Below are 144,179 nucleotides of genomic sequence, written 5' to 3' on the forward strand. Positions count from 1 at the left end.
GAGACATGATATAGCAAGTGGTAGGTAGCGCAGCATGGCAATAGAACGAACAACTAGCAAAGCAAAGATAGAAGTGATTTCGAGGGTGTGGTCATCTTGCCTGTAAGGTTCTCAGAGTTGTCGAAAGCTTGATCCTCCTAAGCGCACTCAACAGGTTCCTCGTTCACGAACTCGTCTCCCGGCTCTACCCAAAACAAGAACACAAGCAATGGAACCACAATCAATCTCGGCAAATGCACAAGCAACATGATGCAATACATGAATGATATGCAAGATATGATATGCGATGCATATGCGTGCTCCGGAAGGGAAATGATGAACAAGGCAGTAACTTGGCAAACCAAGCATGCCACTGGAAAGATGAGATGATTTCGGTCAAAATCGATATAAAGATCACCGGAAACGGATGCACGGTTTGCAAATGGCAAGCAAAACAAGAATGAGTCGAATCTGTGATTAACAGCATGATAGCACTTAGAATGCAACAAGTAACAAAGATACAACACTCCAACATAGCAACAAAACATATGGAAGTAATCCACAGGAGATGCTTGACAAAAGATGAACACTGAGCTACGGCTAGATCACACCACAGCAGGTTCAAACAAGCATGGCAAAAGTGCAAAAGATAACAGGTTCACAGACGGTGAAATTACTGGACATGGCTGAAACAGCATCAGGTAGCAATGTTCAGAGCAAGAAATAAACATGCTACGGGAACTTAAAATGGCAAAAAAAGGCATGGCAGCATTCTACTAAATGCATATGACAAAAATCCCTTACTGACCATAAGCCAAAAAGGACAAGAAGATATGATGGCAACCATGTAAACATGGCAGAAAATAGAGCATGGCAGAAACAGACATTATGAGGGCATCTTGGTGAGCTTGAAGCACTCACCACAAAGCAATGCATGACAAAACAAGCATACCTACAGCACGATGGCATGTTTATGAAGCTATCCATGGCAAGAGCAAGTACATTGCATGAAAGGATCAACTACAACAAGCTTGGCAACATTGAATATAATGTTAACAATCTGCCAGAAATATTTTATAGCAAAAGTAGAGCAAGATTGAGTCATCCTATGGCACTCCATAATTGAAAACAAGGGAATATATGGATCAATTACAACAATATCTACAAACCATCCTTATTGAACATCACCAAAATAAGCATGGATCTCTCGGTAGACACATGGATACATAGCAACAAAATAACAGCAGTCACAGAGTCCCTGAAAACAGAAACATGACGAAGCCTAGTTTGCATGCTTGTGCTAGTAACCACAGAGATCAAAAAAATACATGGAATACACCTCTGTAAAGATGGCATGTCATACATCAAAACACATGTAGAGCTCATGCCCATAAGATGCACAGATTAAACGCAACAAAAATAACAATTCCTCAAGTTCTGATAAGTAACAGCAGATAACAGCAACTAGCACTCTTGCACCAGAGATTTGGGCATCAAGATGGACTCAAATCAACATGGTGTAATGGAACAAACTGAAGAGCATCTCGAGGCAAACATTTCGATATATTACACGCGCGAAACGAAGCAGTATGCACGGAGTTATGATGCGATGAACATGAGCATGTACTGTAAAATGTATGGGACTTGGAGAAATCTCGGGGGAAGGAGAGGAAAGTCAACCACTGGTGACTCGATCGGATCTGGACGGGATGCGGCCGAGGCTCGGGCTGCCGGAGTCCCTGCTCGCCGGAGATGGAGGTGAGGCGGCGGCCGGTGGACGGGGACGGAGGAGACCGGCCGGAGGGGGAAGAAGGGGTGCGGCGGCGCAGCAGTCGGGGCGCGCGGTCGCCGGCGGGTGTGGTGGTGGCGCCGGCGGGTGGGGCAAGGTCGCCAGCGGTCGGCTACGACCGGCGGGCGGCGGGGGAGCCGCGGCGGCGCGGGGCGGCGAGGGAAGTCGCGGGAGGCGCGAGCGAGGAGCGGGCCGGGAGGGCCCCGCACGGGCTCTCCTGGCCGGCGGCGCGGTGAGCGCGGCGGGTGACACGTGGCAGCCTGCGGTTGGCTGCGGGTGGCGGCGCGATGTGTCCGGTGGTGGCGGACATGTCCGGCGGCGCCGGAGGGCGATTTTTAGGGTTTGATCTGCGTTATTTCGGGGGGGGGGGGATGCATATATATAGGCATAGGGAGCTAGGAGACTCCAAATGGAGTGCGGTTTTCGCCCACGCGATCGTGATCGAACAACCTCGAACATGGAAGAGACTTAGAGGGGTTTTGGGCTGTTTGAAGGGGGGTTTTGCTGCAACACACAAACGGACTTTGCGGTTGCCCGGTTAACCGTTGGAGCACCAAACGACCTCCAAATGGAACGGAACTTGACCGGTGGTCTACCGGTAGTATACCAAGGCCACTTGACATGCCTCGGTCCATTCCGAGAACGTTCAACACCCGCTCACAAAACAAAACAAGAGGGGTGTGCCAGAGGAGGTGGGAGTGCCGGATTGCAAAACGGACAACGGGAAAAATGCTCGGATGCATGAGACGAACACGTATGCAAATGCAATGCACATGATGACATGATATGAGATGCATGACATGAACAAAATGCAACACGGAAAAATAAACCCGACCATGAAGGGAATATCATAACACATAGCCGAAAATGGCAAGAGTTGGAGTTACAAATATGGAAAGTTACATCCGGGGTGTTACAAGAGCCCTTTGCAGCGCCACCTCGGGGAAACTTGAGGCCTGGTTTTAGTTGTACGGACTGCTCATCCGGTGTGCCCTGAGAACGAGATATGTGCAGCTCCTATCGGGATTTGTCGGCACATTAGGGCTGATCGGTCGAAATGTCTTGTAAACCGTGATTCCGAGACTGATCGGTCTTCCCGGGAGAAGGAACATCCTTCGTTGACCATGAGAGCTTATAATGGGCTAAGTTGGGACACCCCTGCAGGGTATTATCTTTCGAAAGTCGTGCCCGCGGTTATGATGCAGATGGGAATTTGTTAATGTCCGGTTGTAGAGAACTTGACACTTGACTTAATTAAAATGCATCGATCGCGTGTGTAGCCGTGATGGTCTCTTTCCGGCGGAGTCCGGGAAGTGAACACGGTTCTTGTGTTGTGGTTGCGCGTAAGTAGTTTCAGGGTCACTTTTTGATCACTTCTAGCTTCTCGACCGTTGCGTTGCTTCTCTTCTCGCTCTTATTTGCGTATGTTAGCCACCATATATGCTTAGTGCTTGCTGCAGCTCCACCTTATTACCCCTTCCTTTCCTATAAGCTTAAATAGTCTTGATCTCGTGGGTGTGAGATTGCTGAGTCCTCGTGACTCACAGATTCTACCAAAACAGTTGCAGGTGCCGACGATACCAGTGCTGGTGACGCAACCGAGCTCAAGTGGGAGTTCGACGAGGAACTTGGTCGTTACTATATTTCATTTCCGGATGATCAATAGTGGAGCCCAGTTGGGACGATCGGGGATCTAGCATTTGGGGTTATCTTCTTTTCATTTGGATTTGATCGTAGTCGGTCTATGTGTGTATTTTGGATGATGTATGAATTTATCTATGTTTTGTGTGAAGTGGCGATTGTAAGCCAACTCTCTTTATCCCATTCTTGTTCATTACATGGGATTGTGTGAAGATGACCCTTCTCGCGACAATACCTACAATGCGGTTATGCCTTTAAGTCGTGCCTCGACACGTGGGAGATATAGCCGCATCGTGGGTGTTACACACCCCCAGTCCAATGGTCAAGTGGAGAGGGCCAATCAAGAGATCTTGAGAGGCATCAAACCCCGGCTTGTGGTTCCTTTGCAACGGACGCCGGGTTGTTGGGTTGAGGAGTTACCTTCTGTGTTATGGAGCATCAATACCACACCCAACAGATCGACAGGATACACACCATTTTTTTGAAGGGTGAATGACAGTGGGAGAGGCTCCCACTGACTTTGTATTACTCACAAAGGAACAATTACATATGCGTTACAAAGGGTTTTTGCGGGCCCCCCGGCCATGCAAGCTAGCTACAACCCTAGTGACCCAAATTTACAATGTAACTAGACAGGAAGGGGCGAAGTTGTCACGACCGGTTTTCCAATAAAACATTTATTGAGAAACCGACCTTTTTAACGGACCAGTATAGAAGAAATCCTTCTTACTGGTGGACAAATCCTTGATACAGAAATCCAGAAGTACTAAAAATAATACAAGGTTGAGTGGAGGTGGCTCAACAATTTATTACAAGCACACCGATATTATACATAAAGGCGGATATGACACAAGGGGTATGGTGGCATAACTACTGACTCGTAATAAAAGTGGTGGTGGATATGTCACAGTGAAGTGGGTGACATGACTCCTGAATCTTACAACTCATCGAGCGTCGGAGTGAAGCTCGAGGGTTTTTATTCTGGGTAGCGGAAGCGTATATAATACAAGTGACCAATTCCAGGATCGCACGGGACTGACTGGGACACCTCTAGGCGTTGGACTCGCTATCGAACTCTTCATCCATAAGATCGCCTTCATCAATATATGGCCAAATCAACAAGCCAGGTGAGTACTATGAAAGTACTCGCAAGACAGCTTGGACATAAGATATAACAAATGCAAACATGATGCATACGAGCAGATTAGTAATGCGCAATCAGATAATAAAATCTGCACAGCATGGTAAATAAAAAGGAAGTCGGGCGGTAGTCCTCCCGAAATCCCAACGAAATACTGAAGGCCAATCGAGTGTCTGAAATGACGCCTCGAAAGGGGTAAAATAAGATAACAATGCCGCAGTCGGGCGTCAGGGCGACACCACATAAAGGGCTTATATTGGAATATAAACAATGGTGCGTGCCACAGTCGGAAGTCTGAGCGACATCACATAAAGGGCTTATATCAAAAGTAAATGACAAGAGTGCCACAGTCGGACGTCTGAGCGACATCACATAAAGGGCTTATATCAAAAGTAAATGACAAGAGTGCCACAGTCGGACGTCTGAACGACATCACATAAAGGGCTTATATCAGAAGTAAATGACAAGAGTGCCACAGTCGGACGTCTGAACGATATCACATAAAGGGCTTATATTTCATTATACGAATTCAAGTAGCTCATGAATTTAATTAATCCCAAGGAAATGCTCAGGTATGTAATAATAAAAATGGTTAGTCCATCCACAGTAATAACATTCAACCTGGTTTACCACTCATGTTTGTTCACCGGGATTTTCACTGGGACTGACACAGAGACTGACGCTGAGACTGATATGGGTACTGATATGGATACGTTGACCAAGGTCCTCGACTATGGACACGATTACTCGGAAGGTTTTAACTCTGCAGAGTTTGTACTTTTAACCACAGCCAACGGATTTCAGTAGTCACAAGGGACTAGTTCCGTTTACGGTATTTTAGGAGAAACACATCTAACCAGTACACACCCATTCCACATTCCGTTGCCAGGAATCACCCTAGGCAACGTTCAAGAAAAACCTTGAGACGGGGAGGCTACAACCTCGTGTAGCATGGGATCAAATTTATATCGCGCGCTCTAAGGGGTGCCCCCCTCTCGGTCCCAACCGGAAACACCCATGCCCCCTTGACCGGATGACTGGCTTTAATCCAGGGCCGTGGAACCCTCATCCCGGCCCCTCTATTTGGTGTGCACTAGGAAAGAGGTTTGCAACTGACTAAACCGTATCCTTCGCAGAAAACATGTGGCAGCACAGACAAGAAAGAAATGAACGGGAACGAGACTTGTTCCACGTTAACACTGGAGTTTCAAATGGTTGATATAAGACTGGCATGCCACAACAATACCAGCTTGCAACCTATCATGTCACCACATGATTAGGACATATCACCATCATATGAACACATCATCACCGAAGCTCACTCGCAACTCACTTGCATGAAATGCCACCTTTGCAAAATGCTCATATGAACATGCCATGAGAAACAATCACTCGAGCAAACATGCAAGACACTCATCATATCAAAGTTTCAAACATGCTTGCCTGGTTCGGAGTAGTCGGAGTCTAGCTCGGCGAAGTTCGCGGTTCCGTCACCTCCTCCGGTATCTACGGTATAAAGAAACCGTATACTAACGTGAATACCGTGTGTGTATAAAAATTATTCCAATTTTTTTTCAAATAAATATTATAAAAAACTAGACAAAAATATAAGACTGACAGAAAAAGAATCAACCAAAAAGAAGCTTTTGTTTAAAAGATATAAGGGTTTTAGTCCAAGGACTAATCTGTGATGAAACAGAAAAGATCCAGAGGCTAGTTTGAAAAAGCAGAAAACGCTTCGGTGGGAAATACGCCAGCCCAGAAGGAAAACGCACTTTGCCCGAAGGCGCTTTCAGAAAACGGTTCAAACAAAGGAGAGGAGAGGCTGACGAGCTGGTCCCGCATGTCAGGTTTGAAAAACAGAACCGGGCTCGCCGGTGCCCGAGGGCTGCGGTGGTCGCCGGCGTTGATCCACGGCGAGGTAGGGGGATCGGAGGGTACCTACGGGTTCACTGTGCCCTTCAGCGTCGGTGGGTGGTGGACTCGACCGTCGGCGAGCACCACGTCGACGGCGACCTTATCTCTGGCGGACGGTGGTTCGGGCGAGGATGAAACTCTCCGGCGGGAGCTGCAAACTTGAAATTAGGGCGCGGGTTAGAGAAGTGGATGCACTAGGAGGCTACTGGCATGGATTGAGAGGTGGGGGTGCACGCACTTGAGCAAATTTTGCAGGATCCTGAAGCGGGTCGGGGCGGCCGGAGTTGGGGAGAAGACCTCCTCGAGGTCTTCCCAGTGGCTCTGCGTGGTTCTGGTGGGGTGGAGTGATCGTGCGTGGTCTAGGTCGAGCTCGGGACCTCCTTTTATAGTCGATCCAAGGCGGTTGGCGCGAACGGGATAACGCCGGCGGGCGATTACGGCGAGGCAGTGGTCGGGCTGGAGGTTTAGGTGATTGGGCATCATCGTGATGGTTCACTGGCTCCGTTCAAGGTCTAAATTTGATATGACTTGGGCGATACTCCAGCCCTCGACGGAACAGCCTCACGGGCATCATCGGTGACAGTGGGCGCGCTCTACACCGCTCAGGTCACGGCGATGGCTCTGCAGCACGCACAGGGGAGGGAACAGCCACGCGGAGGCTTCTGGTGGCTTGGGCGGTGCTGGACGGCGCCGTCCCTCGCTGCGCCTCTCTGGCAGCCGCAGCGGGTGCTGCTGCCGCCGCTCACGGGGGCGATGCTCAACTGCCAGCTCGCCGCCGACGCCCGCAACCTTCCAGGCGACCGTGCGGCGCGGTGGATAAGAAGGAGGAACAGGGAGCAAGGCGCCACTGCAGTTACTGGCGAGATCGACGCCGTGGTTCTAAAGAAAACGACACCGATGTCTGAACCGAACACTGAACTTCTGAACTTGACAGGAACAGTGCATGCCAGGTGTTCGACGATATGATTCAGGCACTTGGAAAAATCTTCTGGGGTTGATCTTTGGTGGAGAGGTCTCTTGATGCATCTGGAGGCCTCATGATTTTTCTCAGAATTTTTGGAAAAGGAAAAATATGAATTTCACCAAATTTGGCAAATCTGGTCCAAACTTGCAGTAGGCAAATTTTAAAAATTTTGAACTGTGGACCAGTGGATCTTGATGGATCTTGGTTGAGGGTTCTAAGGACTAGCCAGGGGAATTTACTTGGGATTAAGACTCAAAAGGAAAAAGGTAGTTCCTTTGTAAAACACTAAGGGCCAAAATAATTGACAGCAATGAATTTTGATTAAAATAAATTCAAGAGAGAGTCAAACTTGCTGGATTTGAAGCTTGGCTTGACACAAGGTGGGAAGATGGCCTTTGGGAGGGTATTTCAACTTTGGTCATGGCAAGGGATAATTTTTGAAAGGGGAAGGATCACCCCATAAGCCATAGGGCTATTTTTAACAGAAAAGATTTTCAAAAACTTTCCCAAAGAAGAACATTTGTGTTGAGCCAACACAAGATGAAAAAACCCCAAGACCAAAGATCAAGTCTTGGATGAACCCAAAGAAAATACTTGTCATCAGAGAAATTTTTTGAGAAGGAGAGTCCTTAGAAAAAAAATTTAAATAACCTCCTTCAAATCAAATAAAGAATTTGATAAAACCAAATAAAATTTTTGGGTGTCACAGAAGTTCCTCTCTGCAGTTATGTGTTAGCAACTCCAAGAGATGCTTGAATCTACCCAGCCATGCTCCGACGGAATGCTGAATCCCTCTGAAGTGTTGGTTATTTCTCTCCATCCATAGACTCCAAGCAGCCAAAAGAAATATATCCATGAAAAGAGGTTGCCTCCAGTTATCCCTACCCCCACGCAGAAGAGCCAATCTGTCGGCACCTATCGGCCACACCAATCCAACTTTACTCTAGCAGTGTTGACTAAAGGGGCAATTGAAGAACAGATGTTCCACAGTTTCCTCGGGAGGGTTTTGACAGAACATGCATGTGTAGTTGCCCCCCGCGACAGCAAAATGTCTGCGTTTGAGCATATTCCTGGTATTCAGACGATCAAGTAGGAGTAGCCACCCGAACATCTTGAATTTGATCGGGCTCTTGGCTTTCCAGAGCCAACCGAACGCCTCATCTGCCACAACCTGCTTGTAGCAGTGATTATAGAATTTCTTGGACGAGAAACGCCCGAGCGTGAATTCCCAAATGTCACAACGGTCGTTGGCCACATGAATTTGCGTCGACCCCTGCTGGATCTCTTTGATTTCCTCTCTCGCCTGGATCGAGAGAGGTAGACTAAAGATCATGGCTGGGTCAATTGCAGTAAGAACCTTAGCAATGGAGTCGTCTTCATTCAAGCAAAATGAGAAAGCCCGTGGGTACATGTCCATCAGTGGGGAATCCTGACTACTATCAAACCAAACATCTTTCCAAAATAAAGCGCTAGAGCCATCCCCCGAGGTGACTTTGGTGATCCCCCGGAAGACCCCACTGAGTTGCATCACGTCCTTCCACCAGAAAGAGCCCACTGCATCAGTTGCATGCGGTATTTTGTTTCTGTAGTAAGCGTCCCAAACCTGCTCTACCCAGGGGACATCTTCATGATTATAGAATTTGAATAGATGTTTCAGGAGAAGGGCAACATTCTGTGTTTTGATATCAATAACACCAAGGCCTCCGCAGCGTTTTGGGCGGCAGACAAGTTCCCAGGCCGCAAGGGAGTTGTTCTTGACCCCATCATCATAATTTTTTGCCAGAGGCAATATCTGCGCAGTTTGTCCAGATGCTCGATCACTTTTGGGTGCAATTTGATTGTGCACATTGCATATATCAGCACCGAAGTCACAACAGAATTGACCAAAGTCAGTTTGGCCCCGGATGACATCAGCGACAACGCAGTGGACGTCTTCCTCTCGACTGCATGTACTAGCGGCATGAGATCAAGAACACTTGGCCTCGTCGTCCCCATTGGGAGGACGAGGTAGGTGAAACGCATGGAACCAACAGAACAGCCAAAAACCCCAGCCAATTCAGAAGCACGCTGGTGATCAATGTTAATGGGTATAAGAGTTGATTTCTGGAAATTGATCTTCAGCCCAACCGAAATAGCATAATCCTCCAAGATAGTTTTCATACAGGCAGCCTGTTCAGGACATGCCTGCATAACCAAAATCGTGTCGTCAGCGTATTGAACAATGGGGAAGCCACCCGCACTGTCACGAGGGAGAGGAAGCTCAACTAGTCATCAAGCGAAAGCATCATTAATTGCTGCTTGGAGAAGGTCAGCCGCAAGGACAAAGATCAACAGTGAGAGAGGGTCACCCTGTCGCACACCACATTTACAATTAAATTTCCGACCAGGAACTCCATTAAGGAGTACAGAAGAAACCCCCGAGCCAAAGATCGTTTTCATCCATCCGAGCCATTTGTCATCAAAACCCATGTGCTTCATGATCTCCATCATGGGGGCATGCTCAATCGTGTCAAACGCCTTAGCAAAGTCTAACTTAAGGAGGATATTTTCCCTCGCTGAGGTATGACATTGATGGATGTATTCAAACGACCACGCCAGGCAATCTTGGATTGTCCTCCCTTTGATGAAACCGTACTGGTTTTTGTGGATGATTTTGAGGATGACTTTCTGCAGCCGGTTAGCCAAGATCTTTGTGATGATTTTCAGACAACAATTCAGTAAAGTAATTGGTCTATAATCATTTGCAGTTTCTGGAGAAGAGATCTTAGGGATCAAGGTGATGTACCCCTCACTAGTGCTGGTGATATCTAGCCCTCCAGCATGAAAGGCATGGCATAGCTGATAGAAATCCGACTTGATGATCTGCCAGCAGCTCTTAAGGAAACAACCATTAAAACCATCAGGGCCCGGAGCCCTGTCACTCGGCATTTTCTTAATTACAGTATCTATCTCTTCATTGGAAAATGGTGCCGACAATTGATCCAGTCCCTCGATCCGACGAATGATTCTACAAAGATCAAAACGCATGTTAGTGGGTTTAGAAGAACCCAAACGTTCCTTATAGGTTTTGAACAGCACCCCTTCCTTGCCAACGTGGTCATGGATTTCCACAGCATCATCACGAAGCATGGCAATAGTATTGTGTCTATATCTCTCAGTGGCCAGAGATTGAAAGAGCTTGGTGTTTTCATCAGCAAATCTGAAATACCTGATCGTGCATCTTTTCCTCCAGTACTCGTTCTGAAACTTTAGCAGTGTCTGCAAGTGAGATTTCAAAATCCTCCTAAAGTTTGACTCCTGGATAAATAGAGGTCTTTTAACCTCGAGATTATCCATCATAACTAAAGATCCATTACTGTTCTGGATCAGAATTTTCAGCTTTGAGATACCTCTGCTCCATCTCTTGAGATCATATCTCAGAGTTTTCAGTTTTTTACAAATGCGGGCAGCAGCGTTCGGGGCATGGCATGCCTTGACCAAGAGGCGGCAACCACATCCGTAAACCCAACATGGTTAACCCAAAAATTCTCAAAGCGGAAGAGCTTGGACATGGGGATATTAGATTCAATTGCAACCTCACACGGAATATGATCAGACATTGGTTTCCCCAATGGCAGGACCATCGTGTTTGGGAAGGAGGTAGTCCAACAAGAGGAAGAAAAGAACCAATCGAGCTGTTCGAGCAGGGGGTCGTCTTGCATGTTGCTCCAGGTATATGCTCTGCCCTTCACAGGTAACTCCATCAGAGATTGCGCCCGAATGATTTCATTAAACAACAACATGTCCGCAGCGTCGCCCCCAAGCTTGTTTCTATTATTCGAGGAACGAATAAAATTGAAATCTCCAAGGATCAACCAATTTTCATCATCAGGTATATTTAGGTCAAATAACCAGATAGTAAAATCCACTCGACGCTGACCAGAGCGTGGACCATAGACATTGATCAATTTCCAAGAATCACTAGACTGAGTAGCAACAAAAGAGACACCCACAGCAAATGAGTCAACATACCAAGGCGTGCCCACAAACACAGAACTATTCCATATTATAATAAGACCACCAGAGGCACCCACTGATGGTGCAAACACAAATTTATCAAAACGCTTAGGGCAGAAAGTTTTAATAAATGCCAGATCAAAAGATTCATGCTTAGTTTCCTGGATACATAGCACAGAACAACCGCTAGTATCAATAGCATTCCTAAGAGCCAAAGTCTTAGCATCAGAGTTTATGCCCCTGATGTTCCACGACAGTACATTCCACGACTTATTCATGAGCGAGCGAAAATTCAGTCACCAGCTCTAGTGGACGAGCGCTGATCATCCAGCAGCTTCTCGGGAGAAAGAACATCCTGCGCAATCCCGCAACGGCTACCCATCTGTTGAAGATCTTCAATCGACGTAGGAGGGGGACAAGCACCAGACATAACCTGCACGGGGGCAACAACCAAAGAAACAGCTGTGACAAAAGAGGTCTCGCGTGGTTTCACCCGTGACTTAGAGCGCTTGGTGTCAGAGACATGATTGATCTTGAAGCCATCATACTTGTTAGATCGAGTGCTTCTTCTGACAGTGGTTGTGTCTAGAGGCACTAGCACATTGCGGGACTGAGGAGCATTATAAAGAGAAGCAGAAGCAATCACCTGAAGAGCAGTATCTTGAGCTGACAGGGGCACTGACTGTAACTCTGCATCTTCAGAAACAAATCGTGAGATCGCCTTGAGACCAGGAGAGCGAGCCGCCGTCTCCCAATCAGTATCTATCACTTCAGACCTGTGCTCAACAGACTCCTGCAGCAGAGACGAGGGTATGATGAGAGCCCCCAACTGAAAGGTTGAACTGAACACCGCTTACATAACATCACGCTCTGGGACCATGCCTTCAAGCCAGGCAGCCGCAGCAGCATTCAGTTGGTTCTGGAGAAACTTGAACGGGTTAAGGGGTAACATAACAGCCTCAGATTGCTGAAAGGTGAGGGTCGGCGTATATATGCGTTTGAGCATCCCTCCCATCCAAAGCAACAGCTCATGATCCACAACCACAAAGAAATTAACTGAATCCCCTCCTGCTCTGACAAACGCCAGTCGTGCAGCAGGATTCCCAAGCACAAAACCATCAGCCAACGCTTCCACCGCCTGAAACTCTGAATCAGAAGACCAAATATCAGACAGGTTGTCCTGGACATTGTTTTCTGGGTCCACACCATCCATCAGGGACGTCCCGTCGTACTGGAAGAAAGTTCTAAAACTGAACCCTGTGTATGGCGGAGGAACCACGGGCCACATAGGCCAACCATTTTCCTGAATGTGCTCCTGGGCAGGTTCCAGGGCATTCCATGCCTCTTCATTCAGAGCCTCTTGTGCAGTCATCTCATCAATTCTTGCCTGCTGCATGAGGTTGTAGTATGGAAGCTCATATGGGTGGGGTGATGCATTCAGAAGAGGAGGAACATCTTCATTACCAACTAAGCTGGGAATAGTATTTCTGCCATTCAGAACATACACAGGGACAGACCAAGATCGAGCAAGACCTGGCAGCAAACCAACCCTGGTAACCAACAGACTATGCGGCACCTCAGCAACATCTTTGATATGACACTTAACCAGAACTCTAGCTTTGTTGTGACCCGGGCGTGGCCAGATAAGAAGCTTTCCAAAGTTAGAGACAGCCTTATGAATATAGTGTTCAGTCTAATAGTCCATTGGGAAAGCGAGAAACATGACCCAAACCTCATATTCAAAAGCAGGCATGCGCATATTGAAAAATTCGTCATGAGGGACTAAAGAGAAAGTAGAATCCTCAGTCAGAGCATGAGGCCCCTCTCTAATGGCAGCATCCCTACTCTCCATATCCGCAAAAACCACACATCCAATTCCCAGCGGGTAAATAAAATCATCCACCAAATCATACTCTAGATCCCCAGTGATAATGTGACAGACCTCGGCTAGCCAGAACTCCTTTTGATGATCAGGGACTGGAGGATGGACTGAAACAATAGCGTACCTGTCATGGTGGAGGGGCGGATCATCTACCACCATGACATGGCACTGGACTCGATGAGCAGGGCCATGGTCGAAGGTCGATCCAGCCGGAGCGAAGGCGAACGGGCGCACTGGGAAGTTCACCATAGCTTGAGTTGCCGGAGGTTTGGTATCCGCCCAAAGGCAGATCGCCGATGATGGACAGAGATTGCTCCGAGACGAAGGCGATGGGAGCGGGGGCGATGAAGGTGGGGGTGGTGAGCTCGACGAAGACGTCGGCTCACCCGATTGGGGTCTTTGGCAGGCTGAATTGACTACACCCTGACCGGGGAGGCGTATCGTCAAGCAATGGGGGGTGGCCACGTCCGAGGAGCGTGGGATTTTCTGTTTCTGTTTCCAAACCCAACGAGCACGCGTATCCCTCACAACACGGGCCATACCAACAACTATAGAATTCCCAAACGCAGACACACCCGACTCACCCCGAGGCAAGATCCTCTCTGATTTTGTTACTTGTAGGGATTTTTGTGCCCAAGCCCAATGAGGTAAAAATTTGCAAGATCTGGGCTTACGGGCCGCATGACCCAGATGGTGGCTGTCGGAGTAAATGTCCACGGGTAGCCTAACCGATTCCCCCTGGCTCTTCAGAAAAATTATCAGGCCATTCAAGCCTTCGAGCATGCAAAGCATAGGGCCGCCTTCCCCCGGCCGGCTCCCCAGGGCCGACTCCCAGAAGGCGACCCAGCCTCAGAAACCTCCCCCATGAAAGATAAGAGATGGCCGACTCCAGGGAGCCGGCCCCAAGAGGACCGACTCCCAGAAGTCGGCCATGAAGAAATCCGGCTCCCAGAAGCCGGCCAAGACTGCACCCACCAAGACTACACCCACATAATGGTGATAAGATGGGGCGTGGCCGCAGTACAGCCCACTACCCCCGAATCACGAAGAAGGCATGGCTACAGGGCGCCGTACGGGCCAGCCATCTCCCGTCCGGCGCGGCACTGTAGCCATGTTGACCACGACGTCACCCACGACAGGCGCCAGTACGGCCCGCGGGCGATGGGCCCCTTTAGCCAGAGAGACACTCGAAAGCGGCCTGGCCTCCCCTAGTCGGCCAGGGGCGTAGCCGGCTCCCAATAGCCGGCTACCTCCCTCCCTCGAAGCACGCACCTCATTAAGGAGACAAGACGAGGTAAGGCTATAGTAAGAGCCCGCAAGGCGGTAACACTGTAGCCACGCTTACCACGACAAAGCCCTCGTCATCAGAGGCGAGGCAACAGTAACCAGCCGCCGACACAGCCCCAAGCGGTGGGGCCGGCCTGCCGGCCAAGAGGCCGGCAGCCGGCGGGACCCACCAGTCGGCGGGCCCCAATGACCGGCGGAGAAGCCGGCGAGCATAGACACTAACGGCTGGGACCCGCACCCAGCCGGATTACCATTGTACCCCTGGGGGGTAGGCCTATATAAACCCCCCAGGGCACCCATGCAAAGGGTTGATCTCATAGAGTTTCACACACCACATAGAGAGAAAAGGAGAGCTAGCCTTGCCCTTCTTCTTCCTCTAGCCAAACAGCTCGAGGAGCACTTGTAGCTACTTGTACTGATCTAGTGATCATGCGGAGACCCCGCAGAGCAGGACTAGAGGTGTTATCTCCACGGAGGGCCCCGAACCTGGGTAAGATCCGCCGGTGTGCATGTCTTCGCCTTATCCCGTTTCCAGGCACCGACGACGTCTTACTGGCTCCCACCATGATAAGCCACCCGTTGGCATATGTCGCACCTACCACCCGACATTTGGCGCCCACCGTGGGGCCAGGTGCACCGTCATCCGGAGACCTGTTCTGGACGGGAACCCTCTTCCTCCCCGGCGAGCGCAGCCAGCCTGCTGCGCCCGACGGCGCTTGCCCCGATGCGCTGCAAGGCGTCGACGACGCCTGCGGGGCAAGCTGCCTCGCCGATCTTCTTGGCGAGACTCGCATCTCCGACGAGCCCTCGTCCGACGCGGGCACGGACTACCCCGAGAGCCGCCTCGTCAGCCTCCTCGACCAACTTCACGTCTCCAGCGAGCCTCCTGCAGACTTAGAGTCGGTCGGCTCCACCGACCCGATGCTTGTCGACTCCGATACGACATCGCTCGACGCCTACCCCTCCGACGTGGTAGTCTTCAACGACCTCTCCCTCGAGCTGACAGCGGCAGCAGCGCTGTCACTGAGGTGCTGGTCATCAGCCACGTCGCCGACTCGGGCGAGAACGCCCACGACGCCCTGCGAGCGGCGATGCATGACTTATCCGTCCCCATCCCGGCCGACGCCGACGCCGAGACCCTGGAGGCACGCCGCCTCGCCCTCATCGCGGAAGGCCAGAAGATAGCCTCCATGAGACGCCTCATCGAGGCTCACCAGCATGAAGTCGACCGCGCCGCCTTTGGCACGCCGCCTCATGATGGGCCGAGCCGAGTCGGCCTCGTCAAGAAGCGCGGCACGGCCATCGCCAGCATGCTGGGGGCAGACCGCCCCGTCTACGCCACCCCGCTCGAGAATCTGCGAGCCGCTCAAGCGGCCGTTGAAGAGCTAAATGGGCTGGGAGCTGATGAGCTCCCCTACATGACAAGGCGAATCCAGCAGCTGATCGACGCGGCCGCAGAACGGCACGAAGCCGGCGCCCGCGCTGAGAGTCCTCCCCCGCGCCGAGAGCACGCCGCGACGTCCTGGTCGCCGACTGCGAGCGGCGCCCGCGCAAGGAAAGACCAGGAGCTGGCTGCTAGCCGCCGCCGGACTCGATCACCATCGAGCGCGACGCAGAAGGCCGCCCTCGAGCGCTGGAGCGCCAAGGCAATCCACCTCCTCCCCCGCCTCGTGGGGAGAGATATCCCACCCCGCCACCTATCACGCATCCGACTCTTGGTGGCCGACTAGGCCACCGCGAAGGAGTCGGCGAGAACGACGCCCGCCACCGGATCGACCGCCTAGCTCGATCCCTGGCGCTAGAAGAAGAAGAGGATATTGGCCCGCCATGTTTTGGCCCCCGCATCCGCGACGAGCCCTTCCCCAAAGGGTTCTCGCTCCCCAGAGACACGCCCAAGTACAACGGCTCGGTGAAGCCGGAAGATTGGCTCATCGACTACTCTACTGCTGTCAGCATACCGAACAGCAACAGGCGCGTTGCGGTGAAGTACGTCCCTCTCATGCTGCAAGGCACGGCACGCACCTGGCTCAACAGCCTCAAGCCCTACAGCGTCAACAGCTGGCTGGACTTCACGGAAGTCTTCGTCCGCAACTTCACCAGCACGTACAAGTGGCCTCCCAAGCCCCCCAGCTCTCCCTATGCGTCCAAGGGCCCAACGAGTCGACCCGCGACTACCTCACGCGGTGGGCCGAGCTCCGAAACTCCTGTGAGGGGGTGCACGAGGTTCAGGCCATCGAATACTTCACCGCCGGGTGCCGAGAGGGCACCCTCCTCAAGCATCGACTCCTCTGCGACGAGCCGGCTACCCTCAACGAACTGCTGATCATTGCGGACAAGTACGCCACGGCCGACTCCTCGATGAAGTCCGGGCTCCGAGTGGACGCCTCTGGGAAGGTGCTCGCTCCGGCTCCCAAGACGCCGGCAGGCGATCCCAATCGGCGCCCCTACCAGAACGACCACAAGCACAAGGCCCCTATGCCGCCTTCCACCAGTCGGCAGGTGGCCACAGTCAAAGATGAGCAGCCCGAAGAACGGCCCGCTCCCAAGAAGAAGGGTGGCAGGCCGGCTTGGCAGCCGACCTTCTCCTACGAGCAGACTCTCGATGACCCCTGCAAGTTCCACAGCGGCGCGAAGCCGTCCAACCACACGACCCGAAAGTGCCACTGGCTCACACGGATCTCCAAGGGAGAGGGGCTGGTGCCGCCTCCACCTCCCGGCCCGCCGCCTCCAGCCCCCCAGCAGCCGGCTGCTCGACCAGCAGTCGGAGCCATTCAAGATGAGTTCCCTGAAGAGCACGCCGCCTACGTCATCTTCACGAGCCGGGTGGAAGACAGGCGCAGCCGGCGCCGACAGCACCAAGAGGTCAGCGCAGTCGGCTCCAGCAACCCCGTGTTCATGCATTGGTCCGAGAAGCCTATCCACTTGAGCCGGGCCGACCACCCAGAGGTGATGCCGTCCCCTGGCTCCTACGCGTTGATATTGGATGTCACCCTCGCAACGGAAAGGCGCGCTGCCCGATTCTCCCGCGTTCTGATTGATGGCGGAAGCAGTATCAACATACTGTACCGCGATACCATGGAGAAGCTGAACCTCAAGACAAAGCAGCTCATGCCAAGCCAGACCGTGTTCCATGGCATCGTACCCGGCCTGTCCTGTTCCCCGATCGGCAAGATCAAGATGGATGTTCTCTTCGGAGAAGCGATCTGGTTCGAGGTGGTAGATCTGGAGAGCCCTTACCACGCCTTGCTTGGCCGACCTGCTCTGGCCAAGTTCATGGCTGTGCCCCACTATGCCTACCTGAAGATGAAGATGCCGAGCTCGAAGGGGATCATCACTGTAGCCAGCGACTACAAGAAGTCCATCAAGTGCGCCGCAGCCAGCAGTCGGTTGGCCGAGTCCCTCGTAGTGGCAGAAGAGAAGAAGATGCTGGAGCGAGTTGTGGCTTGCCGGCCTTGTCCCCCAACCCCAAGGAATATGATGCGCAGGGCTCCTTCCAGCCGGCCAAGGAGACGAAGAAGATACCTCTGGACCCGGAGAACCCGGAGAGGTTTGCAGTCATTGGTGCAAACCTGGATAGTAAATAGGAAGGCGAGCTCGTCGACTTCCTCCGTGAGAATCGAGACATCTTTGCATGGTCCCCAAAGGACATGCTGGGTGTTCCGAAGGATTTCGCCGAGCACAAGTTACACGTCCGAGCCGACGCGAAGCCGGTCAAGCAGCCTCTCCGCCGACTGTCAGAAGAGAAGAGAAGAATCATAGGAGAAGAGATAGCCCCGCTCCTTGCCGCCGGCTTTATTATGAAAGTGTTTTTCCCAGAGTGGCTTGCCAACCCAGTCTTGGTGTTGAAGAAGAACAACAAATGGCGTATAGACTACACCAGCCTCTACAAGGTCTGCCCCAAAGATCCGTTTGCTTTGCCACGGATTGATCAAGTGATAGACTCCATGGCCGGATGCGAGCTGTTGAGTTTTTTGGATGCCTACTCAGGATATCACCCGATCAAGTTGGACCCAACAGACCGCCTGAAGACTGCCTTCATCACACCATTCGGAGCTTTCTGTTACCTGACTATGACATTCGGCCTGAGGAATGCCGGTGCCACTTTTCAGCGTTGCATGCAGAAATGCCTCCTCAAGCAACTCGGCAGAAATGCCCAAGTCTACGTAGACGATATTGTGGTGAAGACAGAGAAGCGTGGCACCCTGCTGGAGGACCTCAAAGAAACATTTGCCAACTTGCGCCGATTCCAAATCAAGCTCAACCCCGAGAAATGCGTGTTCGGAGTACCAGCCGACCAGCTTCTAGGTTTTCTGGTCTCCGAACGCGGCATTGAGTGCAACCCTGTGAAGATCAAGGCCATTGAGAGAATGGAGATTCCCACCAAGTTGCAGGACATGCAGAAGTTCACTGGGTGCCTGGCCTCCTTAAACCGCTTTATCAGCTGGCTAGGAGAGAAGGCTCTCCCCCTGTACCGACTCATGAAGAAATCCACTCATTTCGAGTGGAATGACCAAGCAGACCAAGCCTTCCATGAGTTGAAGAAGATGCTGACTACTCCACCTATCCTGGCGGCGCCGACTGAGAAGGAGCCCATGCTCCTTTACATTGCCGCGACTAGCTGAGTGGTCAGTACAGTTGTCGTGGTCCAGCGCCCAGTAGAAGGCCGAGCCCAACTAATCTAGAGGCCGGTGTATTATCTAAGCGAAGTACTATCCAGCTCAAAGCAAAACTACCCGCACTACCAGAAGATGTGCTATGGAGTATACTTCGCCGCCGAGAAGCTGAAGCCCTACTTGCAAGAGCATCCCATCACGGTCGTGTGCACCGCCCCGCTTGCCGAGATCATATGCAGTCGGGATGCATCCGGCCGGGTGGCTAAATGGGCCATTGCGCTGGCACCTTACACAATCTTCTACCAGCCCCGCACCGCCATCAAGTCCCAAGCATTGGCCGACTTCCTCGTCGACTGGGCCGAGACCCAGTACCTACCGTCGGCTCCCGACTCTACCCATTGGCGGATGCACTTCGACGGGTCCAAGATGCGCACTGGCTTGGGAGCCGGCATCGTCCTCACCTCTCCCAAAGGCGACAAGCTCAGATACACGCTGCAAATCCACTTCGCCGCCTCCAACAACGTGGCCGAGTATGAGGCACTCATACACGGGCTCCGGCTAGCCAAAGAGCTCGGCATACGCTGGATCCTGTGTTATGGCGACTCAGACTTGGTGGTCCAGCAGTCATCTGGTGACTGGGACGCCAAGGATGCAAACATGGCGAGCTATCGATTCCTCGTCCAGCAGATCAGTGGGTACTTCGAAGGGTGCGAGTTCCTTCACGTGCCACGGGCCGACAACGACCAAGCAGATGCCCTGGCGCGGATCGGCTCCACCCGACAGGCTATACCGACCGGTGTTTCTCTCCAACACCTCCTCAAACCGTCCATCAAGCCGTCTCCAGAGTCGGACTCTATCTTCGTACTGCCTGCCACCGATGTAGCCGGATCCGACTGGAGGAACCCAGTAGGCGGCTCGGGGACTTTGACAACCGGCCCGGGGACTGCCGTAGTCGCACCCTGCTCGGGGACTTCAGAACCCGGCCCGGGGACTGCAACGACACAAGAAGCGGTGGCTGACTCCAACTCCCCGCCACCCAACCCGCCCACCCGAGTCATAGTGGCCGTACTGACAGTAGAAGAAGTCACAGCTCCATCATGGGCCCAGCCCATCCTCAACTCTTTAGTCAATAGAGAGCTGCCGGCTGATGAGATCTCGGCAAGACTAGTGCAACGTCGAGCCGGGGCATATGCAATAATAAACAGAGAACTCGTCAAGTGCAGCGTCACTGGAGTCTTTCAGCGCTGCGTCGAGCCAGAGAAAGGTGTGGCAATCCTCAAGGATATCCATCAAGGCGAATGCGGCCACCACTCAGCCTCAAGATCACTTGTGGACAAAGCTTTCCGCCACGGTTTCTTTTGGCCGACTGCCTTGGAAGATGCCAAAGAGATAGTCAAAAGCTGCAAAGGATGCCAAGTCTTCAGTTCCAAGCAACACCTGCCGGCTTCTGCACTCAAGACCATCCCCCTCACCTGGCCCTTTGCCGTCTGGGGGCTGGACATGGTGGGCCCATTCAAGACAGCCCGCGGCGGCCTGACACATCTGCTTGTCGCCGTGGACAAATTTACCAAGTGGATCGAAGCAAAGCCGATCAAGAAGCTGAACGGGCCGACTGCCGTGACGTTCGTCGCCGACATCACTACTCGGTACGGCGTGCCGCACAGCATCATCACCGACAATGGCACAAACTTTGCCAAAGGAGCATTGGCGCGTTTCTGCGCGATGCAGGGTATCCGACTGGACTTAGCGTCCGTTGCCCACCCGCATTCAAACGGCCAGGTTGAGCGAGCAAATGGACTCATCCTCTCCGGCATCAAGCCCCGACTGGTCGTACCACTGGAGCGATCGGCCGGCTGCTGGCTCGATGAGCTGCCGGCTGTCCTCTGGAGTCTGCGTACTACCCCTAACAAGTCAACCGGCTTCACTCCGTTCTTCCGTGTATATGGTGCCAAGGCTGTCACCCCAACCAACATCGAGTTCGACTCGCCTCGGGTCACCATGTACACGGAGGCGGAGGCCAAGGAAGCGCGAGAAGACGGCGTCGACCTGCTGGAAGAAGGCCGGCTGTTAGCACTCAGTCGGTCTGCCATCTACCAGCAGGGTTTGTGCCATTACCACAACCGCAAGGTCAAGCCAAGATCTTTCCAAGAGGGCGACCTTGTGCTTCGGCTGATCCAGCGAACAGCCGGCCAGCACAAGCTCTCGGCCCCTTGGGAAGGCCCCTTCGTCATCAGCAAGGCACTAGGCAATGACTCCTACTACCCGATCGACGCGCAAAATCCAAGAGCACGCAAGAGGGATGATTCCGGCAAGGAGTCGGAGCGACCATGGAACGCGAACCTCCTAAGAAGATTTTACAGTTGAAAGCAGTATGTATCATGCTACCTTTTTGTATTAAGTACGAAACAATGGGCCCCCCGAGGAGCACTCGGGGACTGCCATCCTTTATCTATGAATGACGAGTGTCATATTCATGTATGTATTATTACATGTGATCTTCTGTCTGGCACCGGGTTCGACTAGTCGGCCCGGGGACTGGCCGCCTTAAGTTATATTAAAGTTCTACCTGAAGTCAGAATAAGTAGTGTGCCGGCTCCCGAGGCCTCTTGTCGAAAGTCACAGTTCGAAGAACCGACTGTCCGACTGGCAAGAGCCAAAGGCAGAAAGGACGCCCACATGAAAAACGGCTAAGGACTAACGAACTTATATAACGCAAAGACGGCCTCCAACCACGCTTGCCGGCTGACAAAACAGCCGGCTGGCTGGCCTCCCAATCACTTCGCTATAATCCAACAAAGCTAGAGTACTTGCCCTCCCAACTGGCCAAGCACTTCTCCAGCCACAGATTGCAGAGCAACTGTCCGACTGGGGAGGCGGCAACCAAGGGAGGGCGGCAAAGGAAACAGCAGAAGGATGAAAAGCAAAGAACAAGGGAAAGCCAAACGCATGCATAATTATATTTACACATAAGGCCCCCAACAGGCTGGTAATCAATATAGTTCGAATACACCTCCAGTGGGTGGAATTGTGCAAACCTAACAAAATACTGTTCCAAGAGTGGTAAAACAAGAAAATAGAAGCAGCAGACTAGACTAAGGGCGCGGTGTGGGAGCCAGGCTGGTCGGTGGAGACGGCGCCACCGGCTGGAGGAGTGGCCGGCTGGCGGGTCTCGGCTTGATCATCGCCGGCTGCAGGCGGTGCACCCACGCGTGCCTTGTAGCTGGAGGCACGGTCAAGCTGAGGCTGACCGGCCGCTCCACCATCTGGCCCGGCGTCTTCACCCTCCTCCTCCTCCTCCTCCTCGCCCTCGTCGCTGGAGTCGATGTCCTCCGCCGAGTCCTCGCCGTCTGCCGGGTTCAGCCCGAACCACTCCTCCGGCTGGGCAACACTGTTGTCGTCCACCTCAGGAGTGAAGGCGCTGGTGTCGGTGTAGTCGGCGATCGCCGAAGCCCGCCGGATGATAGCCGGCCGCGCCGGCTCCAGCTCCGTGTCGGCCTCCTGCCGCCAGGTGGCCAGCTGGTCCAGACTCAGCCCGGGATACCAGGCCTTGGCGAACTCCAGCGCCCGCCTGGCGCCGGACCGAGCGGCCGAAGCCTTCCAGGCCTCGAAGCGGCCGACCACCACCTCCAGCCAGTCGGCAGTCCGACTGGGGGTGCGGGGAATCACTTCACCAGGCCAGAGAGCGGCCAACACCTGCGCCCCAACACGCTGAAGCCGGCGGAGCAGGCGATGAGCCGGCTGGAGGCGGGCCTGGATTGCCAAGAGCTGCTCCTCCAGTGACCGGCGAGTGTTTGGTGCGATTTCGGCGCCAGCCTGCCTTTGTGCCTCGTGGTGGGCCTCGACGACCTGGTTGGCGGCGGTAGAGTAACCAGGGAAGTACTCTGCGCAAGGAAGAAAGAGAAAGAAGAGAAAAACACCAAGTCAGAAAACGAGCTAAAGCGGCAAGCGGCAAGCAAGGACGAAGAGGAAGGCGACCTACCGTCAACCAAGTCTTTGATCTGGCCATAGTCGTTGATCAGCGTCTGCCTCGCTTCGGCCCAGCCGACCGCCTCTGTCTCGTACTCGGCTTGGAGGGCAGCCTCGCTGTCCTTCACCGTCTTCAGGGCCGCCTTGTGGCTCTCCTCCTTGTCGGCCAACCTCTTGGCCAGGCGGTCACGCTCTTGTGCCAAGGCGGCAAACTCGGCCTCCTTAGCGCGGAGGGCGGCCTGAGCCCCGCCCAGTTGCTCCCTTAGACTGGCGTTCGCCGCTGCAATGATGGCAGAAAAGAAAGAAGCAATAAGGAAGAAGTCGTCAAGGAAGATCCGACCCGACTGCTCAGCAGTCGGCCCGAATCTCGGGGACTACACCCAGTGGGTGCGCTGACGCGCCCCCACGTGAGATAAAAGACGAAGCACTTACCCCGGCTCTCAGATAAGTCAGCAGTCTTCTGGGTCAGCTCCCGAGCCTAGGAGTTGAAGGCAGCCGCGCGGAGGTTGTGGTAGTCCTGCAAGTCAGGCAGAGGAGCGAATGAGAACAAGAATAGAAAAACAAGGCCCGCTAGGAAGTTCCAAGCTGCCTGCTCAGCAGCCGACTCGGAACTCGGGGACTACACCCAGTGGGTGTGCTAACGCGCCCCCACGAAAGAAACCAAGATCAAAAAAGCAAAGACGAAAAGACTAACCCGAATGGCCGCCCGCGTCGCAAGGAACTCATCATTATAGTTCCTCAGCGCCGCAGCCTGGGCTTGAAGCCGGGTCAGGACGTCCTGCGCGGCCACGTTCACCACAGCCGTCCCTCCACCCGGCGTCCACCCCGAGCTGGCGCTGTCCGCCTCCGTGTCCTGGGCCGACGAGCTGGAGCCCGCGGCCTTCTGCGGCTCCGATGCAACCTTCCCCGAGCGTTGGCACGACGGCGTCTGGACCACCAGATCAGTCCTCGCAGCCGGCTCGCCCCTGGCCGATTGTGCAGGCGGCAAGTTCGGCCAGCCGCCTTGGGTCGCCCCAGTCGGCGGGGCCGGTGTTGCCTCCCTCTCTAGGACGACGATGTCGTCCACCCTCTCCAACCCCGGCTGGTCACCGCCGGCTTCTTCTGGTGGGGGCTCTGGGGCTTCAGGCGCCGCGACGCGCAGAGGGGTGACTAGCAAGGCCCCCTCCGCCATCGCTGCGGCCGCAGCCTCCGCTTGGGCCATGGCCGCTGCATCGGCGCGCGCCTTCGCCGCCTCCTCCTCCTGCGCCGCCTTGGCGGCGACCACCCTCAACTCCTCCGCCTCCCGCTCCTCCCGCGCCTCCCGCGCGTTTCGCTCCGTCGCCGCCTGAAGCTCGGCACGGGGGTCCACGCGGCAAGTAGTGCTCCCGGACCCTCCCGGCGATCCAACGACGGAGGCGGCAGCAACCCGCTCGAGCGACAATGGAGCCCTGATTTTTTGAGAAAAGACAAAGATTCAGGAACTACCAAGAGAGCAGAAGAAAGAATACACGAAGGAGTATGCACTTACGCCGACACCGTCTGCGGCTGCTTCACCGCCTTGCGGAAGCGGGCCGCCTTCGCGGCCGCCTCTTCCCGCCTGGTCGCCGCTGCCCCGCCCTTGGGCTTCTTCGGCCGACTGCCGAACAAGCCCGACGCGGCACAACGCTTCTGCCCGCCGCCCTGAGCAGGCGGCGCGGCGGAGGAACCCGCGTCGTGGCCAGACGCCGGCTGGCGGCGTGGGACGACTTCCGCCTCGTCGTCATCTGGCCAGTCGTCGAAGCTGACCCCAAGCCCGGAGCCGCCTGCCTCGCCGCCGGCTTGGCCGCCACCCGCCTCGGTGTTGTCATCCATGGCGGCCGCCCCCAAGTCGGGGTCCTCCAGGTCGTGCTCCGTCCTGTCGGGGAGGAATCGGCGCTGTCACGACCGGTTTTCAATAAAAATATTTATTGAGAAACTGATCTCTTTTACGGACCCGTAGAGAAGAATTCCTTCTCACGGGTAGACAATATCTTGATCACAGAAGAAAAATACCAGGAGTACTGAATATAATACAAGGTTGAGCGGAGACTGCTCAACAATTTATTACAAGCACGCCAATAATACATAAAGGCGGATAGGGTGGCATAACTACTAACTCACGAAAAAAGGCGGTGGTGGACATATCACAGCGAAGCGGGTGATATGACTCCTGAATCTAACAACTCTTCGAGCATCGGAGTGAGGCTCGAGGATACTTATTGCGGGTGGCGGAAGCGTATATAATACAAGTGACCAATATCCAGGATCGCACGGGACTGACTGGGACTCCTCTAGGCGTCGGACTCGCTATCAAACTCTTCATCCATGAGATCGCCTTCGTCAACGTCTGGCCAAATCAACAAGCCAGGTGAGTTCTATGAAAGTACTCCCACGACAGTTCGGACATAAGATATAACAAATGTAAACATGATGCATATGAACAGATTAATAGAGCGCACTCACACAACGAGATAATAATGCATGGGAAATAAAATAAAGGGAAGTCGGGCGGTAGTCCTCCCGAAATCCTAAAATAATACTGAGGGCCAGACGAGTGTCTGAATGAATCCTCGAAAGGATACAAATGAAATAACAATGCCGCAGTTGGGCTTCAAGGCAACACCACATAAAGGGCTTATAATGGAAAGATAAATAACAGTGCGTGCCACAGTCGGACGTCTGAAGTGACATCACATAAAGGGCTTATATCGAAAGTAAATGACAAGAGTGCCACAGTCGGACGTCTGAGCGACATCACATAAAGGGCTTATATCGAAAGTAAATGACAAGAGTGCCACAGTCGGACGTCTGAGCGACATCACATAAAGGGCTTATATCGAAAGTAAATGACAAGAGTGCCACAGTCGGACGTCTGAGCGACATCACATAAAGGGCTTATATCAAAAGTAAATAACAAGAGTGCCACAGTCGGACGTCTGAGCGACATCACATAAAGGGCTTATATCAAAAGTAAATAACAAGAGTGCCACAGTCGGACGTCTGAGCGACATCACATAAAGGGCTTATATCAAAAGTAAATAACAAGAGTGCCACAGTCGGACGTCTGAGCGACATCACATAAAGGGCTTATATCAAAAGTAGAAAAACAAGAGTGCCACAGTCGGACGTCTGAGCGACATCACATACAGGGCTTATATCATAACTTAATAATTCAGTAGTTCAAGAATATAAATCATTTCAAGTACGAGATACATAAAAGGTTAGTCCATCCATAGGAATAACAATTAAACTGGGTTTACCACTCAAGCTTGTTCACCGGGGATTTACCACGAGGATTGACATAGATATAGACATACTGGCCATGGTCCTTGACCATAGATACGATGACTCGGAAGGATTTGACTCTGCAGAGTTTGTACTTTAACCACAGCCAACGGATTTCAGTAGTCACGGGGACTAGTTTCGTTTACGGTGTTTTGGAAGAAACACATCTCACCAGTACACACCCATTCAACATTCCGAAGCCAGGAATCACCCTCGGCAACGTTCAAGAAAAACCTTGAGACGGGGAGGCTACAACCTCGCGTAGCATGGGATCAAATTTATATACGCGCGCTCTGAGGGGTGCCCCCCTCTCGGTCCCAACCGGAAACACCCATGCCCCCTGACCGGATGACTGGCTTTAATCTAGGGCCATGGAACCCTCATCCCGGCCCCTCTATTTGGTGTGTACACGGAAAGAGGTTACCAACTTACTACACCGTATTCTTGGCAGAAAACATGTGGCGGCACGGAAAGGGGAAGAACGATAACGTGACTCAGTCCACATTAACATCGGAGTTTATCGGACATCGTAAGGCTGGCATGCTACAACAATACCACCTTACTGCCTTTCATGTCACCACATGACTAGGCCATCTCTCATCAGAGATCACAGTAACTTCGGAGCACACGGATAGTTGCCTTACATGCAACGAGATACTCACCGATGCTCATATGCCATGCACAAACCATTCAAGCAAACATGCAAAACACCTATCATATCAAAGGTTCAAACATGCTTGACTGGTTCGGAGAAGTCAGAGTCTAGTTCGGCGAAGTTCGCGGCTCCGTCACCTCCTCCGGAACCTACGGTATAGCGAAAACATACACTAACGTGAACATCGACGCGTGCATAAAATTTGTTCCAAATTTTTTCCAAATAAATACTATAAAAAACTAGACAAAAATACAAGACTGACAGAAAAAGAATCATTCAAAAATCATCTTTTGTTAAAAAGTTATAAGGGTTTTAGTCCAGGGACTAATCTGTGATGAAACAGAAAAGATCCAGGGACTTAACTGAGAAAGCAGAAAACGGTTCGGAGTAAAAGACGCCAACCCAAAGAGAAAACGTATTTGCCCGAAGGCGTCAGCAGAAAACGGTTCAAGGGGGAAGAAGAATAGAGGCTGACGGGGGGGGGGGGGGGTCCACACGTCAGGTTTGAAAACCTCGCCGGTGCCCGAAGACTGCGGTGGTCGCCGGCGTTGAACCACGACGAGTCAGGGAGATCGGAGGGTACCAAGAGGTTCAGTGAGTCCTTCCGCGTCAGTGGGTGGTGGACTTGGTCGTCGGGGAGCACCACGTCGATGGCAACACTTTCTCCGGCGGACGGTGGTTCGGGCGATGGTGGAGAACTCCGGTGGGTGCTGCAAACTCCAAATTGAAGCGCGGGTCAGCAGAGTGGATGTATATGGAAGCTACTGGCAAGAGCGGAGAGGTAGAGGTGCACACACGGGAGCGAATCAAGCTGGGTCCCATGGCGGGTCGAGGCGGCCGGAGTTGGGGAAGAAGGCTCCCCCGGGGCTCTTCCAGTGGCTTGGCGGGCTCTTGGTGGAGTGCAGAGGTGGTGTGGGTTCGGGTTCAAACTCGGGGCCTCTATTTATAGGCGATTCGAGGGGGTGGCAGTGAACGGGAAATCTCCGGCGAGCGATTACGGCGAGGCAGTGGTTGAGCAGGGCGTTTAAGTGGCCAGGCAGCATCAGGGAGGTTCACTGGTGCCGTTCCACTGCTAACCTTGGTCGGGCTTGGCGTAATGGCGCCGGTCCTCGATGGGGCGGCCGTACGGGCACGGCGGCGGCAGAGAGCGCGCTCTGCACCTAGCAGTTCACGACGAGGGTGGCAGCGCGCACGGGGGAGTGGATGGCCACGCGGCGGCCTCCGGTGGCTTGGGCGGCGCTGGACGGCGCCGTCTATGCTGCGCCCCTCTCAGGCGGCCGCAAAGCCGCCGCTGCAGTCGCTCACGGGGTGGCGCACCTCCTCCTGCTCGTCGCCGACGCCCGCAATCTTCCAGGCGTTCGTGCGGCGCCAGGGACAAGAAGGAGGGGACGGGGAGCAAGGCGCCACCGCGGCACTGGCGAGATCGACGTCGGGCTCTGAAGAAAACCAGAGCAGCTCTGAAACTATTTAACTGAATTTACTGAACATGATAGCAACAGTATCCAGCAGGTGTTCGATGAAATTATTTGGCAAGGAGAAAAAAATTTCTGGAGCTGGGACTTGGTGAGGTGACCTCTCAATGCACCCAGAGGCTGCCTGAATTTTCTCAGATTTTTAGGAGAAGAATTCAAATGAATTTCATCAAATTTGGCAAATGAGGTCCAAACTTGCAGCAAGTGTAGTTTGAAATATTTGAACTCGAGACCAGTGGATCTTCATGGATCTTGGTTGAGGGCTCAAAGGACTAGCTAGGGAAAATGGTTTGGAGACAAAACTCAAAGTAGAAATGATAGTTCCTTTGAAAACCTCCAAGGATCAAGATAGAGGGCAGAAATTATTTTTGATAAGAATTAAATGGAGACAAATCTATGGAGAGGTTCAACTTGCTGGATTTGAAATATATCATGATCCAAAGATGGGGAAAGGCTTATGGGAGAGGATTTCCACTTGGGTCATGGCAAGAGGGATTTTTGAAAGGGGAGAAGATCACCCAAATGCCATAGGCTTTTTAAAAGATTTTCAAATATATTTTTCCAAATGAAAAACCCTTGATCCAACATGAGATGAAAAACCTCCAAGACCAAAATCAAGTCTTGGGTGAATCCAAACAAAACAGACTTTGTCATAAAAGGAAATTTTGAGAGGGAAAGTTCTTTTAGAAGAAAAATTTAAATACCCTCCTCAAATCAAATAAAAGATTTTGATAAAAACCAAAATAAAATTTTGGGTGTCACAACACCTACCCCCTTAGGAAAAATCTCGTCCTCGAGATTTCTGCTGATCCTCAAGTAGATATGGGTACTCTGCCAGAAGGAAATCTTCCCTTTCCCATGTAGCTTCATCCTCGGTGTGATTGCTCCACTGGACCTTGAAAATTTTTATCGTTTTCTGACGGGTCCTCCTTTCAGACTCTTCTAATATCTTTACTGGTCGCTCTCTGTAGGTGAGGTCTGGTTGCACATCAATGCTTTCATGAGATACCTGCTTTTCCGGGCTGTTCACACATTTCCTCAATTGGGAGACGTGGAACACGTCATGGACGTCTGACAGTTCCTTGGGTAGGTCTAGCTGGTAGGCTACTGTGCCTCTTCGTGCAACTATACAGAAGGGTCCAATAAATCTCGGGGCTAGCTTCCCCTTAATTTTGAACCGTTGCAGGCCCCTCATAGGAGACACTCGTAGGTATACGAACTCACCGGGTTCAAAGCTGACCTCACGATGTTTTTGATCGTAATAGCTCTTTTGTCGGCTTTGAGCTGTCTTGAGTCTGTCCCTGATCTGTTTAACCTTCTCCTCGGCCTCCGTGAGCATGTCTGGGCCGAGGATACGACTGTCACCTGCCTCTGACCAATTTAGTGGGGTACGACACCTCCGTCCGTACAATGCTTCGAAGGGTGCCATTTGTAAGCTGGCTTGGTAACTGTTGTTGTAAGCAAACTCGGCATACGGTAGACTTTCTTCCCAACTGGGTCCATAAGTGAGCACACAGGCTCTCAGCATGTCTTCTAGTATTTGGTTCACGCGTTCCGTTTGTCCATCCGTCTGAGGGTGGTACGCTGTACTGAAAGCTAGCTGCGTGCCCAGAGCTTGTTGTAAGTGCTCCCAGAATTTAGAGACAAATTGAGTGCCTCGGTCAGATATTATAGTCTTTGGGACTCCATGCAGACAAACTATAGGGGAGAGATAAAGCTTGGCTAGCCTTTGAGTGGAGTAGGTCGTCTTCACGGGAATGAAATGAGCAACCTCGGTTAGTCGATCTGTGATGACCCATATGGCATCATTTCCGCGTTGAGATAGAGGTAGTCCAACGATGAAGTCCATTCCAATTTCATCCCATTTCCACTCAGGTATCCTGTTTGGGTGTAGTAGCCCTGCTGGCTTCTGATGCTCGGCTTTAATGCGCTGACATGAATCGCAACAAGCAATAAATGCGGCTATATCCCTTTTCATACCGTGCCACCAAAATACTTCCTGAATATCTTTGTACATTTTGGTTCCTCCGGGGTGGATCGAGTATGGAGCGGTGTGGCTTTCGGTTAAGATTTGTTGCTTGAGTTCCTCAATGTTTGGTACGCAAAGTCTGTCCCCGTACCATAATATTCCTTCATTGTATGTGACGAACTCTGAAGCTTTGCCAAGACTCATCTTCCTCTTTATTCCTTCGATGCTGGGATGCCCATGCTGAGCCTTCTTAATTTGTTCCATTAGGGTGGGGTGTATCTCCAGATTCGATACGGTGCCCTCAGAGACTAACACCATGTTGAGTTTAACGAACTCCTGCTGAAACTCAGGCCTCAAGTTCTGTGGACTGTCGTTGTCCGGGCTGGGGTTCCGACTAAGAGCATCTGCCACTACATTTGCTTTCCCTGGATGGTAGTGAATGCCGACATCATAGTCCTTAACCAATTCCAGCCAGCGTCGTTGGCATAAATTTAGCTCTGGTTGTGTGAAAATATATTTAAGGCCCTTATGGTCCGTATATATTTCACATCGATTTCCTAGCAGAAAGTGCCTCCACTCCTTGAGTGCGTGGATGACTGCTGCTAGCTCCAAGTCATGAGTTGGATAATTTTCCTCATGCTTCCATAGTTGCCTGGAAGCATACGCGACAACTTTGCCGTCCTGCATCAATACGCATCCGAGGCCCTTCCGGGATGCGTCACAATACACCTCAAAACTCTTGTGTATGTCTGGCACAGTCAAAACTGGTGCTGTTGTTAGTTTCTTCTTGAGTTCTTGGAAGCTTTTCTCGCACGCTTCCGTCCATACAAACTTCTTGTCCTTCTTGAGTAACTGGGTCATCGGTTTTGCCACAGTGGAGAATCCTTCAATAAATCTCCGGTAATATCCAGCCATTCCTAGGAAACTCCGTACATCGGTCACATTGGCTGGTGGTTTCCAGTCAAGTATGGCTTTGACTTTTTCTGGGTCTATGGCCACGCCTTCTTGGTTCAATATATGGCCTAGAAAACCAACTTGTCTTAGCCAAAATTCACACTTGCTAAATTTGGCGTACAAATGATGTTTCCTTAATTCTCCCAAAACAATTCTGAGATGCTCAGCATGTTCTTCTGGTGTCCTTGAATATACTAGAATATCGTCAATGAACACCACAACAAATTTGTCCATGAATTTCATAAACACTTTGTTCATGAGGTGGACGAAATATGCAGGGGCGTTCGTCAGTCCAAACGGCATTACTGTGAACTCATATAATCCGTATCTGGAGGTGAATGCTGTCTTAGGGATATCTTCCATCCGTACTTTCAATTGATGATATCCCGATCTCAAATCAATTTTTGAGAACACCTTGGCTTGTGCGAGCTGGTCAAACAAATCATTTATCCGTGGCATCGGATATTTGTTTTTGATGGTGACCATATTGAGAGCTCGATAGTCTATACACAATCTCAGTGTCCCATCCTTTTTCTTGGCGAATAATATTGGCGAACCCCAAGGTGAGGAGCTGGCTCGAATAAATCCTTCATCTGCTTCTTCAACTCTACCAATTCTGAGGGTGCCATTCTATAAGGTTTCTTATAGATGGGAGTGGTGCCAGGTGCTAGTTCAATGCTGAACTCTATCTCTCGGTCTGGTGGCATGCCTGGTAGTTCTTCAAGAAATACGTCTGGAAACTCGCACACCACTGGAACTTTTCTCAATTCTGAAACGTCCACTTTGTTCAGCTTTGGTTGCCGTGACCGTGGTCTCTCTTGAGCTGTAACTTTTATTGTCTTGCCGTGATGATGAGTGAGAATCACAGTCCGATTGAAACATTCAATAAATCCCTTGTTGGTGGTCAACCAGTCCATCCCTAGGATGACATCCTGTCCTTTATTTTCCAACACGATGAGATTAGCTTGAAACTTTAGCCCTTCGAACTCAATGGTTACTCCTTGGCAGTAACCCTGAGCGATTTGCTTATTTCCGGGGGACTTAATGATCATAGATTTTTCCAAAGGGAGTATCGGAAAACCATGTTGCAAAAAAAACTCTTCGAAATGAACGAGTGGGAAGCTCCAGAATCAAACAAAACCGTGGCAGGTACTGTGTTGACAGGGAACGTACCGAGCATGATGTCTGGGGCATTCTGGGCTTCTTCCCAGGTCACATGGTTCAGGTGACCCTTCCTGTGATTGTTGCTGGGGTTGAAATTGTTGCGCTTGGGGGCTGGATTGTTCCCACCATTGTTCGGCTTGGGGCCCGAGTTCCTTGGCTTTGGGCACTGTTTGGCATAGTGCCCTTCTTCACCACAAGCATAGCAAGTGACCCCTGGAAGGTATGTGAAGTCCTTGTCCCTCGAATGAAGCTGTCTGGTTGGCCTTAGATCAGCAGTCGTGGATTTTCTTGCTTCAATCCTCTGCACATCAGTCTTGCTTCGGTTGTTGCGAGCAAGAGTTGTCTTGTCCCTCTTTCGCTTACGAATATCTTCTAGACTGCGGCGCTCATTCTCCAAAGTAATGGCCTTGTCAACCAGAGTTTTAAAATCTGGGAAAGTGTGTACGACCAGTTGGCATCTTAATGCTGGCGCCAGGCCGTCCAAATTTTTTCCCATCCTTTTGTTCTCAGTCATATGCTCATCATAGGCATAACGAGATAGCTGGGTAAACTGACTGTTGTATTCTGTCACTGACATGCCTCTTTGCTTGAGGTCATCAAATTCTCTTTTCTTGATTTTTATGATGCTCCTGGGGATGTGTGCCCCACGAAAGCCTTCCTTAAACTCTTCCCAGGTGATGTTGTGTTCACTTGGATGCATGTGTAGGAAGTTCTCCCACCATGCTGCTGCTGCTCCAGTGAGGTAGTGAGGTGCATAAAGCACCATCTCATGATCAGAACATTGAGCAATAATCAACTTTCTTTCGATGTCACGAAGCCAATCATCGGCTTCTAGTGGCCTATCAGTGTGAGCAAACGTTGTAGGGCGTGTCTTCTGCAGTTCAGACAACTTGGAGTGTGGTTGGTATGGTTCACGGTGATTTCCCATATTGATGACGTGATTCATCATTTCTTGGTGTTGCTGCTGGCTTTGTTCGAAAAGGCGGCATACTTGAGATAAGGCTGCCTCACTGTCCTGTTGACTAGACTGTCCCTGGGTGAAGTTGTTGCTGGTCTGTGTTCCATAAACTTCTTCTGGCTGATTGGGCATGGAACGAGTCCACGGACGAGACATTTTCCACTCTGGGGTATTATTTTGCAAAACTCATGAGAAGAACTGTGTGGCACAAGGAAAATCTTGCAAAGACAAAAATTTTAAAAGACCCTCAAGATTTTTCAAGAAAACATTTGACTGCGCACGGAAAAGGATCGCTTAGCACATATCTTACACGCGAAAAGCAAACATAAGATACATCACTCAGGATGTGCGCACACACTCCTGACATGTCATTTAGGCTAGCATACATAAAAAAAACATAACATACATGCAGACACAACGCGCGGCTACTCGGTGCACTCAGTCGGAGATGGTGAAGATGTCCTTCCCCTTGCCGAGGGTAAGACCCAGCGGTGCAGGAGACTCAACCTCCACCTCCTCCCTAGTAGGCTCCAGGCGCATAGCACTGCACTGAGGTGATGGCGCGGGTGCGACGGGTGGCAGTGCGGGTGCGGCAGGCAGTGCAGCTCTGACTGGAGTAGGAGCGATGACTCGGTCGAACTCCTCAGTGGTAGGCAGACGGCGAGCGGTGGCCAAAATGGCCGGCGCATAAGTTGCTGAGGACGAGACGAAAGTCAGAGGCGGTGCCATGTGGAGAAGCTCCTTCCTGCTGGCAGGACCGCCCTGAACTAAGTCCATGCGGGCAGCCACAAGATCATCCACGAGGTTGTCGAAAGATTCCTCCAGAGCTTTGAGATACTCCACAACCATCTCGATGGCTTCATCTCGCTCTCCCCTATGGCAGGCGAATGCATAGTGACAAGTATATGGCACATGGCATGGGAGGTAGCGGTAGCGACGAGTCTTCATCATAGGAAGGATATCCCGAAGGTGAGCTACCGCCTCACGGGCGGCCATCTGTATGGCATTCCTCTCCGAAGGCATGGCCCTTCCCACAAAACGGAAGTGGCGAGACGCAGAACGTCCTCCCTTGAATTGCACCACGGCCTGGTGCATAGACACGTCGTCGCTGAGCTTGTGCTGATAAAGCGTGAACTCCGGACGAGTCGCTGGCCCGATCGCGAGCTTGGTGATGGAGACGAGAAGTTTGACGAACCCCTCAGGCACATTAGTGAACACCCGAGTCTCGCAGTCGTTGCCAGCCATCTACAAAAGTAGACCAAAATTCTGAGTAGTTATGTCATAAATTTATGATGACCAACAGAAAATAGCTACATTTGCAAAATGTTGAAAAAGCACCAAAGACGCTAATAATCGATTAGCGATCGCACCTAGTGGCTTCCTACAGTCAGCCTGGCTCTGGTACCAAGCTTGTCACGACCGGTTTACAATAAAAATATTTATTGAGAAATTGATCTCTTTTACGGACCCGTAGAGAAGAATTCCTTCTCACAGGTAGACAATATCTTGATCATAGAAGAAAAATACCAGGAGTACTGAATATAATACAAGGTTGAGCGGAGACTGCTCAACAATTTACTACAAGCACGCCAATAATACATAAAGGCGGATAGGGTGGCATAACTACTAACTCACGAAAAAGGCGGTGGTGGACATATCACAGCGAAGCGGGTGATATGACTCCTGAATCTAACAACTCTTTGAGCGTCGGAGTGAGGCTCGAGGATACTTATTGCGGGTGGCGGAAGCGTATATAATACAAGTGACCAATATCCAAGATCGCACGGGACTGACTGGGACTCCTCTAGGCGTCGGACTCGCTATCAAACTCTTCATCCATGAGATCGCCTTCGTCAACATCTGGCCAAATCAACAAGCCAGGTGAGTACTATGAAAGTACTCGCAAGACAGTTCGGACATAAGATATAACAAATGTAAACATGATGCATATGAACAGATTAATAGAGCGCATTCACACAACGAGATAATAATGCATGGGAAATAAAATAAAGGGATGTCGGGCGGTAGTCCTCCCGAAATCCTAAAATAATACTGAGGGCCAGACGAGTGTCTGAATGACTCCTCGAAAGGCTACAAATGAAATAACAATGCCGCAGTCGGGCGTCAAGGCGACACCACATAAAGGGCTTATAATGGAAAGATAAATAACAGTGCGTGCCATAGTAGGACGTCTGAAGCGACATCACGTAAAGGGCTTATATCGAAAGTAAATGACAAGAGTGCCACAGTCGGACGTCTGAGCGACATCACATAAAGGGCTTATATCGAAAGTAAATGACAAGAGTGCCACAGTCGGACATCTGAGCGACATCACATAAAGGGCTTATATCAAAAGTAAATAACAAGAGTGCCACAGTCGGACGTCTGAGCGACATCACATAAAGGGCTTATATCAAAAGTAAATGACAAGAGTGCCACAGTTGGACGTCTGAGCGACATCACATAAAGGGCTTATATCAAAAGTAAATAACAAGAGTGCCATAGTCGGACGTCTGAGCGACATCACATAAAGGGCTTATATCAAAAGTAAAAAAAAAACAAGAGTGCCACAGTCGGACGTCTTAGCGACATCACATAAAGGGCTTATATCATAACTTAATAATTCAGCAGTTCAAGGATATAAATCATTTCAAGTACGAGATACATAAAAGGTTAGTCCATCCATAGGAATAACAATTAAACTGGGTTTACCACTCAAGCTTGTTCACCGGGGATTTACCACGAGGATTGACATAGATATAGACATACTGGCCATGGTCCTTGACCATAGATACGATGACTCAGAAGGATTTGACTCTGCAGAGTTTGTACTTTAACCACAGCCAACGGATTTCAGTAGTCACGGGGACTAGTTCCGTTTACGGTGTTTTGGAAGAAACACATCTAACCAGTACACACCCATTCAACATTCCGAAGCCAGGAATCACCCTCGGCAACGTTCAAGAAAAACCTTGAGACGGGGAGGCTACAACCTCGCGTAGCATGGGATCAAATTTATATACGCGCGCTCTAAGGGGTGCCCCCCTCTCGGTCCCAACCGGAAACACCCATGCCCCCTGACCGGATGACTGGCTTTGATCCAGGGCCATGGAACCCTCATCCCGGCCCCTCTATTTGGTGTGTACACGGAAAGAGGTTACCAACTTACTACACCGTATTCTTGGCAGAAAACATGTGGCGGCACGGAAAGGGGAAGAACGATAACGTGACTCAGTCCACGTTAACATCGGAGTTTATCGGACATTGTAAGGCTGGCATGCTACAACAATACCACCTTACTGCCTTTCATCTCACCACATGGCTAGGCCATCTCTCATCAGAGATCACAGTAACTTTGGAGCACACGGATAGTTGCCTTACATGCAACGAGATACTCACCGATGCTCATATGCCATGCACAAACCATTCAAGCAAACATGCAAAACACCTATCATATCAAAGGTTCAAACATGCTTGACTGGTTCGGAGAAGTCAGAGTCTAGTTCGGCGAAGTTCGCGGCTCCGTCACCTCCTCCGGAACCTACGGTATAGCGAAAACATACACTAACGTGAACATCGACGCGTGCATAAAATTTGTTCCAAATTTTTTCGAAATAAATACTATAAAAAACTAGACAAAAATACAAGACTGACAGAAAAAGAATCATTCAAAAATCATCTTTTGTTAAAAAGTTATAAGGGTTTTAGTCCAGGGACTAATCTGTGATGAAACAGAAAAGATCCAGGGACTTAACTGAGAAAGCAGAAAACGGTTCGGAGTAAAAGACGCCAGCCAATAAAGAAAACGTATTTGCCCGAAGGCGTCAGCAGAAAACGGTTCGAGGGGGAAGAAGAATAGAGGCTGAATGGGGGGGTCCACACGTCAGGTTTCAAAACCTCGCCGGCGCCCGAAGACTGTGGTGGTCGCCGGCGTTGAACCACGGTGAGTCAGGGAGATCGGAGGGTACCAAGAGGTTCAGTGAGTCCTTCCGCGTCGGTGGGTGGTGGACTTGGTCGTCGGGGAGCACCACGTCGACGGCGACACTTTCTCCGGCGGACGGTGGTTCGGGCGATGGTGGAGAACTCCGGTGGGTGCTGCAAACTCCAAATTGAAGCGCGGGTTAGCAGAGTGGATGTATATGGAAGTTACTGGCAAGAGCGGAGAGGTAGAGGTGCACGCATGGGAGCGAATCAAGCTGGGTCCCGTGGCGGGTCGAGGCGGCCGGAGTTGGGGAAGAAGGCTCCCTCGGGGCTCTTCAAGTGGCTTGGCGGGGTCTTGGTGGAGTGCAGAGGTGGTGTGGTTCAGGTTCGAGCTCAGGGCCTCTATTTATAGGCGATTCGAGGGGGTGGCCGTGAACGGGAAATCTCCGGCGAGCGATTACGGCGAGGCAGTGGTTGTGCAGGGCGTTTAAGTGGCCAGGCAGCATCAGGGAGGTTCACTGGTGCCGTTCCACTGCTAACCTTGGTCGGGCTTGGCGTAATGGCGCCGGTCCTTGACGGGGCGGCCGTACGGGCACGGCGGCGGCAGAGAGCGCGCTCCGCGCCTAGCAGTTCACGACGAGGGTGGCAGCGCGCACGGGGGAGTGGATGGCCACGCGGCGGCCGCCGGTGGCTTGGGCGGCGCTGGACGGCGCCGTCTACGCTGCGCCCCTCTCTAGCGGCCGCAAAGCCGCCGCTGCCGTCGCTCACGGGGTGGCGCACCTCCTCCTGCTCGTCACCGACGCCCGCAACCTTCCAGGCGTTCGTGCGGCGCCAGGGACAAGAAGGACGGGACGGGGAGCAAGGCGCCACCGCGGCACTGGCGAGATCGACGTCGGGCTCTGAAGAAAACCACAGCAGCTGTGAAACTGTTTAACTGAATTTACTCAACATGATAGCAACAGTGTCCAGCAGGTGTTCGATGAAATGATTTGGCAAGGAGAAAAAAATTTCTGGAGCTGGGACTTGGTGAGGTGACCTCTCAATGCACCCAGAGGCTGCCTGAATTTTCTCAGATTTTTAGGAGAAGAATTCAAATGAATTTCATCAAATTTGGCAAATGAGGTCCAAACTTGCAGCAAGTGTAGTTTGAAATATTTGAACTGGAGACCAGTGGATCTTCATGGATCTTGGTTGAGGGCTCAAAGGACTAGCTAGGGAAAATGGTTTGGAGACAAAACTCAAAGTAGAAATGATAGTTCCTTTGAAAACCTCCAAGGATCAAGATAGAGGGCAGAAATTATCCAAAGATGGGGAAAGGCTTATGGGAGAGGATTTCCACTTGGGTCATGGCAAGAGGGATTTTTGAAAGGGGAGAAGATCACCCCAAATGCCATAGGCTTTTTAAAAGATTTTCAAATATATTTTTCCAAATGAAAAACCCTTGAGCCAACATGAGATGAAAAACCTCCAAGACCAAAATCAAGTCTTGGGTGAATCCAAACAAAACAGACTTTGTCATAAAAGGAAATTTTGAGAGGGAAAGTTCTTTTAGAAGAAAAATTTAAATACCCTCCTCAAATCAAATAAAAGATTTTGATAAAAACCAAAATAAAATTTTGGGTGTCACAGGCGCTCCACCTCTGACCCGCCTGCGGGCCGAAGGAGAGGACTCTGCCGAGATGTGCCGACTAGTCAGAGTCGGCCAGAAGGAACTCGGCGACAAAACTAAAAGAAGAAAGGGAAAAAGAGAACATACCGTGGGCGGCGGATGTGCTCGGGAATATGGCTCCTTGCCAAACTGCCATTTCGCGAAGAGCTTGCAGTTCGCCATGTAATTCACCATGTAGGCCACTTCGTCGTGCGGCATGTCCTTGGTGCACATCCGACTCGGATCGAGCTGGCCGCTCATCTGACAGATCAGGTGAGGGCGGCTCTGAAGCGGAAGCACCCGGCGCGCGACGAAGGCGGCCAGCAAGTCAGACCCAGTTAGGCCCTCCGACTGGATCATCACCCGCAGTCGGGCGACGGCCGCGGCTCCAGCCGGCATCAGCGTCATGGCCCGATAGGACCACTGGGGCCGCCTACCTGCCGGCGGGCCGGCTACATAAGCCGGCAAATTGATGTAGTCGCCTTGCGAGGCGATGTTCTTCACGTAGAAGTATGACTTCTGCCAGCGCTTCACCGACTGGATTAGCGTGATGACGGGGAAGGGGTTGTCGGCAGCCACCCTCCGCATCGCGAGAAAGGCGCCGCTCTGAGCTGGCACGCCCTGCATACGCGTGCCCAGCTTGGACTGGAAGAACTCCCCCTAGAGCTTGAGGGTGGGGAGGACCCCAAGATAGCCTTCGCACAAGGTGACAAAGGCGGATAGCAGCACCACTGTGTTCAGCGTGAGGTGGTGCGGCTGGAGTTGATAGAATTCGAGGAAGGAACGGAAGAAAGCACTCGCTGGCAAGCCGATGCCGTGCAAGAAATGCGAGCGGAAGACCACCCGCTCGCCTTCCTCCAGCTCCGGTGTGATCTCCTTCGCAGGCGCGAGACGGACCTGCACCCTATCCGCGCCTGGCAGCCGCCGCGTCTTGCGGAGGAACTCGACGTGGTCCTCATGGATGTTGGAGCCGTCCCAGTCCCCGCTATATTGCATGGCGGCGTGAGGCCAGAAAGAACGAGTGCGGCGGCAGGGAAAAGAATGGTGGGGCGGCGCGGCGGCAAGGCGCTACTGTGAGGGAAAGCAGGAGGAAGAAAATGGCGGAGAGGAGAGGAGCGTGCGAGCATCTGCCGCTTCCCCTCCTCCCCATACTTATAGCCTCGTGCGGCGAAGCCGAGGAGGCGAGGCGTGGGGTGGGACGTGGGATTAACTGCACCCACTCCCCCACGTCCCGTGATTACTGTGCCATAAAGACGTGCAGAAACCGCCGCAGGAAGACGTGCGGACGGCTTTGGGCCGCAGAGAATCCGCGCCTGGGCCTGGGCGCGGGAGTGGTGGGCCCCCGACCTGCGGCGACGTCTTGTCGCGCGCGTGGGCTGGCAGGCTCTTTTCAGCCAAGGGATGCCACGTGGTTCGCAGGCGGCAAGCGGCCAGTCCATAGCCCGGCGTACGCGCCGACAGACTCCCACCTTCTGACTTCAAAAAATTTCGCTAAGACGGCGCGCCCAACCGAAGCCGGCTCCCAGCTGCTGGCTCATCAAGATAAGAAGCTGATCGAGCTTCTCGACCTCCTCTCAGCCTCGAAGCCCAACCAGCTTCGGGGACTACTGTCGAAGTAAATGGCCACGGGTAGCCTAACCGACTCCCCCTGGCTCTTCAGAAAAATTATCAGGCCATTCAAGCCTTCGAGCATGCAAAGCATAGGGCCGTCTTCCCCCGGCCGGCTATCCCCAGGGCCGACTCCCAGAAGGTGACCCAGCCTCAGAAACCTCCCCCAAGAAAGATACGAGATGGCCGACTCCAGGGAGCCGGCCCCAAGAGGACCGACTCCCAGAAGTCGGCCATGAAGAAAGCCGGCTCCCAGAAGCCGGCCAAGACTGCACCCACCAAGACTACACCCACATAACGGTGATAAGATGGGGCATGGCCGCAGTACAGCCCACTACCCCCGAATCTCGAAGCAGGCATGGCCACAGGGCGCCGTACGGGCCAGCCATCTCCCGTCCGGCGCGGCACTGTAGCCATGTTGACCACGACGTCACCCACGACAGGCGCCAGTACGGCCCGCGAGCGGCGGGCCCCTTTAGCCAGTGAGACACTCGAAAGCGGCCTGGCCTCCCCTAGTCGGCCAGGGGCGTAGCCGGCTCCCAATAGCCGGCTACCTCCCTCCCTCGAAGCACGCGCCTCATTAAGGAGACAAGACGAGGTGAGGCTACAGTAAGAGCCTGCAAGGCGGTAACACTGTAGCCACGCTTACCATGACAAAGCCCTCGTCATCAGAGGCGAGGCAACAGTAACCAGCCGCCGACACAGCCCCAAGCGGTGGGGCCGGCTTGCCGGCCAAGAGGCCGCCAGCCGGCGGGACCCACCAGTCGGCGGGCCCCAATGACCGACGGAGAAGCCGGCGAGCATAGACACTGATGGCTGGGACCCGCACCCAGCCGGATTACCATTGTACCCCTGGGGGGTAGGCCTATATAAACCCCCAGGGCACCCATGCAAAGGGTTGATCTCATAGAGTTTCACACACCACATAGAGAGAAAAGGAGAGCTAGCCTTGCCCTTCTTCTTCCTCTAGCCAAACAGCTCGAGGAGCACTTGTAGCTACTTGTACTGATCTAGTGATCATGCGGAGACCCTGCAGAGCAGGACTAGGGGTGTTATCTCCACGGAGAGCCCCGAACTTGGGTAAGATCCGCCGGCGTGCATGTCTTCGCCTTATCCCGTTTCCAGGCACCGGCGACGTCTTACTGGCTCCCGCCATGATAAGCCACCCGTTGGCATATGTCGCACCTACCACCCGACAGTGGCAAAGCGTGCAACAACGAAGCCCAGGACAATGCCTAGTCATGTGGTCAGTTGCAGAGCAAGCATTGCATGGGTGACCTAAAGGGTCCGGGCCCACCTTGCATGGCACATGCTTCTGAGAGTTTCTACGTGAAGAGAAACAAGAACAATCCCTAGAAACATCCCCACAACTTTGATAAAAGTACCCAGTGCAAGTGTCTGCGACATGTCCAAGCCGATCACATATAGAACAATGCTTAAGCCTTTTGTATATATAATCTTTGGTTGGAACTGAGGAAATTTGTACCATGAGCTTAACACTGTCATTATCATAACCAGCCTGCCATCCATCCAAGATGGAGTAAAGAGTATCATCAGGGATGGACTCCCATGATCCCAAATTAAACAACCCACCTCGAAAAGAAGGCAACTTGGCCGGATTATGGGAGGAGATAGGTAGGGATATGGACCCCATCCGAAGAATATCCGGAGAAACCGGAGCCAGAAAACTACCAAAAGAGATCTCAGCAGGTGGCTTGCCGGAATGCAAGTCCGTCGGCGGCGGGATCAAACCCAAATTCTGAAACACTGGAATAGATGCAGGATCCATAGGCACATTATGCTGTGAAGATAACCATTTAGATTTGATAGTCGGACGAAGTGAAGAAGCCAAACCAGTCAGCTCAGAGTCCGCATGCCATGATTGAATCCGGGGGCGATCGTCCATACCACGGTGCAAATGAAAGTGACAGATAAAATCCGGCCAAATACGGTCCCGTCGACCAAAGATAAAGTGACCCCCTCGATTTGATGCCACCGAGAACCGGAAATGACGATCACCCAAGCGAACAACATTGAAACCATCACTGAGCCCTCCAATACATGATTGAAGAGCCAAACCAACCGAATCCACCGAGAGGGGAAAAGAGGCCGAGGAGAAGGAAACTTGAAGGAAGAATTCCTTGGAGCCGGGGTTGGGGACGAAGTGGACCGTAGATCCAAACCGTGCACGCACCTGTGCCTCGACCTTAAGGCCGGGGGAGAAGTCCCAATGAAGGAGGCCATCCATTGGATTTGCCGGATCGAGATCGTAGGGTTAAACCCTAGAATCGCCATGGGAGTCGCCAGAGGTGGAGAGGAGAGGGTTGGGAGTCGCCATCGGCGCTCCGATCGTTTGTTATTTCTCTTCCCGCATGCTGGTGTTCGGCATGAGTAGCCGGTTTGTCAGGATACACACCATTCTTCATGGTTGATGGAGCGGAAGCAGTTCTTCCTAGTGACATACATCATGACTGACCTCGTGTAGCGGCATATGTTGAAGCTGACAACGAGAAGGCACGGCAGGAAGCTCTTGACCTGTTAGATGAGGAGCGTGACATGGCGGCAGCACGTTCGGCGATTTATCAGCAAGATCTACGTCGTTATAATAGACGCCGGGTTAGAACCAGAACCTTTCAAGAAGGCGATTTGGTGCTTCGACTCATCCAGGATCAGACGGATATGCACAAGTTATCCCCTCCTTGGGAAGGACCCTTTGTGGTTAGCAAGAATCTGCACAACAGGTCATACTACCTCATAGATGTTCGAGAGTGCAAAGACTCACGTAAATCGGAGGAGGAGACCCACCGGCCGTGGAATATTGCTCATCTTCGTCCCTACTATACTTGAGCCATAGGCTCTGCTTATGTACATATTATGACAATGTATATATTATGATCAATATAATAAACCGGAACCTCAGCTAAAGCGGGGTATCTGTTGTTTTTTCTTACATCATGTGTGGTTACATGGAGCTTCTGTTTATAAAGCGGCGTCCGGTTTACCCCTTGATTTAGCTTCTCAAAGCTATATATTACATCACTTGGGGGCTTGGTCGTATCCGAACCATTGCTACACCTCTTGATCGGCGTAATGCCACAACATCACTTGGGGGCTTGGTTGTATCCGAACCATAGTCACACCTCTTGATCGGCTCAAAGCCAAATCAATCCGGGGCCAGAGAGAGTGTTGTAAAGCAATAACTCAAACATAGGCACCCACTGAGCACTGCTCAAAATGTTACTTGGGGATTCTTTGCTGTCGAAATGAACTAAGAATCTACACTTGTAACAGGCTATCAAGCCATGGCCTGGAAGCCTGGTGTATACACCTAAAACCCTGGGTTAACCTGCCTATTTAAGTAAGTCACTCCGCCCAGGTAAACCTGGTATGACCCTTCGAACTTTCACAAGTTACTCTAAAATAAAGACCCTGAACTTGTCAAGTTAAAACGATAATTGGTTAATGATTGAGGACCATCTTAAAAGGCTTTGCAAAAATGGTTTAACTCAGTGGCTTGGCAGCCCATGAAAAGCCTCGAATTTGGGGCCTGGCAGCCCGTGAAAAGCCTCGACTACAACGGTTTTTATTTGCCTTTTGCTAAATTTTTCTTTGTTTTGATAAGATTTGTGGTGTTTTCAAACCGGGGTTTATCAACCCGGTTAGGCTGTCAACTACAAGTTGTCAGTACATGATCAAATTATAATCCGGAGACTATCAGCCCGGTCTGGTTTTGACTCAAAGTAACCAGTATGGAATAAACCGGTGTTTATCACAACCCGGAACGGTTTTATTATAAACGGGCATCATATAACAGGAGTTACTTATCCTCCATAGTAGGGTTATGACCCTCGCTACAAAGTTGGTCAGCCAACATTATGCCTAAAGGTCACAAGTATTATATATTTCCATATTTGGTTATCTTTTACAACCTTGGTTATAAACCTTGGTCATATATATATATTTAGGTATCATGACTCGCCCCGGGGTAAACCGCCAGGGCGCTTTAAGTTTTTTATCTGCAGGAACAACTTGAATAAATGGCTATGGATTATGAGCATCATATCTTAAGCATGTCGGATTAAGCAAGCATCAGTCGCAGATAAATATGCACGAAGGCATAGCAGACCAAGTATTTTAACTAGCCTATTACATGGCGTTTCGGTGCCCAAAAGGATAATTGTTTTCTCAAATCCATGTTGCAGCATGTAGAAGACTAAACCGGCCTCCGGTCACCAGCTTGGCTTGACGGCTGTGGATCATCTCGCACCGGTTCAACTCCCTCCTCTCTACCCAGTGGCTGGAAGTCAATAGTTGCCCAGTCGATCCCAGTTAGGGCTTGGAATACAGCTTCATCATTTATAAGCATGGACGGATCAATGTCAGGGGCATAAGTATGCTTACGGATTGGTGGGATAAGATTTTAATCTTCTGGAATTGGTGCAGCAACCCGTCTGTTCTTGTCATCATAACTCGCCTGGTAGTACCTGAGGTCCGCCTCTTCAACCAGTTGGCAAGCCAATGGACGTACTTCCCGGTTTATGATTCGGAGATCATCGTTGCCAAATTCTGTTCCGTCTTCCTTCAAACTGGGATAGCCTTGGGCCGCTTCCACTGGATCAAAGTCAGGTACCCATGCTTTTGCCCGGGTTAGTGCGGTCAAAGCGCCCGTTCTTGCGGCAGACTTTTTTAGCTCGTCTACCTGGGCAGCAAGCATAGATAACCTTTCTAAGGTATCCTTGATCAAAGTGGGAGGAGGATTATTGTGTGAAGCAGTATAAATGATCCGCTGCGTGCCGGTGTACAATTGTTCTATTAGAGTGTACGCAACCTTCAGTTTCTTCTGTACATCAGAGCCCAGGTGGCTAATACGAGATCCTGCACCATTGTACACATCAGTAAACCGACAACACATGGGAAGATATGTTGAAAGTATTAAGGAAAGGACGTTTACCGAACACATCAGCATTCATGGCATGAATCTGCCGCTTTACACCGGTCAGTTCATCAACCACCAGTTTAAGAGCTGCCTCTACGTTCTCAGCACTTTTTATCAAAGCGGATTTTTCAGTCTCCCAATCTGCCCGCTCCTTGTTGAAACCCTCTTTCGGTTTCTCCATAGCGCCTAGAGCACTGGTCAACTCTTCCTTGGCTTTGGAGGTTTCGGCTTGCTGGGATTTGAGGTTCTCTTGCACATCAGCGGTTTGGCTTTCCTTCTTGCTCAGCTCAGCCTATAAAGAGACAGATATATAATGAGTTGCTAGTACATATTTGAAGTACCAAGCACATAACAAGTTATGCCCTTGGTACTTGGGGGCTAATGCATATTTGCTCCTTATCAGAAATTTCTACAAGTCCCAAGCACAATACAAGTATTAAACTTGGCACTTGGGGGCTAATCCGTGTTTGCTCATAATTGCTGATATGGTAATTCTTCTACAAAGTCCCGGTTCATCTTTACAAAGTTAAACCGGCCCTTGGGGGCTACATCAGTGAAGTTAAAATGCATTGTTGCAAACATGAATTTGTTACTCAGTCCCGGTTTAGATTGGTATCTTAAACCGTCACTTGGGGGCTCCTGGGGTTGATAAGCTACAATTGAATGTAAGAGACAAACACTTATGTAGTTACCTCATATCGCTCCTTCATCAAATTTACCAAACCGGCTTCATAGTCACGGCTGGTGTACAGACGGTTCAAGAAGCCAGAGTGAAGGTCTTGAGCATTCAGATGGGCATAATTTGACAAATCGGCGTTCCATTTGCCTTTGCCAATTGCAGAGAGCTCGTCTTTGGCAGTATGCTTGGACAAAGCGACAGGATTGCCAGGAGTGGTATGGCCAGTGCCAGTAATCGTAATGTCATCATCTTTGTCATCAGCAGCTGTTACTGGGGTTGGCGATTTGTCAGTATTTTTAACTGGACTTGCCGGTTTGTCATCAGTTCGGACAGGGCTGGTAGGTTGGTCAGCATGGCTTGTGGTGTCAACTTCTACCTCCTCAGCAACGAAGTCATGATCTTGAGGCGGTGGGTCATTCAGTATGGCATCAACGTTGGTCTCTTCAGGATCTGGAGTTTTTTCCGGTTCAACATCCTCGTTATCATCAGTCGGTTTATTGAACCGAGCCTTCTTGCTGGGTCTGGGCTTGGCACTAAGGAAAATAAACATGAGGATCAGTACAGTATATAAAAATAACATATCAAGGAGAAAAACAAGTATATAGCTCACCCATGAACTATTTTGAGGGGTGGAAGTTTTGTGGCCGATTACTCGCCAGAAGATGAGTGAGAAGTGCCCTGATAATTTGAATCAGACGGGTTAAGAGGTTGGCGGAAACAACCTGCTTTGGGGCATGAAGTGTCAAGGGGATAAGAGACCTCTGATCGGCGTTTCCGAACCGGGCTGTTCGGTAAACCGGCGGAGGTAACTACCTGGCCGCTGTGCCGGGTTGTGCAGCGAGCCTCGTGCTGCTGTCTCTTCAAAAGAAAGTTTGGGTCCAAGTAAGCAAGGGGATGAGAAAATTTTACTTTCCGGTTTGCTCGACGGATTTTTGATGTTGGCAGAGGATCTGAATCGGAGGAAAGAATGGTTACCTCTACATCATCAACGTGACTGCCTTTAGCGTCGTCCTGATAATAATCATTGTCAATGAGGTGTACAAAAAATGAACCAAGAGAGTCAAGTTCTACATCTGATTCTGGGTTACCCACATTGTCATCAGCTGGTAGCTCGGAGGATGCAGTGGTCCTTTTCTTGCCAGGTTTCTTAACAACCTTGGTCTTTGGGCGAAGTGCCTTGGCCGGTTTGTCTTGCGGTTTTGCCGGTTTTTCTTGTGGTTTCTTGTTCTAGAATGGATCATTACCCTGTCAGAGGATAGTCACAATTTCAAAAAATATTTGGACAGAAGCAACTTCAGATAAAAAGATTATATGATTCTTACAGCTGGCGGTTTGTGGAAGGTGCAGAAAGGGAGCAGTCCGGTTTGGGCACAGACAGCCTCCAGTTCATTTAGCATCTTCTTTACAGCCTCGGTAACTTCTGCATCTGTAAGCTGAATATCAATGTGTCGTTGAGGATCCTTCAAACTCCCTGTGTACGCACATCAAACCGGAGTGCCAGCTTAAGGGCAGAATACTCCAGCTTATCCAACAATGGGAAAAGTCAACTCCTGTCAAACCGTTCGCCATGAAGGCTCTAAGCTTTGATAGTTGAGGGGCATAGTTGGCCCTTTCTTTTGCGGTCAGCCTCGAAGGGAAATGATGTGTATTACTAAGGCGGTGAGGGCGGTAACCCGGCAAGGGGTTCTCATCGGTTGGAGATGTATCTTTGCAGTAATACCAACTCTGGTTCCACTCTTTGGGATGACTTTGGAGCTTGGGATGAGGGAAAGTAACTTCCTTCCTTTTCTGAACCGCCATTCCACCCAATTCCGTGTTGGGTCCATCCATGAACTCTGTGCGACGGTTTAAGTGAAAGAAATCCCTAAACAGTTCGACTATAGGTTCCTCTTGCGGATAAGCCTCACAGAAGACTTGGAAGTGGCAGATGTTGGTCACAAAATTGGGACCGATGTCTTGAGGGCGCAGCTGAAAATTGGCTAGTACATCTCGGAAAAATTTCGAACCGGGAGGGCTAAACCCTCAACCCAGATGATCAGCAAACTCGACTACCTCTCCGTCCTTGGGTGTAGGAGGATTTTCCGGGCCAGGGACCCTCTAGTGGATGACATCTTTCTTGGCTAAAGCGCCCATTTTAACACAGTTGTTTAACTGCTCTTCGATTACTCGAGAAGGAGCCCAATTGCATTCATAGACTTGCTTGGCCATGGCAATGGAAATCTGAAACATGATTATTGCCGGTTTAAGATTTATAGTGGACAGCTATACAGCGGCATAAGGATATAAAAATATTGTTAAACCGAAGTTGGTTATTCATAAACCGGAGTCTGACAATGGAAACAGTACAGTGGTGAATGCAGTGGCGGCTCAACAGGGGGCTAATACTGGTTCATCATTTTTCTATGAAGTTAAACCGCCTAATTTGGTATTGAAGATACAAGCTTAAAGATGTGTAAGTGAAGGAAAAACAAGTTTCACAGCTTGGCATGGTAATTTCAGATCTACCGTGCGTTGGAAAATCAAAATAAATTCAGACCTAATTTCAAGGGTTTGAACAGTTCAGCAAGATTCAGATGAGTTTTGTGTAAACGAACATATCTAACAAAAAGGGGATTATGGCTATGGCCGCGTAAGAAATATCGGATCCAGCTAGCTGTTTATGCTAATGAAAAGAACAGGAAAGGACAATGGCGGGCATTGGATAGACTCCGATTGTCGTGGTATTCTCACGGGGGGGTGTGAGGCGACAGATGCCACAAGGGCTTAGTGTGAGGGTAAGACTGCTGCTGATAGGACCGGGAGCGGGTATGCGAGTAGCACGCGCTAGGTTACCCAGGTTCGGGGCTCTCCGGAGAGATAACACCCCTAGGAGCATGTCTAAGTATCTGTAGTATATCTGGTATAGGATGCTCCTGGAGCTATATCTGAGGTCAGTGCCATAGGCATCTGGCATCTGGCCTCGTATATGCCTCGTATGTGGCATGCTAGTGGCCGGCCATGCTCATGGCCGTAGCATGTGGGTGCTCATGCGTGAGTGTGTGTGTGAGAGTGAGTCCATCCTCTTGGATGGATGGATGGATGGCTATATATAGTGTGGAGCTAGCTTACTATCTAAGCTATGTGGTGGTATGGGAGCACGGAATGGTGCATGTCATGCTTATCCCCTGGGTCACTTCATAAATAGTGCCAGGGGACAAGTGACACTATACATGATGGCTGGGGTGACACGTGAATAGTGCTCGGGTACGACCGTCTCGTCGGTGTCTTGTCGGTGTCGAGTCGGGCTGAAGCCGGCAGCCGGCTAGTTGGTGCAGTCGACAGGCGGCAGCCGGCCAGGCAGAGCAGTCGGACGGGGAGCCGGCAGGAGCAGCCGGGCAGTCGGACTGAGGGGCTTTGGTAGCCCCAATGTCTTGAAATATTGTCTTGCCGTCTTCGGGATACCCGTGTCCAATTACTCCGACACCGATGAACATTGAAACCCTAATGGTGGATCTGGAGCAAAGTAAAGAAGAACTCACTGATGATGAGGGAACAGCGGAGGAGCGCCACACTTTTCTGGTGTAGTTAGGTTGATGCAGAGGCCATCGTGGAGGCAGAAACGAAGGTCGACGGTGGCGGCGGAGCTCCAAAGGTCGGGATGTGCGAGGAAGAAGATGAGGTGAAGAGATACGGGGGGGATGGAAAGACCCCCTGGCCCTATTTATAAAGGCAAAAAGATAAGCGTCAGGCACGAAAATCGAGGAGCCCAAAATTTGGATATGAGGCGGAGCTGTCGCCTCGATTGTCGGAGGCTCATTAATAAAGGTGGGTTATACGCAGTTTTAAATAATAGATGACGTCATGGCGGTTCACCATGGTCCTAGAAGATGACGTCACGACGGTTTCCAAGATTACCTGAAGATGTTAAGGAAGAAATTTTCTTATGTATTGAGGATTGAAATGAACTGGTTCAAATCAATCTGGGGCCTAATGTTGGGGATATTACCACTGGGCGTAAAACGGCCAGGAGAGGCCGGGTTAACCCCATGGTAGTTCATTATATCTGAAGCCCATGAAGACAGACAGTGACGCTTTATGAAGGCCCAGGGCCCAAAGTCGGTTTAAGGCCTGTAGACATAAACCGATATTAATATGTAAACTTGTGCTGTAAGATAGAAAGAGCAGAGACCGAGCCGGACACGTTTATGAGCTAGCCTTGGGATTCTGTAAACCGACGGGAGTCAACCCATGTATATAAGGGGACGACCCGGCGGCGGTTCAAGGAGAACAGACAACAACTCGAGACTCAGGCAAAGCGTATTCGCTCCCTGGTCATCGAAACCCCAGCAATTCCATCACAACTAGACGTAGGCTTTTACCTTCATCGTAAGGGGCCGAACTAGTATAAAACTCTCTTGCGTCCCCTATCCGCTTTAACCCCTTTAAGTTAACCCGTAGCGATGGCTCCACGACTAAGTCCTTTCTCTAGGACATCTGCCGTGACAAAACCACGACATCACCGTCTTGACCTGCCCCACTGGAACCGCAACACCCTCACCAATTCCTCTGATGAAGCCGAGGCCAACTCGGCGCCACCAAGGAGGTTCTGCACTCACCACTGCATTTTATCTTTTATTCGATCTCACGGGGTTGCCGGTGCTCGATACCGAGCAGCCATGGCGGGTCTCCATCGACGGGGCCGTCGCCGGCCACTTCATCCACAGCGTCTCCCCCCATGTCGTTGCTTCCTCGGCGGCGACTTCCACACTGGCACTAGCTACAGCTGTAGCTGCTCAGGCTCTCGCTTGCGCTGCTGGTGCTGCTCCGGCTCTCGCTCGCGCTGCGGCTCTGTTCTTGCTGTCGGTCGCGCTACTGCACTACTCTTACTTTCGTTTGTGCTGTTGCTCTGCTCTGATATTGCTGTCGGTCGCGCAGCTGCTCCGCTCTTGCTCTCATTCGTGCTGCTGCTACTGCACGACCTCCGGCAACTACATGAGTTGCTGCTTTAGCACTCGCTCGTGGTTCTGCTGCACGACTTGCTCTCTGCTAGTGTGTTCCCTGCTCGAGCGTCTGCTAATTTAGATCACTGCTTCTCTGCTACTGGTGCTCGAACACACTAAACATCTATTGCAATGCTCTTCTACTAGTTCAATCAGTTTCGACAGTAAAATTCAGTTTTGATTGTAAAGTTCAGTTTCTTCAGTTAAGTTCAGTGTGAACAGTATTTACAGCATCTGTTGAAGCGGCCGTGGCGCGGCTGATGCGTTTTACATCTAGCACTTTTTGTTGATGTATTTTACATGATCTATTGCAGATGATATTAGAGTCCCACTTAAGATTAACGTTGTATGTCTTGTCCTGCTTCAGCCTCGCCACCGTACACCTCACCGGAGCTACTCCAACGACGGAACCGTCCATCACAGCAGAGCAGTACCCTCAGCGCCATTTCCAGATGCTTCAGATCTTCTTCCCCGCCTCCGACAGTCACACCAGCATCACCATCGTCCATGTCCAACCCAATGATGCTGAGGTCGACAAGGCTATGCCAAAGAGGTTGTACACTCGTTGCATCACTTTGTTACTCTGCATTTATGTCGATCCCTCAGGGATCCTTTGCTATGGAACTACTATGGTACTACTATTCATGCATTTGGTTAGGAGTGGAGCAAAGCAAAACTGGAGGATTTTTTCCTTTGGTGTCTCTTTGAAAGAAAAATGGTAGGAATTTTAATATCCAGTTGGACGTCCTTTTCAAATTAATATGCATGAAGAACAGGACTAATTGCATTACTATCATAATAAGATTCTTATTTTTTTCACGTGGTTTGACTTTAATTTGACCATGTTTCTCCATTCCTGTGTTCTTCCAATTCATGTGAACCAAACACCGAGGTTCGCAGAAATCCTATGTTTCCAAATGCTCTATTTTGCACGTGCATTCCTATCCTATTCCTGTGTTTTTCCTGTCCCTGCGTTTATAGAATCCTCCAATTCTAAGGAGCCCTTACAGATTTACTTCATTTTCAGATAGGCGTCAAAGAAAACTCGGTGTGTTATGTCCCGCTCCTGCCGTGCCGTCATCCACCCCACCTGAGGTGCACCATCGACAGAAGCGTTCACTGTAGCAGAGATTCCCCTGCAAACTTTCTTTCGCTGCCTCAGATCATCTTCCCCGTTGCCGGCAGCCACGCCAACTGCATTACCATCAGCGACTGAGCAGATGAACCTGAGGACTACATAGTTCCATAAGAGAGCTCATAGTCTTTCGCGTTTGCTTACATTATACATCGGTTATTATTACCTGCTACTTTATCGTTCAAACTTGAGTTTTAAAATGCTCGTGGGTCTCATATCGAGGCAGCAACGAATAGTATATGTCTACTATCTGGTTCATCTGGGGTCTTCTATGTGGTTCATGTTGGGTGGGCAACAAACAGTAGATGATCCATTGTCTATCTTTTTAAACTGAAGCTATAGACTACCTACTATCATTAGTTTTGGATCTATCCACTCGTTTGCTACCATCAGTCTTGATTTCTACATGCACCCCTTAGGCCTTACAAAATCTAACTAATTTTTTATTATGCATGTCAGTTATTGTACACAATCATACTGAACATGTAGAGAACAAGAGAAGACCGTTGTGTGGGAATACAGAGGGATCCGACCACTCCTATTTACCACTTGAGGTGTTTGCTCTAACCTGGCATGCTGATGTTGGTCATATCATGCATATGGCGCCTTGCATTGCTTACATTATTCATCTTATATGTCATCAGCTTAGTTTAGATTTGCTTTTTGTGAATGCCACCTGTTTGGTTTCTATATCATACTCCCACCGTTCCTAAATATTTATCTTTTTAGAGATTTCAACAAGTGACTACATACGGAGCAAAATGAGTGAATCTACACTCTAAAATATGTCTATATACATCCGTATGTAGTAGTCCATTTGAAATCTCTAAAAAGACAAATATTTAGGAACGGAGGGAGTATATGGGAATTATGCAGTGCCATCTTCTTTAGCCAGGCATCATATATGTGAATCATGCAGTGCCATCCTGTTTAGCCAGTCAGCGTATAGGTGAATTGTATCGTGCCATATTTTTTTCATAATGTATTCCATTTGTCAACAATGTTTATACATTCATCTACTCTTCCTGTGCATCAACCATTTGAGTCGGTCATGGGAAAATCTGGAGTGAAAACAAGGTCTTCTGAGCAGTCAGTGCTACCTGTCGATGCAGATTTCTTGCTGGTTGCAGATAGCTGCTCAGAGGAGGATCCAGAGACAGATGACCAGTCTTATCCCCCCCCCCCGAGGTGCATGCTCTAACTTGGCAAGGTTATATTGCTCACAAGCAAGATGCCCATGCGTTGCACGGAACATCAAGATGCATTTCTATGAGTAGTTTATCCTGTGAGAGAAAAGGATGAACGAGGGAAGGCCTTATTTGCAAATGTGGAGAGGGGTATGGGTATCTTTTTGCAAAATTGCCATAGTTTCCTTCCTATCCGTCAGATATAAATCAGACGGCCTATATTGCAGTATGGCAGGCACACCATCAACACCAACTTTGTTTTTTTATAAGAGTAGAGATATCATGCATATGGTGTCTTGCATTGCCATGCCATCTGCTTAGATTAGACATGCTTTGTGTGAATGCCACCTGTTTGCTTTCTATATCAGATATGTGAATTATGCAATGCCATGTTTTTCAGCCAGTTATCATATATGTGAATTATGCACCTCCATGTAGCCAGGCATCATATATGTGAATTATCTCATACCATCTTTTTTTTTCATTACGTATTCCATTTGTCAACAGTCTATGTATATTGAACTACTCTTCATGTGTATCAGCCATTTGAGTCGGTTATGGAAAAATCAGGAGTGAAAACAAGGTCTTCAGAGCAGGCAATGGTACCAGTTGAAGCATATGTCTTGATGGTTACAGGGAGCTCCTTAGAGGAGGATTCAGAGACAGAGGACCAGTCCTATATCCCACCTGAGGTGTATGCTCTAAATTGCAATGTTTATATTTCTCATATCATGCATATGGTGTCTTGCATTGCTTAGTTTAGACATCATATGCACAATATTGAATTCCACATGCTTAGTTTAGAGATCATACATGCGAGTGCCAGCTGCTTAGTATATGATTCAATTATGTCAATTATATCATGCCATCCTGTATACTTAGACAACATTTATGTGAATTATTTCATCCCAACCTATTTTAGAAAGACATCATATAGTTTTGTCATGTCATCTTGTTTAGATACTCATCATATGTTGAATTATGCCATTATATCCTGTTAAGTTATCCATCATATATCTGAAACTGTGTCATGCTATCCTGTTTAGTTAGGCATCATATATGTGAAATTGTGTCATGATATCCTGTTTGGTTAGACAACATGACACAATTATATGTTGTCTAACCAAACAGGACAATTTAGTTAGAATTACCACATCTGTCTATCATACAATGTGTGTATGTTCAATTTCTTTTCTTGTTTATCAGCCATTTGAATTGGAGGGGGTGATGGCAGTATCTAAGGGAGCAAAAACCCGTTCTTCACAAAAGACGGTGCTACCCGTCGATGCAGATAAAACCCGTTCTTCACAAAAGATACTCCTTTGCTGTTGCATCACTGTATTTACTCATACCAACTACTTTCAAATTTGAAGGATCCAATTGAAACTCCAATGGCGCAACAGGTATGTTTTAAGCCTATTTCTTTAACTGGATTGCTGTTCTAACTTCTTGCTCTATGTTGATTTCAGTTTCAGTTGTATAAACAGTTATGTTCTCATGTGATGCACATTACAAGTGTTGCCAATGCTGTGTAGTTTCTCACAGTTATATTCTGTCTATGCTGTAGTGTCTTAAAAATATATGAGTTAAACTGTGTCTCTATCTTGATTTGGCAACATAAACTAGAATGATATGGACAATACATTGACCATAGTACATAGATATATGTTTGTTTCATGCTGTTATCCTCTCCACCTTACTACTGAATCGGTTTACCAAAATGAGTTTGGTATACTACATGCTAAACCTGTGATGTGTCTGCTTGTTTCTCTTGTAGTATGCGAACAGAATATTGGAGAAGAGCACCCCACTATGCAATGGTAGAGAAAGTAATGCAGATAAGGTTGAAGATACTGAGACAACCCTGTTGGTCTCCAAGAAAGGTGATAAAGACGATCTTGTAGACAGTGAGAAAACCCCACAGTCCTGCATTGATGTAGTGTTCGAGTTACTCGCCAGTACCGCTAGCACAAGCTCTTCGACCTCGCTGCCTGAATCACTTCGGCTTCTTCAGTCTCAGCTACAAGCTGAAAGGCATCAGTCAGCTGTGCTGTGGCAAGAAGCCGAAGGACTGAGGAAGTCCCTGCAGAATTCAGATGCATACTTTCCAACAGCAAGCGCTGGAGGATTTAAGCGCCAAACAAGAGAAAGTTAATAAGCTTGCTAAGCATCTTGCCAGCATTATGGGTACCCAGGATATTGTTTCTTGAGCTCTTCTGAAGTGGTTTCAGTTCTGGACTTGTTTTGCTGGGGCGTTTATTTGCACTGGTCCCCAACTTTGACGACCAGTGTATGTGATATGCTGCTTTGTTCCCTATATTTGCACTGGTAGCGAACTTTGATGCCAAGTGTATGTAATATGTGTAATAGCCGTGATAGCCGCGTAAGTTGCTTGCTTATTTATTTCCTTGTTGTCTTGTTTATTTGTTTGCTTGTAGTCAGTGCAGTTCTTTTTCCGCGGTTTGCTAGTGACCGCAATAACCTATTTTTTAAAACTAGGCCACAATAACCACCGGCTACATATTTACTCTAGTTACCATGGGCCTCTTATGGGCCGTAGAAACAATGGGACTTCTTAGGGCCGTAGAAAGAATGGGCCTTCTACGGGCCGTAGCACCAATGGGACTTCTACAGGCCGTAGCATCAATGGGGCTTCTACGTGCCGTAGCATCAATGGGCCTTCTATGTGCCGTATGATCGATAGGCCAAACATGGGCCAATAACAGACCGCATTATGGGCCGTAAATGGGCTCGATTTGGAATCGTCCGTTCATGGGCCGACAATAACAGGTTGTCGTTAATCGGCCATATTTGATGATGTTATGGAAACGGCCCAACGGATTAACGGGCCGCAAATGGGCCGATTGTAACCGCGGGCTGAATTTGGCCCACAAGCAGAAAAGGCCAATGATGGGCCGTAAGTAACTGAATGTTGGAAATGAGCCCAAGAATAAATGGGCCCTGAGAAGGCCGAAAGATAAAACGGGCTGGAAACGGCCGAATGGAATAGTGGGCCGTTAATGGGTATAAAGCGATACACTATTCCTTATGGGCCAGATTCACCACGGGCCGTTAATGGGCCGAGAGTTATAGAGGGCCTCATATGGGCTGAAAGACATCATGGGCCGTACATGGGCCGGAAGTTACAACGGGCTGGAATCATATTGGCGGCCCAGATGAAGCTACTGGGTTTAATTCTGATAGGCCGTAACGGGCCGGTAGTAAGCGGGCCGTAAATGGGCTATATACGAACAGGCCATTAACAGGCTTTTCATGGGCCAGCCCGTTACCTTTTGACCAAGTCAAACGGGCCGACCTTTTCACCGGAATGGGCCTCTGTTGGGCCGTGCCACGTGTCGACGTATCATAGGCGCCTCCTGTCCAATGAGGGGATGAAATCTGTCCAAACGTTGAGCCGACACGTGTTTCCTCCAGCCAATGAGAATTTTACATGTGGAAAATTCCCATTGGTCCGGGCTGTTAACGAATTAACGGATCCAAAACCGGACCCGATAGCTTAACGGCGTCCCGTTACGGTGGATTATCGTCATGGAAGTGGACACTTCCGTGATGATAATTTTGGTAATGTCATGGAACACTTCTACGACAACACATGTATGACTATCTTGATTTTGCCATAAATTCGTCATGGATGTACATGCATGATAGAAAACGTGACCTACTGTGACAAACACGTATCATCATGGAAATGTATTTTTTTGTAGTGCTTGTAACAGGTGACATGACTCAGATCCTTCTTAGCGGGTGTTGCTGGGTTGGAACGGTTCTGGTTGCTACTTGCTCCATTCCCATTTCCATTCTTGGGACCACTGTGGTTGTGTGAACTTCCTCCCTTGTGAGTGTGGCCTCCATGGTTATGGCATATCCTCCCGAGTTTGGGCTAAAACGGGGCTTCTGCTGAGCTCCAGAGTTATACTTCTCTTGTCCATACTTCCTTTTTCGGCTCTCTATCTGCTGATGCTTCCCTTCAATCATAAGAGCCCTGTCTACCAACTCCTGGTAGTTAGCAAATGTTCCCACCATTAACTGTATACTCAAATCATCATTCAGCCCTTCCATAAACTTCTCCTGCTTCACGACATCTGTGGCCACATCATCCGGGGCATAGCAGGCTAATTTGCTGAACTCATCCACGTACTGCCCCACAATATGATTTCCCTGGCATAAGTTGCGAAACTCACGCTTCTTCATGCTCATAGCTCCAGTTGAGACATGTGCAGTGCGGAACGCTTGCTGAAACTGATCCCAAGTGACATTGGCTATAGGGAAAGTGGCGGTGTAATTCTCCCACCATGAGGCTGCGGGTCCATCCAGTTGATGTGCGTCAAAGCGCACCTTCTCGACATCTGTGCAACCTGCGGTAGTCAACTCCCTTCCAATCCTGTGTAGCCAATCATCAGCAACAATCGGCTCGGTGCTACTGGAAAACACCGGCGGATTCAACCTCAGAAAATGGGCTAAGTTGTCAACTGGAGGTGGTGGCGGTGGGTTGTTGTTGTTGTTGTTGCCTTGGTTCTGGACTAGCAACTACATCAAGGCATTCTGTTGTTGGATCAACTGAGTGAGCTCTGGTGGGAAGACAAATCCGGGGTCACGTCTCAGAGGCATCTGATGGGTTTAGAGGGGAGAGATTAGAATAGAAAGAGTTCTAAGGAGAAATCACTACCCATATGCACATGAGACAAACACATTCATATCACACCACTCAATTCAAACAAGGGCATACAATCGATCTAGCTACCGTTACAAACTACATGGACTACTGCCATGTACATGGGGGAATACTACTGATAATATGGTGGTTGACTAGAAATTTTGATCGGTGGAAGACTCCATGATATCCTCTCTAGCTTCGTCTTTGTAATCATCATCACTACTGTCAGGGTCGGAGTCGTTGTCGTCGATGATGAGTTAGTCTTCCGGCTGGTCGTCGTCTCCTCCTGGCGTGGGGTCTCCCATGAATACTCCTAGCTTCTTCTTTAGGTCTTCATTCTTCTCTAGTAGCACTACGATTTCCTCCTCATATCCATCGTGTGTAGACTTGAGTTCCTCTTCAAGCTCCACGTTCCTCGTCATCACCTTCTTCAGATCTATCATGCTGGCGCACATTTGGTTCTCCTGGCGGCAAATGTGCTGGTTTAACTCCTGGATGAAGGCTGCAATGGACTTGTCCCTCCTGGTGCTGATCATCTCCCATTGCTCATCTAGGCGCCCACATATCTGGTAGATGGTTTCCTTAAGATCCTTGTGATAAACTTCGCCGATGCGTCCCATGGCGATGTGGGCTGCCATGCTCTTTCCTAGACTCCAGGTTGGTGCATCAAAGGAAAACTCTATGGGCTCAGTAACTGGCATGAATGTCCTTCCTGGAACATGAACTCGAATCATCCAACGCACCTTTTCTGGTAAAGTGGCAGTGTAGGTCCCGGTGAAGCTTGGTATTCCGATGTTCAGGTACCTAGTGACTTCCTTCAAGTGTCGTCCAAAAGGGGTGTGTGACACCCAAAACTTTGACCTTGTTCTATTGATTAAAATTTTGACAGGAAATAAAACTTTTCCATTTGTCTTGATTTACCCTTTTAAATTTTTATGGGTTCTTACATCAAGTGGGAACTTTCGAAAAGTATCATTGGGTTTTGTATGCTCTTTCAAAAAAACAATTCTTTATCAGTGGATTTATTTGCTTAATTGTTTTTCATAAGCTTTATTCTTTTAAGATGATTTTTCATAAGTTTGGAGCCTGTTTTGCACTGCAACCATTTGACAAAAGCTTTTAGAAATTTCACCAAAATTTGGGGATGTCATGTGATGTTTCCACATCACTTTTATGCAAAAATATCTCTTGGTTATTGAAGATATTGAGCTCTACATCATCCTTTCAAATCTGGTCCAGTGGGCACCTTTACACTACAACCTATTTAGATACTTCTTTAAAAATTCATTCAAGAGTTTGGAGAAGTCAGTAGATGCATATAATTCATCTTCATGCAAAAACCCAGTGTTGTTCTTTGAAAGATTTGAGTAAAACAACCTCTTTTGCATTCTAGTCCAGTTGGGTGATTTGTACTGCAACCCTATTTTGTTTTGCTCTTATGACCTTGAGCTTTTTCCTGCTAGTAGCCCTCCCTGCAAAACCCTTAAGTCCAAGAGGATGGACCCATTGGAGCATTTTAAGTGCATGCAATAAACCCTTTTTCTTTCTGTCCAAAACTGGAGTTTTGCAAAGCTTGCACTAACAAGTTTCTGGTTTTGCCCATATGATCTTGCCTTCATCTTCCACACCTAAAGAGACCCTGATCTGGAGATTTTGGCCACTCCAAGAGTTGCCTAAGTGCACATGGCATTCTGTCGAACACTTGGTGTGCACAGTCAGTTTTGGGCATGTTTCCTAGTGTGCACTGTGATCTTGCTCCAATGACCCAGCAACCATGTCCACTGAACTCCTAGCTATCTCTATCCTAGTCCTGTTAATTGCCAGCTCCACCCTCACGCTCTAGACCGCCCTGGCATTTCGTCGAACAGGTACCGTGCGTGCTCTGGGCGCGCCCAGAGCGCATGTTTTGCACGCGCGCGCACTGAGCCACCGCGTCGCACTGCCGCACTCGACGCGACCCGTCCCTGGCCCCTGCTCACCCGCTGAACCGCGCACTAGCCCCGCCAACTCTCCACGCCACCCCTGGCGCCCTACAGCGCCGCTGGCAGAGCGTTTGGCGGCACGCCGGCGTCGGCAGCGAGCCTCTGCCATGGTCGGCGCCGCCCAAACCACACCAGCGCGCCAGCTGCCCCCGTGAACAGATCGGTCTTATCCCGAAGCTCGTCGGCACGCACTCGTCGCCGCCACATCGCCCTGCAGCTACAGCACGGCTGTCGCCGGCGATCTTATCCTCAGCCACCGCGGCCCAGCCCCGAGCGCCTATTTAAAGGGTCCCCGATCTCGTGCAAGACCCCAGGCGACCTCAGACTTTCCTCCTAGCGCTCCCCAAGCAGTGAATCGACCCGAAGTGGCCATCTTCCTCGTCTCCGGCCAGTGCGGCCGCCGCCAAGCTCCGGTGCGATACGTCGCAGCCAGCCACTCCCCCGCCCAACCAACGCCACCAATAGCTTCCCCTTGTCCTTGCGGAGCCACCCAACGCCTCAACCTCGATCGGAGACCACCGGAGCCCAAAACTCACTCCACTCCCGTAGCCCTCTCCGCCGCGGAGCTCGCCGCCGGTGACTTACTCCGCCCCCGCCTGCCCAACGACCACCAAGAGGACCGCCCCAGTCTGGCCGTTCCATCCCCGCCCTCGGGTGCCCGTGAAGAGTCGCCGATCGTCGACGGCGATCGCTGGAGGCCGCCACCGTTCGGGCAGAGAGAGAGAGGAGGGAGGGAAGAACGGTCAAACCTGACCAGTGGGCCCTCTGGACCCACTGTCAGTGACCCACGCGCCCGTCTCCTTTGATTAAGTGAAGACGCAGACATCCCGAGTACGTTTCCTCTGCTGCGAAAGCGTATTTCTCCCAAAGCGTTTTCTTTTCTGGTTTTATTTAAAAACAAAAGTTTAACTGATCTTTGACTGGCTATAACTTTTAAAATAACACTCCAAATGAGTTGATTCTTTTTCCTGCCTCTCTCAAATTTCATCTAGTTTATTTTCAGATTTATTTCAAAAATATTTGGGACAACTTTTTGTACTGTGTTTGAAATATTTGTTATTTGGATATTTTGCAAAATAGGGATAATGGAGAGAAGAGAAAGCTTTCAAAAAGTGCATCCTTTGCATACTCTTGAAGGCAAGCATTTCTGAACTCTGGCATAATATTTTGTTGTGGTGTTTTGATACGAGTACAACACCATTTGACTTGGAGTATGCGTTATCCTTATGTAACGATAAAGTCTCGTGCATGAGTGCCTTTTGGAGATATTTTGTGGTCAGCAATGGATATGCTAGTGATTTGGATCATCCTCGTGAGCTCCTCATGCATACCGGAAGGAAACCGGGAAAGTCGTGGTCTTGGGTAGACACGAGCTTGTCCCTAGTCCCTCGTCGAGACGAGTATGTCCGGTATGGCATGGTGAGACGTGATGAGTGGTGATTTATTCCATTATTGGTAATATTGTTGGAGGATACTTGGACAACCTGAGTCGGTCGTAGGTCGAGTCTTGTTCAGTAACTTCCCCCTACTTGTTTTGTACTACCACTTGTCCCTGTCGCAGGCAGGGTATGGTCCAGTAAGTTGTCAACCCCTTACCAAAGCACACACCGTACAGAGAGGCCATGGTGGAAGATACCGGGTGCATCCGGTAGGCATGCCACCTGGTCCGGGGGCATGGGTGTTTCCGGTTGGGACCGAGAGGGGGGGCACCCCTTAGAGCGCGCGTATATAAATTTGATCCCATGCTACGTCGAGGTTGTAGCCTCCCCACTTAGAGTTTTGCTTGGCAGGTGTTGTGGGTGATTCCAGACACCGGTAAGTTAAGCTGGTGTGTGCAGGTCAGGCGTGTTTTCAATTAAAAGGCCGTAGGAGGAATTAGTCCCGAGGGACTAAATAAATCCGTTACTCGTGGGAAAAGAGTACACCCTCTGCAGAGGTCATATCCATTTGGTCAGTCATGTCTTTGTGTAAGGGCAACAGCCTGAGATGGGTCTAGTGACTGATTTCGGATGGAGACACGGTTAACTGGATTATAGTAACGGTATTCGGATGGAAAGCGGATGGACTCGAATTTTTGTTCTTGATAACGATTATGTTAATAACGGTCTTCGGATGGAGGAACGGCTGAACTAAATTTTTGTTTATCATTGTGGCACATACGGATTATGATCTTTATTACTGTGGACTAACCATTTACATTACTTGAATTATTGAGTATCCTTGGGACGGTTCTACCTCCTGGATATTCACTATGATTATTCTTATATAAGCCCTTTATGTGGTGTCGCTCAGACGCCCGACTGTGGCATGTTTGTCATTTAATTATCCCTTATAAGCCCTTTATGTGGTGTCGCTCATTCGCCCGACTGTGGCATGTTTGTCATTTATTCATCCCTTATAAGCCCTTTATGTGGTGTCGCTCAGACGCCCGACTGCGGCATTGTTAATTTATTTGCAATTTCTCGAGGAGTCATTTCAGACACTTGGTCGGAACATTCTATTTTTCTCCCATATTGCATGTTCATGTTTCTTCCCACATTCGTGCATCACGGTTTTCGTTTATCTTGTGATAGACGTTATCATCATGGAAATATTTCGGGGCATGATTAACGCTTGTTATATTTTGCCCGCGTTCTTAATGTTTGCGAGTACATTCAAACGTACTCACTGGCTTGTCCCTGGCTATTGTCTTGGCCAGATTCCTCGCTTGGAGATAAGCATTCCGACGGCAGCCCCGGAGCCTACGCGTTGACGATAGCAGCCTCGCGAAGATAGGAGTTACCCTGGTCAGCTGTTCATGTGGGAAAATGGAGTCCCATTGACGCAGATGATCCACAAACCGCTTCCGCCATCAACCACTAGAAACCAAGTGTTGTACTCCTAGGCCACAATGGTCTTGTACTACATATTTTGTACCTTGCTTGGAATTCTTGTATCAAGTTGGTGCCTCATCAGCTAACAGTAATCCTGGGGCTGGTGAGCACAACGGCCGTTTCTTTGGGATATTAACATCCCGAAAATCCGGTCGTGACAGGCTTGGTATCAGAGCCAGGCTGACCATTGGCTAATCCTATCTTAGCCAGGTCAATAAACCTAGGTTAACCAAACCACCAGACCTTAACCAAACCCCGGTCAAGCTTCCCGCGTAAGATAGCCCCACAGCGACCCGACGCCTTTCGGCGGACGGTGCCCAACCTATCAGCTTAGCCCGTCGATCACGCGCCAGTGACCGATACCCAACCGTCTCATTCGCAAGCGTGCGAAGGAAGACTCCATCCCCTTTTCCTATAAAAAGGGTGCACTAGCCACAACACAGCATAGCACAGCCTCTTTCCCCAAACCAAGCCATGATGCCTGGCCCCATTGTTCACAATGAGACCACAGCCACCAACCTTGGAGATTTTGTGACCGTACTCGCAAACCTCGCCCGCCGTGCCTATGCTTTAGAAGAGCCTCCTGAGTATGTTGTGTACCAAGGACCCATGTACGGTGAGAGCCGTCAGTACTGGGCCACTGTGCACATCTACGGTAGGGTCTGTCGCCAGAACGCCCCTACTGGTTCACTGGAAGGACAACTTCCTTTGAGCCGCAAGCCATCCAACTGGCAGCCCACGAAGCCATAGTTCAACTCCGGCACTTGTCGCCTAGAGTTAACTGTCGCTCGTTCTACTACTACCCCAGTCGTGACGGGTATGGTAGACCGCCCCAGGTTGCCAACGGAGATCACGAGACAGACACTGCACTATTGCATCTGGTGCGCTATGTAAGTGCACTGGAGCAACTGTTCGATCAGGTCACCCTTGATCTGATCGCAGCTCGGGGAGAACTGTTTCGCTGAGCCCCGGCGAGAGGAGAGACGGAGCCCAACGCCGACAACCCAGTCGTGCTGTTCGGACACCCGATCGATCCTCTGAGGTCTGCCCCAGCCATCAACCAGAGTACTTTGGTGACCCCAGAAGTGCTTCGTCGCCTTTTGGGAACCCATTCCAACGGGATTGTGGCCAACAACCCCCGCGACGGTCATCACCACTACCCCGATCCTGCAGCCCCTCAACCTCAACCAGCAAAACCCGACGGTGAAAACCGTGGAGAAACCCCGACGTCCGCACGGCCAGCCCACTTAGACATTAACGAAGTAGACTAAGCCGCTTGAGTAGTATCAAGCCTTAGTTTACCTCCGCCTTGTAACGGTGTGACCTTGTATCGCTTTTATTTAGATGCTATCTGCTTGTGCGTCCCTATTTTTTTGGAGTAGTAGCCATGCATATGTACGTTGGCGTACAGTTGCATTTTTAAGATTCGGGCGCAGTTACCAAGACCAATCCCGACGGCACCCACAGTAATGCGTCACATTTATGTGATATGTATACCTGTGGCTTTGACCCAAGAACAGGATCGACAACCGGTTACCTTTTTCCCGGTAGACAACCGAGCCCGAATGCTATATAAAGGCCACCTCGTGACCTTGCCAAGTACCCCTCACCTAGTGCGCAACTCTCGCAGCCATTTTCCTTGCCATGCCGACCCCCAGTATTTATCTGAGAACCCCAGATGCAACCCCGAGCAGTTTTGTTAAATTATTGTGGGATTTTACCTGCAGTACCATGAGTGCCACCCAGCCACCCCAGTACGAGTTGCTCAAATCGAGAATCACCCCTTCCACCTCGAAGTATTGGGCAGTGGTGCACATCCCCCCCGCTTACCCAAACCAAGATCCAACGGAAGTTTCCTTCGTGCGAAAATCCATGCCGACTCCGCATATGGCCATAGAAGCTGCTGCGTACGAGGCGCTCGCTCGTCTCTGTTTCGCGGTGCCCTATGCCAGCGAACGCGGATATTATTATTTTCCGAGTCGTGCAGCACCCGGAGAAGTTGCATCTTTTCCCGGTGGACGAATTGAGAGAGATCCAGTACTGGCCAACCTTGCCCAGTACGTTATCGCTCAGGAGCGTTTGACTCAGCGGGTGATGGGTTATCTCCAGAGCCTCGCTGACTTAAATCCTCGGATCGCTATTGGCAGACCACTGAGACCTGACCAGGAAAGGCGCATCCATCGACTGGTCAACCTGCTTCCCCCGATAGAAGAAGAGTGTGCCCCAGTACCCGAGGCGTTTTCTCAGGACCCCGTCTTTTTGTCGTTTTCTTTGTAAACGCCACCGCTGTATTTATTGCCCCCGTGTTTATTTACGTGTTGTGACTTGTACATATTATCCATATTGTTGCAACGGATCCGATTTTTTTTCTTTCTTTGGTTTCAATTGTGTGGGCAGTTTACTGCGGTTATTTTGGTGCTAACAAATTTTCTCTCTCGATAAGTTTTCTTTTGACGAAATTGCTTTCCCAGAGTTGCTGCAGCACATACATCTTCACGACATAGATTTTTATTTGCGCGGCACCGTACAGCAGGCTCACGACCACGGCCACTCGACCCCGTACACTTACTACAAATCCTCGTGCACATGTTGTTGCACCTACTGACCACACCCGAGGACACCATAGTTTCGGTAAAAGAAATTTGTGAGTGATCATTCGGGCGCAAGTTGCCCCAGCACACCCACAGCAGTCGGCACTCGAAGCCGCATCTAGTCCACGTGATCACCGCCACCGCGAAGAGCTAACACCCGAGTGGCAGCATCACGGCGATCATCAAGGATCATCGCGCACAGGAGCACGGAGACCCCCAGCAGCACCGCCAAACCTCCACACACCAGGACCACGTACCAGTCCGGCATCGCCTCCACCATTAGAGCCTCGCCTCAAGCTCCCGTTAACAGCAATGGGAGAGAAGGAGGGAGAGGTAGAGGCGGGGCCAGATGCGAGGAAGAAGAGAGGAGAACCGCGGTCATTTTATAGCTCGAGATCGGTGTACGGTGGGCGAGGTCCACCAGCGCCACTCGTCGCTCGATCGCCGGTGTTCGGGGGCGAGTCCGCGAGCAGTGCCGACAGCACACTGGCCCGCGAGGTGAGTGCACGCTGCGCCGGCAGCTAGCACGCCGCGCACTACCGCAGTACGGCCTAGATGCCCTACGAGCTAGACATCACCGGTGGAGGAAGCGCGGGAGAGCACGCGGGAGAGATGAGAGAGCCGAAGGAAGAAGAAGAGGCTGACAGTGGGCCCCGGGCCCACCTGTCAGCCAGAGAGAGCATTGTGCTCTCGGGTGCAACTGGCGTATTTTTAGTAATTCAGAATTTATTCTGAATTACTGTGTCCACGTAGAAATATCTCGTTTTCCCCGACCTTGGATTTTTTCACGCAACGCCAGTGTGCCACACTGTGGTTTTACACCACTTATTGCTCTCTCACTGTAGCCGCTTTGTTTTTGCACAGTTGAATGTTTTCTTTGATAAAAGCAATGTTTGTTCAAAACAACTTTTAACAAATCTCGAGGACGAGATTTTTTCTTAAGGGGGTTAGTGTTGTGACACCCAAAATTTTGACCTTGTTCTATTGATTAAAATTTTGACAGGAAATAAAACCTTTCCATTTGTCTTGATTGACCCTTTAAATTTTTATGGGTTCTTACCTCAAGTGGGAACTTTCCAAAAGTATCCTTGGGTTTTGTATGCTCTTTCAAAAAAAACAATTCTTTATCAGTGGATTTATTTGCTTAATTGTTTTTCATAAGCTTTATTCTTTTAAGATGATTTTTCATAAGTTTGGAGCCTGTTTTGCACTGCAACCATTTGACAAAAGCTTTTAGAAATTTCACCAAAATTTGGGGATGTCATGTGATGTTTCCACATCACTTTTATGCAAAAATATCTCTTGGTTATTGAAGATTTTGAGCTCTACATCATCCTTTCAAATCTGGTCCAGTGGGCACCTTTGCACTACAACCTATTTAGATACTTCTTTAAAAATTCATTCAAGAGTTTGGAGAAGTCAGTAGATGCATATAATTCATCTTCATGCAAAAACCCAGTGTTGTTCTTTGAAAGATTTGAGTAAAACAACCTCTTTTGCATTCTAGTCCAGTTGGGTGATTTGTACTGCAACCCTATTTTGTTTTGCTCTTATGACCTTGAGCTTTTTCCTGCTAGTAGCCCTCCCTGCAAAACCCTTAAGTCCAAGAGGATGGACCCATTGGAGGATTTTAAGTGCATGCAATAAACCCTTTTTCTTTTTGTCCAAAACTGGAGTTTTGCAAAGCTTGCACTAACAAGTTTCTGGTTTTGCCCATATGATCTTGCCTTCATCTTCCACACCTAAAGAGACCCTGATCTGGAGATTTTGGCCACTCCAAGAGTTGCCTAAGTGCACATGGCATTCTGTCGAACACTTGGTGTGCACAGTCAGTTTTGGGCATGTTTCCTAGTGTGCACTGTGATCTTGCTCCAATGACCCAGCAACCATGTCCACTGAACTCCTAGCTATCTCTATCCTAGTCCTGTTAATTGCCAGCTCCACCCTCACGCTCTAGACCGCCCTGGCATTTCGTCGAACAGGTACCGTGCGTGCTGTGGGCGCGCCCAGAGCACACGTTTTGCACGCGCGCGCACTGAGCCGCCGCGTCGCACTGCCGCACTCGACGCGACCCGTCCCTGGCCCCTGCTCACCCGCTGAACCGCGCACTAGCCCCGCCAACTCTCCACGCCACCCCTGGCGCCCTACAGCGCCGCTGGCAGAGCGTTTGGCGGCTCACCGGCGTCGGCAGCGAGCCTCTGCCATGGTCGGCGCCGCCCAAACCACACCAGCGTGGCAGCTGCCCCCCGTGAACAGCTCGGTCTTATCCCGAAGCTCGTCGGCACGCACTCGTCGCCGCCACATCGCCCTGCAGCTACAGCACGGCTGTCGCCGGCGATCTTATCCTCAGCCGCCGCGGCCCAGCCCCGAGCGCCTATTTAAAGGGTCCCCGAGCTCGTGCAAGACCCCAGGCGACCTCAGACTTTCCTCCTAGCGCTCCCCAAGCAGTGAAGCGACCCGAAGTGGCCATCTTCCTCGTCTCCGGCCAGTGCGGCCGCTGCCAAGCTCCGGTGCGATACGTCGCAGCCAGCCACTCCCCCGCCCAACCAACACCACCAATAGCTTCCCCTTGTCCTTGCGGAGCCACCCAACGCCTCAACCTCGATCGGAGACCACCGGAGCCCAAAACTCACTCCACTCCCGTAGCCCTCTCCGCCGCGGAGCTTGCCGCCGGTGACTTACTCCGCCCCCGCCTGCCCAACGACCACCAAGAGGACCGCCCCGGTCTGGCCGTTCCATCCCTCCCTCGGGTGCCCGTGAAGAGCCGCCGTTCGTCGACGGCGATCGCCGGAGGCCGCCACCGTTCGGGCAGAGAGAGAGAGAGAGAGAGGAGGGAGGGAAGAACGGTCAAACCTGACCAGTGGGCCCTCTGGACCCACTGTCAGTGACCCGCGCGCCCGTCTCCTTTGATTAAGTGAAGACGCAGACGTCCCGAGTACGTTTCCTCTACTGCGAAAGCGTATTTCTTTTCTGGTTTTATTTAAAAACAGAAGTTTGACTGATCTTTGACTGGCTATAACTTTTAAAATAACACTCCAAATGAGTTGATTCTTTTTCCTGCCTCTCTCAAATTTCATCTAGTTTATTTTCAGATTTATTTCAAAAATATTTGGGACAACTTTTTGTACTGTGTTTGAAATATTTGTTATTTGGATATTTTGCAAAATAGGGATAATGGAGAGAAGAGAAAGCTTTCAAAAAGTGCATCCTTTGCATACTCTTGAAGGCAAGCATTTCTGAACTCTGGCTTGACTTGGAGTATGCGTTATCCTTATGTAACGATAAAGTCTCGTGCATGAGTGCCTTTTGGAGATATTTTGTGGTCAGCAATGGATACGCTAGTGATTTGGATCATCCTCGTGAGCTCCTCATGCATACCGGAAGGAAACCGGGAAAGTCGTGGTCTTGGGTAGACACGAGCTTGTCCCTAGTCCCTCGTCGAGACGAGTATGTCCGGTATGGCATGGTGAGACATGATGAGTGGTGATTTATTCCATTAATGGTAATATTGTTGGAGGATACTTGGACCACCTGAGTCGGTCGTAGGTCGAGTATTGTTCAGTAACTTCCCCCTACTTGTTTTGTACTACCACTTGTCCCTGTCGCAGGCAGGGTATGGTCCAGTAAGTTGTCAACCCCTTACCAAAGCACACACCGTACAGAGAGGCCATGGTGGAAGATACCGGGTGCATCCGGTAGGCATGCCACCTGGTCCGGGGGCATGGGTGTTTCCGGTTGGGACCGAGAGGGGGGCACCCCTTAGAGCGCGCGTATATAAATTTGATCCCATGCTACATCGAGGTTGTAGCCTCCCCACTTAGAGTTTTGCTTGGCAGGTGTTGTGGGTTATTCCAGACAACGGTAAGTTAAGCTGGTGCGTGCAGGTCAGGCGTGTTTTCAATTAAAAGGCCGTAGGCGGAATTAGTCCCGAGGGACTAAATAAATCCGTTACTCGTGGGAAAAGAGTACACCCTCTGCAGAGGTCATATCCATTTGGTCAGTCATGTCTTTGTGTAAGGGCAATAGCCTGAGATGGGTCTAGTGACGGATTTTGGATGGAGACACGGTTAACTGGATTATAGTAACGGTATTCGGATGGAAAGCGGATGGACTCGAATTTTTTTTCTTGATAACGATTATGTTAATAACGGTCTTCGGATGGAGGAACGGCTGAACTAAATTTTTGTTTATCATTGTGGCACATACGGATTATGATCTTTATTACTGTGGACTAACCATTTACATTACTTGAATTATTGAGTATCCTTGGGACGGTTCTACCTCCTGGATATTCACTGTGATTATTCTTATATAAGCCCTTTATGTGGTGTCGCTCAGACGCCCGACTGTGGCATGTTTGTCATTTAATTATCCCTTATAAGCCCTTTATGTGGTGTCGCTCATTCGCCCGACTGTGGCATGTTTGTCATTTATTCATCCCTTATAAGCCCTTTATGTGGTGTCGCTCAGACGCCCGACTGCGGCATTGTTAATTTATTTGCAATTTCTCGCGGAGTCATTTCAGACACTCGGTCGGAACATTCTATTTTTCTCCCATACTGCATGTTCATGTTTCTTCCCACATTCGTGCATCACGGTTTTCGTTTATCTTGTGACAGACGTTATCATCATGGAAATATTTCGGGGCATGATTAACGCTTGTTATATTTTGCCCGCATTCTTAATGTTTGCGAGTACATTCAAACGTACTCACTGGCTTGTCCCTGGCTATTGTCTTGGCCAGATTCCTCGCTTGGAGATAAGCATTCCGACGGCAGCCCCGGAGCCTACGCGTTGACGATAGCAGCCTCGCGAAGATAGGAGTTACCCTCGTCAGCTGTTCATGTGGGAAAATGGAGTCCCATAGACGCAGATGAACCACAAACCGCTTCCGCCATCAACCACTAGAAACCAAGTGTTGTACTCCTAGGCCACAATGGTCTTGTACTACATATTTTGTACCTTGCTTGGAATTCTTGTATCAAGTTGGTGCCTCATCAGCTAACAGTAATCCTGGGGCTGGTGAGCACAACGGCCGTTTCTTTGGGATATTAACATCCCGAAAATCCAGTCGTGACAGGGTGTCTTCATCCGGTTGAGAAAACTTGTTCCTTGGGTCCGCCATCTATAGAGTGGAAAATGAAGAGGAGTCAGAAATGAGTAGAGAAGAGTGACCTATGGCTTATCTTAGTGGTCGCATCCTACAGTCAGCGTGTGCTCTGATACCATCTTGTAGCGATCCGACCTCACACGGTCAAATATCTGTGTATAAGTGTCATCCCTGGATCGGTAATGCTGACACACACAGTACTTGAAGGATTTATAACAGAGTGCAATCACACACTTATTACATCGAATGTGTCAAAAGAGAACTTATTACAATAATATGGCTTAAGGCCATCTAAATAAGATAACTGCGGAAGCATCGAAGGTAAATGAGTCCATCAACTCCAACGGCATAGCTGAGTGCACGGCAACGACCTAGCGCACCTTACTCTTCGTCTGAAAAGTCTGCAACATAATACGTTGCAGCCCGAAACGGGCCAGCACATGGAATATGCTGGCAAAATAACACTGTAGAGCAAATGAACAAGATAAAAGCTATATCTACATGCATATATGGCTGGTGGAGGCTCTACGGTTATTGTTTTTGCGGAAAGCCAATTTTTCCATACTACAAAGGACTATCTTTTATTTAACTACAAAGTTGATTGAAAACATTGAGAATGGAAACCCCATCTCAATCCCAATTAAACAGTAATTAATAACCCAACAAATTATATTAAGGGTGATGCGATCATCATAATAATTCAAGCACCAGATACTCAAAATGTCCATAACCGGGGACACGGCTAACCATGATTAGTTTGTACACTCTATAGAGGTTTGCGCACTTTTTCCCACAAGACTTGATCTCCTCCGTTGGATTTCTCGCACTACATGGTGTTTGAGAAACGGATGACCTAGACACAGTCTTTCAGAAGCATTAACTCTCTCGACGGGTAAACCGTACCACCTACATCCCCTACATCTGCTAGTTTACCACTAAAAGAGGTCACATAACATACTCAACTATGTCAGAGCCCATAATGGCTTGTGGCTGCACACGGAAGTTTCTAGCATGAATAATCTTATGATCCCTTTGAGCCTAGGTGGCGAACCATAGGATGATCACACGGATTCCCCGGGATCTCCTTGGACAACACTGGATTCCCCAAGTGCCCACAAACAATCCACCCAGATGTGTATTAAAGTAGCCACCTTAAGTAAACCCTTAGTTCATAATAATCTCTCACATCTATCATGAATTACTCAAACCAAACCACGTCTACGAGCATAGCATGGCAGTAATAGCATAACGTAGAAGTAACTCCCAGGGTTTGAAATAAAGGGTAATAGGTACTACCTCATCAAATACTTCCCAAAACCCACATGTTAAACGGATCCTACTCATGCAATGTTTGAGGGTTGAAACTAATGTATAAAAACTGGGTAATAAAGGGGTATGATCAAAGCGTTACTTACCTTGCTGGCGATCTGCAAACCCTAGAGACTCGTAGTAGCACGCTTCGCACTCCAGAAATTCTATCGCAAACAAACAATAGCATACATAGGCACTCAAGCATAGATGCAAGGGTAAAACTCAGATGGGAAAGTCCAAACTGAAAATTCAACTGAAGAACATCGATTTGCAAAAAGAATCAATCAAATCGGAGCTACAGAACTGAAACTACGATCAAAAGAAATTCGAAATCAAATCTGCTCGAAACCAAATTTTAAATTGTCAAAATCATGTTCAAGTTGATTAAGTGGAAAGAGGGGTTCGAGACGAAGATCTTGGCATTGGTTTCACTGGATTTGGACGAACGGTTAAGAAGTTGCGAGGATTTGAAGATCAGGGGCTAATATGGGATAAAAATAAACACGGATAGGTCCCTGGCTGAAAAATAACATAAAAAGAAAAGACTAATGAACGAACGTTCGTTATCAGAGATAAACGAACGAACGCGTTCGCGAACGTAAGCGTTCGGCGAACGTCCACTAATTAGCAGAACCGAAAAAAACTGATCTAACCGATCCAAACGAAAAACAAAAAACGGGCGACGGCGGCGGTTTTACCGTTGCTTCGAAACAAAACCGGCGGCGGGGCGGCGACGATATCCGGCGGCTGCGCGGGCAACGGCGAGGCGTCGGCGCGGTGCGGTGGCGGCAGCGAGCAGGAGTGGCAATGGGCGGCGGCAAGCGGCTCGGCGCCGGTGGCTGCGGCTCGGGGTGGGGAGGAGAGGCGGCAGGGCGGCGCGGTTATAAAGGGGGCGGGGCGGCGCTTGGCTTGGGAAGGGGGCCGGCTCGGACTCCCCCTCGTCGTCCGTGCGCGACACGGAGGCGGGGAAGGCGGCGGCGCGCGGGTCGGGCCGGCTGGGTTTCGTCCCAGTCGGTCCGGGAATTTTTTTTAAATAAATTCCACTGAAAAACAAAAATCCTAAAAAATATATAAAAAAATTCTAAAAATGCCAAAAAAAATTCACCCTCTAAATAAAATATTTAGAACAAAGTGAACATTTTTCTCGCCTAAAATGCAATTTAAAAAATGCATATTTTTCTATTCGAATAAAATATCAAAGAAAATCCAAATAAAATAATTATTTGATTTTAAAAATTTTCCTCCAATATTCCTCTCTTTTTGAAGAATTCATATTATCTTCTCTCTTTTATTTTTAATATTAGAAATGTTTGGAGAGAAAATATTAAAACCAAATTGATCCTCTTTTCAAATTTGAGAGAAATTTCAAATATGAAAATAAATGAAATCCCCAACTCTCTCCTTGGGTCCTTGAGTTGCTTAAGATTTCTAGGATCACAACCGAAATGCAAATAAAATATGATATGCATATGATGACCTATGCATAACATCCAAATTGAAAATTGGGATGTTACACGCCGAGTGCGCAAAGCTCATTTGTGATATCAGTGAGGCGATCGAACGTGAGCCGGACATTTTCATTGTCATTTCTCTTGAAGCGGTTGAAGAGATTGCGAAGTACATCAATCCTTGAGTCTCTCTGAGTTGAGACGCCTTCGTTGACCTTGGATAGCCAGTCCCAGACTAGCTTCGCAGTTTCCAGAGCACTCACATAGCCGTACTGCTTATGGGCCAAAAACACTGAGACTAGGGTCAAAAATAATTCGCTAGCGGCATGGGAGCTAGTTTGTCAGCCGAAATGTAAAGGTGGACTTGGGGTGATCGACATCAAAACCCAGAACATGGCCCTCCTCCTCAAGCACCTGTTTAAGTTTTACAATCATCATGATGTCCCATGGGTGACTCTGATCTGGGATGCCTACTACACGGGCAGAGTACCGCATGCGGCTGACCCGATTGGATCCTTCTGGTGGTGTGACGTCATGCAACTCAGCAATGGGTTCCGTGGAATCACAAAGGTTACTATTGGGGAGGGGTCATCGGTTCTTTTCTGGAAGGATGTGTGGTTTGAGCACGATCGTGAGGCCCCGCTTTTGGAAATCTTCCCCCGAGCCTTCTCCTTTTGCACAAATGAGGATGAGCCCGTGGGTGCTGCACTCGCGGCTACGGATCCAGCTATGCTCTTCCATCTACCTCTATCTACTCAGGCGAGAGAGGAGGTCACAAAGATCCAGCAAGGCTCGATGCATGTCATACCGGAGAAGGGGTGTGCTGAATCATGGTTTTGTACCCTTGGAGGGAGTTTCTCGGCCAAAAAGTTCTACAACCACTGCTTCAGAGAAACGGTTGCTGATGATGCTTTCTTGTGGCTTTGGAAGGCCAAGAGCCCGATCAAGTTCAAAATGTTTGGCTGGTGGCTCCTGGTGGACCGCCTAAACACGAGGAACATGCTTAAGCGTAGACACTATGTTGTACTGGCAACAACTATGCATGCATGCTATGCCAAAACCCACCCGAGGAAGCAGTTGCACATCTGTTCTTCGCGTGCCCCTTTAGCCAACGATGTTGGGACAAGGTGGGAAAACCTTCAATATCATCGAATATCCTATAATACGCCAATGCTTTTCCCTTCAAAGATAAAGGGAAAACCGTTTTCATCACCTCATCTCCGGGTAAACCTGCAAGCTTAAACAATCCACAAATTTGTTCTACATATATCAAGTGCATATCAGGATGTTCAGTTCCATCTCCTGCATAAGGATTAGCTTGTAGTTGTTCTATCATACCCGAAGGAATTTCATATTCAATATTTTCAGTAGGTGCAGTAGGTGGAGGGGTAGCTAATTGTGGTTCCGGACGAGCTGAAGATACCCCGAACAAACCCCTCAAAGGATTGTTTTCCATAGTAACAAGTGACAATAAATTTCAGCACACTATACAAATGTTTCCTTACAAAATTCCACTTACCAAAGGCGCTTCACTCCCCGGCAACGGCGCCAGAAAATAGCCTTGATGACCCACAAGTATAGGGGATCAATTGTAGCTCTTTTCGATAAGTAAGAGTGTCGAACCCAACGAAGTGCAGAAGGAAATGACAAGTAGTTTTCAATAAGGTAGTGTCTGCAAGTGCTGAAATTGTAAGTAGCGAGTAGTTTGATAGCAAGATAATTTGTAACAAGCAAGTAACGATACTAGTAACAAGTATTCAGCAAGGTAGCCTAATCCTTTTGAGGCAAAGGACAGGACAACACGGTCTCTTATGATAAGCAAAGCGTTCTTGAGGGTACACGGGAATTTCATCTAATCACTTTCATCATGTTGGTTCGATTTGTGTTCGCTACTTTGATAATTTGATATGTGGGTGGAGCGGTGCTTAGGTGATGTTCTTACTTGAACAAACCTCCTACTTATGATTAACCCTCCCGCAAGCATCCGCAACTACGAGAAAAGCATTAAGAATAAATTCTAACCATAGCATTAAACTTTTGGATCCAATCGGTCCCTTACGGAATAGCGCATAAACTGGGGTTTAAGCTTCTGTCACTTTCGCAACCCACCATCTAATTACTACTCCACAATGCATTCCCTTAGGCCCAAATATGGTGAAGTGTCATGTAGTCGACGTTCACATGACACCACTAAGGGAATCACAACATACATACTATCAAAATATCAAACACATATCAAGTTCACATGATTACTTGCAACATGATTTCTCCCGTGACCTCAAGAACAAAAGTAACTACTCACAAATAATAAACATTCTCATGATTAGAGGAGTATTAAATAGCATCATGGATTTGAACATATAATCTTCCACCAAATAAACCACATAGTAATCAATTACAACATGTAATCAACACTACTAGTCACCCACAAGCACCAATCTATAGTTCCGGTAACAAGATTAAATATAAGAGATGAACTAGGGTTTGAGATGACATGGTGCTGTTGAAGATGTTGATGGAGATTGCCCTCCCCAAGATGGGAGAGTTGTTGGTGATGATGATGACGATGATTTCCCCCTCCGGGAAGTTCCCCCGGCGAAATCGCTCCACTGGAGGGCAAAAGTGCTCCTGCCCAAGTTCCGCCTCGAGACGGCGGCGCACCATCCCGAAAGTCTTCTCCTTATTTTTTTCTAGGTAAAAATGACTTATATACCAGAAGATGGGCACCGGAGGTGGGCCGAGGAGGGCACAACCCACTAGGGCGTGCCCAGTTGGGTTGTGCCCACCTTTGTGGGCCCCCTCTGGTAGTTATTTGCTCCAGTATTTCTTATACATTACATCAAAATTCTCTGTGAAGTTTCAGCTTGTTTGGAGTTGTGCAGAATAGGTGGCCTGACGTAGCTTTTCCAGGTTCAGATTTCCAACTGCCGGAATTCTCCCTCTTGGTGTGTTCCTTGCAAATTATGAGAGAAAAGGCATTAGAATTACTCCAAAAAGCATTATTATGTATAAAAACATTATAAATAACAGTAAGAAAACATGATGCAAAATGGATGTATCAGGGAGCACATTGCTCTGATACTAATCGAAAGTGCTAGTTGTCGACTAGAGGGGGGTGAATTGGCGATTTTTATGAAAGTCTTCAAAAGACGAGGTCTTTGAAGACAATCGATCAAGTTGAACCTATACGATATGCAGCGGAAGATAAACTACTCTAGACAGACCATAGTCAAGTAAGCAACGTAGAGAATGTGTCAGGACCGGATTTTAGGGATATTAATTTTCCGGAAAATGGCCCTTGTGCTCACCAGCCCCAGGATTACTGCTAGCTGATGAGGCACCAACTTGATACAAGAAAATCCAAGCAAGTACAAAATAAGAAGTACAAGACCATTTTGGCCTAGGAGTACAACATTTGGTTTCTAGTGGTTGATGGCGGAAGCGGTTTGTGGTTCATCTGCGTCTATGGGACTCCATTTCCCACAAGAACAGCTAACCAGGATAACTCCTATCTTCGCGAGGTTGCTATCACCTTTACACGGGTTCCGGGGCTGTCGTCGTAACGCTCCTCTCCACGCAAAAAATCTGGCCAAGACAATAGCCAGGGACAAGCCAGTGAGTACGTTTGAATGTACTCGCAAACATTAAGAACACGGGTATAATATAACAAGGGTTAATCATGCTCCGAAATTATTCCATGACCATCACGTCAGTCACGAAATATGCGAAATCCATGATGAGCGCATGCGGGTAAAATAAGAATATGCAATATAAATAGAATGCAGTGATCGAGTGTCTGAAATGACTCCTCAAACAAGGGTGTAAATAAAATAACAATGCCGCAGTCGGGCGTCTGAGCGACACCGCATAAAGGGCTCATAAAGAACAAATAAATAACAAGCATGCCGCAGTCGGCCGTCTGAGCGACACCACATAAAGGGCTTATAAATAAAAGAAATACAAGCATGCCACAGTCGGGCGTCTATGCGACACCACGTAAAGGGCTTATAAAGAATAAATAAATAACAAGCATGCCGCAGTCGGGCATCTGAGCGACACCACATAAAGGGCTTATAAATAAAAGAAATACAGGCATGCCACAGTCGGGCGTCTATGCGACACCACATAAAGGGCTTATAAAGGATAATCACAGTGAATATCCAGGAGGTAGAACCGTCCCAGGGATACTCAATAATTCAAATAAAGTAAATGGTTAGTCCACAATAATGATGATCATAATCCACATATGTCACAGTCCATAATCAAGGTTCTGGTTTAGCCGTTTTTCCTCCGAAGACCGACACTAAGACCGACACTTGACCTATCCCAGACTGTAGTCCTTAACCATGGACACGGCTATTCGAATAGATGTATAATCTCTGCAGAGGGTGTACTCTTTACCCACGGGTAACAGATTTCTTTAGCCCAACGGGACTAATTCCGTCTACGGTCTTTTGATTGAAAACACGCCTGACCTGCACACCCGCTTAACTTACCGGTGTCTGGAATCATCCACAACACCTGTCAAGCAAAACTCTAAGTGGGGAGGCTACAACCTCGACGTAGCATGGGATCAAATTTATATTGCGCGCTCTAAGGGGTGGCCCCCCCTCTCGGTCCCAACCGGAAACACCCATGCCCCCGGACCGGATGACTGGCTTTAATCCATGGCCATGGGACCCTCATCACGGCCTCTCCGTACGGTGTGTGCTAGACAGGGGTTGACAACTTACTGAACCGTACCCTACCTATGGCAGGGACAAGCGGTAGTACGAAACAAGTATGGGGGTTACTGGACAAGACTCGATCTACGGCTGACTCAGGAGGTTCAAGTGTTCTCTGCATGATTAGCATGACAAAAATATTTCCATTAACAGGTAAACTTACCACTCGTTAAGCCTCACCATGCCATACCAGACATACTCGTCCCGACGAGGTACTAGGGACAAGCCCGTGTCTACCCAAGACCACGACTTTCCCGGCTCATTCCGGTATGCAAGGGAAGCTTACGAGGGTGAATATCATCACCAACATATCCATTTATCACAGCAAAGAAAACTCCACTATGCACTCATGCATATGATTTTTATCATCACATAAAATAGCGTATGCTCCAAGTCAAGGTGATGTTGTAGCCGTATCACAACATCCAAAAGAATATTAAGCCAGGGTTCAGGATGCTTGCCTTCAAGTGTATGCATGTGGGGGTGCACTTTTTTTTAAGGTTGCCTTTTCTCCAAAATCCTATTTTGAGAAATATCCAAATAACACACATTTCAAAAAAAGTACAAAAAGTTGTCCCAAATATTTTTGAAATAAATCTTAAAATAAACTAGATGAAATTCGAGAGAGGTAGGAAAAAGAATCAACTCATTTGGAGTTTTCTTTTAAAAGTTATAGCCAGTCAAAGATTAGTCAAACTTCTGTTTTTAATAAAAACCAGAAAAAGAAAACGCTCGGAGGAGAATACGCTTTCAAAGCAGAGGTGACGTACTCCGGACTTTGCGCTTCCACTTAACCAGAGAGGACGGGCGAGCGGGTCACTGACAGTGGGTCCAGGGGGCCCACTGGTCAGGTTTGACCGTCCTTCCTCTCCCTCCTTTCTCTCTGCCCGAACGGGGCGGGGCTCCGGCGATCGCCGTCGGCGAACGGCAGCTTCCCACGGGGCCCCGAGGGCAGGGATGGATCCGCCAGGCCGGGGCGGTCCTCCCGGTGGGTGCTGGGCAGGCGGGGACGGAGGAGGTCACCGGCGGCGAGCTCCGCGGCGGACGGAGGTTCGGGAGCAGAGTGGGTTTTGGGCTCCGGTGGTCCTTGGTCGAAGCTGAGGCGCTAGGCAGCTCCGCATGACTACGGGGAAGTTCTTGGTGGCGTTGGATTGGCGGGGGAGGGCCTGGCTGCGGCGTATTGCTCCAGAGCTCGGCGGCGGTCGAACTGGCCAGAGACGAAGAAGAAAGCACCTCCTCGTCGATTGCTGGCTGCGGGAGCACTATGGGGGTGGACTGGGGTTGCCTGAGTGCTCGGGGGAGCACGGGGCCTCCTTTTATAGCGTGACGGGGCTGGCTCCGCGGCGGTGGATAAGACTGACGACGAGTCGCCGTTGCTGGAGCTGCAGGGCGTCGTGGCGGCGACGAGAGCGTGCCGACGAGCATGTGGATAAGCACGGGCTGTTCCCCGGGGCAGCTGGCGCGCGCGGGTGGCTTGGGCGGCGCCGTCCACGGCAGAGCCCGCTGCCGACGCCGGCGTGCCGCCAAGGGACCTCTGCCGGCGACGCTGTAGTGCGCCAGTGTGGCTTGGAGGTTTGCTGCGAGGGGGCGAGTGTGTGGCGCGGCTCTGCAGGCGAGCTGGGACCAGTGACGGGACGTGTCGACCCGAGCGCACGCACGTGCAAAACGCGCGCTCTGGCCGCGCCCAGAGCACGCACAGCAGGTGTTCGATGAAATGCCAGTGCGCGCTAGAGAGCTCGGGTGAGGCTGGTAGCTGACAGGCCAGGGTTAGGGACATCTGGGAGGTTAGTGGACATGCTGGATGGGTCAGGGGCTCAAGTCCACAATGCAAGCTAGCAGACATGCCAAAATTGTTCCTGCACACAGGGTGTTCGACAGAATGCCTTGGGCATCTAGGCAACTCTTGGGGTGGCCAAACTCTCCAGATCCTAGTCTCTTTAGGAGCTCAAGAAGGTGGTAAGGTTAGTTTGGCAAAAACAGGAACTTGCTAGTGCAAGATTTTGAGAAAACCAGATTTGGGCAGAAACTAAAGGCTATCATTGCATGCACCAAAAATACCCCAATGGGTCCAATCTCCTGGACTTAAGAGTTTGGTAGGGAGGACTATAAGTAGGAAAAAGCTCAAGGGCACTAGAGCAAAATAAAAAGGGGTTGCAGTACAAATCACCAAACTGGGGCAGAATGAAGTTGAGGTTGATTCACTCAAATTTTTCAAAGAACAACACTGGGTTTTTGCATGAAGTTGCATTATATGCATCTCCTGACATCCCCAAACACTTGGAAGAATTTTTAGAACAATATTTAAATGGGTTGTAGTGCAAAATACCTACTGGACCAGATTTGAAAGATTGATGCAGAGCTCAAAATCTCCAATGACCAAAATATATTTTTGCATAAAAGTGATGTGGAAGCCTCACATGTCATCCCCAAATTTTTGTGAAAATATTAGAAGTATTTATCAAATGGTTGCAGTGCAAAAGGAGCTCCAAATTAATGAAAGATCATTTTAAAAGAATAAAGCTCATGAAAAATAATTATGCAAATAAGTCCACTGATAAAGAATTGATTTTATAAAGAGGGCATACAAGTCCAATAATACTTTTGGAAAGTTTCCAATTGAGGTGAAAACCCACAATATTAAAGAGAAGAGGGGTTCCGAAATCAAAGGGGAAATCCAAAAAAATAAAAAAATTAATTTCTTGGCAAAAATTTTAATTAATAAAACAAGGTCAATTTTTGGGGTGTTACAGAATGCACGAAGACTAATGGCAGCTACGTAGAGCAGATCGGAATGGAAGACAGTATGAAGCCAAACAAGTGATAGTATTCACACAGTGAAGTCAAACAGATCAGGCAAGCAAACAATGACTTCACAAAGACAAACTGAAATGTAATGAAGGTAAGGGATAGAACCAGTAGCTTGGTGAACACAAGGATTTGGTAGACCAGTTCCAGTTGTTGTGACAGAATGTGACGCCTAACCGGCTGTAGGATACACAGTCCCTGTCGGGGATATACCCCGTAGTGTAACCGGGTGGATGTATGACCCGGTCGGATCTTGGTGACCCGCCCGGAGCTTGGCGACTCACGGGTAACCCGCCCGATCTTGGTGACTCATTAGTAACCCAGCGGGCGGGTCAGATAAAGGACTAGGCCCAAGGCCTAGAAGGCCGGCTCATGTTATCGTGGGCCGGCTTAAGAGGAAAGGCATAAGGAATATTCTCCTACAAAGGAAGCAAGACTAGGACTCCACTTGTAATAGAGTAATCCTAATCCTACTAGGACTAGTCATGTAACCCGCCCCTTCAACATATATAAGGAGGGGCAGGGCACCCAAGAGGGACAAGAAAAGAATCGCTAAGGCTAGACACAACTAGAGGGGAGCCGGCTTATGCGGCGACTCCCTCATTAGCATAATGAGACCTAGCCACAAACAACATGTAGAAATATTACGGGATGATATTTCCCTAGGCCCGAAGCTGTCTAAATCCTTGTCTTGTGTGTTGATCCGCCTCACGTCTCTCATCCCGATAAACCCCTCTCAAGCTACCACATAGATGCGTTGGCCTCACGACTAAGTCCTCACACTAGGACATCTGCCGTGACAATTCAATGAGATCACTGTGGAACATGTGGGAGCCAATATGGGTATCCAGATCCCGCTATTTCTTATTGGCCGGAGACGTGTCTCGGTCATGTCTGCATGGTTCCCGAACCCGTAGGGTCTACACACTTAAGGTTCGGTGACGCTATAGTTGTTATGGGAAATAGTATGTGGTTGCGGAAGGTTGTTCGGAGTCCCGGATGAGACCCCGGACATGACGAGGAACTCCGGAGTGGTCCGGAGGTGAAGATCGATATATTGGACGAAGGGTATTGGAGTCCGGAATCGTTCCGGGGGTACCGGGTGAAGACCAGCGTGTCCAAAAGGGGTTTCGGAGGCCCCGAGAAGCGTTGGGTGGCCTTATGGGCCAAGGGGAGGGGGCACATCAGCCCACTAAGGGGCTGTGCATCCCTCCCACCCCATCTCACGTAACGTGGAGAGGTGGGGGCGCCTCCCCTAGGGCAGCCACCCCTCCCAGCTTGGGGGCAAGTTTCCTAGGGGTGGGGGCGCTCAAACCCATCTAGGGTTTCCCCTGTGCCCGCCGCCCCTCCCCTAGGGTGCCTCCTCCTCCCCCCTTCCCCCTATATATAGTGAGGGAGAGAGAGGGCAGCCGCACCCCTTCCCCTGGCGCAGCCCTCTCCTCCTCCAATACCTCCTCCTCCATAGTGCTTGGCGAAGCCCTGCCGGAGAACCACGAGCTCCACCACCACGCCGTCGTGCTGCCGGAGCTTTCCCTCAACTTCTCCTCTCCCCTTGCTGGATCAAGGAGGAGACGTCCCCGAGCTGTACGTGTGTTGAACACGGAGGCGCCGTCCGTTCGGCGCTAGATCGGATCTTCCGCGATTTGAATTGCCGCGAGTACGACTCCATCAACCGCGTTCTTGTAACGCTTCCGCTTAGCGATCTTCAAGGGTATGAAGATGCATTCCCTCTCTCTCGTTGCTAGCATCTCCTAGATTGATCTTGGTGACACGTAGGAAATTTTTAATTATTACTACGTTCCCCAACACCATGATACTTGGGGGCTAATGCAAAGTCATTTTTACCAGCCTTATTGAAGACCCGACTCATCACATCATAGTGAGCCGGAACTTGGGGGCTACCAATTGCTCCTGTCAAAAATTTAAGGTACACAAGCTTTAATCCATTATATTGAAAGGTTTATTGCTCAGTTGGTAGAGTACAAAGATCTTAACCTTATGGACATGGGTTCGAGCCCCATGGTGAGGGTTACATCATATGATATTATTTTCAATGAAGTATATATAAATTCCCAGCTCAGTATCATCTTACGAACCCGGCCCTTGGGGGCTACACGTTGTTGTTCAAGTCTACATGATCATATCTACAAAGTCTCTACTCATTATTGTATAATGACCCGGCCCTTGGGGGCTACACTGGTTGGTGTTTTTATGAGCACAACGCAATTATAAGTCCCAGGTTGCCGCAAGCATGACAACCCGGCACTTGGGGGCTACATATATGGAATATTCAGTTTTGACTAGTAATTGAAATGAACAACCTGGATTTCTTCAAGGTTGCAGCATTTATATTGAAGCAAGTCTTATGTTATCACTATGTCCTCCTCTTAAGACTTGGGGGCTACAGGTAATATGCATATAAAGGAGGAACGTCTTCAAATTCTCAGCAAATCAGGAAGATCAATTGTGTGACCCGGCGTTTGCAACAATCATGACCCGGAGTCTATAACAGTCATGACCCGGAATCATCAGTTTTTTAACCCGGCGATTTTTGGAAATCATAGCTCGGCAAGTTCTACATTTTCAAGCCGGCTTAATATCAGTTGAATATCTGAAGACCAATATTTTTGTCAAGTCAGAGCATTGAAGACCGACTCAAATGGATTCTTTATTTACAATGTTTCTTTTACAAAGCAAGTTGATTATGAAGGTGGTCTATTGACCCAGATTTTCTAGAAGGAGGAAATGACAAGGACTTACGGATGATCAGGTGCCGGCTTACAAGAATATTTAACCCGAAGTACAACCTATCAAATTTGTTCTTGTGTTTATGTTGTAGATCAGTTTAACATGGATAAATGCAAATTAAACTGGGGGCTAATGTCGGGGATATATGTAACACCCCGGATGTAACTTGCCTTATTTGTAACTCCGACTCTTGCCATTTTTGGCTTGTGCTATGTTATTCCCTCCATGGTCGGGTTTTGTCTTTCATTTTGTATTTTGCCATGTCATGCATTTTCATATCATGTCATCATGTGCATTGCATTCGCATACGTGTTCGTCTCATGCATCCGAGCATTTTCCCCGTTGTCCGTTTTCCAATCCGGCGCTCCTATCTCCTCCGGTGCATCCCTCTTGTTCTCTTTTGTGTGCGTGTGTCAAACTTTCTCGGAATGGACCGAGTCTTGTCAAGTGGCCTTAATATACCACCCGGAGACTACCGGTCAAGTTTCGTTCCATTTGGAGGTCATTTGGTACTCCATCGGTTAACCGGGCATCCGCAAGTCCATTTGAGTGTCCAGCAAAACCCCCCTCTAAAACCAGCCCAAAACCCACCAAACTCTCTTCCATGCTCTAGGTCGTTCGATCACGATCGTGTGGGCGAAAACCGCACCTCATTTGGAGCCTCCTAGCTCCCTCTACCTATTTATATGTGGGCATCCCGAAAAACGAATTCGCAGACGAAACCCTAGCTTCTCCACCGCGCGCCGCCGGACGAAATCATCTGCCGACGGACACGTCCGCCCGCCTGCGCCGCCGCCACGTGTCACCGCCGCCTTCGCGCCGCCGCGGCCCGCCGGGCCCGAGGCCGGCCCGCCCGCGCCCCGACCGGGCCCCGCGCCGCGCTGCCGTCTCCGCCGCCCCGCGCTCGCCGGCGTCCGCCGCCTCCTCGCCGCGCCGTCGTCGCGCCGCCGCCGCCGGCCTGCTGTGCCCCGCCGCCGCGGTCGCGCCGCCCCCGCCGCCGGCGACCGCCGCCCTCCGGTCTCCCTCTCCTCCGCCGGCGCCGCCATCCCTCTCCCTCCTTCCTCTCCGGCCGGCGAGCACCCGAGCGCCGTCGAGCCCGAGCCAGCCCTCGATCCGATCTGGAGGTTACTGTTCCCGTTGACTTCCCGAGCCCTGTGTTTTTTTCTAAGTTTTTTGCATTTTGTTATTATATGCCTCTGTTCGTGATGCCATAATTCCGTGCATGTAGCTCCGATTCGTGCGTGTAATATGTCAAATTGTTCGTCTCATGATTCTCTACATTTTGTTCAATTGCACCATGTTCATTAGAGGTCATCTTGATGCCCAAATCTCTGTTGGAAGAGGGCTAGTTGCTGTTATTCTCTGGTTTTTATCAGAACTTGGAGATTTGTCATTTTTGTATCATTTAATCTGTGCATCTTATGGGCATGAGCTCTACATGTGTTTTGTTGTATGCTATGCCATGTTTCCAAGGGTGTATGCCATGTATTTTTGTGATCTATGTGGTGACTAGCACAAGCATGCAAAGTAGGCTCCGCAATATTTCTGATTTCAGGGACTTGGTGATTTCTCTGAAGTCCTTGTCTGCTGTAATTTTGTTGCCATGTAAACTTGATGCTACAGAGAGATCCATGCATATTTTGGAGATGTTCAGTAAGGATGTTTTGTAGCTATAGTTGTAATTGATCCATTACTGCAATTGTTTGTAATTATGGAGTGCCATAGCATGACTCAATCTTGCTCTACTTTTGCTATAAATTATTTCTGGCAGATTCTTAACATGACATGCATTTTGCCAAGCTTATTGTAGTTGATCCATACATGCTATGCAATTGTTCTTACTATGGATAGCTTCATAAACATGCCATCTTGCTGTAGGTGTGCTTGGTTTGTCATGCATTGCTCTGTAGTGAGTGCATCAAGCTCACAAAGAGGCCTACATATTAATATTTCTGCCATGCTCTGTTTTCTGCCAAGTCTGAAACCTGATAACGAAAGTTGCTATGTTCACATGCTTGCCATCATATCTTCTGGTCCTTTTTGGCTTATGGTCAGTAAGGGACTTTTGTCATGTGAATTTAGTAAAACACTGCCATGCCTTGTTTTGTTATGTTAAGTTCCTGTAGCATGTTGATTTCGTGCTCTGAACATTGCTACCTGATGCTGTTTTCTGCCATGTCCAGTTTTTCACCAAGTCTGTGAACCTGTTATCTTTTGCACTTTTGCCATGCTTGTTTGAGCTTGATATGTTGTGATCTAGCCGTAGCTCAGTGTTCATCTTTTGTCAAGCATCTCCTGCAGAGTACTGCCATGTGCTTTGTTGCTATGTTGGAGTGCTGTAGCATTGTTACTTGTTGCATTTTAAGTGCTATCTTGCTGTTAATCATAGATTAGTGTCATTCTTGTTTTGCTTGCCATTTGCAAACCGTGCATCCGATTCCGGTGATCTTTATATCGATTTCGACCGAAATCATCTCATCCTTCCAGTGGCATGCTTGGTTTGCCAAGTTACTGCCATGTTCATCATTTCCCCTCCGGAGCACGCATATGCATCACATATCATATCTTGCATGTCATACATGTTTTGCATCATGTTGCTTGTGCATTTCTCGTTGTTGATTGTGGTTCCGTTTGTTTGTGTTCTTGTCTTGGGTAGAGCCGGGAGACGAGTTCGTGAACGAGGAACCTGTCGAGTACGCTTACCAGGATCAAGCTTTCGACAACTCTGAGAATCTTGCAGGCAAGATGACCACCCCTCGAAATCACTTCTATCTTTGCTTTGCTAGTTGTTCTCTCTATTGCCATGCTCCGCTACCTATCACTTGCTATATCATGTCTCCTATTTCAGCCATGTCAGCCCCTAACCATCCTTTCCTAGCAAACCGTTGTTTGGCTATGTTACCGCTTTTGCTCAGCCCCTCTTATAGCGTTGCTAGTTGCAGGTGAAGTTGAAGTTTGTTCCATGTCGGAACATGGATATGTTGGGATATCACAATATCTCTTATTCAATTAATGCATCTATATATTTTGGTAAAGGGTGGAACGCTCGGCCTTATGCCTGGTGTTTTGTTCCACTCTTGCCGCCCTAGTGACTGATATACCGGGATTATGTTCCTTGAGTTTGTGTTCCTTACGCGGTCGGGTGATTTATGGGACCCCCTTGACAGTTCGCCTTGAATAAAACTCCTCCAGCAAGGCCCAACTTTGGTTTTACCATTTGCCGCCTAAGCCTTTTTCCCCCGGGTTTTCGCGAGCCCGAGGGTCATCTTATTTTAACCCCCGGGCCAGTGCTCCACTGAGTGTTGGTCCAACCTGTCAGTCGCCGGTGGCCACCAGGGGCAACTCTGGTCTGGCCTATCGGAAGCTTGGACAATCCGGTGTGCCCTGAGAACGAGATATGTGCAGCTCCTATCGGGATTTGTCGGCACATTCGGGCGGCTTTGCTGGTCTTGTTTTACCATTGTCGAAATGTCTTGTAAACCGGGATTCCGAGACTGATCGGGTCTTCCCGGGAGAAGGTTTATCCTTCGTTGACCGTGAGAGCTTATGATGGGCTAAGTTGGGACACCCCTGCAGGGTAATATCTTTCGAAAGCCGTGCCCACGGTTATGAGGCAGATGGGAATTTGTTAATGTCCGGTTGTAGATAACTTGTCACTTGACCCAATTAAAATACATCAACTGCGTGTGTAGCCGTGATGGTCTCTTCTCGGCGGAGTCCGGGAAGTGAACACGGTCTGTGTTATGAATGACGTAAGTAGGTGTTCAGGATCACTTCTTGGTCATTGCTAGTTGACGTCCGTTCCGTTGCTTCTCTTCTCGCTCTCATTTGCGCAAGTTAGCCACCATATATGCTTTTGTCACTGCAGCTCCACCTTATTTCACCATTCTCCCCTATAAGCTTAAATAGTCTTGATCTCGCGGGTGTGAGATTGCTGAGTCCCCGTGACTCACAGATTCTACCAAAACAGATGCAGGTGCCGACGATGCCAGTGCAGATGACGGCGTCGATCTCAAGTGGGAGTTCGACGAGGAACGCCGCCGTTACTATGTGTCTTTTCCTGATGATCAGTAGTGGAGCCCAGTTGGGACGATCGGGGATCTAGCATTTGGGGTTGTCTTATTTTCATCTGGATTTTGACCGTAGTCGGTCTATATATGATTGTATTTTGGATGATGTATGATATTTATTTATGTATTGTGTGAAGTGGCGATTGTAAGCCAACTCTTTATCCCATTCTTGTTCATTACATGGGATTGCGTGAAGATGACCCTTCTTGCGACAAAACCACTATGCGGTTATGTCTCTAAGTCGTGCCTCGACACGTGGGAGATATAGCCGCATCGTGGGCGTTACAATATACCCCGCGGTGTAACCCGGCTGGATGTATGGCCCGGCCGGATCTTGGTGACTCACTGGTGACCCGCCCGGAGCTTGGCGACTCACGGGTAACCCGCCCGATCTTGGCGACTCATAAGTAACCCGGCGAGCGGGTCAGATAAAGGACTAGGCCCAAGGCCCAGAAGGCTGGCTCATGTTATGGTGGGTCGGCTTAAGAGGAAAGGCATAAGGAATATTCTCCTACAAAGGAAGCAAGACTAGGACTCCACTTGTAATAGAGTAATCCTAATCCTACTAGGACTAGTCATGTAACCCGCCCCTTCAACATATATAAGGAGGGGCAGGGCACCCAAGAGGGACAAGAAAAGAATCGCTAAGGCTAGACACAACTAGAGGGGAGAAGGCTTATGCGGCGACTCCCTCATTAGCATAATGAGACCTAGCCACAAACTGCATGTAGGGCTATTACCGGATGATATTTCCCGAGGCCCGAAGCTGTCTAAATCCTTGTCTTGTGTGTTGATCCGCCTCGCGTCTCTCGTCCCGATCAACCCGGCCCTCTCAAGCTACCACATAGATGCGTTGGCCTCACAACTAAGTTCTCACACTAGGACATCTGTCGTGACAATTCCACGACAGTTGGCGCCCATCGTGGGGCCTGCGCACGGTGGTGTTGAGTTCTTGGAGCGATCTCTCCCAGGGATCGAGAAATTCAGATAAGAAAGACTCAGCTCGGAAGGATCTGCGTCAACTTTGAGTTCATCAGTTCAGATTTTACAATCTATAAGGTTCAAGTTAAAGAAGAGAAATTAGGATTGCATGCTATGCGGCCGCCGCACGCACCATGAAGATTCGCGGAGACCGAGACAAAAGAAAATTTCCCTACGGCACTACAAGTCCTGAGGAAATTCCCCAGGGCGGCGGCAGGCAAAACCGAAGGCGTCTCGACGTTGGTATTTTCCACGGGGTAGCAGGACCGAGTTCCCGAGAAGAAAAAGGCATCTGCTATGGCCGCTGATTTCCTTGTGAAGAACAACCAATGTAAGGTCAAACCAACGAAAAGGAGAACTAATATTCATTACTACTACCTCCGTTCCAAGTTACTTGACCTATATTTATCTAAACACGAATGTATCTACACACTAAACAAATATAGATACATCCGTATTCAGAAAAATTCAAGTCAACTAATTTGGAACGGAGGGAGTAGTTGGAACGCTATTAGTACGTACACGGATTCTGAGATGGTTTGCAATTTGCTGCCAAAAGAAAAAGGATCCATCAGAGGAGGATGATAATGGGAAGTAGGACTTGGTCTCCACCTCGGTCTTCACTTTTGAGCCGCCTGCTATGTTCCACCTGACTCGTGGCTGAGAGCATCTCCAGCCGCGCCCCCAACAAGGCCCCTCAGGCGATTGTTTGGCCGCCGGCGCCGAAAAATCAGCCCAGTCGCGTCCCCAAAGGCCCTTTTTTCGCCGGCTCGGGCCGAAATTGGTGCCGGCGGACCCAGGCCGAACCCGGCGCGCTGGGGGCGCTTGCGGGTGCCGGCCGAATCGTTTTTGGCGTGAAAATCGGCGGGCCCTCCTTGGCAGCGACTCGGCTATTCTCGTCGCTTCGTCGTCCTCATCGCCCCGGTTCCCTCGGGGGAATCAATGCCAAAGCTGCCGCACGCTGCCGCCGGTCAGCCTCCATTGATGCCTCACGGGCGGCGCAGTGAAGGCGGGGCGACGCGCATCCCTCGCCCGCCATGCGTACACACGACGGCCACGCGGGCGCCGCCTATATAAGTCGCCCCCTCCCGCACCGGTGAGCCAAGCACAGACCTCGCTCTCCACCGCGGACGCCCCCGTTCCTTCCTCTCTTCTCGCCATTTCCAGTTCACCCAATGGCCGAGCGCTACCCACGAGATGGCGCGGCGGCGAACGGCTTCGGCCGCCGCCACCTTCATGAGGACGAAGCGCGGCTTCTCTATGAAGCCGAGTACCCGGTCCCGCCCGACATGCAGGTGCCCGGGGCATGGAGGATAAGCGCCGGTGGGGTCCCGGTGCCACCGCCGCCCACCGGGGTGGCGCGTCGTGCGGAGATCGCCAGTATCCGTGCCTCTCTGCCGCAGGCGGCGAGAGAAGGGCCGAGGTAAACCCCCGACAGCTCGCTGTGGGAGCCGTACTCCCGTCGTCGCCACGCTGAGAAGCTCAAGGCCACCAACGGCGTCGTCCACTCCGGGAGGCTCAATGCCGACGGGCACCGCCGATGGTGGGGCGTGCCCAGCTGCATGCTAGCGGCCGTCCTCGAGTACATCAAGGGCGGCAACACGCCAAGGCTGGAGTACCCCGCTCCCCCACCTTCTCCTGCCGGCGTGGGAGCTCGTGGACGCCGAGACGCATGGACTCGGCGTCCTCCTCCTCGTCCGACCGCTCGTCCGGCTCTCCCTCCCTCCTCCCCGTCAAGCCAAAGCCCCAGGACGCGCCGATCAGCCGGCGCACACGTAGCTGCGGCGTCCGGATCGCCAAGTTGTCCCCCACCTCTGCCCGTCTCGTCAGGCCGAAGGTGGAGTCCAGCCTCCCCGCGGAGTATGAGGCCATAGCCCGGTCCGGCTTCTCCGACGAGGCAGCCCTAAAGTGGGCGCGGGACGATTACCTCCGCGATGAGATGGTCCGGTAGCGCCGAGCCCTGTAGAAGATAGCCGCCCGCCAGCGTGGGCGCGAGGACGAGAACGGCGTGGTGATCCTCCACAGCGACGACGACGAGGACGCCCCCGGATCGTCCAACCCGCCGCGCCTCGGCGACCCTGGGCAGGGGAGCAGCAGGGACGGCGGCCGTGGAGGAGGCGACGACGACGAGGACAACAACGACGACGGCGGCGACTACACGCAGTTCTACAGGCTCTTCGGCATGTAGAGCTTCAGGGCGGCGGCTGGCGAGGAACGGCGAGGGCGACGGCTTGTCTAGTAGTGTTTTTTTCTTCTTTTGTAAAATATTCTACGAACTCGACGAAGTTTGGTTAAATTTGCGCCTTGTTTGTGTGAATGTGGGGCCGGATTTTGTTTTTCAAAAAAACATGGGCGCGGCGACTAGGGAGCATCATGCCCCGAGCACGCGGTTTAGCGCCGGTACGCCCCCAGGCGGCGATTTTTAGCGCCTTCTGAGAGGCCAACAGCTGGAGATGCTCTGGGTCGCTGCCTCATCCCCGCCTCTGCCGCATGCTGACACCTCTGAGCCACCACGGCTGCACTCCGTTGCTACCTATGGTCAAACTGGACACGAAGTAGTCACCTATTGAGTCGCCCCTCACCGGCGTGCCGAGCTACGGCCAAGGCCACGCCGTCGAATCTGAATAGATGATCAATTTTTACTGCAGTCGTTTGTCACCGAGGCCGACAGGAATTGCGCTACAACCACTGTGCGATGCGTCAGATCGATCAACAAGCGTGTGTAGGCAAGGGTCAAACCCCGAGGTGGTTTTGTAAAGTGATCTGCTACTATGGTTCGGAATGGTACTACTTTGATTATACTACTACTGCCTCCTTTCCGGTTTATAAGACTAGCCACAATGGGTAGTAACATAGAGTAGTAACATGGGCATGTTACTACTCTATGTTACTACCTCTATAGTGGGAAGTAACATATGTGTGGTAACATGCAATACTTCATTTATTATGCTATAGACTCATCTTGCTTTGGTATGTGTGATGTTACAGTAACTAGCTAAGTTACTGGAACTACCTCTCTCTTCATTAACTCATTGCCACATAGACAAATTTGCTGAGTTGGACTTGAAGTTACCGCTGAAGTTACTCCCACTGTGGCTAGTCTAAGGTTCAATTCAAAAATCTCACCAACCAAGATAGATGGTGAGTGGTGGAATACTTTTTGTAGTTTGCAAAATCACCCAATTAATGCTTTTGTTTTCCTCAAAAAAGTATGTATACCAATGCATTAATTGCAATGCATGCATGCATAAATTAAATGCATTGGTCAACTTATTCTTAATACTTCCATGCAATGATTTAATGGACCTTGAAATCTGAACATGTGATGGGAAACAACCAAATTTAGCCTTATAAAATGGAAAAACTAAAATTTTGAGATAAGCCCTATAAACCGGAAAGGAGGGAGTATTATCATGAAGGGAATACTACTACAGCAATACTACTCCGTTGCTGCTGTTTGCATAAAGTGGTCCATCAAATATTTGAGTACTGCCCATGGTAAGAGCTCAGATTTTGAGGAGGCAACCGATCCAGAGAAGAAATAATATTTGTTAAAGTGGTTTGGGTGAGCGTACATGTTTGGGCAAAGGATTACCACACTGGATCGAGCTGGCAAGTCAATAGGTTTAATCTCCAATGCACAGCCGTCCAGCTCGCCTCGGCTGCTACCCCGCGTGCGCGTGTATGTGCACAGCCATCCGACTCGCCTCTGCCCCGGCTTACCTGCACAAACCACCCTGGCCTCGCCGCCGCGAAGAGCCACCGTCTCCAAATCGTCACCTCCAACCTTGTCAAAATTGCGTCGTTTCTGCAGCCTTGTTTGGAACCAAAAAGGGAAAGCAGAAGCAAATAAGAGAGAAGAAGAGAAAACCTGATACGTGCATGGATTATGCGGCCAGAGTGCTAATCACATGCATATATAATTCACTTTCCATGCACCTGTAGTACCTCACACACGGTTCAATCTACAACTTGGTATTATCCAGCAATGCATAGCGTGGTTCCCTAGATAAAACAGAGGAAGCCAGAGGAGACGTACTGATCTAGCATTATCCAACTAAGTATTTTATCAGTACATATTTTGTTCGAGAATAATTACTTTGGTTTGTGGTATTTTTTCGCATGACCATTATTCATTACAAAGGTGTCGCAAAGGGGTGTGTGCCACTATTATTTTTGCACTAGCGCGTTCGTGCCGTGCTGCTCGACGGATATGTGCCCAAGTCGCCGCCCCCGCTACATCAACACACGCGACTGATTCATCGTCCGCGCCCGCGGCCGAGCCGTTTCCAACGCTGCCGACTCACCCGTCCGCACCGGCTTACAAACGCCGCAGCCAACTCGCCCATCCGTACCGGATTATAATGTCACAGCCGACTCGCCTGCCTGCACCGGATGATTCAATGGATAGGGCACACAAGTCGCCGCCACTGCAGTTTATCTTCGACAACCAGCTAGGATGAACCACTGGCTGAATTATTGATGCAAATCATACTGGGCCATTTACAGCCGGCCACAGTCGACCTCAAGTTTTCGTGGATTCACATTGCGTTATCAATGCCAAGGATATACAATGAGTGTTGAGAAGATCATTAACTCGCCACCTTGCTTCCAGCTTCAACATATGACAGTGGTCCACTGTTCAACTATATGCCGCATTATATCATGGTCAAATATGGAGAATCTCAAGCCAACTCCTCAAGTCGTCTTAAGACTCAGGGGCTGCAATGGTATGACTCAGCAAATCTTGTCAGTTTCAGCAAATTCAAGAACCCCAGGACGTTGGAGGGAAAGATAACCCGGTCCCGGAGGCTACTGCCATATTGATGAAAATTTAAAGGCCGTCAGAAAATTTCCGGCTTAAAAAGAAGATTCCGACTCAACATTCGGTTCAAGAGAAATATGTCTCTCACTGAAGTTCTCAACTATCCGGATTAAAATCTGGCTCAAGGGAAATCTGTCTCTCACAAAGGTTTGAAGCTCTCAATATTCGGTTTAAATTTCCGGTTCAAAAAGAATTCATCTCTTGCAAAGTTCAAGTTCTCAGGAAAAATTAAAGGTTGCCAAAGAGAAATTGCTGCCATGATGCGCGGTTCAAACATGGGTATCTTGCCTTATTGGCTTATCTTAATGGTCATTTGCGGGCTTCTTGCTCAATGAGCATAGCTGTTCTTACCCTCTTGCTCCGGCTTACACGCCTTATTACATGTTCATTTAAGAGGCTTGACGCCCAAACTACAGGGACCAAAGAGAGTTGGATGCACATCATAGCTCAAACATAGGTCCCCGACGAGCACAATTCGTAAGTATGTCACTCGGGGGCTTCCTGTTCAAACATAGGCGTATTCGACCAAAGAGAACATAACCTTTTCTCGGTCATCCTACCTGTATACCAGCTGCTTCAACTCCATCAGGTAATCCTAATTGCCCCGCCGAACTCTTAAACGATTAATCTTTTACGGCGTATTCGACCAAAGATCCTGAGCTCGTTAAGGTTCAAACGGCGGTTTGTCATGTGAGAGCACGGCTTACAGATAGTCAGGATAGATCTAGGCTTCATAAGCCGCCTTCCTTGAAACTTGGATAAATCGGCCCGTGATGCATGTTGCTACTCTGACCCCGCGTACTCCTGATCAGTCTATCTTTAAACAAGACCAGACTTTATCTGGGTTCAAATGTCGATTGGGTACTGTGAGTGCCGGCTCATGGGAAAAGCGTACCTTCCAATGGCTCAGGCTAGTTTCATCAAAGAAGACACTTTGGCTTGGCGGGCCTCAAAAGCCTCGAATTTTTTATTTATTTTCTTTATATGATTTCTTTTCTTCCATCTGGTTTTTACGAATCGGGCCAAGCTGCCCTACTTATGGCTCATAATTGAAGCATCTTTTGGGTCTCTACAACCCACCAGGATGGTAGACTCTAAGTCGCCAGAGCATAATCATATTATGTTTGGAGTTATAGCTCTAAAAATTCCAGCTACATGAAGCTGATAAGCCGGTATCTAAGCATACACCACAGGAACCGGTTTTCAAACCGGGTTTTATTCTTCAAATCTTTAATAGCCAACATGGCTGGATTTTTATTATTGTTATCAATAACCAATATTATGATTGAGGTTTTCAAAGTCACTTCAGTGCAATAGCTATTATTTTATCAATGGATATAATTTATTCTACAATGGAAGGAATAATCCCGAGTCGTTGCAGGCTTATGACCCGACACTTAGGGGCTACATTATTCAAGTTGAGATTACATCAAATATGCAAGTCCCATGTCACTGCCAGCATGCACCATGTGTTGGAAATATGCCCTAGAGGCAATAATAAAATGGTTATTATTATATTTCCTTGTTCATGATAATTGTCTATTGTTCATGCTATAATTGTATTAACCGGAAACCGTAATACATGTGTGAATACGTAGACCATAATATGTCCCTAGTAAGCCTCTAGTTGACTAGCTCGTTGATCAATAGATGGTTGTGGTTTCCTAACCATGGACATTGGATGTCGTTGATAACGGGATCACATCATTAGGAGAATGATGTGATGGATAAGACCCAATCCTAAGCATAGCACAAGATCATGTAGTTCGTTCGCTAGAGCTTTTCTAATGTCAAGTATCATTTCCTTAGACCATGAGATTGTGTAACTCCCGGATACCGTAGGAGTGCTTTGGGTGTATCAAACATCACAACGTAACTGGGTGACTATAAAGGTGCACTATAGGTATCTCCGAAAGTGTCTGTTAGGTTGGCACGAATCCAGAGTGGGATTTGTCACTCCATATGACGGAGAGGTATCTCTAGGCCCACTCGATAATGCATCATCATAATGAGCTCGATGTGACTAAGGAGTTAGCCACGAGATCATGCGTTACGGAACGAGTAAAGGGACTTGCCAGTAACAAGATTGAACGAGGTATGGGGATACCGACGATCGAATCTCGGGCAAGTAACATACCGATGGACAAAGGGAATTGTATACGAGATTGATTGAATCCCCGACATCGTGGTTCATTCAATGAGATGGAACATGTGGGAGCCAATATGGGTATCTAGATCCCGCTATTGATTATTGGCCGGAGACGTGTCTCGGTCATGTCTCATGGTTCCCGAACCCGTAGGGTCTACACACTTAAGGTTCGGTGACGCTAGAGTTGTTATGGGAAATAGTATGTGGTTACGGAAGGTTGTTCGGAGTCCCGGATGAGATCCCGAATGTGACGAGGAACTCCGGAATGGTCCGGAGGTGAAGATCGATATATTGCACGAAGGATATTGGAGTCCAGAATCGTTCCGGGGGTACAGGGTGAAGACCAGCGTGTCCGAAAGGGGTTTCGGAGGCCCCGACAAGCGTTGGGGGGGCCTTATGGGCCAAGGGGAGGGGGCATACTAAGGGGCTGTGCGCCCCTCCCACCCCATCTCACGTAACGAGAGGTGGGGGCGCCTCCCCTAGGGCAGCCACCCCTCCCAGCTTGGGGGGCAAGTTTCCTAGGGGTGGGGGCGCCCAAAGCCATCTAGGGTTTCCCCTGTGGCCGCCACCCCTCCCCTAGGGCGCCTCCTCCTCCCCCTTCCCCCTATATATAGTGAGGGAGAGAGAGGGTAGCCGCACCCCTTCCCCTGGCGCGGACCTCTCCTCCTCCAACACCTCCTCCTCCTCCATAGTGCTTGGCGAAGCCCTGCCGGAGAACCACGAGCTCCACCACCACCACGCCGTCGTGCTGCCGGAGCTTTCCCTCAACTTCTCCTCTCCCCTTGCTGGATCAAGAAGGAGGAGACGTCCCCGGGCTGTACGTGTGTTGAACGCGGAGGCGCCGTCCGTTCGGTGCTAGATCGGATCTTCCGCGATTTGAATAGCCGCGAGTACGACTCCACGAACCACGTTCTTGTAACGCTTCTGCTCAGCGATCTTCAAGGGTATGAAGATGCACTCCCTCTCTCGTGTTGCTAGCATCTCCTAGATTGATCTTGGTGACACGTAGGAAATTTTGAAATATTACTACGTTCCCCAACAGTGGCATCATGAGCTAGGTCTATGCGTAGATTCTATGCACGAGTAGAACACAAAGTAGTTATGGGCGATGATTTGTTCAATTTGCTTACCGTTACTAGTCTTATCTTGATTCGGCGGCATTGTGGGATGAAGCGGCCCGGACCGACCTTACACGTACTCTTACGTGAGACAGGTTCCACCGACTGACATGCACTTGATGCATAAGGTGGCTAGCGGGTGTCTGTCTCTCCCACTTTAGTCAGATCGGATTCGATGAAGAGGGTCCTTATGAAGGGTAAATAGCAATTGGCATATCACCGTTGTGGCTTTTGCGCAGGTAACAAACGTTCTTGCTAGAAACCCATAGCAGCCACGTAAAACATGCAACAAAAATTAGAGGATGTCTAACTTGTTTTTGCAGGGTATGCTATGTGATGTGATATGGCCAAAAGGATGTGATGAATGATATATGTGATGTATGAGATTGATCATGTTCTTGTAATAGGAATCACGACTTGCATGTCGATGAGGATGACAACCGGCAGGAGCCATAGGAGTTGTCTTAATTTATTGTATGACCTGCGTGTCAATGAAAACGCCATGTAATTACTTTATTTATTGCTAACCATTAGCCATAGTAGTAGAAGTAATAGTTGGCGAGACAACTTCATGAAGACATGATGATGGAGATCATGGTGTCATGCCGGTGACGAAGGTGATCATGCCGCGCCTCGAAGATGGAGATCAAAAGCGCAAGATGATACTGGCCATATCATGTCACTTTATGATTTGCATGTGATGTTTGTCATGTTTACATCTTATTTGCTTAGAACGACGGTAGCATAAATAAGATGATCCCTCACTAAAATTTCAAGAAATCTGTTCCCCCTAACTGTGCACCGTTGCGAAGGTTCGTTGTTTCGAAGCACCACGTGATGATTGGGTGTGATAGATTCTAACATTCGCATACAACGGGTGTAAGCCAGATTTACACATGCGAAACACTTAGGTTGACTTGACGGTCCTAGCATGTACAGACATGGCCTCGGAACACAAGAGACCGAAAGGTCGAACATGAGTTGTATAGTAGATACGATCAACATGGAGATGTTCACCGTTGATGACTAGTCCGTCTCACATGATGATCAGACATGGCCTAGTCGATTCGGATCATGTATCACTTAGATGACTAGAGGGATGTCTATCTGAGTGGGAGTTCATTGAGTAATTTGATTAGATGAACTTAATTATCATGAACCTAGTCTAAATTGTCTTTGCAAATTATGTTGTGGTTTAATAGCTCGCACTTTAGCTCCCTGTTTTAATACGTTCCTAGAGAAAGACTAAATTGAAAGATATTGTAAGCAATTGCACGGACTAGGGCCGTAGTCTGAGGATTGTCCTCACTGCTACACAGAAGGCTTCTGTCCTTGATGCACCGCTCGGTGTGCCAACCACTCTGGTGTCGTCTGTGGATGTTGTGAACATCTGGCAGACACGTTCTAATGACTACCTCATAGTTTAGTACGCCATGCTTTGCGGCTTAGAGTCGGGGCTCCAAAAGCATTTTGAACGCCATGGAACATATGAGATGTTCCAAGAGATGAAATTGGTATTTCAGGCTCATGCCCGTGTTGAGAGGTTTGAGACCTCTGACAAGATCTTTGCCTACAAGATGTAGGAGAATAGCTCAGACAGTGAGCATGTGCTCAGAATGTCTGGGTACTTCAATCGCTTGAATCAAGTGGGAGTTGATCTTCCAGATAAGAGAAGTGATTGACGGAGTTCTCCAGTCATGATCACCAAGCTAACTAAAGCTTCGTGATGAACTATAACATGCAAGGGATGATGAACCCGGAGCTGTTCGTCGTGCTTAAGGCCATAAAGGTAGAAATCGAGAAGGAGCATCAAGTGTTGATGGTTAACAAGACCACTGGTTTCAAAGAAGGGCAAGGGCAAGAAGGGAAACTTCATGAATGGCAAGCCAGTTGCCACTCTAGTGAAGAAACCCAAGAACCCAAACCCGAGACGAAGTGCTTCTATTAGGAGAACGGTCACTGGTAGCGGAACTGCCTCAAATACTTGGTAGATAAGAAGGCTGGCAACTTCAACAAAAGTATATTTGATATATGTATTATTGATGTGTACCTTACTAGTACTCCTAGTAGCACCTGGGTATTAGATACCGGTTCAGTTGCTAATATCGGTAACTTGAAACAAAAGCTACAGAATAAACAGAGACTAGCTAAGGGCGACGTGACGATGTGTGTTGGAAGTGTTTCCAAGGATGATATGGTGAGCATCGCACGCTCCCTCTACCTTCGGGATTAGTGTTGAACCTAGATAAATGTTGTTTGCATTAGTGTCTGCGTTGAGCATGAACATGATTAGATCATGTTTATTGCAATATGGTTATTCATTTAAGTAAGAGAATAATGGTTATTCTGTTTACATGAATAATACCTTCTATTGTCATGCACCCAATGCGAATGGTTTATTGAATCTCGGTCGTAGTGATACACATGTTCATAACATTGATGCCAAAACATGTAGAGTTGATAATGATAGTACCACTTTCTTGTGGCACTGCCGCTTAGGTCATATTGGTGTAAAGCGCATGAAGAACCTCCATGCCGATGGACTTTTGGAGTCACTTGATTTTGAATCACCTGACACATGCGAACCATGCCTCATAGGCAAGATGACTAAAACCTCGTTTTCTGGAACAATGGAACGGGCAAGTGACTTGTTGGAAATCACACATGCTGATGTGTGTGGTCCGATGAGTGTTGAAGCACGCAGTGGATATCATTATTGTCTCACCTTCACCGATGAATTGAGTAGATATGGGTATATTTACTTAATGTAGCATAAGTTTGAAACGTTTGAAAAGTTCAAGCAATTTCAGAGTGAAGTTGAGAGTCATCATAACAAGAAGATCAAGTTCCTATGATCTGATCAAGGGGAGAGTATCTGAGTTATGAGTTTGGCAATCACTAAAGACAAGGTGGAATCATTTCACAATTAACGCCACCTGGAACACCATAGTGTAATGGTGTGTCCGAGCGCCATAGTCGCACCCTATTGGATATGGTGCGATCTATGATGTCTCTTACTGATCTACCGTTATCATTTTGGGGTTAGGCATTAGAGACAATTACATTCACTTTAAATAGGGCACCATCTAAGTCCGTGGAGACGACACCGTATGAACTATCACTAGTAGAAAACGAAGCTTTATCACCGGTTCGTAAGGGCCTTTAGTGTCGGTTCTGCAACCGGCACTAAAGAATGGAGACTAAAGCCCCCCCCCCCGCTTAGTACCGGTTCGGCACGAACCGCCACTAAAGGCCCACCACGTGGCGTGAGCTCGCGCCGTGGTATGGGGGACCTTTAGTACCCGTTGGTGTTACCAACCGGTACTAAAGGTTTTTTTTGATTTTTTTTTTTGAAAATTTTGGAAAAAAAATTTGAACTTTTTTTCCGATTTTCAATTTTCTGAATTATTTGATGATTTAGTCTCTAATCACCCCTCTTAACTACTCAAGTGTGGATCACTCATTCCAAATCGTCTAACTTCCCGGCCGGTCACCCATCCTCTCACTCCCCCAGCCCGAGCATGCTTAACTTCGGAGTTCTATTCCCTCTACTTTCCAAGTCTGCACTTGTTGTTTTCCTGACAAATGTAAGCTGTCAATCCTATTAACTCTCAACAGTTTAGCTTGAGCATTAGGTCACATGTTTCACCATTTGAGTTTGAAACTATTATTCTAAAAAACAGGCATTATTTAGTAACACTAATATTTCTTGAATAAGTTTGACCACAGTTTGACCATAGTTTGACCAGATTTGACCAAAATTCAAAAAATTGAAATAATTATTTAGTAACACTAATATCCTTGAATAATTATGTAGTAACATTAATACTTCTTGAATAAGTAGTTTGACCAGATTTAACCAAAAAACTGAAATTTGAGCATATCTTTTTTCCTTTTGGAATCTGAGGATTCTAAAATTAGCAAACTGGCCGTAGGCTGTCAAAATCGGATGCGGATTTTCATGCTGAATTTTTTGATATATTATACATTTTTCTGACATCGTATGCAAAAGTTATAGCCATTTTACATTTTCCCTACACTTTTTGCAAAACATGTCCAAATTGAAGTTTTCAAATTTTCGTAACTAGTAGATGTAGTAATATAACTACCTCTCAAAGGATTTTCAAATTTTCGTAAATAGTAGAGTTTGAAAATTGCCCTATAGTCCCGGTTTGTGTCTCCAACCGGGACTATAGGTCAGACCCCTTTAGTCCCGGTTCATGGCATGAACCGGTACTAAAGGTTAGCCCTTTAGTACCGATTCGTGCCACGAACCGGTACTAAAGGTGATCATGGGGCCCTGGCCTGACGCTAGCGTGCCACCACCCCTTTAGTACCGGTTCGTGGCACGAACCGGTACTAAAGGTTCAACACGAACCGACATTAATGCATAGCCGTTCGAACCGGCACTAATAGTACCATTAGTACCGGGCCAAAATCAAACCGGGACTAATGTGTCTCACATTAGGTCCTTTTTCTACTAGTGTATCGTTTGGCAAGAAACCTAAGTTGTTGTTTCTTAAGGTTTGGGGCTACGATGCTTATGTCGATAGGCTTCGGCCAGAAAAGCTCGAACCCAAAGCGGAAAATTGTGTCTTCATAGAATACCCAAACAAGACGATTGGGTATACCTTCTATCTAAGATCTGAGGGCAAAGTGTTAGTCGCTAGGAAAAGGTCCTTTCTTGAGAAAGAGTTTCTCTCGAAAGAATTGAGTGGGAGGAAGATAGAAATTGATGAGGTTGTTGAACCTTTACTTCAACCAGAGAGTAGCGCAACATAGAAAAATGTTCTGTGGCACCTACCTCACTTGAAGAGAAAGCTAATGATGATGATCATGGAGCTTCAGATCAAGTTACTATTGAACCTCATAGGTTGACAAGGGTGTGTACAACTTCTGAGTGGTAACCCTGTCTTAAAGGTCACGTTGTTGGACAGCGATGAACTATGAGCTATGGAGAAGCGATGGTGGGCCCAGATTCCAACAAATGGCTGGAAGCCATGAAATCCGAGATAGAATCCATGTATGAGAACAAAGTATGGACTTTGGTGGACTTGCCCGATGATCGGAAAGCGATTGAGAATAAATGGATCTTTAAGAAGAAGACAGACGCTGATGGTAATGTCACCATTTATGAAGCTCGACTTGTGTCAAAGAAGTTTCCGACAAGTTCAAGGAGTTGACTATGATGAGACTTTCTCAATCATAGCAATGCTAAAGTCTGTTAGAATTATGTTAGCAGTTCTGCATTTTCATTTACGAAATCTGGCAGATGGATTTCAAAACAAAGTTTCCTTGACGGTTTCCATGAGGAAAGGTTGTATGTGATACAACCAGAAGCTTTTGTCGATCCTAAGGATGCTAAAAGGTATGTAAACTCCAGTGTTCCTTGTATGGACTGGAGCAAGCATCTCGGAGTTGGAACATACGCTTTGATGAGGTGATCAAAGCATTTGGGTTTGTACAAAGTTTGCAAGAAACTTGTATACGCAAGAAAGTGAGTGGGAGCACTACAATTGATAAGTATATGTGGATGACATATTGTTGATCAGAAATGATGTAGAATTTTTGGAAAGCATAAAGGGTTGTTTGAATGGAGTTTTTCAAAGGAAGACATGTGTAAGACTGCTTACATGTTGGGTATCAAGATCTATAGAGATAGATCAAGACGCCAAATAAGACATTCACAGGGCACATACCTTGACATGATCTTGAAGGAGTTCAAGATGGATCAGTCAAAGAAGGAGTTCTTGCCTGAGTTGTAAGGTGTGAAGTTAAGACTTGAAGCTCGACCACGGCAGAAGAAAGAGAAAGGACGAAAGGCATCCCCTATGCCTTAGACATAGGCTCTATACGATATGCCATGCTGTGTACCGCAACTGATATGTGCTTTGCCACATGTCTGGCAAGGGGGTACGAGAGTGATCCAAGAATGGATCATTGGACAGCAGTTAAAATTGTCCTTAGAGGAATAAGGAAATGTTTCTCGGTTATGGGGGTGATAAAGAGTTCGACGTAAAGGGTTACGTCGATGCAAACTTTAACACCTATCCGGATGACTCTGAGTAGCAAACTGGATATGTATAGTGGAGCAACAATTTGGAATTGCTCCAAGTGGAGCATAGTAGCAACATCTACAATATGAAATCGAGATTTGCAAAGAACACACGGATCTTAATGTTGCAGACCCGTTGACTGACACTTCTCTCGTAAGCATAACATGATCAAACCCTAAAACTCATTGAGTGTTAATCACATGGTGATGTGAACTAGATTATTGACTCTAGTAAACTCTTGGGTGTTAATCACATGGCAATGTGAACTAGAATATTGACGCTAGTAAACTCTTCGGGTGTTAGTCACATGGAGATGTGAACTATGAGTATTAATCAGATACCGATGTGAACAAGATTATTGACTCTAGTGCAAGTGCGAGACTATTGGAAATATGCCCTAGAGGCAATAATAAAATGGTTATTATTATATTTCCTTGTTCATGATAATTGTCTATTGTTCATGCTATAACTGTATTAACCGGAAACCGTAATACATGTGTGAATACATAGACCATAATATGTCCCTAGTAAGCCTCTATTTGACTAGCTCGTTGATCAATAGATGGTTGTGGTTTCCTAACCATGGACCTTGGATGTCGTTGATAACGGGGTCACATCATTAGGAGAATGATGTGATGGACAAGACCGAATCCTAAGCATAGCACAAGATCGTGTAGTTCGTTCGCTAGAGCTTTTCTAATGTCAAGTATCATTTCCTTAGACCATGAGATTGTGTAACTCCAGGATACCGTACGAGTGTTTGGGTGTATCAAACGTCACAACGTAACAGGGTGACTATAAAGGTGCACTACAGGTATCTCCGAAAGTGTCTGTTGGGTTGGCACGAATCGAGACTGGGATTTGTCACTCCATATGACGGAGAGGTATCTCTAGGCCCACTCGATAATGCATCATCATAATGAGCTCAATGTGACTAAGGAGTTAGCCACGGGATCATGCATTACGGACAAGTAAAGGGACTTGCCAGTAACATGTGGGACACCGTGGTTCATTCGATGAGATCATTGTGGAACATGTGGGAGCCAATATGGGTATCCAGATCCCGCTATTGCTTATTGGCCGGAGACGTGTCTCGGTCATGTCTACATGGTTCCCGAACCCGTAGGGTCTACACACTTAAGGTTCGGTGACGCTAGAGTTGTTATGGGAAATAGTATGTGGTTACGGAAGGTTGTTCAGAGTCCCGGATGAGACCCCGGATGTGATGAGGAACTCCGGAGTGGTCCGGAGGTGAAGATCGATATATTGGACAAAGGGTATTGGAGTCCGGAATCGTTCCGGGGGTACCGGGTGAAGACCAGCGTGTCCAAAAGGGGTTTCGGAGGCCCCGAGAAGCGTTGGGTGGCCTTATGGGCCAAGGGGAGGGGGCACATCAGCCCACTAAGGGGCTGTGCCCCCCTCCCACCCCATCTCACATAACTTGGAGAGGTGGGGGCGCCTCCCCTAGGGTAGCCACCCCTCCCAGCTTGGGGGCAAGTTTCCTAGGGGTGGGGGCGCTCAAACCCATCTAGGGTTCCCCCTATGCCCGCCGCCCCTCCCCTAGGGCGCCTCCTCCTCCCCCTTCCCCCTATATATAGTGAGGGAGAGAGAGGGCAGCTGCACCCCTTCCCCTGGCGCAGCCCTCTCCTCCTCCAATACCTCCTCCTCCTCCATAGTGCTTGGCGAAGCCCTGCCGGAGAACCACGTGCTCCACCACCACGCCGTCGTGCTGCCGGAGCTTTCCCTCAACTTCTCCTCTCCCCTTGCTGGATCAAGAAGGAGGAGACGTCCCCGGGTTGTACGTGTGTTGAACACGGAGGCGCCGTCCGTTCGGCGCTAGATCGGATCTTCCGCGATTTGAATTGCCGCGAGTACGACTCCATCAACCGCGTTCTTGTAACGCTTCCGCTTAGCGATATTCAAGGGTATGAAGATGCACTCCCTCTCTCTCGTTGCTAGCATCTCCTAGATTGATCTTGGTGAGACGTAGGAAATTTTGAATTATTACTACGTTCCCCAACACCATGATTCTTGGGGGCTAATGCAAAGTCATTTTTACCGGCCTTATAGAAGACCCGACTCATCACATCATTGTGAGCCGGCCCTTGGGGCTACCAATTGCTCCTGTCAAAAATTTAAGGTACACAAGCTTTAATCCATTATATTGAAAGGTTTATTGCTCAGTTGGTAGAGTACAAAGCTCTTAACCTTATGGACATGGGTTCGAGCCCCATGGTGAGGGTTACATCATATGATATTATTTTCAATGAAGTATATATAAATTCCCAACTCAGTAGTATCTTACGAAGCCGGCCCTTGGGGGCTACACGTTGTTGTTCAAGTCTACATGATCATATCTACAAGGTCTCTACTCATTGTATAATGACCCGGCCCTTGGGGGCTACACTGGTTGAAGTTTTTATGAGCACAAGGCAATTATAAGTCCCAGGTTGCCGCAAGCATGACAACCCGGCACTTGGGGGCTACATATATGGAATATTCAGTTTTGACTAGTAATTGAAATGAACAACCTGGATTTCTTCAAGGTTGCAGCATTTATATTGAAGCAAGTCTTAAGTTATCACTATGTTCTCCTCTTAAGACTTGGGGGCTACAGGTAATATGCATATAAAGGAGGAACGTCTTCAAATTCTCAGCAAATCAGGAAGATCAATTGTGTGACCCGGCGTTTGCAAAAATCATGACCCGGAGTCTATAACAATCATGACCCGGAATCATCAGTTTTTTAACCCGGCGATTTTTGTAAATCATAGCTCGGCAAGTTCTACATTTTCAAGCCGGCTAAATATCAGTTGAATATCTGAAGACCAATATTTTTGTCAAGTCAGAGCATTGAAGACCGACTCAAATGGATTCTTTATTTAGAATGTTTCTTTTACAAAGCAAGTTGATTATGAAGGTGGTCTATTGACCCAGATTTTCTAGAAGGAGGAAATGACAAGGACTTACGGATGATCAGGTGCCCGCTTACAAGAATATTTAACCTGGAGTACAACCTATCAAATTTGTTCTTGTGTTTATGTTGTAGATCAGTTTAACATGGATAAATCCAAATTAAACTGGGGGCTAATGTCGGGTATATACCCCGCGGTGTAACCCGGCTGGATGTATGTCCGGCCGGATCTTGGTGACTCACTGGTGACCCGCCCGGAGCTTGGCGACTCACGGGTAACCCGCCCGATCTTGGCGACTCATTAGTAACCCGGCGGGCGGGTCAGATAAAGGACAAGGCCCAAGGCCCAGAAGGCTGGCTCATGTTATGGTGGGTCGGGTTAATAGGAAAGACATAAGGAATATTCTCCTACAAAGGAAGCAAGACTAGGACTCCACTTGTAATAGAGTAATCCTAATCCTACTAGGACTAGTCATGTAACCCGCCCCTTCAACATATATAAGGAGGGGCAGGGCACCCAAGAGGGACAAGAAAAGAATCGCTAAGGCTAGACACAACTAGAGGGAAGCCGGCTTATGCGGCGACTCCCTCATTAGCATAATGAGACCTAGCCACAAACGGCACGTAGGGCTATTACTGGATGATATTTCCCTAGGCCCAAAGCTGTCTAAATCCTTGTCTTGTGTGTTGATCCGCCTCGCGTCTCTCATCCCGATCAACCCCTCTCAAGCTACCACATAGATGCGTTGGCCTCACGACTAAGTCCTCACACTAAGACATCTGCCGTGACAATTCCATGACAGTCCCCAAGTGTAACAAGTCTTCAGGTCACGCAGAAAGAAAGACTTCAGTGATGTCTAACACTCTTTGGCTCTGGGTGTTTTGGGCTTTGTCCTCGCAAGGATTGACAAGTGAATAAACACTCATCGTGAGAATAGCACATCTAGCATGGAAAATATTAGCCACCCCTCACCGCTCCGAGAGCGAAACAAACACACAAAAGAGAAGTTCATTTTGAAAATTAGAGATGGCACATGCAAATTTGCTTCGAACGGCAAAAGAATACCGCATATAGGTCGATATAGTGGACTCATGTGGCAAAACTGGTTTAAAGGATTTTGGATGCACAAGTAGAGATCAAACTTAGTGCAAAATGAAGGCTAGCAAAAGATTGAGAAGCGACCAACCAAGAAACGAATAATATCGTAAAGCAAGCATTAAGCATAAGTAACACCGAATAATTCACCACAAGTAGGATATAATTCTCATTGCATGACTATTGACTTTTGTACTTGCATAGGGAATCACAAACCTTAACACCAATATTCTAACTAAAGCATAATTACTCATCAACATAACTCACATATCACATCATCGTATCTCAAAACTGTTACTAAGAATCAAGTTTATTTTGTCCAATGATCTTCATGAAAGTTTGTATTATATCCTTCTTGGATATCTATCACTTTGGGACTAACATTTATGTGTTGCTTTTTATAAGCTCAAACAAATGTAAGTGAAGATCATGAGCACAATTTCTTTCTCTCAAAATAATTTAAGTGAAGCAAGAGAGAACTTTCTTGAAAATTTTACTAACTCTCAAATAAATCTAAGTGAAGCAAGAGAGCATTTCTTCAAAAAATAACTAAGCACACCGTGATCAAAAAGATATAAGTGAAGTACTAGAGCAAGTCCATAGCTCATAAAAATTTTAAGTGAAGCATAGAGAGCAATTCTAACAAGTCATGACACAATTTTGGCTCTCTCAAATAGGTGTGTTCCGAAAGGATTCATGACTTAAAAATCAAAATAAAACAAGCAAAGACTCATATCATACAAGACGCTCCAAGCTAAACACATATCATGTGACGAATAAAAATATAGCTTCGAGTAAAATACTGATAGTCATTAGAAGAAAGAGGGGATGCCACTCGGGGGCATCCCCAAGCTTAGCTGGTTGCTGAGTTTTGGATAAAAGCTCTGGATGCCGGGGCATCCCCAAGCTTAGGCTCTTCTATCCTTCTTTCATCAATCGTAAGATAACTCAAAACTTGAAAACTTCAATCACACAAAACTCAACAAAACCTTCGTGAGATCCGTTAGTATAAAAAAAGTAAACCACTACTATAAGTGCTGTGTGAAACCAATTTATATTTTATTCTTGTATTATATCTACTGTATTCCAACTTTTCTATGGCAAAACTCATCAAATAAAAACATAGAGCCATCAAAATAAGCACACAACACAAGGAAAACAGAATCTGTCAAAACAGAACAGTCTGTAGCAATCTGACTATTTAGAATACTTATGTAACTCCAAAAATTCTGAAAAATTATGAAGACCTGGGTAATTTGTATATTAATCTTCTTCAAAAATAATCAAGTTAAAATCACTCTCTGATTAAAAATGAGAAATGTTTTCGTGAGTGCAAAGTTTCTGTTTTTTTTCAGCAAGATCAAACAACTATCACCCAAAGTAATCCTAAAGACTTTACTTGGCACAAACACTAACTAAAACACAAAAAACGCAATCATAACAGTAGCATAATTGTGCTAACACTCAAGAACAAAAATCAAAAAGCAAAAATAAAGTGTATTCATTCGGTTGCCTCCCAACAAGCGCTATAGTTTTACGCCCTTAGCTAGGCATAAAGCAAAGGATCTAAGTTTTGTCTTCCAAAGTTTTGGAAACTTTTGTAAGGGTTTTCTCAAACCCGGGAGGCTCTTTACGCTTCCCTAAATTCTCCAGAAAAGAAACCATCTTAAGATCCAAAATATCAAATCGCTTGTTGCAAAGAGTAATCAGGGTATTCATGCGATTGATACTGCCATTGAGGTGTTTGAGGGGTTCATTATATTTCTGTATTTCAACCATATGTTTATGCGAATCACCAAGTTTGTCCAACATTTGATCTCCCTCAGGGGTAAAAGAAAACCCCTTCTTTTGAGGGGGAATTCCCAAAATTCCTTCCAAAATTTCATAGGCAGCATTGGCATCAAGCTCGATAAAATTTCCTTTAGCGGCAAAATCTAGAAGCTGTCTATGATGCAAAGCCAATCCTATGAAAAAATTATGAAGTAAAACCTTAGCGTCCCCCTTTAAATTGGAAATACGATACGATTCCATAAGCCTACACCAGTCATCTTTCAAATTTTCTCCTTGTCTTTGCTTGAAGTAAAGGACTTCAAAATCTGGTGACAAAGGAGGAGTAGGAACGCTAGCCATCGAAACTAGAAGGCAAGAGAACGGCGAACAAAAAGAGGGGCGAATAAAACGGCAAATTTTTGTGAAGTGGGGAGAGGAAAATGAGAGGCAAATGGCTAATAATGTAAATTGCGAGGATATGAGATTGTGATTAGGAACCTGGTATATGTTAAAGATCCTCCCCAGCAACGGCGCCAGAAATGGTGCGTGGCCGGGAGACTATCTTGACTTGATCCTCCCCGGCAACGGCGCCAGAAATTCCTTTTGATATTGGCTAGGACTACGTCGGTATTTCCCCAAAGAGGGAGGGATGATGCAGCACAGCGACGGTAGGTATTTCCCTCAGATGAGACCAAGGTTATCGAACCAGTAGGAGAACCAAGCAACACAACGTAAAACAGCCCCTGCACACAAATAATAAATCTTCGCAACCCGACGTGTTAAAGGGGTTTCAATCCCTTCGGGTACGGCGCCTCAAGATAGGCAAAATAACATGATATAAATTGTAGTAGATTGATAGATCGAACGCCAAATAAAATAAATAGAAATAAAACGCAGCGAGGTATTTTTATATTTTTGGTTTAATAGATCTGGAAATAAATGCAAAGGAAAAGTAGATCGAAAAGGCAAATATATGAGAAAGAGACCCGTGGGCAGTAGGTTTCTCTAGTGGCTTCTCTCGAGAAAATAGCAAACGGTGGGAAAACAATTACTGTTGGGCAATTGACAAAACTTCAAATAATTATGACGATATCCAGGAAATGATCATTATATAGGCATCATGTCCAAGATTAGTAGTCCGACTCATGCCTGCATCTACTACTATTACTCCACACATCAACCGCTATCCAGCATGCATCTAGTGTATTAAGTTCAAGGAGAAACGGAGTAATGCAATAAGAATGATGACATGATGTAGACAAGATCTATCTATGTAGAGATAGACCCCATCCTTTTATCCTTAGTAGCAACGGTACATACGTGTGGTTTCCCTTTCTGTAACTGGGATCAAGCACCGTAAGATTGAACCCACTACAAAGCACCTCTTCCCATTGCAAGATAAATAGATGAAGTTGGCCAAACAAAACCGAAATATTGGAGAAGAAATACGAGGCTATAAGCAATCATGCATAAAAGAGATCAAAGAAACTCAAATACATTCATGGATATAAAAAGATAGATCTGATCATAAACTCAAAGTTCATCGATCTCAACAAACACACCTCAAAAGAGTTACATCATATGGATCTCCAAGAGACCATTGTATTGAGAATTCAGCGAGAGAGAGGAAGCCATCTAGCTACTAACTACGGACCCGAAGGTCTACAAAGAGCTACTCACGCATCATCGGAGAGGCACCAATGGAGGTGGTGAACCCCATCCGAGATGGTTTCTAGATTGGATCTGGTGGTTCTGGACTCTGGAGCGGCTGGATGAATATTTTGTCGAATCCCCTAGGGTTCTGGAAATATTGGGGTATTTATAGAGCAAAGAGGCGGTTCGGGGGGCACCCGAGGTGGGCACAACCCACCAGGGCGCGCCTCGGCCTCCTGGCGCGCCCTGGTGGGTTGTGCCCTCCTTGGGACACCCTCCAGGCGCAGCCAAGGCCCATTATGTTCCTTCTGGTCCAAAAAAATCTCTGTGAAGTTTCGTTGCATTTGGACTTCGTCTGATATTGATTGCCTGCGATGTAAAAACATGCAGAAAATAGCAACTGGCACTTGGCACTATGTCAATAGGTTAGTACAAAAAAATGATATAAAATGACTATAAAATGATTATAAAACATCCAAGATTGATAATATAATAGCATGGAACAATAAAAAGTTATAGATACATTGGAGACGTATCAAGCATCTCTCTCTCAAAGGCTTCGGAGGTGGGTTGCTCTGAAACGACAAAAGCCATGTACTAACTCTAAGCAGCCACCAATTTATGGTGTAGGGGGTAGGCTATTTATAGCCAGGAGGCAACCCGACATGATATGTCTGAAATGACCCTGGGTCACTAAGGAACCGACACGTGTCCAACAGTCAGATTTCAAACACACACGGCAGCATGGCTTGGGCTACAAGCAAAGCTGACCCAGTCAACTCAGGATAAGATTTGCTCTCGTTGTCTTCGCTCAAAGACATTGGATTTTGGTTTGAGTATCACATCAGTCTTCTGACTTTGTTTACTTGGACCCCACTTAACAGTACGGTGGTTCCTATGACTCAACAAAGAAGGAATTGAAACTACGAAAGAAACTACGTCTTCGCAATCCATTGTCTTCATGTGAATGTCTTCACATGTCATTATCTTCAACGTGAATGTCTTCACGAACCAGCATTGTCTTTAATGTCTTCATACGTTTTTAGGGGTCATCTCTGGTAGGAAAACCAAATTAGTGAGGGACTACTATTTGTGGTATCCTGCAATTCACACAAACACATTAGTCGCTCCACTAAGTTTATTGTCAATACTCCAAAACCAACTAGGGGTGGCACTAGATGCACTTACACAAACAGTTCAACTCGACAGCTGAACCGATCAAACTTTTCCCCAATTGTTGCCAACCACGTACTAAAATAGCTAGTTCAACTATATATACTAGCTTATTTTATGTACGTTGTACAGTTCCACCACATTTATAGTCAGATGAACTGAACAAAATAGCCCCTAAATACTACTACTACTGAGGGGCTTTGTACTACTTCCGACAGCCTCTCCTCTGCCGAGCGTGCTCAGCGCGAGGAAGAGGAGGAGGAGCCTACCGACGAGCTGGACAACTGTAATATGGTGCATGTCCCTGCTGCACTTTCAGCGATGCTCACCTCGAACGCCCTCTGCCGCTCTAGACGACCCCTCTCGAAGCGCCGGACTGCTCGTAGATCTCCTGATTCCTCGCCTCTGCATCGGCGTGTGCTGTGGCCATGGCTGCGGCCAGGATCTTTGCGTGCACGACGAGGCGCTCCTCTTCCTCCCACAGGAACTCGATGTAGTGCGCAAGGTCGCTGACGCATGTGCGGGCCTCCACCTCCGCCTCCCGCCTTCGGGCAGCGGTGGTGGAGCGGGTGATGATCCCGGCGGTCGACGATGGGCTGGCGGCCACGGCGCCCGATGATGGGGTGGCGGCCACGACCACCACCTCCCGCCTTTGGGCCGTGGTGGCGGAGCCGGTGATGGCCAGGATGGCCACAGTGGGGTGGCAGTCACGACGGCCACCTCCCGCCTTCAGGCCGTGGCGGCAGAGCGGGCGATGGACCTAGCTTTCGACAATGGTGTGGCGGCCGCAGCAGCAGACGGTGGTGTGGTGGCAACGGCGGCCGGCAACAACTGCCGACGGGTAGCGGCGGCGGAGCGTGTGGTGGGTGTTCTGCGCAAACCCAACAGGGACGCCACGCGCACCACACTACGTCAGGGACCGCGCCGCCGCCGTGGTGTAGCCTCCCAGCTGGAGCTGTCCTCTCATGATGGCGGAGTGGTTGAGCGACGACGACGGACCGGTGCCATTGGCGATTGTGGGAGAAGCAGACGAGATAAGCTACAAGGAGGGAGGGGAAAATGCGACGCATGACTCGCCGGCCATGAGGGTTTATATAGTGGGCTGGTAAGCATCGGGATTTTGGGGGATTTCACCGAGTCGGGTGGGAAGCTTGCGCGGGAACCTGCGCGGATGGGCGGGAACGGGCTCACCACCGTTTGGCCAAAAGAATGCCCCCGCGCCCTGCTCAAGCTTGCGCTTGAAGCCATCTGTGGCAGGGGGTGACAAGACATGCGAGAGGAGGACGAAAGGACACGTACACATATGGTTAATAAAAAACGTTTGCGATTTAATTACCGACTATACCCCCATCCTGGTTTATAAGTAGGATTTAACTAATAAAATACAAATGCATGTCACGAAAGATTATATTGTTGGATTTGTATTTGAACATAGTTTCCAATTATATAATTTTTATAACATGCATTAACATTTTGTTGGTTAAATTAAGGGCAAAGTATGGCACAAAATATAAAGGGGGCTAATAGACCAAGATGGAGGTAGTAGCACACGACCGTTGTCTATGTAGCGACACAACTGCTGGCCAGCTTGTAGACGATCATTCCCTGCGTGTTCAACTGCTCTATGCGTGTGGTCGCTCGCTATTCTTCGGTCGACAGAGCAAATCACACGGCTTATTAGCAGCAATCGTCTGTGTTATTATTGGTCTTCACACACATTTGTAATTACGGGCCTGTTTGCCGCGTATCACACATATCTTGTTCAGTTGAACCGTTTCTATTGTGTTGCCTAATCACACACAGTTCATCCTAGTGAACCGTATGCCGTATATCACACACGCCCTCATCTAGCTGCCCGTTTCTGTTGTTCTGCCTCATCGCAAACAATTCTTCTAGATTAATCGTTTGCCACGCATCACACACACAACTCTAATCTGAACCGTGTTTGATGTCACCGCCATCGCAAACATTTTACATCTTTTTTGATGGTTTTATTAGAGCACCGTTCATGATTAATGCATCACACACAGTTTTGGCAAAGGGTCTCTGATCGTAGTGTCGCATTAGCAGCATCCTTTAGTAGTGCATGCTTTACTTCGTGATAGAACTTTTAGTTTGGGCGCTATTGTTGCCCGACGGTTGAGTTTAAAGCGTTTGAGGGGTCCTATCTTTGGAGGTATCTATGCCTCCCGCCTTGCTATACGCTTTGAGATACCCATTAGGCTCGATGAGGAAGAGGAGATGCTGCTGCACACTAGATACTTAGACTATAACAGTATGGTAGCACATGATTTTATTAGTGATGAAAAGGACAAGAGACTCATCTATAATCTGGTATTCAGCCAGAAGACTTATCAGATTGTTACTTTGCCTGCACCTTCTTTGTTCGATATTCATTCAGGCAGGTATCTCATTTTGCCCGAGGACATTTAGGCATACTGGGAGTGGACGCGATCCCCAGTTCCCGAGCCAGAACAATCACCTGATTCGTATGAGGAGTCTATTTATCAGTGGGAGCCATAGGAGCTCGCTAACCAGTGGAACCCTCACAATCCTCCTCAGTACCCAGGAGAGGGCTACTTTGATCCATGGGCGTAGACCAACTTAGGAAAAGTCTAAGCTTCGGGGAGTACGTATTTCTCACCGACATTACATTCATGTTCACACACTCATTCCAGTTGTCGGTGTTCATACTTTTTCATTGTATTATCAATGTTAGTTTATTTCTTTTTCTCGCTTTCTTCTTATGTGTTTGAAAGTTTTTTAGAAAATCCAAAAAATTAGTTATTGCTTCTTTTCAGTTTTTCTTTTTAAGTTTATTTTCTCAAAAGAAAACCCAAAAAGATTTCTCGTTCTTCTTTTGCTTGTGGGAGCTTTCCCGTGTAAATAGTTTTTCTCGTTCTTGGTTTTGCTTTCTTCAGAAAAATAAAAACTCCAAAAATATTTCAGTGTGTTTCTTTAAAATCTTTTCTTTTTCTTTGGGTCGAGAGGAGAAGACCACGTTGAAAATGTCGAGTGGCCACTAGTATGCATCGGTGCTATACGAACGGTTTTTAACCCCTTTCCGCGACGGCATTTGGAACCGTCGCCAAATGAGTGTGGGCGATAGGGGGTCCTTCCCACACGACCCAGAAATCGTCGGGGATAGGCCCTCCTGGAACATAGGCTGGGGCCGTGTGCGATCGGGCGAGGCATCAAAACCCAATCATTTCCGTAGGTATGTACATCCCACACGGTGAATCGCAGAAAACATTTCCGTAGGTATGTACATCCCACACGGTGAATTCCAGAAAAGCATTTCCGTAGGTATGTATATCACACACAGTAAATCCAAGGAATACGTTTCCGTTGTTATGTACATCCCACACAGTCAATCCAGGGAAAACGTTTCTGTTCGTATGTATATACCACATAGACAATCCAAGGAATACGTTTTCGTTCTTATGTACATCCCACACAGTCAATCCATGGAACACGTTTCCGTTCGTATGTACATCGCACACAGTTTTATGTGTAGGCTCATGTGTGAAAGGTGTAACTATCACACACACTCTGCCTTGGTTAACTGTTTGCTTTTATCAACTACATCACACACGATTTGATGAAAAAAATTGTGTGGCATTGGGCTATCCATCACAAGCGCTTTTACTGCTAGAACCATTTGCAAAGTTCCATGACACATTTAGTAGGTTTATTAATTTACAATTAATAATTCCAGTATTACGCAAATTCACATTTCATATCGAACAGTTGTTTGCCAATTTCATATCAGGCACATAAATATATTTTAACATCACCATATGATAGCTACCTGGAAACAACACAGTAGAGCATATAGCTAGTTTAACTTCATAAGAACAATATTAGAACAATATATACATTTCCCTAATCGAGATCGTCCAGGCACGTCTTATCCACCTCTGCTTTTAGTTCAGTAAGAACCTGTTTTGCACTGTCAAACTGGGAAAGTGCCTCCTCCTTCGCCAACACCATCTTAGCAAAGTTTGATTTCAAAAATCTGAGCTCATTCTCCACCTTCGTCTTTTTATCCCGCATCTTCAAATATTCTTCAGCGTTGACAACACTTTCTCTGTTCTCTTCCTCATACATGCTCCAGAGCTTCGCTAGGCACATCTTCAAAGACTATGGCCACTCTTGATCAACCCACTCCAAGTAAGAACACTTCCGTTCATCCTATAATATTTAAAACTAGATTAGTAACAATTGTAGGGGAAATGGGTTTATAGCAACATAGAAAAACACCAATGCTTATTTTGAAAAACTGAAGAAACATGTTAATTATGACATATCTTCTCAAAAAGATCAATGTGCAAATGAATTCATTGCTACTGAGACAACAACCAAATTCTGGAACATCAGAAGCTATAATTAACTACAACAACGCTACAAGTTCTTACTCATGTACAATAAATAACAAATTGAACATTTTATGAGGAAGGTAAATATAACTGCAACAACATAGCGACAGTTTTGGATGACAGCAAATTGATACTAATGGGTGTGTACATGCACAAATTTAGTAACATAGAACTAATAGCACTAATGTCGTCCACTATGTATGCCAAAACTGGGGTAAAGACAACTGTTGCTACATCTCACACCGGTTCCCTGCACTGGCGAGCCGATGCAGCAGAAAAAAATCAGGGACCTGGACTCCAGAGCAGGTAGTTGCTCCGATGCCCTGTTCCTTCGTGCCATAAAGATTTAATATTTTACTGCTTGGCTGCTCGGATGTGTGGACCAAAGTTGGCTGCACAAACTGCTGAAGCGGTGCAAAATAATTTTCTAATGGCACCGTTCATGAGATGGCAACAATTTAAGATACTAGATACAAACTGTGACACTGTCTTAGGATGCATTTGGTTGAAGGTGTGGTATGAATGGGTTGGGACCGTGATAGTGTCTGAATCAGATCTAACAAATGATTTGTAACAACGAAAAAGGGTCTAACCTTCTCTGCACATGCCAGAAACTTCCTCCCACTGTCCACAGATTCAAACGCAACTAGTTTCACGCATGGAGAGTGATGGTGACAACGAGCAGACAGATCTTCAGCCACCCCGCTCCATTCGTTGCAACTAATGGTCCTAGGGAGCTACAAGAGGACGAAATGACTCAAATCGACCATCGGGTTAAAATCCTTCATTCCAAGTCATAGCCCGAGAGAGAGAGAGAAGATAGGCATACCCAGATGGTGAAGGAGTCGTCAGAGCAGGAGGAACCGCTGGAGATGTCAATGAAGAAGACCATGGCGACCCCGGCGGTAGGATGCAAGACGACGAGAGCGAGGAAGCGGCTATAGCTTAGGAAGGAAGTAAGGAAGGAGGAAACAGGGGGAAATGTGACTCGTGGTCGGGGAGAAAAAGGGTTGGGGGAGGGGGGCGGGGGTAGATATTTTGGCGGTAGGCCAAAATTTTGGAAATGTGGAGGGAAACTTTGCGCGCGGTGCCCCCGGACCATTCACTTTGAACGATTGTGTTCATCGCAAACGATTCTTCTACTTTACGCGCATGAGATGAGTTTGGTAATTCAATTTTTGGTGGAAATTTCCCCGGGTATGTCATTGCATAATTCAACATCGCTTGCTAATTTGGGCACACAAAAGAGCGTATAGCAGACAGACCACACTTACTGAATCAAGAAATTTTAGTAATTAAACCGAGCCAGTTGACCTAAACATTGCTCTAACAAAAGACTAACATTAAAAACAAAGCCTAAGTGCGCATAATTTTAACAAATCCACCGCCGCGCTGGCCTATGCATCGCCTGTGTGAGATGAGACGTCGATGACTTATCCTAGCGACATGCCACCGTTGGTGGACTCCGCGTCCCCCTGCTGAAGTCGACCGCGTCCTCGTCCTCGGCGTCGCCCTCAAGGTTGTAGTACTCGTAGTAGTGGCTGCGCCAGAGTTCGCGTTGGTACTCGACCGCCAATTCCTCGATGGACAGACTCTTCTCTACCTCGACCTCGGCCACGCGCAACTCCTCCTCCCAGTGCTCCTCGATCTCCGCCGCCTCCTGCATCTCCAGCTCCCGCTCGGTGACCTCATGAGGAAGCAGGTGCTCCATGGCCGCCGCCACCATTTCGGACGTGGGTTGCGTGCTAGAGTCCGAGGTGGCCTGGAATATCTTGGCGTGTGCATCCTCGATCTTGGCGTGGATGGCCTGGACCCGGGCCAAGGCGACATCGGCAGCACGGACGGCAGCTCAAGCGCTCTCGGCGTTTGCAGCCACCGTCGCTGCAGCAGCTACAACCGTCTCGGCTACTGCAGGTGCCCTGTCGGCTGTCGTAGACGCCCTCTCAACGGAAGCGGCCGCGCTCAATGCGGATGCGGCGGCACTCTCGGCGTAGGCGGCCGCACTCTCGGCCGCGCTCGGGGGAGGGTACGCGGCCATCGTACGGGCCTTCACGAAGCATTTCAACGGCGTCATCTTTGCAAGAAGGGGGTACGGGAATGGGGATTAGGATTTGTGGATTTGGGGGTTGCCGGCACTGGAGCAGATGAGCCGGCGAAGCTTAAGGAGGGAGACTTAAATAGACCCAGATATTTTCATCGCAAACGGTTCCTAGAAAACAACTGTATGTGATGTTGTAGGTATTTTTTATTAGCTGTGAAAGACGAATTTGGAGTTAAGTGGCAGCGGATGGTGTTTTAAATGTACGAGAAATTTTGTAGTACTAATACAACTGTCATGTCAAATTTTCAAAATTTTCAGGGGTCGTTTGACCTTTTAAGACATTTAAGTGATTTTCTAGCCATTTAGTGATCATAATTGAAATTTGAACTACATGTACATGCAACAGATAACCATATCGGTTTGAAAACTCATATTTTGTGTACTTGTGTGCTATTTAATTCCATGTGCAGTAAATTGGAAGGAATTCTCAAACATATTGGTCTAACGGCTATATATGACACAATTAAGCATGGAGTGACATGGCATTTTAATTCCAAAAAATTAAAAAAATTCAGAAACACATGAAACCTTGCTTGATGTGATGTCATGCCACGAAGATGGTGTGGTAAAACATTTGGCATGTTTGACGAAAGTTTGGGCACACACCCCTCACAAATCAGAGCAACTCACTAGAAGGCTCGTGGTTCCGAGAGGGAACAATGCATGTTTGATGACGAACGGGAGATAGCTTCCTATTACATTTTTAATGTCGTGCCACCAAGATGATGTGGTAAAAAAATTGGCATGTTTGACAAAAGTTTGGATACACACCCCTCACAAACCGGAGCAACTCATTAGAAGGCTCGTGGTTCCGAGAGGAAACAATGCATGTTTGATGACGAACAGGAGATAGCTTCCTCTTACGACCTTCAATTTTTTTCTACGTCTAACGTGCACTACTACAACTGAATGTGAAATTTTGGAAAATTATAGGGGTCATTTGACCCTTTAAAGACATTTAAGTGATTTTCTAGCTATTTAATGACCGTAATTCAAATTTGAACTACATCTACATGCAACGCCTCACCATAACGGTTTGAAATATCATATTTGTGCACTTGTGTGCGAGTTAATTCCATGTGCAGTAAATTAGAAGAAATTTTCAAACATATTTATCTCATGACATGGACACATGCATATGTATGCATGTAGTGACATATTGGTCTCACGGCATGGGCACATGCATGGAGTGTCATGGCATTTTAATTCCTAAAAATTAAAAAATTATCAAAAAAACATGAAACCTTGCTTGATTTAATGTCGTGCCAGCAAGATGATGTGGTAAAATATTGGTCCATTTGACGAAAGTTTGGACACACACCCCTCACAAACCGGAGCAACTCACTAGAAGGCTCGTGGTTCCGAGAGGGAACAATGCATGTTTGATGACGAACGGGAGATAACATCATCTTACGCCTTCAAAAAAGTTTCTACGTTTAACGTGCACTACTACAATTGTAATGTGAAATTTTTGAAAATTCTAGGGGTCATTTAACCTTTTAAAGACATTTAATTGATTTTCTAGCCATTTAATGACCATAATTCAAATTTGAACAACATCTACATGCAACGCCTAGCCATAACATTTTGAAAAATCATATTTGTGTACTTTCGTGCGAGTTACTTCGATGTGTAGTAAATTAGAAGGAATTTTCAAACATATTGGTCTCACGGCATGGGCACATGCATGGAGTGCCATGGCATTTTAATTCCAAAAAGTTAAAAATGATCAGAAAAACATGAAACCTTGCTTGATTTTATGTCATGCCACCAAGATGATGTGGTAAAAAAATTGGCCTGTTTGACGAAAGTTTGCACACACACCCCTCACAAACCGGAACAACTCACTAGAAGGTTCGTGGTTCCGAGAGGGAACAATGCATGTTTAATGACGAACGGGAGATATCTTCCTCTTAGGCCTTCAATTTTTTGTCTACGTTTAACATGCACTACTATTGTCGGTGTTCTGGGAACGGGGGTCCCCAGACTTGCCTGCGTGCGGCCCACAACGTGGCTAAGTGAGCAGGCCGTATGGCCCATCTTCATCAACAAGGCATCCAAGACCCTGGCGAGGGTCCAAGTCTCGCAAGGGGGACGACGCAAGACCTCCTCTGGAGTGGCCTAGCCAGGCAGGCTCACGAGGAGCGCAGATATCAAGGCAGGGCAAACCTCACGAGGCTCTCGTGACGTGAGCCATGACGAACGACACCAGGCGGGCGCCAGGCGGGCGCCAGCGCGCGCAGCGTCCTGATTTCCTCTTTGGTGCTAAGGACGCCAACGCAGGCGAAGAGTACCGAGGCATCAAGCAAAGGTTGCTATATTGGTGCAACGAGACCAAGACCAGGAGGACGGCAAGACGGAGGTCATCGTGGAGCCCAAGGCAGCGTCACCACCAGAGCTTTTCACAGGCGAAGACCGCTTTTGTCAGGATAGCTTGTACTAGCTGTCCCCCTTCAAATTTGCCCGCCGTTGTTGGCTCCGTTCCCGCTCGATATTTGGGAAGAGGACCAGGGCCTATATAAGTAGAGCTAGCTACCATAGTAGAGGCATCTCATCTGAGCTTGATCCAACCAGATCGAGAGCCTACCCACAAGAACACCTCAACCTCAGGAGGTTGTTCTTCCCTTGTACTGTTCATCATCAGCCCTAGAGGCAATCCACCACCGCCACACTGGAGTAGGGTATTACACCACAACGGTGGCCCGAACCTTTATAAACCTCGTGTCTTTCTGTGTTGCGAGTTCGTCGAGTTCGTCCGCGAGATCTTAGCGAGCTAGAGCGTAGATCGGTAGGAGGAAAAGACTTCGCGCGCACCCCAGTGTTCGAACCTTAAGGGTTTGCCGGAACCCCACATCCGACATTTGGCGCCCAAGGTAGGGGTGTGTCGTAGCTTTCCTTCCATCGGTTGTCGCTTCGTCGCTCCGTCGTCTCCATGGCGGAATCGGGCTGCCCTTACCGCCCGTGTCGCTACGACGGCTCCCGTTCGCGGGCCACCTCGTCGTTCTGCGTCACTCGCCGCCAACACTGCCACTGGCCCGGCGGGGAACGAGCAGCAGGCGTCCTTGTTGCATCCTTCGGTGCGGCAGGATGGCCGCACCGCCACTCCATCGCTGACCCCTGCCGGTTCTTCGTCTCACGCGCGCCGCGCTCCCATGGAGGCGTGGGCCGCGCTCCTCGCGGCGAACGAACTCCTGCGCTACCGCCCCATCGACGACCTCTATGAGGAGTGGCTCGACCGCGTCGCCGAGCTCGTCCGCGCCGCAGGGGGCTCCCCGGCGCCGTCCCTCTCTCTACCTCCCCCTCAACCAGCCACGGGCGACGAGGCTCGTGGCGTGCCTCCACCACCTCTGCCCCAAGACGGTGCCTTGGCACCAAGGTGCGCGGCTCCGCGGCGTGATCCACCACGCCCGGTGCCAGTGCGCGAAGAGAGAAGCTACCAAGAAATCCCGTGGCCGCGAGAAGCTGCACCTGCGCTCCCCGCGCCACCTCGTCAAGACTGCACACCGCCCGCAGCGGCGCAGCGCGGACCTCGTCAAGACCAAGCTCCACCTCTGAAGTGGGCCCCGGCAACCACGGCTGGCTGCCGCGCCTTCACCCCCGAGTTGCGTAGCGTCGCCTGGCCAGGCAAGTTCAAGCCAGATCTGCCTCCTCGCTATGACGGTACCGCCGACCCCGCGGAGTTCCTGCAGCTCTATGAGCTGAGCATCGAAGTGGCCAACGGCGACGAAAAAGTCATGGCGAACTGGTTTCCCATGGCTCTCAAGGGTGGAGCCCGCTCCTGGCTCCTAAACCTGCAGCACGGCTCGATCTCCTCTTGGGACGAAATGCGCGACCGCTTCGTCGCCAACTTCCAGGGCACTCGCGACCGCCGGCCGGCCGCGGGTGATCTACGCCGCATCAAGCAACAACCAGGAGAGACCCTCCAGAAGTACATCCAGCGCTTCAACAACACCCGCCTCAAGATCCCGAAGGTCACAGACGAAGCCATCCTCTCCGTGTTCTCAGACGGCGTCCGTGATGTCAAGATGAAGGAAGAGCTCGCCATCCACGAGGAGCTCTGCACCTCTCAGGAGTTGTTCAACCTGGCGACCAAGTGCGCAAGAGCTGAGGAGGGGTGCCTCTCTCTCCTTGATATGCCAGCCGTGGGCGCAGAGGAGAAGAAAACCAAGGCCAAGGACATGAAGCGCAAGGAGGCAGCTGTGCTCGCAGCCGAGCCCGACACCAAGCGGGGCAGAGATCAGCCCGAGTCTTCCAAGAACAGCCGGCCGTTCTGCGCCTTCCACAACCTGAACACCCACAACACCAGCGACTGTCAAGAGCTCAGAGCCATACGAGAAGGACGCTCCGGTCGACGCCCCGAGCGCAGCGACTGGGGCTACGGACGCGGAGGAGGACGTGGAGGCGGACGCTGGGACGACCGTGGCCCACGCCAGGAGTGGCGCGACCGGCCTCGTGAGGACCGCTGGTAGGACCAACCTCGCGAGGGCACCTGGAGGGACCCGCCTCGTGAGGATCGCCCCCAAGGCAACACCAGTCTTCCTCCGCTGCCGCCACCAAGAAGGAAGGACGACCACCACTAGGACGAGGGGGCTGGGGGCTTCTAGGAGCCGCGTGCAATCGCCTGCATCTTGGGTGGCGCTCAGGCCCCAGCCTCTTAGTGCATCTTCAAACAGTTCGCTCGCGAGGTGAATGCGGTGCTCCCCAAGCTCGAGGCCACGCACCCGCTCAAGTGGTCCCAATGCGCCATCACTTTCAACTCGGCAGATCAGCTCAACTGCGCAGCCACCGCTGGCGCCCTCCCAATGTAGTGTTCCCCAGTCATCAGCAATGTGCAGGTTACCAAGACCCGCATCGACGGCGGCGCAGGGCTCAACGTCCTGTCCGTCGACACGTTCGACAACCTCCAAGTGCCATATGAATAGCTCCAGCCCACCAAGCCTTTCTCATAAGTGACCGACGGTTCCACCACACCGATAGGGCAGGTCCGCCTACCTGTCACCTTTAGGGAGCGCAAGAACTACCGCACCAAGCTCATCGACTTCGACGTCGCGCACATCCGCCTACCGTACAATGCCATCCTCGGGTATCCATCCCTGGCCAAGTTCATGGCAGTCACCCATCACGGCTACAACGTTCTCAAGATGCCAGGAAGCGGAGGGATCATCACGGTCCCATGTGAAGAGAGGGATGCGGTGTGCTCCCTCGAGCGCGCCTTTCAAGCCGCAGCAATTAACGACCCCGATAGCAGAAGCGAGGGCCCTCCGAAGGCCATCCCCAAGAAGAAGCAGTTGCGCCGCGCAGGACCTCAGGAGGATGGCGACGCGGCAGGAGCCTCATCAGGATCTGCGCCCGTCCCAGGGCCGCCTCCCTCCATCGCATAGGAAAAGCGCCCGGCGCCCTTCTCGGGCAGGGCTCGGGGGCTCTCTTCTGGAGGGCCTCAGACCTTGCCACCCTCACGAGGGAGGCGCTTGGGGACCACTTGGAGGCATGCTTCGCGGCATGAGTCCCTCAGGAGAGCACAGGGCAAGGAGTGCCCACCACCCAGGAATTCATCGCCAAGACTGCACAGGAACTGCAAGACGCAAGAGCCATGCGCAACGACAGCCGCTCACAGGGCACAGCTCCCCATCTAGGCGAGGATGTCGGGCTGCATGTCTGCGTCGACGTCCCAGAGCTCAACAGGGCTGCATCTCAGGAGCATTTCTGGTCTTCGCGTGTGGGCCGCTGCAAGGGCCCGCCGCACAGCTACGTTCGCATGCCCTTTGGCTTGCCGAGCATGGCGTCGGCCTATTGGCATAACACGCGGCGTGTCGACAAGGTACCACACCGTCCTAGAGGAGATGGAGACGGTCTTCAGGAACCTCCCGAGCCCCCAGACCCTCCCGAGGCTCAGGGCTCCGACGGCTCATGAGGGGTCATTTCTTCAACGCACGCCTTCAGCTGCACCAACTCTACTTCGTTTACAGAACCAGGTGACATCTTCCAAGCTCGTTAAGCTGGGAGCGCCCCTCGGGCTGCATTATGCCGAGGCCGCATGGGTCCATCCCTGTGGCATGTACCCCTTTTGCTTATGTTTTTAGCTTACCTTGCTGGGGGCGCCCCTCGGGTTGCATCATCCCCAAGCTGCTCGGGCTGGACCCGGTGGCATGTATCTTCCTGCATTTATCCAAGTTGAATTGCTCTCCATGCTTAGCCTGCCCACGACTATCTCGCCGCCCACCACGGGTCTGTTCATCCTATACAATTCGCTTGCACGTTAAAAGGGGGGCTCCTGATTATCGCGACTAAGGAGCTCTTACTGGCTCTCCAGCCCTCACCTCCTGGCCTTGACCACGACATCGTGACCTGGCATACCAGCGGCGGCTGAGCTCGCTCGAGGGCCGGGACCTGAGGACGTAGAGTGCTTGCATCTAACCGCCTTGGAGGAACACACAGTCACCAAGACTCAAGACCAGGCGCAACCTGCCTTGAGGCAGGGCCTCGTGAGTCCCGTGCTGGCTCATGAGTGCCCAGACACACCTCGCAGCCCTGCCGTGCAGGCCACGTGTCAGGGCGGGGCTGTACACGCCCCGGGGTCTCCTCCCGGAGGGGGGGCATCCCACGCACAAGTGGAAGCATCATGCTCCGCGCTGGCTGTCGACACTGCCGAGGAGCGGCTATGCCCGTGCACAAGCGGAAGCACTATGCTCCGCGCTAGTGATAAACAACTGAGGGTGGCCCCACGGTCGTACCAACCTCAGGGAGGCCAGAGCTCAGCGTCCAGCCTCACCGCAACACCTCCCCGCGGGAGAGCCGCGCGAGGGGGCTGGGCACGGGGGCTGCGCTCGGGTCACGCCCGAGCGCACGCCACCCAACCAGGTCTCCCGGACCTGGGCGTCACGCGCCCCTCCCGAGGCCTCGGCGAGGGCAGGTATGGAAATTGATTGCACGTCAAGGGGGACTCCTGAGCATCGCGACTCAGGAGCCTAACTGGTCACGTAGCCCCTCACTCCTTGGTCCGTCTTGGTCTCCGGTCGGCCCAATGGCGGTTGGGGTATGCGCGGGGCCGGGCTCTGCCGACGTAGAACATTAGTCTACCCTCGCGAACTCTCCCTATAAGCTGTTTGCGCGTCAAGGGGGACTCCTGAGCATCGCGACTCAGGACCCTAACTGGTCACGTAGCCCCTTACTCCTTGGTCCGTCCGGCTCTCCGGTCGGATCAATGGCGGTTGAGGTATGCGCGGGGCCGGGCTCTGCCGACGCAGAACGCAAAGCAAATAGGAAGGAAATCGCAAAATCTCGAAGCAGATAATACAAGCATATTGTCCTCACAATACCAACTGAAAAGTCAAAACGCCTCCACGAGGCCTGATACATGTCGCAGGAACAGAACGGGAAGAATGGCCGCAGGTCACCTCTAGACGTCGCCTTCGCCTGTGGAAGGTGCTCCCCCGTGAGCAATTTTTTCTTCACCTTCACCACCAGCTGCAGGGTCGACGACATCGCTGGACAGAGGAGCGGAGACAAAGCCGCGAAACTTCTTCAGCAAGGCCTCCACCTGACCTTGCACGGCCGCGGCGGCTGCCTCGCATTGATCTTCAGCTACAGGCTCCAGCAGCTCGTCAACGCAACCGTTGGGGTCGCGAAGGTGCAGGTGGCTGAAGACGCGAGTCAGCGCAGCCGAAGACAGGACGCGAGCTTCTGCCTCCGCCATGGGACCGAGGCCATCAACGACTTCCTCAAGCGCCTTCACCAAGAGAGGAAGCAGCCGGGCGGGGCCGTCCTTGTCGGTGGCTAGTGACTTTTCCAGGCCGTGCTCGTAGAGCGTCTTCAGCGCTTTGCGAGACCTCTTCTCGAGGTCGGCGAAGGCCGCCCGATCTTCGGCCAGGACACGCGCCTTGGCATCAAGATCAGCCTCCCTCGCCTTCGCCTTCCGCTCCAGCCCTTCCAACCGGCTCCGCTCGGTGGCTTGCGTCTTCTCCAACTCCGCCAGCTCGGCATCGCGGTTCTTCACGGTGTCCTCCCGGGCCTTCACCTCCTCCTCCTTCCCCTCCTCCTCCTTCACAACTCATCGTCTACCAGCCGCGGGCCAGCGCTATGTTGCCCGCGGCGGAAGTTTCGACCGCGACCCAAGAGTCCTTGCTGCATCAACCATCCGCTTGCAACTAGATCCCGCCCGGACCAGGGGCCGGCAGTTCACCGACAAAGAAGCGCGGAAGCTGGAGCCAGTTGCCGACCGGGTTCTCCGACCAGACGACGAACTCCGGCGACACCTCCGCTGAATGGAAGCGCGGACGGGGAGGCCGCGCCACCATTGCGCGCCTCCCCTCGTCAGCTGGACCGCCATGGTTGGGACGATCCCCTCCGCGTGTCGCGGCGCCGCCTCGACGGTGGGCCACGGCGGGGGTCGCGGCGTGCTTGCGCGGACGGCTGCGACCGCGCTTGGGCGCCGGGGAACCGGGGCTCTCGCGAGGGGCCTTTCCCTTCTTCGGCAGAGAACTTCCTTCGTGGCGCCATTGGTGGCACTGCAAGCAGTGGAGCAGGTAGGAAGAAGCAAGCAAGCGAGGAAGAGATGGGTGACGGGGGCTCCGCCCCCTCCCCATTTATAGCAAGAGAAGGCCAACCGACGTCTCCCACGATCGTAGGTAATGATGGTTTTCCTTGCATCTCCCAGGGACTTGTCAAGTCGTGCAGTTGCCGAGGCAGCGTGGGGAAGCGGAGACGCCCATGTCCAATCAACCGCCACGCGTCAACCGAGGCCGCAGGCTTTTGGGGCCCGCGGTGCTCCGAACTTGACCATTGGCTTAGCGGCGAAGCCAAGCCCAAGCGCACCTTGGGCCCGGGGGCTACTGTCGGCGTTCTGGGAACGGGGGTCCCCAGACTTGCCTGCCTGCGGCCCACAGCATGGCTAAGCCAGCAGGCCGTACGGCCCATCTTCATCAACAAGGCATCCAAGACCCTCGCGAGGGTCCAAGTCTCGCGAGGGGGATGAGGCAAGACCTCCTCTGGAGTGGCCTAGCCAGGCAGGCTCACGAGGAGCGGAGATATCAAGGCAGGGCAAACCTCACGAGGCTCTCGTGACGTGAGCCATGACGAACGACACCAGGCGGGCGCCACCGCGCGCAGCGTCCTGATTTCCTCTTTGGTGTTAACGAGGCCAGCGCAGGCGAAGAGCATCGAGGCATCAGGCAAAGGTTGCTATATTGGTGCAACGAGACCAAGACCAGGAGGACAGCAAGACGGAGGCAATCGTGGAGCCCAAGGCAGCGTCACCACCAGAGCTTTTCGCAGGCGAAGACCGCTTTTGTCAGGATAGCTTGTACTAGCTGTCCCTCTTCAAATTTGCCCGCCGTTGTTGGCTCCCTTCCCGCTCGATATTTGGGAAGAGGACCAGGGCCTATATAAGTACAGCTAGCCACCATAGTAGAGCCATCTCATCTGAGCTTGATCCAACCCGATCGAGAGCCTACTCACAAGAACACCTCAACCTCAGGAGACTGTTCTTCCCTTTCGCTGTTCATCATCAGCCCTAGAGACAATCCACCACCACCACACTGGAGTAAGGTATTACACCACAACGGTGGCCCGAACCAGTATAAACCTCGTGTCTTTCTGTGTTGCGAGTTCGTCGAGTTCGTCCGTGAGATCTTAGCGAGCTAGAGCGTAGATCGGTAGGAGGGAAAGACTTCGCGCGCACCCCAGTGTTCGAACCTTAAGGGTTTGCCGGAACCCCACATCCGACAACTACAACTATAATGTGAAATTTTGGAAAATTCTAGGGGTCATTTGACCTTTTAAAGACATTTAAGTGATTTCCTAGCCATTTAATGACCGTAATTCAAATTTGAACTACATCTACATGCAATGCCTAACCATAACGGTTTGAAAAATCATATTTGTGTACTAGTGTGCGAGTTAATTCCATGTGTAGTAAATTGGAAGAATTTTCAAACATATTGGTCTCACGGGATGGGCATATGCATGGAGTGGCATGGAATATTAATTCCAAAAAATTAAAAAATGATCAGAAAAACATGAAACATTGCTTGATTAATGTCATGCCACCAAGGTGATGTTGTAAAAAAAATTGGCCCGTTTGACGAAAGTTTGGACACACACCCCTCACAAACCGGAGCAACTCACTAGAAGACTCGTGGTTCCGAGAGGGAACAATGCATGTTTGATGACGAATGGGAGATAGCTTCTCTTACGGCCTTCAATTTTTTCTACATTTAACGTGCACTACTATAACTGTAATGTGAAATTTTGGAAAATTCTAGGGGTCATTTGACCTTTTAAAGACATTTAAGTGATTTTCTAGCCATTTAATGACCATAATTCAAATTTGAACTACATCCACATGCAACGCCTAACCATAACGGTTTGAAAAATCATATTTGTGTACTTGTGTGCGAGTTAATTCCATGTGCAGTAAATTAGAACAATTTTCAAACATATTTGTCTCACGGAATGGGCACATGCATGGAGTGCCATGGCATTTTAATTCCAAAAAATTAGAAAATGATCAGAAAACCATGAAATCTTGCTTGGTTTAATGTCATGCCACCAAGATGATGTGGTAAAAAAATTGGCCTGTTTGACGAAAGTTTGGACACACACCACTCACAAATCGGAGCAACTCACTAGAAGGTTCGTGGTTCCGAGAGGGAACAATGGATGCTTGATGACGAACGGGAGATAACTTCCTCTTACGGCCTTCATTTTTTTCTATGTTTAACGTGCAGTACTATAACTGGAATGTGAAATTTTGAAAAATTCTAGTGGTCATTTGACATTTTAAAGACATTTAAGTGATTTTCTAGCCATTTAATGACCGTAATTCAAAATTGAACTACATCTACATGCAACGCCTAACCATAACGGTTTGAAAAATCATATTTGTGTACTTGTGTGCGAGCTAATTCCATCTGCAGTAAATTAGAAGGAATTTTCAAACATATTGGTCTCACTGCACAGGCACATGCATGGAGTGCCATGGCATTTTAATTCCAAAAAATTGAAAAATGAACAGAAAAACATGAAACCTTGCTTGATTTAATGTCATGCCACTAAGATGATGTGGTAAAAAAATTGGCTTCTTTGATGAAAGTTTGGACACACAAACCGGAGCAACTCACTAGAAGGTTCATGGTTCCGAGAGGCAACAATGCATGTTTGATGACGAACGGGAGATAGCTTCCTCTTACGGCCTTCAAATTCTTTTCTATGCTTAACATGCAGTACTACAACTGTAATGTGAAATTTTGGAAAATTCTAGGGGTCATTTGACCTTTTAAATATATTTAAATGATTTTCTAGCCATTTAATGATCGTAATTCAAATTTTAACTACGTCTACATGCAACGCCTAACCATAATGGTTTGAAAAATCATATTTGTGTACTTATGTGCAAGTTAATTCCATGTGCAGTAAATTAGAAGAATTTTCAAACATATTGGTCTCACGGCATGGGCACATGCATGGAGTGCCATGAAATTTTAATTCCAAAAAATTAAAAACTAATCAGAAAAACATGAAACCTTGCCTGATTTAATGTCATGCCACGAAGATGATGTGGTAAAAAATTCGCCTGTTTGATGAAAGTTTGGACACACACCCTCACAAACCGGAGCAACTCACTAGAAGGTTCGTGGTTCCGAGAGGGAACAATGCATGTTTGATGACGAACAGGAGATAGCTTCCCCTTACGGCCTTCAATTTTTTTCTATGTTTAACGTGCACTAATACAACTGTCATGTGAAAATTTGGAAAATTTCAGGGGTCATTTGACCTTTTAAAGACATTTAAGTGATTTCTAGTCATTTAATGACCGTAATTCAAATTTGAACTACATCTACATGCAACGCCTAATCATAACGGTTTGAAAAATCATATTTTTGTGTACTAGTGTGCGAGTTAAAAAATCATCAGACGATGTAAATATCTGGTGTTCAAAAAAGAATATGTAAAGATCTGGCAAGACAACAGGCCCCCACACGATTGGCACTCTATCTCGCGGCTTGAGGTTCGGTAGGTGTGTGGCGGGGATCATTAATCAGACAAGGTTTTGTATTGGAAACCGTCAGTTAATATGTTCACACACGGATTTTGCTGCGGGAATCATGTGTAATTCAAACTACAGTACTCGTAATTCCGGCGACCGGCATGTGTATTGTCCCCGTCGATCTAGATTCCGGCCGCCAATAAATACTACCGTGCTCACAGATACGACGGAGAGAATAAACTCACGACTAGATCATACTAAAACTTTATTCTACTAGATCAAGATATTACTAAAAGGATCGAACTAAGAAAAATGGTAAAGATAGGAGTGTGACGGTGATACGATACTGGGGCACCTCCCCAAGATTGGCAATTGCCAAGGGGAGTGCCCATACCCATGTGATTATATCTCTTTCTTCGGGGATGGTGATATGATATTCTTGGCGATGATTCCCCTCAGGATACGATTCTCCTCCTTGAGCTTATTGACTTGCTGTTTGAGGTCCATTATTTCCTTATGAAGCTTTCCTGTAATGGTTAAAGCTCCTTCCACCCAAGGGTGTTGCATAGCTGCGGGAGAACAAGTGACGCTCTTCTTCATATTTTCATAAGAAAGAAATCTAACATTGGAAGGGATAACCGAGTTTGGAATAACCGAGCTCTGTAGTTCCCCCATCGTGAATCCGGCCCGAAAGCGAGAAGTGACTTCTTGATCCTCCTCCATGGCATCTATCCTTTTTAAGTCGGCCTCCATCTCTTCCTAAGTTGCTGGCCCAAAGTGGTCAGCATCGCTGTTTGTTCTAGGTCCCGGTGTCAGATGAGACACCCGGCTCTCCCCGACCGACTCTTGAGAAGACATCTTGCTCTAAATCTGCTACAGAAACAGCTCAAAACAAAAACAGAGGATATTTGCGTGATACGGTGGTCAAAACCTTTGGGCGATTATATAATGAATTTTTACCGACCGAAAGAAGTATCGTGCAAGAAAACGGAGTGCGGAGAGCGCACGAGGTCTCCACGAGGTAGGGGGCGCGCCTCCCACCCTCGTGGAAGCCTCGTGTCCTTCCCGGACTGCTTCTTATTTTCCTATTTTCTAAATGTTCCAAAACGGAGAAAAATTGCCCTTATAAAAGTTTTGGAGTCGGTTTACTTACCGTACCACATACCTATTCCTTTTCGGAGTCTGAAATGTTCTGGAAAGTGTCTCTTATATATTCCTCCAGTGTTATGGTTTCAATAACATTAGTTTCAACTTTATAGGATTACCTGAGATATAATGTTTGATTCTTTGACCGTTCACCACCTTCGGATTTGGGCCTTCGAAGTTGTTCATTTTTATGGCACCGAAATGATAGACCTCCTCGATAACGTAAGGACCTTCCCATTTAGAGAGAAGTTTTCTTGCAAAACATCTTAAATGAGAGTTGAATAGCAACACATAATCACCTACATTAAACTCACGCTTTTGTATCCTTTTGTCATGCCATCTTTTAACTTTTTCTTTAAACAATTTGGCATTCTCATAGGCTTGGGTTCTCCATTCATCAAGTGAGCTAATGTCAAACAACCTCTTCTCACCGGCAAGTTTAAAATTATAATTGAGCTCTTTAATGGCCCAGTATGCCTTATGTTCTAGTTCAAGACGTAAGTGACATGCTTTTCCGTAAACCATTTTATACGGAGACATACCCATAGGATTTTTATATGCAGTTCTATAGGCCCATAATGCATCATCAAGTTTCTTGGACCAATTCTTTCTAGACCTATTAACTGTCTTTTGCAAAATTAACTTAAGCTCTCTATTACTCAATTCTACTTGACCACTAGACTGCGGATGATATGGAGATGCAATTCTATGATTAACGTCATACTTAGCAAGCATCTTACAAAAAGCACCATGAATGAAATGTGAACCACCATCAGTCATTAAATATCTAGGGACTCCAAACCTCGGAAAAATAACTTCTTTAAGCATCTTAATAGAACTGTTATGATCAGCGCTACTAGTTGGAATAGCTTCTACTCACTTAGTATCGTAATCAACAGCAACTAGAATATGTGTATACCCATTAGAGGCAGGAAACGGTCCCACATAATCAAAGCCCCAAACATCAAATGGTTCAATAACAAGTGAATAATTCATAGGCATTTCTTGACGTCTACTAATATTACAATTCTTTCACATTCATCACAAGATAAGACAAACTTACGGGCATCCTTGAAGAGAGTAGGCCAATAAAAACCGGATTGCAATACCTTATGTGCAGTTCTATCTCCAGCGTGGTGTCCTCCGTAAGCCTCGGAGTGACACTTGCATGGGATCTGTTCCTGTTCATGCTCAGGTACACAACGTCTAATAACACCATCTACTCCTTCTTTATAAATATGTGGGTCATCCCAGAAGTAATGTCTTAAATCATAGAAAAACTTTTTCTTTTGCTGGTATGTGAAACTAGGTGGTATAAATTTAGCAACAATGTAATTAGCATAATCAGCATACCATGGAGCAGTACGAGAAGCATTTATGACATTTAATTGTTCATCGGGGAAGCTATCATCAATAGGTAGTGGGTCATCAAGAACATTTTCTAACCTAGACAAGTTGTCTGCAACGGGGTTCTCACCTCCCTTTCTATCAATAATATGCAAATCAAATTCTTGTAGCAAGAGAACCCATCTAATAAGTCTAGGTTTAGCATCTTTCTTTTCCATAAGATATTTAATAGTAGCATGATCAGTGTGAATAGTTACTTTAGAATCAACAATATAAGGTCTGAACTTATCACAAGCAAATACAACTGCTAAGAATTCTTTTTCAGTGGTAGCATAATTTCTCTGGGAATTATCTAGAGTTTTACTAGCATATTGAATAACATTTAATTTCTTATCAACTCTTTGCCCTAAAACATCACCTACATCATTATCGCTAGCATCGCACATAATTTCAAAGGGTAAATTCCAATCGGGAGGCTGAACAATAGGTGCAAAGATTAATGCTTTCTTAAGTATTTCAAATGCTTCTACACAATCATCATCAAAGACAAATGGAATATCTTTTTGTAATAGATTAGTCAGAGGCCGAGAAATTTTTGAGAAGTCCTTAATGAACCTCCTATAAAAACTGGCATGACCAAGGAAACTTCTTATACCTTTGATGTCCTTAGTAGCTTTATTTAATTTGCAGAAATCAATGACCATCCTATAACATGTAATAATTCTTTGCGGAATCAATTCATCTTTATCACTAGGAACGACAGTAATACCTCCCTTCTTAGGGACACAATGGACAGGACTTACCCACTGACTATCAGCAACGGGATAAATTATACCTGCCTCAAGGAGCTTTAGTATTTCCTTTCTTACCACTTCTTTCATCTTAGGATTCAACCGTCATTGATGATCAATAACTGGTTTGGCATCTTTCTCCAAATTTATTTTGTGTTAACATAGAGTGGGACTAATGCCCTTAAGATTATCAAGAGTATATCCAATAGCAGCACGGTGCTTCTTTACAGTTTTCAATAATTTTTCTTCTTCATGCTCTGAAAGGTTAGCACTAATAATAACATGATATATCTTGTTTTCATCTAGATAATCATATTTAAGAGTATCAGGCAACGGTTTAAGCTCAAACACGGGATCACCCTTGGGTGGAGGAGGATCCCCTAGGATTTCAACAGGTAAATTGTGTTTCAGAATAGGTCCCTGTTTAAAGAATACTTCATCTATTTCCCTTCTTTCATCCATAAACATATCATTTTAATGGTCTAGCAAATATTGTTCTAAATGATCACTAGGAGGTATGACAATAGAAGCAAGACCAATAATTTCATCTTTACTAGGCAATTCCTCATCATAAGGTTGCCTACGAAATTTAGAAAAATTAAACTCATGAGACATATCATCCAAACCAATAGTAACAACATCCTTCTTGCAATCTATCTTAGCATTAACAGTATTCAAGATGGGTCTACCAAATATAATGGGACAAAAGCTATCTTGAGGGGAACCAAGAACAAGCAAATCAGCAGGATATTTAGCTTTCCCACACAAGACCTCAACATCTCTAACAATCCCAATTGGTGAAATTGTATCTCTATTGGCAAGCTTAATGGTGACATCAATTTCTTCTAACTCAGCAGGTGGAATATCATGCATAATTTCTTGATATAAAGAAATAGGTATTGCACTAGCACTAGCACCCATATCACATAAGCCATGATAACAATGATCTCCTATTTTAATAGAAATAACAGGCATGCCTACCACAAGTCTATGTTTAACTTTAGCACCAGGTTTAGCAATTCTAGCAGTTTCATCACAGAAGTAAATAACATGCCCATCGATATTATCAGCCAAGAGATCTTTAACAATAGCAATATTAGGTTCAACTTTAACTTGCTCAGGAGGTGTATAAGTTCTAATATTGCTTTTACGAACCACAGTTGAAGCTTTAGCATGATCCTTTATCCTAACAGGGAAAGGTGGTTTCTCAACATAAGCAGTAGGAACAACAGGATCATTATAAGTGATAGTCTTTTCTTCAACTTTAATAGGTGCAACTACTTTTACTTCAATGGGAGGATTATATTTAAACCACTTCTCCTTAGGGAGATCAACATGAGCAGCAAAAGATTCACAAAAAAAAGCTACTATCTCAGAGTCAAGTCCATATTTAGTGCTAAATTTACGGAAAACATTGGTATCCATAAAAGATTTAGCACAATCAAACTTAGGTGTTATACCTGACTCCTTACCTTCGTCGAGATCCCAATTTTCAGAGTTGCGTTTAATTCTTTCCAATAAATCCCATTTGAATTCAATAGTCTTCATCATAAAAGAACCAGTACAAGAAGTATCGAGCATGGAGCGATTGTTGTCAGAAAGTCGAGCATAAAAAATTTGAATAATCATCTCTCTTGAGAGCTCATGATTGGGGCATGAATATAACATTGACTTAAGCCTCCCCCAAGCTTGAGCGATGCTTTCTCCTTCGTGAGGACAAAAATTATATATATAATTACGATCACGATGAACAAGATGCATAGGATAAAACTTCTGATGGAATTCCAATTTCAACCGTTTGTAGTCCCATGGTCCCATATCATCACATAGCCTATACCGTGTCAATGCATCTCCCTTCAAAGATAAAGGGAAGACCTTCTTCTTGATAACATCATCGGGCATACCTGCAAGCTTAAATAATCCACAAACTTCATCCACATAGATTAAGTGTAAATCGGGATGCAATGTTCCATCTCCTGCAAAAGGATTAGCTAGCAGTTTCTCTATCATACCCGAAGGAATTTCAAAGTAAACATTTTCATTTTCAGTAGGTTCAGTAGGTTGAGGAGCAACTCTTTGCTCTATTGGTCGAGGTGAAGATACCCCGAACAAACCCCTCAAAGGATTACTTTCCATAGTAACAAGTGACAGTAAATTTCAGCACACTATATAAATTTTTCCTTAGCAAATTCCACCTACCAAAGGCGCTTCACTCCCCGGCAACGGCACCAGAAAAGAGTCTTGATGACCCACAAGTGTAGGGGATCTATCGTAGTCCTTTTGATAAGTAAGAGTGTCGAACCCAACGAGGAGCAGAAGGAAATGACAAGCGGTTTTCAGCAAGGTATTCTCTGCAAGCACTGAAATTATAGGTAAGAGGTAGTTTTGTGATAAGATAATTTGTAACGGGTAACAAGTAATGAAAGTAAAGAAGGTGCAGCAAGGTGGCCCAATCCTTTTTGTAGCAAAGGACAATCCTGGACAAACTCTTATATTGAGAAAAGCGCTCCCGAGGACACATGGGAATTATCGTCAAGCTAGTTTTCATCACGTTCATATGATTCGCGTTCGCTACTTTGATAATTTGATATGTGGGTGGACCGGTGCTTGGGTGATGTCCTTACTTGGACAAGCATCCCACTTATGATTAACTCCTATTGCAAGCATCCGCAACTACAAAAGAAGTGTTAAGGTAAACCTAACCATAGCATGAAAGATATGGATCCAAATCAGCCCCATACGAAGCAACGCATAAACTAGGGTTTAAGCTTCTGTCACTCTAGCAACCCATCATCTACTTATTACTTACCAATGCCTTCCTCTAGGCCCAAACAATGGTGAAGTGTCATGTAGTCGACGTTGACATAACACCACTAGAGGAGAGACAACATACATCTCATCAAAATATCGAACGAATACCAAATTCACATGACTACTAATAGCAAGACTTCTCCCATGTCCTCAGGAACAAACGTAACTACTCACAAAGTATATTCATGTTTATAATCAGAGGGGTATTAATATGCATAATGGATCTGAACATATGATCTTCTACCAAATAAACCAACTAGCATCAACTACACGGAGTAATCAACACTACTAGCAACCAACAGGTACCAATTCCAGGCTATGAGACAAAGATTGGATACAAGAGATGAACTAGGGTTTTAGAGGAGATGGTGCTGGTGAAGATGTTGATGGATATTGGCCCCCTCCCGATGAGAGGAGCGTTGGCGATGACGATGGTGATGATTTCCCCCTCCTGGAGGGAAGTGTCCCCGGCAAAACAGCTCCGCCAAAGCCCTAGATTGGTTCCGCCAAGGTTCCGCCTCGTGGCGGCGGAGTCTCGTCCCGAAAGCTTGCTTATGATTTTTTCTCGGATGAAAGACTTCATGTAGAAGAAGATGGGCACCAGAGGGCCACCAGGGGGCCCACGAGGAAGGGGCGCGCCCAGGGGTAGGGCGCGCCCCCCACCCTCGTGGCCAGGGTGTGGGCCCCCTCTGGTATTTTCTTCGCTCAGTATTTTTTGACGTCTACTAATATTACAATTCTTTCACATTCATCACAAGATAAGACAAACTTACGGGCATCCTTGAAGAGAGTAGGCCAATAAAAACCGGATTGCAATACCTTATGTGCAGTTCTATCTCCTGCGTGGTGTCCTCCGTAAGCCTCGGAGTGACACTTGCGTAGAATCTGTTCCTGTTCATGCTCAGGTACACAACGTCTAATAACACCATCTACTCCTTCTTTATAAAGATGTGGGTCATCCCAGAAGTAATGTCTTAAATCATAGAAAAACTTTTTTTTTGCTGGTATGTGACACTAGATGGTATAAATTTAGCAACAATGTAATTAGCATAATCAGCATACCATGGAGCAATACGAGAAGCATTTATGACATTTAATTGTTCATCAGGAAAGCTATCATCAATAGGTAGTGGGTCATTAAGAACATTTTCTAACCTAGACAAGTTGTCTGCAACGGGGTTCTCAGCTCCCTTTCTATCAATAATATGTAAATCAAATTCTTGTAGCAAGAGAACCCATCTAATAAGTCTAGGTTTAGCATCTTTCTTTTCCATAAGATATTTAATAGCAGCATGATGAGTGTGAATAGTTACTTTAGAATCAACAATATAAGGTCTGAACTTATCACAAGCAAATACAACTGCTAAGAATTCTTTTTCAGTAGTGGCATAATTTCTCTGGGCATTGTCTAGAGTTTTACTAGCATATTGAATAACATTTCATTTCTTATCAACTCTTTGCCCTACAAAAACACCTACAACATAATCGCTAGCATCACACATAATTTCAAAAGGTAAATTCCAATCAGGTGGTTGAACGATAGGTGCAGAGATTAATGCTTTCTTAAGTATTTCAAATGCTTCAACACAATCATCATCAAAAACAAAAGGTATATCTTTTTGTAAGAGATTAGTCAGAGGCCGATTTTTTTTGAGAAGTCCTTAGTGAACCTCCTATAAAAACCGGCATGACCGAGGAAACTTCTTATACCTTTGATGTCCTTAGGACACGGCATCTTTTCAATAGCATCAACTTTAGCTTTATCAACTGCAATACCTCTTTCAGAAATTTTATGCCCCAAGACAATGCCTTCATTAACAATAAAGTGGCATTTCTCCCAATTCAGAACAAGATTAGTTTCTTCATATCTCTGCAAAACTCGATCAAGGTTGCTCAAGCAATCATCAAAAGAGGATCCATAAACAGAGAAATCATCCACGAAAACCTCACAAATCTTTTCACAAAAATTAGTGAATATAGCCATCATGCATCTTTGAAAGGTAGCAGGTGCAGTACATAAACCAAAAGGCATACGTCTATAAGCAAAAGTACCGAAAGGGCAAGTAAAACTGGTCTTTGTTTGATCATCAGCTGACACAGGTATTTGAGAAAAACTAGAGTAACCATCTAGAAAGCAAAAATGTGTATGTTTGGATAATCTTTCTAGCATTTGATCAATAAAAGGTAAGGGATAATGATCTTTTTTAGTAGCCTTATTTAATTTGCGGAAATAAATTACCATCCTATAACCTGTAATAATTCTTTGCGGAATCAATTCATCTTTATCATTAGGAACGACAGTAATACCTCCCTTCTTAGGGACACAATGGACAGGACTTACCCACTGACTATCAGCACCGGGATAAATTATACCTGCCTCAAGGAGCTTTAGTATTTCCTTTCTTACTACTTCTTTCATCTTAGGATTCAGCCATCGTTGATGATCAATAACTGGTTTGGCATCTTTCTCCACATTTATTTTGTGTTGGCATAGAGTGGGACTAATGCCCTTAAGATAATCAAGAGTATATCCAATAGCAGCACGGTGCTTCTTTAGAGTTTTCAAAAAAATTCTTCTTCATGCTCTGAAAGGTTAGCACTAATAATAACAGGATATATCCTCTTTTCATCTAGATAAGCATATTTAAGAGTATCAGGTAATGGTTTAAGTTCAAACACGGGATCACCCTTGGGTGGAGGAGGATCCCCTAGGATTTCAACAGGTAAATTGTGTTTTAGAATAAGTCCCTATTTAAAGAATACTTCATCTATTTCCCTTCTTTCATTCATAAACATATCATTTTCATGGTCTAGCAAATATTGTTCTAAAGGATCATTAGGAGGCACGACAATAGAAGCAAGACCAATAATTTCATCTTTACTAGGCAATTCCTCATCACGAGGTTGTCTACAAAATTTAGAGAAATTAAACTCATGAGACATATCATCCAAGCCAATAGTAACAACATCCTTTTCGCAGTCCTTCTTAGCATTAACAGTATTCAAGAAGGGTCTACCAAATATAATGGGAAAAAAGCTATAGCGACCCGACCTCAGACGGTCAAGTCCCTGTGCTTAAGTGTCATCCCTGGATTGGTATGCTGACAGACACAGTACTCGAGGATTTATAACAGAGGTAAAGCACATGTATAAATAACGTAAATACTATTACCTCAATCCAAATAGCGGAAGTAACAACAAGGTTGTGGATTCCCATCAACACCAACGGCGAGGTTGAGTGTAGAAATCGTAACCCTAACGTATCACTTACTCGTCATAAGAATCCTGCAACATGAGACGTTGCACCCACAAAGGGTCGGTACATTGAATGTACTGGCAAATTCACACCATAGGATAATGATGATTAATAGCTATCACTACATGCATATTTGGCTGGTGGAAAAGCTCTATGGTTATAATGTTTTTGCCAAAAGCCAATTTTTCCCTACTGCAAAGGAATATATTTTATTTGACTACAAAGTTGGTTGATAAATATTGAGAAGGTTCCTCCAACTCAATCCCAAAATAATAATCATTAACCCAACAAATTAATTAATTAGAATGATGAGATCAACATGATAATCCTAGAACCAGATACTCAAGATGTCCATAACCGGGGACACGGCTAACCATGATTAGTTTGTACACTCTCAGAGGTTTGCGCACTTTTCCCCACAAGACTCGATCTCCTCCGTTGGATTTCTCGCACTTCATGGTGTTTGAGAAACGGATGACCGAGACACAGTCTTTCAGAAGCATTAACTCTAACCCTTGGTAGACAGTACCAACCTACACCCCCTACATCTGCTAGACTACCACTGGAAGAGGTCATGCAACATACTCAACTATGCTAGAGCCCATAATAGCTTGTGGCTGCACACGGAAGTTTCTCGCATGAATAATCTTATGATCCCTTTGAGCCTGGGTGGCATTCCGTAGGGTGATCACACGGGTCCTCCGGGATCCCCTGGGGCAAGCACTGGGTTCTACAGGTGCCCGGGCAAACCACTGGGTGCTCCAGGGTGCCCCAGCCAATCCACCCAGATGTGTATTCAAGTAGCCACCTTAAGTTAACCATTAATTATCAACTCTCACATCTGTCATGAATACACACAACCAAATCCACGTCTACGAGCATAGCATAGCAGCATAAGCATAACATAGTAGTAACTCCCAAGGTTTGAATGTAGGACAATAGGTTCCTACCTCATGAACTACTTCCCAATACCCACATGTTATCAATCCTACTCATGCAATGTTTGAGGGTGAAACTAATGCATAAAAACTGGGTATGAAAGGGATATGATCAAAGTGTAAACTTGCCTTGTACTGTTGATGAAGATGATTCGCACTCATAACTCCTGATAGTTCTACTCGTCACACTTCGGTCAATCTATCGTAAGCAAGCAATAGTAACCACACATAAGCAATCACTCAAAAGATCGGAAAGAACGAAGAAACAATTCGGAAAACATCAAAACCAAGCAAATAACTCTTGCAACAGAAAACTATTTCTAACAGTACCAAAATTATGTGAATTTGGCCTTATCAGAAAGTTTAGGTCAAGAGCTTCAATTAGCAAAAAGAATCAACTCAATCGGAGTTATAAAACTTAAGTTATGATCAAACTAAATTCAAATAAAAATCTGTTTGAATTCAAATTTTAAAACTTCTAAAAACATGTTTGAGTTGGATTGCTGGATAGAGGGGATCATAACGAAGAAGTGGGCGTTGGTTTCGTTGAATTTGGACTAACGAGCAAAAAAATTAGCCGTTTGAAAAACAGGGGCTAAACTGCAATTAAAAATACTTACAAACGGGTCCCTGGCAATAAAAACAAATCTAATATATGAACGTTCGCTGCCGAGGCTTATCTAGTGAAAACGTCCACTACCAACGCTAAACGAACGAACGTTCGTTAACTAAACATACCGTTTTAGAAATAATAATAAAACAAGTAGATCTAATCGCAGCCCTAGATTTAGGATCGGACGGACGAGAGCAGCGGCGGCTTACCGCGGTGGTGGGCGTCGACGTCACCGCAGAAGGAGACGGCAGCGGCGTCGGGGTCGTCGTGGTGGCTGCTCCGGCATGGCCGCGGGGTCGGGAAGAAGCGGTGCGAGGAGGGGAAGGCGATGGCGGCGGCGGCGGAGGTCGAAGGTGACGGAACGGGGCACGGCGGCGGCAGATCTCGTCGAAGGCGGGAACTCCGGCGAGGGCGGCAGCGGCTGCGGTTTGCGGCAAAGGAGGAGGAACGGGGCCCGGGCGGAGTATTTATAGGAGGGAGAGGCGGCTCCGAGGCGTGGAGGAAGGGCAAAGGCGGCGGGTTGAGTCCGGCGGCGAAACGGTTCGCCGGCGGCGGCGGCTTTGCTCGGGACACTGTCCCGAGCTGGAGATGGGGCGGTGGCACGGCGCTGGGCCGCGGCCTGGCGAACTGGGCCGGCCCGGTCCGGTCGGTCCTAAATTTGTTTTTTTTTACATTTTCTAGATAAAACAAAAATAATAAAAACAAAATAAATAAAAAATATTATATAGGCATATAATATATCAAAATTTACAGAAAAGGATTTCCTACAGCATGAACTATTTTCCAAGTTTAAATAAAATCCACAAAAATTCACAAAATTCAAACAGTGCTGCTGTTGCAATATAACCTAGTAGAAAAATTTTAAAAATACCAAAATGAATTCAAATTTATTTCTCTCCAATTTTCTATAGTAGGGAATCATTTTACCCTATTTTTCATATATTTTATTTTTGGAGAAAAATAATTTGAATAAAAACCAAATAACCCCAAATTGAAAATAATTTTCAAAAGGACTTTAAATTTGATCCTTTTAAACTTCCAACTCATATTTCATTTGTTTTGAAGAAGTCATTTTATCTTCTCTCATGAAAATCATTGAGTTGCTTGAAGTTTATGAATTGGAAATATTTTCGAATGAAATTCAAATATTTTCAAATACCCTTTTCATTTAAATAAAGGGGAAGAAGTCATGTCAGCTTCTCTCTAGGGTTTTGTATTTGAAAAGAATTTGAATTCACGGAGATCAAAATGCAAAAATATGAAAGTTTGGGAAAGTCCTTTTATTCCCTCTCATTTAACTTTCAAAAAGTTTTCGAATTCACTCAATTTCACACAATCAATCAAACAATCAGTCATACCTATCTATTTAATATAACATTCCAAAATTTAGAATTTTGGGATGTTACAAACCTACCACCCTTAAAATGAATCTCGTCCTCGAGATTCGGAGAGGCTAGAAAGAAATAGGTTAGGTTTGGGGGTCTTCTCAAAATCCGATGATCATCACAGGGTGTCTGGGGTACTACCACCCTTAGAAACATGGTTATGGCTCCATCAAAACTCATATACTCCATCCATTATTCTTGACTGTGTCGGTCTTCTCAGATTCTCGGGAAAATTCCTACTCTGGCTCTTCCGGTAGTGGCATAACCTTTTCCTCAATCCTTCTGTCCTTTCATCCGGGTATGGTTATTCTGAGACTGGGTCTTCATAGCTGACGGGTCTGGCGCCAATACTAAACAACTATCGATATCTCATGGTGGTCATCAATTTATGGTTTCTCCTAGAGGAAATGGGTCTGGGTTGAACCTCACCGTATAACCTACGATTGGCAGCAACTGCCTTGTACAAGGGGAAAATTGTCATACCATTCTAAGGTTTAAACAAGGCTTTGATCGTCGTCTCTCTACTATAGGTAAGTCACTCAGATTTACCATCCCACATAGCAAGGCGAATAATAAGAGTAAGTCGGTATGGTGATCAATCCATCCCGCACCCAAATCATTACCGTGTATATGGTTTAGCAAATCTCGCATTCTAATACTCGATCATCCTCACAAGCATTGAAGAATTTCTCTTGTCGACGAACCAAGTTCGGATAAATCCATTGATTCTGCAAGCCAAACAAACATCTATCGTTCCTTCACAACTCTCAGGTTTTGCGTACTCCTATAAGATCGTCTGTCGATAAGGTCGTAACTTCTTCCAAGGTTTTTCCTTTAGCAAGAATGTGCTGGCTTCTTGGCAGGTCGTGGGGCCTGTGGGTTATGGCCCATCTCATCACATGTAAACCTTGAACTCATCCTCGGGGCAACTGATCATTATTCCAACATCCAGCTTCCTGGCATTCTTAACTCCTTCCAATTATACTGTCTCCCTTCCTTCTATTGGTGCCAAACTAAAATGTGATTACTCAAACTCATTATGAAGTTACAATTGCTCCATATTTCCAACATCATACCTCCTTTATATCCAATAGTACTTCATCCATTCATACTCTTGGGGCATCCCACATATCGAGACAAAACTCATACTTATTTTGTCTGAAATCCACTCCATGGAATATCATTATCTTTTCCAGGGGTCAAGTGTCCTCCCAGTTACCACCACCCTTGAAATGCACAAACTCATCCATAGACCATATTTCTCATATCCTCGAAAATGGTCAAAATCTTTCTTCATAGAGTAACAACTCATAAAATCCAAACCAGTACCAACGATGCTAACTTTATTAATCCTAAAATTATTACAATCTCCTGCATTTCCCATTACATGCCTCCTTCTCTTTGGGACAATCCCTGGCAAAGTGCCCTGCTTCATTACAATGAAAACATATTACTTTCGACAAGTCTCAAGGTTTCCTTTCTGTGCAAAGGTTGAAGTAGTGCCCTGATTCCTTGCACCTGTAGCAGGTGATATGACTCAGGTCCTTCCTGGAATCCAATCTACTTCTCTTCCTGGACTTTTCTGTTCTAATCAGGGCTTCTATTTCCTGTGGGTCATACTCTACTTCCTCTGAC

Source organism: Aegilops tauschii, chromosome 5, assembly GCF_002575655.3.
Source record: "Aegilops tauschii subsp. strangulata cultivar AL8/78 chromosome 5, Aet v6.0, whole genome shotgun sequence".
Taxonomy (NCBI): domain Eukaryota; kingdom Viridiplantae; phylum Streptophyta; class Magnoliopsida; order Poales; family Poaceae; genus Aegilops; species Aegilops tauschii.